At 47.5% G+C, this 102,566-nt stretch overlaps 1 protein-coding gene across 2 annotated transcripts; it reads left to right on the top strand.

The window, feature by feature from the left end:
* The first annotated feature begins 16,192 nt into the window (after positions 1 to 16,192).
* Positions 16,193 to 94,470, top strand: LOC121272353 (fragile X mental retardation syndrome-related protein 1-like). 2 transcript variants are annotated; one of them, XM_041178993.1, is made up of 17 exons: positions 16,193 to 16,413; positions 52,148 to 52,200; positions 61,022 to 61,115; positions 63,040 to 63,111; positions 64,974 to 65,122; positions 67,453 to 67,546; positions 70,131 to 70,247; positions 71,908 to 72,078; positions 79,589 to 79,667; positions 80,764 to 80,873; positions 81,558 to 81,644; positions 85,347 to 85,527; positions 86,486 to 86,701; positions 89,202 to 89,402; positions 91,352 to 91,450; positions 91,750 to 91,877; positions 93,636 to 94,470. In XM_041178993.1, the coding sequence occupies exons 1-17, from the start codon at positions 16,363 to 16,365 to the stop codon at positions 93,801 to 93,803; spliced, it is 2,070 nt and encodes a 689-aa protein (XP_041034927.1). In that variant the 5' UTR covers positions 16,193 to 16,362; the 3' UTR covers positions 93,804 to 94,470. The 2 variants fall into 2 exon arrangements, with proteins under 2 accessions (XP_041034927.1, XP_041034926.1); XM_041178992.1 differs by having other exon boundaries at positions 91,744 to 91,877.
* Positions 94,471 to 102,566: the final 8,096 nt, after the last annotated feature.

Raw genomic sequence — 102,566 nt, 5'->3', positions numbered from 1 at the left:
CAGAGTGGTGTTGACGTGATATGGGGGAAGACATGATGGGGTGGAGGAATATAGTGATTAAACAAGACTAAAGGGGGTACGGTGTGTGAGCAGGTAGGTAGGATTGACCCATGAAAATGACCGACTTGTCAGCTTTCTTTGCCATTAAAGCAATTTTCTATTTAGAGTCTCTCCCATTCCTGTGTTGGACAAATAAGATGGATTGTGTGCGTACGAGGAGATTTGGCCCCTTTTGAGGACTTAACTGAGGATTAAATTTTGGTTTCTCTGTCCAGGAGTCCCTGAGGAGTCTGGGGGTCCCCCTCACTCAATACTTATGAAAGGATAATAGATACCCTGGGGACGCTGAATGTTGGGTTGAGGCGCACACAGGGCAAAAGAGCAGCAAAGTGAAACAGAGCAGATGGAATGATGCAGTAAATTATATCAGAATGAAATAGCCTTTATTTTTAGGAGGAAAAGCTGTTTGAAGGTGTCAAGGAATGCACCGTTTGCAAACTTGGATCAGGCTATGGGATTGAGGGAGAGTAGAGGGAGACTAAATAGAGTAACAATCGTGTCAATCCATTGTTCCAGGCATTGATAGTGTTTTACTGTTTATTTATTCTCAGGAGGTGAGCATTGCCAGCATTTATTGCCCATCCCTAATTGCCCCTTGAGAAGGTGGTGGTGAGTCACCTTGAAACATTGCAGTCTATGTGGTGTAGGTACACCCACAGTGCTGTTAGGGAGGGAGTTTTGGGATTTTGACCCAGGGTCAGTGAAGGAATTGTCGATATATTTCCAAGTCAGGATGGTGAATGGCTTGGAGAGGAACTTCCAGGTGGTGGTGTTCCCATGTGTCTGCTGCCCTTGTCCTTCTAGATGGTAGAGGCCATGGGTTTGGAAGGTGCAGTTGAAGGAGCCTTGGTGAGTTTCTGCAGTGCATCTTGTAGATGGTACACACACTGCTGCTGCTGTGCGTCAGTGGTGGAGGGAGTGAATGTTTGTGGATGTGGTGCCAATCAAGCGGGGCTGCTTTGTCCTGGATGGTCTTGAGTGTTGTGGGAGCTGCTCTCATCCAGGCAAGTGGGGGGTATTCCATCGCATTCCTGACTTGTACCTTGAAGATTGTGGACAGGCTCTGGGGAATCAGGAGGTGGGCTACTCGTTGCAGGACTCGTAGCCTCTGACCTGCTCTTGTAGCCACAGTATTTAAATGGCTGGTCCAGTTCGGTTTCTGGTCAGATAAATACAAGTCTAATGGCTTCAGTTGAGGCTGAACTTGCATTGGAAAATGTTTACAAGCTTCAAGCTGCACATCAGAAGCACCAGTGTTATTTCCACTTTTATTGGGAATGTATTTTTTGAATCTGCAGCAATGGGTGATCTTGTGTCTGTGTGTCGGGGGGCTGGGGAGGAGGATGCTTTTGAGTCGTTGGATCCGTAGGAGTGTTTGAAGTCAATCGTGCATGTGTACGAGGTCCTAAATTGAGTCACGCGATTAACGCCCATTGATATCAAGGTTGCTGCTGCTTCGTGATGGCACGGTTACACAATCATCATGATTTGAATAAAAAAGGTAAATTAAGTTGGCTGTGGGAGAAAGAGCTGGGGAGTGGGACTAATTTAATAGTTCTTTCAAATAGACACCTCCCAATACTGTATGATTCTTAGTTGGGAGCGCTGCGCTGTCACAAATGCCGTCTTTCGAGTGAGATGCGAAACTGAGGCTCCAAAAGAAAACTCGGATGGACGTAAAAGATCTCTCAACCATTATCGGAAAAGCAGCGGGAGGTGGGTGGGTTCTCTCCTGTGTCCCGGGGCCAGTATATATCTCTCAATGACATTACTAGAAGAAAATTATCTGGTCAAGATCACATTGCTGTTAGTGGGATCTTGCTGCATTCCCTGCATTACAACAGTAACTGCACTGAAAACAAACAAAAAACACCTAATGGGCTTTGAAGCACTTTGGGGCGTCCTCAGGTGTTGCAGAAATGCACAGTCTATCTTCTCAGGAGGATGGTTCAGTAATGGAGCATAGCTCTGCTCTCTTCCACAGTCAAAGAAAGAAATGAGCCTGGTTTCCGAAGGGGCTGAATGTCTGCCTGTCTACTGTCAGCTCACTCCTGAGTCTCTGTTCTGCAGCAGGTACAAATCGTCACTGGGTAGCCACCAGAAATCGTACAAAATTCCGGAACGCTGTGCCAGTGGGGAGATGTGGCCGTGGAAGACACTCATCCCCTTGACTCTGCACAGGATTGGCTCCTCGCTGCAAAATAACTTTGTGCTGTTCTTTCCTTAATTGCCTTGCGACAAACACCCATGACACCCCATACAGCATCCTGGCTGACCTGTGACCAGTGAATGCTGCCACAAAAGAGCCAACTGTCAACTCCTCTTATCCTGCTTATTATCTCACAGTCTACGTGCTGTGCAGTATTACTCTCAGATCCTGAGACACCTAGACACAACAGTATAACTGGCAGCATCGGCGGAGAAGAAAAGAGTTGACGTTTCGAGTCCTCATGACCCTTCGACAGAACTTGAGGACTCAACGTCAACTCTTTTCTTCTCCGCCGATGCTGCCAGACCTGCTGAGTTTTTCCAGGTAATTCTGTTTTTGTTTTGGATTTCCAGCATCCGCAGTTTTTTTGTTTTTTTACAACAGTATAACTGTCTGAGACTTAAAGGCACATTATTAAAATTCACCAAGCCTCCTTAGCACCCTCCAAACCCACGACCTCTATCATGTAGAAGGACAAGGGCAGCAGATGCATGGGAACACCGCCACCTACAAGTTCCACTCCAAGGCACTCGCCATCCTGACTTGGAAGTACATCAGCCATTCCTTCACTGTCGCTGAGTCAAAATCCTGGCCCTCCCTTAACAGCACTGTGGGTGTACCTACACCACGTGGACTGCAGCAGTTCACTACCACCTTGGGGTAATCAGGGATGGGCAATAAATGCTGGTCTAGCCAACAACACTATGAAAAGGGAAGCTTGTAAACCAAACCGTGCCCACGAAACACTGTGTCTTGCTCTTTCCTGAAGGTACTGACTATATCCTGGCTAACGCTGCACGCACCTCCAGGATGTGGTCAAAAGCTCGGAAGCTGCAGGCAGCCGGAGAGTCACTTAATCTCTGGGCCCCACCGACCTTCGACCAACCAACATACTCACCACAGAGTCCAGAACTTTCCCTCACTGCTCAACCCCTCACCCCCCAGAGCACCAGGTGGTCAAAGATCTGGAATAAGGGTCTGAAGGTTTGTCAGACTGATACCTGGAATAGGTGGTTGTCTTATGAGGAAAGGTTGGACAGACTAGGCTTGTATCCACTGGAGTTTAGAGGAGTAAGAGGCAACTTAATTGAAATATAAAAGATCCTGAGGGGTCTTGACAGGGTGGATGTGGAGAGGGTGTTTCCTCTTGTGGGAGAATCTAGAACCAGGGGGTCACTGATTAAAAATAAGGGGTCGGCCATTTAAAACAGAGGGGATGAAATTTTTTCACTCAGCACTTCAAGAGTCTTTGGAAATCTCTTCCTGTAAAGGTGGTGGAAGTAGAGTCTTTGAATATTTTTAAGGCTGGTGGATAGATTCTTGGTAAGCAAGGGGGTGATAGGTTATCAGGGTAGGTGTAATGCAGATTCAGGTTACTATCAGTTCAGCCATGATCTTATTAAATGGTGGAGCAGGGTCGAGGGGGCTGAATGACCACCTCCTCCTTGTTCGTATGTTCGTAAGTATAGCTAAAAGTTGATGAAGAGCACCCTCCACCACCACTATCAAACAGCTGAACAGAGACTGCAGCTGCTCAGACCGAACGTGGACGTGAAACGTAGACTCCACCAGGCCGTAGAGGTTTGCAAGCAGCCTGGCAGAGCGTGGAATAACTTGACAGAACCAGCCCATCCCCGATTACCCCAAGAAGGTGGTAGTGAACCGCTTGCAGTCCATGTGGTGTAGGTACACCCACGGTGCTGTTAAGGGAGGGCCAGGATTTTGACTCAGCGACACTCTGCATCTCAGACCCCCAAAGGTTCGGGGATGGATTCCACCGTAGAGACCCCTCCACCGGGTATGCCTTCCTTCAGCAGGTGGGCAGCCGAACACAGGGGTGTGTTCAGACGTGGGGGTGGGTGGGACGGAACACCTGGACTTGTCCAGATTGTCGATGTGGAACGCAAGGTGCGTCCGGACAGGAGGCGATGGCGAAGATGTGGAGAGCAAGCAGGAACGATCAGAAAAGGGTACAGAGGGAATTCATGAGAGCGGCTTTGCGATCCCAAGGGGGCGGGGATACGGAACTTTGAACTGATAAATTCCACCCAGTCGGGTGGCAAGATCGGGATCAACCTCTGAGGCGCCAGACTCGCTGGGAACACCAAACCCCACTTCCCCCGCTACCCAGTTCCCCTCCAATCAGGGAGGGTTGGTGATCCACACTGACTTAAGCTTGGACAGCCTCCGTGCTTTGGAGGCTGGAAGAGGGTGAGAGGTTTGGTGACATTGCTACATTCAAGGACCTTGGAGTGCAGAGATGGGACAGTTTTTAGTGGTGGGGGGGGGGGGGTTTAAATTAAAAAGGGACATGCCTTAAAGTGCACCAACCCAGGACACAGAGAGAGCATTAGATCTGGTCCTGTACCCTGTGTGGATTGTACTGCATCGGGCTGACTGAACTCACTAAGGGGAGCTCATTGCTTAGCTTCTGAGGGAGCTGCTGGAATTAACCTAACACCAGGGAATAGGCCATCAGGGATAAACTGAGCAGTCTTTGCACTCCAGGTTTTACTCTTACACAATAACCAGTGAAGCAGGAACTGGCTCACTTTTTTTTTAAATGTCTGAAGCCAAATTGTACTTGTGTTGTATGGCCACCAGATGGCAGGTGCGGATCGATGTGGCTGGGGACAATGTAAAAGCAACGCAGCACGTCAGGCTGCAGGGACCTGGCCTTGTATTCCCTTGGATTTAACAGCGTTTGGAACGACGAGGTTTGAAAGTGCGGTTGGAGAGAAGCTGTTTCCCCTGGCGGAGCAGGTTGGCAATCCAGAGGTCCCGACAAAATTAGAATCAGGTAGAATCAGAGGTGACGTCAGTCCCACTCTCGAGGCCTGAGCACAAAGACCGAGGCTGGCACCCCAGTGCCAGTACCGAGGGAGTGCTGCTCTGTTGGAGTTGCTGTCTTTTGGATGAGATGTTAAACTGAGGCCCTATCTGCCCCCTCAGGGGGTTGTAAAAGATCCTATGGCACTGTTTCCAGAAGAATAGGGGAGTTCTCCCCGGTGCCCTGGCCAATATTTATCCCCCAATCAATGAAGCAAAAATATATTGTCGGGGCATTATCCTTGTGCTGTTTGTGGGAGCTTCCTGTGTGCTAATTGGCTGCGAAGTGCCTTGGGACTGAGGTGGCGGAAGACACGAGAGAAATGCAAGTTCTTTCCTTTTCTCATTCCGAGCAAAGGCAGTTGAGCAAGATTGAGGTATAGATTGTCAGGGTCAAATCGAATGGTGGAACAGGGTTGAGGGGCCGAATGGATTCCTGTATGCCTGTGCGCATACAAGAATTTGTACATCTGGCACGAGTGTGGTTTTTGTGAGATGCGCCAGTTTATTGCCTGTTTTAGTGGATCCTCTGGGTAAGTGGCAGGGCTGAGGTATGCCGTCTAACATGTTATTCTGAGGTATTCTTTATAACTTGTTGGGTTGCCCTTCAAGGGAACAGGGTCTATTTACAGTGACCAGAGACTGATTTGCTCTTCATTTGGCACCACAAGGTCAACTTGTGGTCAAAAAAGGCCAGGTAGCGACCGAATCTGAATAAACAATTTCATTGTCATCAAACCCGCTGACAAGGGTGGTGCTGTTGTTGTCTGGCGCACTGACCTCTACCTCACAGAGGCTGAGCGTCAACTCGCAGACACTTCCTCCTACCTCCCCCTGGACCATGACCCCACCACTGAACATCAAGCCATTGTTTCCAGGACTGTTACTGACCTCATTTCCTCTGGAGATCTTCCTTCCACAGCTTCCAACCTCATAGTCTCCCAACCTCGGACGGCCCGCTTCTACCTCCTACCCAAAATCCACAAACAGGACTGTCCCAGCAGACCGACCGTGTCAGCCTGTTCCTGCCCCACGGAACTCATTTCTCGTTATCTTGCCTCCATTCTCTCTCCCCTTGTCCAGTCCCTTCCCACCAACATCCGTGATTCCTCTGACACCTTACGTCACATCAACAATTTCCAGTTCCCTGGCCCCAACCGCCTCCTCTTCACCATGGACGCCCAATCCCTCCACACCTCCTTCCCCTACAGGGATGGTCTGAGGGCCCTTAGCTTCTTCCTCGAACAGAGGCCCGAACAATCCCCATCCACCACTACTCTCCCTCCGTCTGGCTGAACTTGTTCTCACACTGAACAATTTCTCCTTCAACTCCTCTCACTTCCTCCAAATAAAAGGTGTGGCTATGGGTACCTGCATGGGCCCCAGCTATGCCTGTCTCTTTATGGGGTGTGTGGGACATTCCTTGTTCCAGTCCTACTCCGGCCCCCTCCCACAACTCTTTCTCTGGTACATCGATGATTGCTTCGGTGCTGCTTCATGCTCTCATCTGAACCTGGAAAAATTTATTAATTTTGCTTCCAATTTCTACCCCTCCATCATTTTCACATGGTCCATCTCTGACGCTTCCCTTCCCTTCCTTGACCTCTCTGTCTCAATTTCTGGTGATAGACTGTCCATCAATATCCATTACAAGCCTACCAACTCCCACAGCTACCTTGACTACAGCTCCTCACACCCCACTTACTGTAAGGACTCCATCCCATTCTCTCAGTTCCTTCGCTTCCGTCGCATCTGTTCTGATGATGCCACTTTCAAAAACTGTTCTTCTGACATGTCTTCCCTCTTCCTTAATCGAGGTTGTCCACCCACAGTGGTTGACAGGACCCTCAACCATGTCCGGCCCATCTCCTGCGCATCCACCCTCACACCTTCCTCTCCCTCCCAGAACCATGATAGGGTCCCCCTTGTCCTCACTTATCACCCCACCAGCCTCCGCATTCAAAGGATCATCCTCCGCCATTTCTGCCAACTCCAGCATGATGCCACCACCAAACACATCTTCCCTTCACCCCCCTTGACGGCATTCCGCAGGGATTCTTCCCTCCAGGACACCCTGGTCCACTCCTCCATCACCTCCTACACCTCAACCCCCTCCCACAGCACCTTCCCATGCAACCGCAGAAGGTGCAACACCTGCCCCTTCACTTCCTCTCTCCTCACCGTCCAAGTGCCCAAACACTCCTTTCAAGTGAAGCAGCATTTCACTTGCACTTCCCTCAATTTAATCTACTGCATTCGTTGCTCCCAATGCGGTTTCCTCTACATTGGAGAGACCAAACGCAGACTGGGTGACCGCTTTGCAGAACACCTTCGGTCTGTCTGCAAGCATTAACCAAACCTCCCTGTCGCTTGCCATTTTAACACTCCACCCTGCTCTCTTGCCCACATGTCTGTCCTTGGCTTGCTGCATTGTTCTAGTGAAGCTCAACGCAAACTGGAGGAACAGCACCTCATCTTCTGACTAGGCACTTTACAGCCTTCCGGACTGAATATTGAATTCAACAACTTTAGATCATGAACTCTCTCCTCCATTCCCACCCCCTTTCCGATCCCCCTTTTTTTTTTCCAATAATTTATGTAGATTTTTCTTTTCCCACCTATTTCCATTATTTTTAAATGTATTTCCATCCATTGTTTTATCTCTACCTTTTAGCCTATCTCGATCTCTTCCCTTCACCCCACCCCCACCCTCACTAGGGCTATCTGTACCTTGCTTGTCCTGCTTTCTACCCTTATTAGGACATTCCTTAGATAATATCACCACCTTCAACACCTCTTTGTCCTTTTGTCTGTGACGTCTTTTGGTTATCTCCACCTATCACTGGCCCTCTATCCAGCTCTACCTGTCCCACCCTCCCCCACCCCCCCTTTAAACCAGCTTATATTTCACCTCTTTTCTATTTTTACTTAGTTCTGTTGAAGAGTCATACGGACTCGAAACGTTAACTGTGTTCCTCTCCGCAGATGCTGCCAGACCTGCTGAGTTGTTCCAGGTATTTTTGTTTTTGTTTTGGATTTCCAGCATCCACAGTTTTTTGCTTTTACCTGAATAAACAATAGTGTGTGACGCTGTCATTTTGCATAATACTGATGGCCATTTAAATGACTCCAGGTTTTAGAATCAAAGCATAAATGCCATGCCGATGTATTCAGATACAGTGCAACAATATCTCTTTACGGGCAAAAAGCTTAATTATTGTAAATCAGACGAGCTCAGCTTCGACGTTTTATTTAACACACCGAATATATAGCGTAGAAACAGGCCATTCAGCCCATCTGCTCTGTGCTGGTGTTCATGTTCCACACCAGCCTCTTGCCACACCCTCTTCATCTCAACCTATCAGACTATCCTTCTGTTCCATTCTCCCTCATCTGCTTATCCAGCTCCCCCTTAAATCTATACTATTCACCTCAATCACTCCCTGTGGGAGCGAGTTCCACGTTCTCACCGCTTTGTGGGTAATGAAGTTTCTCTCGAATTCCTCACCGGATTTATTAGTGACCGTCTTGTATTTAGGGAGGTCTTGTGGTGCGGTGGGTGTCGCCCCTGCCTCTGGGCCAGAAGCTCTGTTTTGAGCCCCACCCTGGGGTTTGATGGCCAAGAAAGGTGCAGCCAAAACGGTTGAGTATCAACCTGCAAATCCTTCCAACACACGCCACTGGCAAGAAATAAGGGCGGGAGAGATTCCTGACCGGCCACGTGACGGAGAGTTGGAGCTTCGACCAGCGCTATCCATAGCCCAAACTACAACGTGCATGTAAAACACGCATGTTACCACAGCCACTCAGGCTCCCTGAGTGAACTGTAACGCTCCACCACCATCTTATATATTTTTGCCCCTAGTTCTGCTCACTCTCACAAGTGGAAGTCACCCCCCCCCCCCCCGCCGTCCCTTCAACCTTAAAGAGTCCCAGCCTGTTCAGTCTTTCCTGATGACTATAATTGCTGCGTGGTCAGGCAACTCTGCAGGTTGTAAAAGTTTGTCAATTTTGGATCTATTGTTAAGTAGCTGTGTTTTTTTTTTCAATAAAGACTAGGAACTATTCATCAGGCAACTCATTCTTCATGTTTTACCCCACATCTTCCATTCATCTATTTTGTCCACATTCCTATCAGCGGGGACACATTCCATCTGAAAAATCACGACAAATGCTTGAGAAGACTTTTAATTCTGGAAACTGGTCGTACCTTATTTGTGCACGTCCAGCCAGCATTGCAGTTTATCTGTGGAGAGAGGAAAACCGTTAACATTTCGACTCCAATATGACTCCTCTTCAGGATTGTTCAGGGGAAGAGTCATATTGGACTTGAAACGTTAACTCTGTGTTTTTCTCTCTCCACGGATGCTAACCAGAGGGACACAGATTGACGAGAATCAGCAAAAAGAACCAGAGGGGGAGATGAGGTGAATGTTTTTAATGCAGCGAGTTGTTGTGATCTGGAATACACTGCCTGAAAGAACAGTGAGAGCAGATTAAGTACGAACTTTCAAAAGGGGGAAATTGGATAGATACTTGAAAGCAGGTGCTGCCTAACCTGATGAGTTTTTCCAGCACGTTATTTTTATTTCAGATCTTCAGCATACACAGTATTTTGCTTTCATTGTTGTTTATCTGTTGTCTTCAGTTTAAATTTAATGGCGGTAATAAACTTGATTGGGTAGTTTTAGCCTGGAAGATAATGTAATCTAGAATTTGTGCCTCGTGATTTCCACCCATGACTTGGTTGTGATGCTTCCGATCAGAAAATAATCTCTCAGCACTCACCTTGTTTGAAAAATCACTGCTTAAGATGTTACTTTGCAATTCCAGAAAGAGAAAGGCAGTGCCTCCATTGTGGTCAATCCTGGTCACTATACCATAGGCCTTGAAGAGGATGCAGAAGAGATTTACCAGAATGGAATCATGGACTTCAATTACGTTTTTTAAAAAATTCATTCATGGGACGTGGGTTTCGCTGGCTGGACCAGCATTTATTGCCCTTGCCTAGCTGCCCTTGAGAAGGTGGTGGGGAGCTGCCTTCTTGAACCGCTACCGTCCATGTGGTGTAGGTACACCCACAGTGGAGAGACTGGAGAAGCCGGGATTGCTCTCCTTAGAGCAGAGAAGGTTAAGGGGGAGATTTATTCAAGGTGTTCACAATCATGAGAGGTTCTTATGGAGTAAATAAGGAGAAACTGTTTCCAGTGGCAGGAGGGTCGGTAACTAGAGGGACACAGATTGAAGAGAATCGGTAAAAGAACCAGAGGGGGAAATGAGGAGAATCTTTTTCTTTTTTTGTTGTGACCTGGGACATGGTAGAAGCAGATTCAATAAGAACTTTCAAAAAGGAATTGGATAAATGCTTGAAGGGGAAAGATTTGTAGGGATGTGGGGTAAGTGGAGGGGGTAGGGAGCAAAACAGGATGGATCTTTCAAAGAGCTGGCCAGGGATGATGGGCCGAATGGCCTTCTGTGCTGTATCATGCCATGATTGTAAGACCAAGCCCTGTGGCGTTAACAGAGGGCTTTCCCGACCACTCTGAAGGATGGGTTAGGGCTGATCTCACAGCGTCTCCGACTTTGCTTCTGACGCTTCAGCAAGCAAAAGGAAAACACCTGTAAATTGTGCAGCTGGGCTGCCTGGGATGGAAATGGAGAGAAACTGGAAAGGAAGGAAAATATGAGATGAGCGAGGGAGACACACAGGGAGTGAGGGGGGGTGGGGGGGGTGGTTGGGAGGGGGAGGAATCAATGCTATTTGCTCCTCTTGCCATTTAGTTGGGTGCAACGAAGTGCCCTGTGAATTTATTGGACTTTTCCAGCCATGCCCCACAAATGTGAGGCATAAGCAGCTTCTACAGCCAACAAAATCAAACATCTGGCTTCGAGAACACTACTTGGGAAGTGAAACCGAAAGTCACACAACACCCCAGTGAGTATAAATGTGGGAAACAAAACTTCACAAGCAAAACATCAAATCATAAACTTAAATGTTCAATAAATGGGGATTAATACACTTTTAAAATTCAGTGGGGATAAATGCTGATTACTGTACAGGTAAGTGATAATTGACTGGAGCAATATAACCAGATTGCCTTTTGAATGAATTATTAACAGACTCTGCTCCATTCAAGCAACTTCAAAACTGAGGCTGATCAAGTCTTCGCCTAACTTATATTCAGTTCCACATTCAACACTGATGACGACTCAAAACAATGTGCAGCTGGGAAAGCGGGTAACATTCTCCTGCCTCTTAGCCAGGAGGTCGAAGGTTTGATTCCCACTCCTGAGACGAGACCAAAATCAAAACTGAAACTTGCAGTACTGAGAGAGCGCCAAACTTTCAGAGGGGCGGTACAGTGTCGCACCCTCGAGGGCCGGTACCGTGGCAGTGCTGCACCCTCGGAGGGCCGGTACTGAGGCAGCACCGCACCCTCGGAGGGCCGGTACTGAGGCAGTGCCGCAACCTCGGAGGGCCGGTACTGAGGGAGCGCTGCACCCTCAGAGGGGCGGTACTTTTTTTATTCATTCATGGGATGTGGACGTTGCTGGCTAGGTCAGAATTTGTTGCCCATCATTAACTGCCCCTTGAGAAGGTGGTGGTGAGCTGCCTTCTTGAACAGCTGCAGTCCATGTGGTGTAGGTACACCCACAGTGCTGTTAGGGAGGAAGTGCCAGGATTTTGACCCAGCGACTGTGAAGGAACGGCCAATATATTTCCAAGTCAGGATGGTGAATGGCTTTGAGGGGATCTTTCAGGTGGTGGTGGTGTTCCCATGTGTCTGCTGCCCTTTTCCTTCTAGATGGTAGAGGTCGTGAGTTTGAAAGGTGCTGTCTAAGGAGGCTTAGTGAGTTCCTGCAGTGCATCTTGTAGATGGTACACACACTGCTGCTACTGTGTGTCAGTGGTGTTGGGAGTGAATGTTTGTGGATGGGGTGCCAATCAAGCAGGCTGCTTTGTTCTGGATGGTGTCAAGCTTCTTGAGTGTTGTGGGAGCTGCACTCATCCAGGCAAGTGGGTAGTATTCCATCACACTCCTGACTTGTGCCTTGTGGATGGTGGACAGGTTTTGGGGAGACAGGAGGTAAGTCATTCACTACAGGATTCCTAGCCTCTGACCTGTTCTTGTAGCCACAGTATTTATTTGGCTAGTCCAGTTCAATTTCTGGTCAATGGTAGCCCCTAGAATATTGATAGTTTGGGATTCAGTGATGGTAATGCCATTGAATGTCATGGGGCGATGGTTAGATTCTCTCTTGTTGGATATGGTCATTGTGTAGCACTTGTGTGGTGTGAATGTTACTTACCACTTGTCAGCCCAAGCCTGGATATTGTCCAGGTCTTGCTGCATTTGGACATTGACTGCTGCAGTATCTGAGGAGTCGCAAATGGGGCTGAACATTGTGCAATCATCAGCGAACATCCCCACTTCTGTCCTTATGATGAAAGGAAGGTCATTGATGAAGCAGCTAAAGATGGTTGGGCCTTGGATACTACCCTGAGGAACTCCTGCAATAATGTCCTGGAACTGAGATGATTGACCTCCAACTACCACAACCATCTTCATTTGTGCTGGGTATGACTCCAACCAGTGGAGAGTTTTCCCCCTGGTTCCCATTGACTCCAGTTTTGCTAGGGCTCCTTGATGCCACACTCGGTCAAATGCTGCCTTGATGTCAAGGGCAGTCACTCTCACCTCACCTTGGGAGTTCAGCTCTTTTGTCCATGTTTGAACCAAGGCTGTAATCAGGTCAGGAGCTAAGTGGTCCTGGCAGAACCCAAACTGGGCATCAGTGAGCAGGTTATTGCTAAGTGCTGCTTGAGAACATTGTTGATGACCCCTTCCATCACTTTACTGATGATCGAGAATAGACCATTGGGGCGGTAATTGGCTGGTTTGGATTTGTCCTGCTTTTTGTGTATAGGACATACCTGGGCAATTTTTCACATTGCTGGGTAGATGCCAGTGTTGTAGCTATATAGGAACAGCTTGGCTAGGGATGTGGCAAATTCTGGAGCACAAGTCTTCAGTACTATTGTCGGAATGTTGTGAGGGCGCATAGCCTTTGCAGTATCCAGTGCCTTCAGTCATTTCTTGATATCACGTGGAGTGAATTGAATTGGCTGAAGACTGGTATCTGTGTTGCTGGGGACCTCTGGAAGAGGCCAAGATGGAACATCCACTTGGCACTTCTGGCTGAAGATTGTTGCGAATGCTTCAGCCTTGTCTTTTGCACTGATGTGCTGGGCTCCTCCATCATTGAGGATGGGGATATTTGTGGAGCCTTCTCCTCTAGTGAGTTGTTTAATTGTCCACCACCATTCACGACTGGATGTAGTAGGACTGCAGAGCTTAGATCTGATCTGTTGGTTGTGGAACTGCTTAGCTCTGTCTATCAGTTGCTGCTTATGCTGTCTGGCATGCAAGTAGTCCTGTTTTTACTTCACCAGGTTGAAACTTCATTTTTAGGTATGCCCTCCACTCTTCATTGAACCAGTGTTGTTACCCTGTTTTGGTAGTAATGGTAAGAGTGGAGGATATGCCAGGCCATGAGGTTTCAGGTTGTGATTAAGTACAATTCTGCTGTTAATGGCCCACAGCGCCTCATGGTTGCTAGATTTATTCAAATTCTATCCCATACGATGGAGGGTATCGTCAATGTGAAGGTGGGACTTTGTCTCCACAAGGACTGACCGGTGGTCATTCCTATCAATACTGTCATGGACAGATGCATCTGCGGCAGGCAGGTTGATGAAGATGAGGTCAAGTATGCTTTTCCCTCTTGTTGGTTCCCTCACCACCTGCTGCAGACCCAGTACAGCAGCTATGTTCTTCAGGACCCAGCCACTCTTGCTGATGGACACTGAAGTCCCCCACCAGAGTACATTCTATGCCTTTGCCTCTCTGTGTTTCCTCCAAGTGGTGTTCAACATGGAGGAAGCACTGATTCATCAGCTGAGGGAGGGAAGTACGTGGTAATCAGCAGAAGGTTTCTTTGCCCATGATTGACCTGATGCCATGAGACGTCATGGGCTTTGGATTCAACGTTGAGGACTTCAGGGCAACTCCCTCCCAACTGTATACTACTGTGCCGCCACCTCTGCTGAGTCTGTCCTGTCAGTGGGAGAATTAGTACCGAAGGAGTGATGCACTGTCGAAGGTCAGAACTGAGGGAGTGCTGCACAATTGGAGGCTTGTTACTAAGGGTGTGCCGCACTGTTGGAGGGTCAGTAGCAGGTGTCAGGAAGATATAATAGTTATCATAATGTTATTGGAATTTATTGTAAAATAGTGTGTGTCTTAATTGGATTAAAGGCAGCTGGTCTGAAGGCTTTGATGTAAACATGGGGGACGTTTAGAATGTAAGGTGTAAAAGGATTTTTGCATTTTGAAATAAACCAGGCTAGATTGTTTTCAAAGGAGGGATGAAATCTGTCACCTAGCCAGGTGAAGTTTAGAAACTGTGTTTACTTTTCCCCAAAGATTACTGGTAAAACTTAAGTGTTAGGAGAGATTTTTATTATCAGAAAAGTAAAGTCCAAAGACAGAGTGAAACAATGGGAATTTGCATTCAAAGGGGTAAATATGTATAAAGGAGCAAAGGCTGTGTGCAAGGGTAGGCATTTTTAATATCAAAGTGTGAAAAGCCTTCAGTATCTACTTCAAGCTGCTGTTTTCAAAGAACTGAAGTTAAGAAAACTCACTTTCAATTTGACTGGTTCAGGGTATTGCATCACTATTGCCTTAAACTTTGTTTCTTTCTGTTGCCTTAACGAAAGTGTAACTGGGAGTCAAATTAAGTAGGGAATTTAGAAATTATCATAGTAGTAATTTGTAGATCAATGTATGTGTTTAAAATCACTTCTCTTATTAATAAACGTTCATTCTGGTTTTGTAAGAACCTGTAAGTTTTGGTGGTCTTATGAATTCAAGTTGTGGCACTTGTTTCAAGTTTCCCTTTGGGATTTGAACAACTCAGCATTTACCTTCAGCTGTGCCATAACACGGGGAGGGGGGTGGGAGCGCCGCACTGTCGGAGGATCAGGGGCAGGGCGGAGTGCCGCACTGTCGGAGGATCAGTGCCGAGCGAGCGCCTCACGGTCGGATGAGATACTGGGCTGTTGCAGAGGGCCAGCACAGACACGACGGGCCGCATTGCCGCTTCCTCCTCCTGTGTTTTAACCATTCTATGAAAAGGGGAGGGACATTAACCGGGCAACTGGGGGTCAGTCATGGGGCTGCTGGAGCCGAGGCTTCTTGGGGCAGAGCAGGTTGAGAGGAAAGGGATTCGGACGCAGCAGAGTTTCTCCCGCTCTTCCAATGCAGGCGCCATTCACAAATCGGTCACCCGTGATTGGCATCGGAGCAGACCAATCAGATGGAGGAACTGGCCTGCCCCTTCACCAATCAGGGCCCGCTGGTTTGTGGGTGACACGTGAGACGGAGGCCCTCGATTGGCAGGGAGCGTGGGTTAGTGTCCAATGGGGAAGGGAGGTGGGCGGGTATCATGGGTTTGATTGACGCACCCACTGTGGCCAGGATATCTAGCCTGGAATGGAGAGGGGGCGGGGTTTGACGGTCCAATGGACAGGCATCACGTGGGTCACGCTCGCCACCGGGCTTCAAATACCCCAACCGTTAACTGTGATTGACAGCCTCACCGCCCTATCAGCGATACGTTACCTTCGGAGCAGTCCAATCGGCGGGGAGGGATAGGCGGGGCTGACCGCGCTCGCGGCCTCATCCGCACCAACGAACTTTCTAGGAATTCTCCCGGCGACCAATGGGGCTGGGGGGGGTGGAAGAAGCCGGGCGTCTGGTCCAATCAGCGGGCAGGCGGGGGGCGGAGGGAAATGGCGCCGAGCAGCCAACGGGCGAAAAAAATACCGTGTGGAATGATTGATGGTCCGCCCCGCCAATGGGCGGGCGACAGCTGAGGTGATGGACGTCGGACTAGGGCCAATGGGGGCGGCGGGCGGAGGTGTCCCCGATCTGATTGGCGCGGGTCGGCCAATCGGCGGCGGGAGGGTGGGCGGGGCCGCGTGGAGGGGGCGGGGCGTTTTTTTAATAGCCGGAGCGGAGAGGGCGAGAGGCTTTTTCTCCTCCATCGCTGTCTCCGCGGTAAAGGGGCTTCTCCCTTCCCTTCATCTTCCTCCCCTCTTCCTCCTCACACCCGGCCCCCTAACCCCAACCCCAACCCCAACCCCAACCCCACCCCCCCCACCTATCTGCCGGCTACACGGCGGGGGGGTTTGAACGATGGACGGGCTGGCGGTGGAGGTGCGCGGCTCGAACGGCGCCTTTTACAAGGTGAGGAGACCCGGCGACAAGATCCCAACCCCCCCCTCCCCCCCTCCCCGGAGCGAAGCGACTCATCCCGGCCCCCAGGCCGCGGCCTAGTCGGGGTGGGGGGGGGGGGGGGGCGGGGATGGGGGGGGTGAAGGGAGGGAGTGAGGGGTAGGGGGTGGGTGCTGTCTGTGTTTATCATTTACCCTCTGCTTCTGGTCTCCACTGCCACCTCCCCCCCCCCCCCTCCTCACCCCTACCCCCACCCCCCCCCCTCCCTCCCTCCCTCCCTCCCTCCCCTGCCCACCCTACCCTGTCCTCAATAAACTGCATTAATCATTGCCCATCCCCCCCACCACCTCCCAACTTTTACTTATTGCCCATCCATTCACCCCCCCCCCCCCAGAATATCTGCCTCCAAATTTAGCCCCTTCTCAATCTCATTTTCCCTTCTAAATGTGGCCCCCCCCCTCTCCATTAATTCCCCTTTCCTCCCCTCTAAACATGCCCCCCCCCTCCCTTAATTCCCCCTTTCCTCCCCTCTAAACATGCCCCCCCCTCCCTTAATTCCCCCTTTCCTCCCCTCTAAACATGCCCCACCCTCTCCATTAATTCCCCTTCCTCCCCCCTCCGTTAGTTCCCCTTCCTCCCCCCTCCGTTAGTTCCCCTTCCTCCCCCCTCCGTTAGTTCCCCTTCCTCCCCCCTCCGTTAGTTCCCCTTCCTCCCCCCTCCGTTAGTTCCCCTTCCTCCCCCCTCCGTTAGTTCCCCTTCCTCCCCCCTCCGTTAGTTCCCCTTCCTCCCCCCTCCGTTAGTTCCCCTTCCTCCCCCCTCCGTTAGTTCCCCTTCCTCCCCCCTCCGTTAGTTCCCCTTCCTCCCCCCTCCGTTAGTTCCCCTTCCTCCCCCCTCCGTTAGTTCCCCTTCCTCCCCCCTCCGTTAGTTCCCCTTCCTCCCCCCTCCGTTAGTTCCCCTTCCTCCCCCCTCCGTTAGTTCCCCTTCCTCCCCCCTCCGTTAGTTCCCCTTCCTCCCCCCTCCGTTAGTTCCCCTTCCTCCCCCCTCCGTTAGTTCCCCTTCCTCCCCCCTCCGTTAGTTCCCCTTCCTCCCCCCTCCGTTAGTTCCCCTTCCTCCCCCCTCCGTTAGTTCCCCTTCCTCCCCCCTCCGTTAGTTCCCCTTCCTCCCCCCTCCGTTAGTTCCCCTTCCTCCCCCCTCCGTTAGTTCCCCTTCCTCCCCCCTCCGTTAGTTCCCCTTCCTCCCCCCTCCGTTAGTTCCCCTTCCTCCCCCCTCCGTTAGTTTCCCCTTCCTCCCCCTCCGTTAGTTCCCCTTCCTCCCCCCTCCGTTAGTTCCCCTTCCTCCCCCCTCCGTTAGTTCCCCTTCCTCCCCCCTCCGTTAGTTCCCCTTCCTCCCCCCTCCGTTAGTTCCCCTTCCTCCCCCCTCCGTTAGTTCCCCTTCCTCCCCCTCCGTTAGTTCCCCTTCCTCCCCCCTCCGTTAGTTCCCCTTCCTCCCCCCTCCGTTAGTTCCCCTTCCTCCCCCCTCCGTTAGTTCCCCTTCCTCCCCCCTCCGTTAGTTCCCTTCCTCCCCCCTCCGTTAGTTCCCCTTCCTCCCCCCTTCCGTTAGTTCCCCTTCCTCCCCCCTCCGTTAGTTCCCCTTCCTCCCCCCTCCGTTAGTTCCCCTTCCTCCCCCCTCCGTTAGTTCCCCTTCCTCCCCCCTCCGTTAGTTCCCCTTCCTCCCCCCTCCGTTAGTTCCCCTTCCTCCCCCCTCCGTTAGTTCCCCTTCCTCCCCCCTCCGTTAGTTCCCCTTCCTCCCCCCTCCGTTAGTTCCCCTTCCTCCCCCCTCCGTTAGTTCCCCTTCCTCCCCCCTCCGTTAGTTCCCCTTCCTCCCCCCTCCGTTAGTTCCCCTTCCTCCCCCCTCCGTTAGTTCCCCTTCCTCCCCCCTCCGTTAGTTCCCCTTCCTCCCCCCTCCGTTAGTTCCCCTTCCTCCCCCCTCCGTTAGTTCCCCTTCCTCCCCCCTCCGTTAGTTCCCCTTCCTCCCCCCTCCGTTAGTTCCCCTTCCTCCCCCCTCCGTTAGTTCCCCTTCCTCCCCCCTCCGTTAGTTCCCCTTCCTCCCCCCTCCGTTAGTTCCCCTTCCTCCCCCCTCCGTTAGTTCCCCTTCCTCCCCCCTCCGTTAGTTCCCCTTCCTCCCCCCTCCGTTAGTTCCCCTTCCTCCCCCCTCCGTTAGTTCCCCTTCCTCCCCCCTCCGTTAGTTCCCCTTCCTCCCCCCTCCGTTAGTTCCCCTTCCTCCCCCCTCCGTTAGTTCCCCTTCCTCCCCCCTCCGTTAGTTCCCCTTCCTCCCCCCTCCGTTAGTTCCCCTTCCTCCCCCCTCCGTTAGTTCCCCTTCCTCCCCCCTCCGTTAGTTCCCCTTCCTCCCCCCTCCGTTAGTTCCCCTTCCTCCCCCCTCCGTTAGTTCCCCTTCCTCCCCCCTCCGTTAGTTCCCCTTCCTCCCCCCTCCGTTAGTTCCCCTTCCTCCCCCCTCCGTTAGTTCCCCTTCCTCCCCCCTCCGTTAGTTCCCCTTCCTCCCCCCTCCGTTAGTTCCCCTTCCTCCCCCCTCCGTTAGTTCCCCTTCCTCCCCCCTCCGTTAGTTCCCCTTCCTCCCCCCTCCGTTAGTTCCCCTTCCTCCCCCCTCCGTTAGTTCCCCTTCCTCCCCCCTCCGTTAGTTCCCCTTCCTCCCCCCTCCGTTAGTTCCCCTTCCTCCCCCCTCCGTTAGTTCCCCTTCCTCCCCCCTCCGTTAGTTCCCCTTCCTCCCCCCTCCGTTAGTTCCCCTTCCTCCCCCCTCCGTTAGTTCCCCTTCCTCCCCCCTCCGTTAGTTCCCCTTCCTCCCCCCTCCGTTAGTTCCCCTTCCTCCCCCCTCCGTTAGTTCCCCTTCCTCCCCCCTCCGTTAGTTCCCCTTCCTCCCCCCTCCGTTAGTTCCCCTTCCTCCCCCCTCCGTTAGTTCCCCTTCCTCCCCCCTCCGTTAGTTCCCCTTCCTCCCCCCTCCGTTAGTTCCCCTTCCTCCCCCCTCCGTTAGTTCCCCTTCCTCCCCCCTCCGTTAGTTCCCCTTCCTCCCCCCTCCGTTAGTTCCCCTTCCTCCCCCCTCCGTTAGTTCCCCTTCCTCCCCCCTCCGTTAGTTCCCCTTCCTCCCCCCTCCGTTAGTTCCCCTTCCTCCCCCCTCCGTTAGTTCCCCTTCCTCCCCCCTCCGTTAGTTCCCCTTCCTCCCCCCTCCGTTAGTTCCCCTTCCTCCCCCCTCCGTTAGTTCCCCTTCCTCCCCCCTCCGTTAGTTCCCCTTCCTCCCCCCTCCGTTAGTTCCCCTTCCTCCCCCCTCCGTTAGTTCCCCTTCCTCCCCCCTCCGTTAGTTCCCCTTCCTCCCCCCTCCGTTAGTTCCCCTTCCTCCCCCCTCCGTTAGTTCCCCTTCCTCCCCCTCCGTTAGTTCCCCTTCCTCCCCCCTCCGTTAGTTCCCCTTCCTCCCCCCTCCGTTAGTTCCCCTTCCTCCCCCCTCCGTTAGTTCCCCTTCCTCCCCCCTCCGTTAGTTCCCCTTCCTCCCCCCTCCGTTAGTTCCCCTTCCTCCCCCCTCCGTTAGTTCCCCTTCCTCCCCCCTCCGTTAGTTCCCCTTCCTCCCCCCTCCGTTAGTTCCCCTTCCTCCCCCCTCCGTTAGTTCCCCTTCCTCCCCCCTCCGTTAGTTCCCCTTCCTCCCCCCTCCGTTAGTTCCCCTTCCTCCCCCCTCCGTTAGTTCCCCTTCCTCCCCCCTCCGTTAGTTCCCCTTCCTCCCCCCTCCGTTAGTTCCCCTTCCTCCCCCCTCCGTTAGTTCCCCTTCCTCCCCCCTCCGTTAGTTCCCCTTCCTCCCCCCTCCGTTAGTTCCCCTTCCTCCCCCCTCCGTTAGTTCCCCTTCCTCCCCCCTCCGTTAGTTCCCCTTCCTCCGTTAGTTCCCCTTCCTCCGTTAGTTCCCCCCTCTTCCCCCCTAAATGTGCCGCCCCCATCCCTTAATCCTGCCCTCCCCTCTAAATATAGCCCCTCTCCTTTAATTCCCCCCTAAATAGACCCTCTCTCCCTTAATCCCCTCTTCTCCCTCTAAATATATCTCCTCCACTTCTAAATGTACCCCGTCCAAATCTACCCTTAACCGCCTTATGCCCCCCTTCTAAATGTATCCCCCTCCCCTTAATCTTTTCACCCTTGTCTAAATATACCCTGTCCCCCTTAATCCCTCACTTCCCCTCTAAATATACCCTCACAACCCCTTTTAAAAATATCCCTCTTACTCTAAATCTCTCCCCCACACCTCAATTCCCTCACTACCTCCTTTCATGTCTTTACCCCAATCTAATTTTATAATCCCTCACCTCAGCTGCCTCACTTACCACATCTCTCAACCCCTTTCTCCATCTAAGTGCACCCCCTCCAAATACATCCCTTCCTCCTCAATCCCCTTTAACTTTCCCTCTAAATATGCCCCCCCACCCCCCCAGCAGCCTCCACACCCTGCCGTCTGGCCATCTCCCTTCCCCTGACTCCCATTTTTTTTTTGCTTGGAAGATGCAGTAAACATTGCGATAGCTGGATCCTTTTAATTGTTGGCTAGTATTATCAATTTAGGGGGAAAAACACACCCTTTGCTGTTCCAGTGAAAGGTTTGCATGGAGCCACATACTTGCACATTCAAGGCTGTGTTATCTGTAGGTTTAAATGTCAAAATATTTGTGGATATTCTTGTGACGACTGGAGCTATAAACATATGAAAATATTAATTTTGTAGAATTTGCAGCTTCCCCTCCCCCTTGTTTCCCCTCCTCCCCCCCCCCCCCACCTGCCTCTGTGCATGTTAATGATTTCTTTATATTTTAAGATTATCTTTTGTTGTTCTTTGCAGTGTAAGCGTGGAGATATTGACACCTCCTGTCGAGTGCTTATTTGTGTAGGATATTAGAAGACATGTCATAAATCAAAGAGCTTGTGGAGAAAGAAAGATATCACAGTTTCAAAGGCAGAAGCTGCGACTTGGCTGTTAAGGTGCCTTGAGTCTCCTGCCTCTTAGTCAGAAGGGTGTCGATTCAAGTCTCACTCCAGAGACCTGAGAGCCACGACCCTTCTGTGCATCACTGAGGGAATGCTGCACTGTCAGTCAAAGGTGTTGTCTTTCAGATGAGATGTATAACTGAGACTCTGTACGATTTTGGGTGGTTGTAAAAGGATCCTATGACACTTTTTCAAAGAAGCCCAGGGGAAGTTCTCCCGGGTTGTCCTGATCAGCATTTATCCTTCAGCCAACACTGCAGACATATTGGGTCTTTGTCGTATTGTGGGAGCTTGCTGCATTTCCTGACATTCCCACACTGTAAAGCACTTTGTCCTGAACTAGTGAAATGTGCTGCTCAAGAGCAAGTTCTTTGCTGATGCCACAAAGATTGGTGGCAGTGTAGATAGAAACATAAAGTAAGAGATTATAAATAGATTTAAATGTGGCAAATGGACTTCCATGTGGGCAAGTGTGTGAATTTATCCAATTTGGACCTAAAAAAGGGTAGAGCCAGCTATAGTCTAAAGAACGAAATAGTGGAGGGCCAAAGAGACTTGGGGGGGTAGATCTACATAGACATTTAAAACATCACAGAAAAGGATTAAAAAAACTATTGGAATGCTACAGAGGACTAGATTACAAGGGGTGCAAGCTATTCTACAACAATATGGAGTCCCAGTTAGACCTCATCTGGGGTACTGCATTCAGTTCTGGGCACCAGCTCTAGGGTCATGTTGGCCTCAGGGAGCGCAGCATGGATTTGCTAAATTATTTTTTTTCCATTTTGATGGGATGTGGGCATTGCTGCCAAGTTGGCATGTATTGCCCAACCCTAATTGCCCTTGAAGGTGGTGGTGATCCATAGCCTTGAACCATAACAATCCATGTGATGTAAGTTTGCCCACAATGCTGTTAGGGAAGGAGTTCAAGGATCTTGAGCCAGTGACAGTGAAGGAGCGGCAATATATATTCTAAGTCAGGATGGTGAGTGGCTTGAAGGGGAACTTCCAGGCTTGTCCTTCTAGGTGGTAGAGGTCATGGGTTTGGAAGGTGCTGTCTAAGGAGCCTTGGTGAGTGCCTGCAGTGCATCTTGTAGATGGTGTACACACTGCTGCTACTGTGGGTCAATGGTGGAGGGAGTAAATAGGTGGTGGATGGGGTGCTAATCAAGCAGGCTGCTTTGCCCTGGATGGTGTCGGGCTTCAAGTGTTGCTGGAGCTGCACTCATCCAGGCAAGTGGAGTATTCCATCACACTCCTGACTTGTGCCTTGTAGATGGTGGACAGGCTTCAGGGAGCCAGGTTGGGATTGAAGTCGTCATGCCTTTTTTACTGACTAGGACATAGCTGGGCAATTTTCCACTTTGTCAGGTAGATGCCAGTGTTGTACCTGTTGTAGAACAGTTTGGCTTGAGGCACGACTGGTTCTGGTCTTCTGTACTACAGCCTGAATGTTGTCAGGGCCCATAGTCTTTGCTGTATCCTGTACACTCAATCATTTCTTATATCATGAGTAAATCCAGTTGGCTGAAGGCTGGCTTCTGTGATAGTGGAAGACTCGAGAGGAGGCTGAAATGGATCATCCAGTTGGCACTTCTGGCTGAAGGTGTTTGCAAACTCTTCAACCTTGTCTTTTCCATTAATATGCTGGGCTCACCCATCATTGAGGATGGGGTTATTTGTGGAGCTGCTGCCTCTTCCGGTTAGTTGTTTAATTGTCCACCATCATTCGTGACTGGATGTAGCGGGACTGCAGAGCTTTGATTTGATCCTTTGGCTGAGAGATCACTTAGCTGGGTCTATAGGCTGCTGTCTCACAGGTTTGAGGTTCTGTGTTGTAGCTTCACCAGGTTTGCACTTCATTATCAAGAATACCTGGAGCTGTCACTGGCATTCTCTCCTACACACTCTTGAACCAGGGTTGCACCCTTGGCCTGATGGTACTGGTAAAGTTTGGGATATAATGGGCCATGAGCTTACATATTGTAGTTGAAAGCAATTCTGTTGTTGCTGCTGCTGATGGCCCAAAGCATCTCAATGCCTAGTTCTAGATCTGTTCTGAATTACCAATTTAACTTGGTAATAGTGCCACATAACGTGAAGCAGGGTGTCCTCCATGTGAAGGACTTTGACTCCACAAGGGCTGTGTGGTGGCCACTCCTACCAATACTGTTATGGACAGAAGCATTTGTGATAGGTAGATTACTGAGATCAAGTAGGTTTTTCCCTCTTGGTTCTCTCAGCACCTGCTACAGGCCCAGATATGGCCTATGCCAGCTCGGTCAGTAGTGATGTGACTGAGCCACCCAGTGTACCTTTGCTACCCTCTGTGCTTCTTCCAGGTGGTGTTCCATTTGGATTAATCAGCTGATGAGGGATTGGGGGTGGTTGGGATGGTGGATGGTAATCAGCAGGCGGTTTCCTTGTCCATGTTTGACCTGATGCCATGAGATTAATACAGGGCTATGGGGAAGAAGTGGGGCAGTGGGATTAGATTGGGATCGATACAGGGCTATGGGGAGAGAGCAGGCCAGTGGGGTTAGATTGGGATCAATACAGCGCTATGGGGAGAGAGAGGCAGTGGGATTCGTTTGGGATTGATACAGGGCTATGGGGAGAGAGAGGCAGTGGGATTAGTTTGGGATTGATACAAGGCTATGGGGAGAGAGCAGGGCAGTGGGATTAGGTTGGGATTAATACATAGCTATGGGGAGAGAGTGGGGCAGTGGGATTAGTTTGGGATTGATACAGGGCTATGGGGAGAGAGCGGGGCAGTGGAATTAGTTTGGGATTGATACAGGGCTATGGGGAGAAAGCGGGTGCAGGGTCTGTAGTCAATGTGGATGTCTTCCAGGGCTGCTCCCTCCTGACTGTACATATACCACTGTCTCCCCACCTCTGGTGGGACAGGACATATCCAGGGATGGTGATGGTGGTGGGACATTGTAAGGTATGACTGTCAGACTGCTGCTTGACTAGTTTGTAGGACAGCTGTCCCAATTTTAGCCCAAGTTCCAGATGTTAGTTGGACAACTTTGCAGGGTTGCCTGGTCCCAGCTGGATGGTGTGTTTGATGCTGGGTGGTCCATCCAGTTTTATTCCTATTACAGTTGTTTATAGCATTTTGGTACAATTGAGTGCCTTGCTAGGCCATTTCGGAGGGCAGCTCGGAGTGCAAGCCGCATTGATACATGCCAGCCAAACCAGGTGTTGACTCCAGATTTCCTACCCCAAAAAACATTAGGGAAGCAGATGGGTTTTTACAACAATCTGGAAGCTTCATGCTCACCCTTACTGAAACTAGCATTTTATTCCAGATTTATTGAACTTTCTTAATCTAAATTCCCTGGCTGCCCTGGCATGACTCAAGACTCGTGTGTCCAGATTATGAATCCAGACCTTTGGGTTATTAGTCCAGTAACATAACCAGTTTGCTGCTGTACCCCTAGCTGGGACTGTAAGGGGTAAATTGAGATTAGACTCAAACTAGGGTTATGTTCCCTGGATTTTTAAATTATTATTTCATGAGATGTGCACCTTGCTAGCTGGACCAACATTTATTGCCCATTCCTAACTGCTCTTGACAAAGTGGTGGTGAGCTACCACTTTGAACCGTTGCAGCCCATAGAGTCATAGAGGCCTACAGCACAGAAAAGGGCCCTTCAGCCCATCGAGTCTGTGTTGGTCAAACAAGTACCTAACTATTCTAATCCCATTTTCCAGCACTAGGTCCAAAGGCCTTGTATGCCTGGCATCGCAAGTGCATGTGGTGTAGGTCCACCCATGGTGCTTTTAGGGATGGTGTTCCAGGATTTTGACCCAGGGACAGTGAAGGAACAGCGATATATTTCCAAGTCGGGATGCTGAGTGGCATGGAGGGGAACTTCCAGGTGGTGGTGTTCCCATGTGTAGTAGAAGTCGTGAGTTTGGAAGGTTCTGTCGAAAGAGCCTTGGTGAATTCCTGCAGTGCACCTTTTAGATGGTACAAACTGCTACCACTGTTAAATGGCTTCTCCTGTCCCTATGTTCTTTCCTAAGTACAGCTAGTTTCTTGCTGTTTTGTTGTCTTAAGACCTGTTTTGGGCTGCTGGCAGTTTTACTCCTGTTTAATGCACGTTATTTTTTTTACTGGGACTAAAATCTTAAGGGCAGTAGCGATGATGACAAATCATTTGTGTGTGCCCTTTTTGTTTGTAGATTTTTACTTAAATTACAGCTGGGGTGGAGGGTGCCTGAAAAAGGGGCTGACACATTGAGTTATGTCATGTAAATGACTGAGATTCTGCTTATGTCCTAAGGCCCCATCAAGATAACACAGTTTTTAAGCCTTAGATTTGTTGAATGTTACTGAAGGAGACTATTTGGCCCATCATGCCTGTTCTGAATCTTGGTTTGATGCACTGGATGCCTGCAATGCCCAGATAAACCGATCTGTGTATTATATTCTTCACCCCTGAGTCTTAATGTGTCCCACAGGCTGGGTGACGGTCAGTATGCTTCCCATTCACTGCCAGTGCGGCTTGGCATATCTCCAGAAAGCTCAGTCAAAAGTGGTCAGGTTTATGGAGTGTCTTAGAGAAGAGAGAGGGGTGGGGTGGGGGCGGGGGAGATTTAGGGAGAGAATTCCAGAATTCTAGTCCTGTTGAAGGGTCATAACTCGAAACGTCAACTCTTTTCTTCTCCGCCAATGCTGCCAGACCTGCTGAGTTTTTCCAGGTAATTCTGTTTTTGTTGTAGAGAATTCCAGAACTTTAGTCCCAGGCAACTGAAGGCACAGTCGCCAATGACGGAGCGATGGAACTCAGCAAGGCATCAGAATTGGAGGAGTGCAGAGATCTGAGGGTTAGGCTGTTTTAGGTTACAGAGATGAGGGGTGAGGCCATGGTGGGATTGAAAACCAAGGATATTGAAAATCAAGGCATTGCTGGACCAGGAACCAGTGTAGGCCAGTGATCACAGGGTGGGTGATGGATAAATGGGACTTGGTGCAAGTTAGGTTATAGACCATTGCCTGTGCAAGGATGCACCATATCTCATTTCAACATCTCTCCTTTGAGTCTCAGCCTTTACTGGTTCAGAAGTGTGGATTTGGAGTCAGGCCAGAAAATACCTTGGTCCTTGGATGATCATAACACTGTACCCTATACCTTACTCCCAAATTTTGCGCTGAGTGGAGTGATATTTTCTTTAATTTTCTTGTGTATATTGAGGCCCAGTTTAACCCTTGATGCTATGAAAGTGGTGCTCATGTGAACGTTTACACACTCTTTCCTAAATATGGAGCATGTGGTGGTATCACTGTAGTGGAATATTGCTGCTTATATTTCAGCTAGTCCGGTTATTTGAGCAAATCCAGCGTTGTGTTGCATACAGGAAACTTCCTGTTCCATTATTTTTAAAAAGCATTGTTGACTATATCTGATATCATGTGGAAGCAATGCCTATTTCTGAAATATAACTTTTGTAAACGGGCCTGTGTTTTTAGCCAACAGAAATGACTTAGAAGCTCAGTGTTAGCACAGTTCCGACCATTGTGAAGTCCCCCCGTAGCTTTTGATTGCAGCCGAGCCTCATTGGAATAGCCCGTGGCGTCTTGAGTCCACTTTGAAAGTAAAGCTAGGATTGGGCTGATGAAAGGGTTAAGGGTTTTGTGGCTGTGTGTTTCTCTAATCCAACTTAATAATATGCTGCATTGACATCATTTGTAAAGACGTTCGGTGAAAGAGAAATGGTATGCAATTTACGAGCTATTTGGCATTCAAAAGGATAAATTCTGTAATGCTCCACCTGAGTGAAGTTTCACATATTATTTTTCATTTGTTTTGAATTATTGCTCCACCGGATGAGAAAGTGATTGCCCCTGTATAATAGCTGCAGGGTGTTATACTGGAGCTGGTGTGTTTACCTTTGTTCCTGAGTGTAAAGAATGTGGGTGAATTGTGAAGAGAGTTTGAGCAGATTTTGTAGCTTCTGAAAGTTTCCTTTGGCTTGCCCCAACTGCAAAAATGTGCTTTTTGTTTTCCTCAGCCAGGCCTGTGCCAACCCTCGCTTCCCAGTCGGTATTAAAGAGGTGTGGCTGGGGGGGGTGGGGGGGGGGGGGGGGGGGGGGGGGGGGTGGCAGCGGCTAGCCTTGTATTTGAAAAGGAATCGTAAACGAATAACAGGAGTGAAATCCAATCGGGGTGTTGGTGCTTTTGGGCAATGTCGACTCAACTGTTTGAACTACGGCCTCGTGGTTTGATGTTATCTGACCCCCTTGATTAAATTGCAGTCCTGAAACTGCTAGCTATCCATTATCCTGTACTTTCAGTGGATATAGTTTTAAAAGAAGGAATTCTGCAAGCTACATTGGGCTCTAAAAGTTCCCGCCCAATTCCAGGTTGTCACCGGATTGAGTGTGTCATTGAATCAAAAGTATTTTTTAAAAATCAAAATCCTTGTGAAATAATTACCCTCTGTCTTACAAAGACTATGTCTTTATTTGTGGTGTGTTGAAGTCCAAAAAATACATGGAATTTCACCCTGAACTCTGGTGGTGATTTGACCAGCGAAATCTGTCTTGTTGCTCATCATTAAAATTAGGGACAGGAGGAGACTATTCAGCCCTTCCAGGCTTTTCTGCCTGTCAGTCAGATCATGCCTGACCTGTATCTTAACCTCAGCTACCTGCCTTGGTTGCATGACCTTTAATATTCTTATGCCCAGAATTTATTTGTTGCCTGTTTGGTTTGAGAGTTAAACATAGAAACATAGAAATAGGAGTAGGCCATTAGGCCCTTCGTGCCTGCTCCACCATTCATGTTGTTGATAGCACACTGCTGCTGTAGAATGGCCACACTCAGTACACTTGCCTGTCCTTTCATTTTCAGCTCCCAATGTGAGCCTTGTGAATCTTATGGAGCCCTGGAAGCTTCTGAAGCTGTGAATTTAAGGATGCAGATGGTCGGAATAAACATTTAAGTCCACCGGTTGTCTTAAAACCTTCTGAACTGGGTGTAATATAGTTGCATTGAACTGTACAGACTCTGGAGAGGAGTATGCCAATTACTGCCTTAAGACTATTCTGCAGTTTTATCCACCATCACAGCCGTGCCTTTTTAATCCTAACTCTCTCACTTTCTGAGTAGCGTTCTACTACTACCCTGCTTTGAATGTCCCAGTTGAATAGTGTCTGGAATAATGCATTTCACGTTCTTGCCCTCTATCTGTTTTGTGAAGATTATTTTTCCTTGTACAAGTAAGTGGTTTGGTTCAGATTTTTAGATGACATCCTCTGTGCTCTCTTCTGATGGAGAATGACCCTTCCCTGTATTGACCTCTCTCTCTTCTCTCTCATGTGAGGCCTAGTGCTTTTTTAAGGTCCTGCTTGCCGTCTGCCTCTGAGCCAGGATTTGCTCTCCTGTCCTTCGATTATGTCGATTTGCCTGGTACCCCTGTGAAATGCCTCAGTGCACTTTGCATTTTCTTTTCCTCTACAAGTGTGTGTAGGGGAGGATGTGAACTATTTAAGATGGGGAGTACTTCCAAGAATTGGCTTTAACCACATCTGGTTCAGTAACCGCTAAACCTGACTTGTGTGATGTTGAGCACCCCTGTGTTAACGTAATAGAGGCTGGTCGGGGAACTGCTGGAACCCATCAATGTGGTAACTCTCTGATTTGTTAAAACGGGGTTTGCCAACAGTGACTGATGAGAAGCCTCAATGTTTCTGGTGAGCCTCGGGCAAGCTACGTTAAGATGAAGTGCCACATCAAAGGTTATTGCAGAAAATAAAAGCTCATGGTGCAGGGGGTAACATATTGGCATAAGTAGAAGATTGGTTAGCTAACAGGAAGTAGAGAGTTGACATAAATGGGTCGTCTTCTAGTTGGCAGGATGTGATGATAGGTGTGCCACAGAGATCAGTGCTGCGGTCTCAACTTTTTACAATTTATATAAATGACTTGGATGAAGGGACTGAAGGAATGGTAGCTAAATTTGTTGATGACACAAAGATAGGCAGGAAAGTAAATTGTGAAGAGGATGTAAGGAGGCTACAAAGTGTCATGGGGTAAGTGAGTGGGCAAACATCTGGCAAATGGAGTATAATGTGGGCAAATGTGAAACCATTCGTTTTGGCCGGAAAGAATAAAGTATATAAATGGTGAGAGATTGCAGAGCTCTGAGATTCAGAGGTGTCTGGGTTTCCTAGTGCAGGAATCGCAAAAGGTTAATATGCAAGTCTGGCAGGTAATTAGGAAAGATAATAAAATGTTATCATTTATTGCGAGGTGAATTGATTACAAAAGCAGGGAGGTTATGCTTCAGTTGTACTGGGCACTGGTGAGATCACATCTGGAACATTGTGTACAATACTGGTCTCCTTATTTAAAGAAAGATATAAATGCGTTAGAAGTCATTCAGAAAAGGTTTACTAGACTAATACCAAGAATGGGTGAGTTGTCTTACGAGGAAAGGCTGGACAGGCTGGGCTTGTATCCACTGGAATTTAGAAGAGTAAGAGGCGACTTAATTGAAATCTTTAAGATCCTGAGGGACCTTGACGGTGGATGTGGAGACGATGTTTCCTCTTGTGGCAGATTCTAAAACTAGGGGTCACTGTTTAAAAATAATGGACTGGCCATTTAAGACAGCGATGAGGAGAAATTTTTTCTGAGGGTAGTGAGCCTTTGGAACTCTCCTCCTCAAAATGTGGTGGAAGCAGAGTCTTTGAATATTTTTAAGGCAGAGCTAGATAGATTCTTGATTAACAAGTGGGTGAAAGATTATCGGGGGCAGGCGGGAATGTGGGATTGGGGTTGCATTCAGAACAGCCATGGTCTTATTGAATGGTGGAGCAGGATCGAGGGGCCGAGTGGCCTACTACTCCTCGTTGTATGTTTGTAAGAAGCACAAAGGTGCTCTGTGTCCTGCACAAAGAAGCTCTCCTTGCTGATTCTGAATATATACATGTTTAACGAGTCAAATAACAGATCTCCTGTTGACTTAGCAGGTAAAAACACAATTGAGGCCAAACTGTCAGACTGACAGAGGAACATGCAGCTTTGTTTCCTCGCCTCTACTGAGTTTATGTTCCTCCAGGACAGTTGTTTGCATATGATGATTTGCCTCTTGGTTGGGTGTGGGGAGGGCAGGTGGTGTGGCCTGGGCTTTAGGTAGAGGGAATTATAATTTAGCAGGGAGTTGCCACTCCTGATGTGCATTCAGTGACCCTGTGGAGGGAATGAAACAAAAAGTGTCACATGAAGGCAAGGATGCAGTTCAGCTGTGCTCCCCTCACAGGTCAGTTAGGCTGCTGTCACCTCCTGTTCAGGCAAAGCATGTGGTACAGTAGCCTAGGTCCCTGAGATGCTGGAGGGCTGGTAATCCAGGGAGAGGCAGGAGAAGTCAGGGTGTGTGGGGGAGGCGGAGGTGTGGTGGTGGAAGGGGGTGGGTGGCAGCGATGGGGGAACTGAAATTTAATGGTTGTGCTGAGGAGCCATGTTGCTCCTATCACACCTGGCTTTAGGAGGTGGTGTATGTGTGCTAATCATGTCATGTAAAATAAACCAGCTTGTAAGGAGGAGAAGAGGGAAAAATATCAGGGAAACTCTCCATTGTCTTTTTCTACAAATTAACTTTTGACCCTTCAGCAAGATAACTGTCTCAAAACCTTTGTGAAGCATGTAGATGCCAATTCTCAATCTCCACACGTTTGAACATAAAGGGGCATCCAGAGTGTTTAAATTCTTCCCCTATTTTCCATCTGCCATAACGTCCTGTCTGTAACCATGGCGATGCACTGCTCGGCTCCCTTTCACAGACATTGTAAAGCGGCATACACAGAATGATCAGTCAACCCGAGACAGTCTTGTACCTAGTGAACATAACGAAACCACATGCGAAAGGAGACTGTTAGGTGCCAAATGCTCCTCTTCAATGTTATATCCCACAAAATGGTAATCCCTTGTTTTCTAGGTTTGACTGATGGCACAGTGCAACACACCACTGATTTAGCATGTGACTACCAAGTAGCCTATTCTTTGTAACTAGATAAGTTACTGATTTGAATTGTTTGTGCAGTACCTGAACTAAAGTAGCTGTGGTTAAAATGTATTGCACATGGCTATGAATGCTTTGGGTTGGTTATATGTTCTCAGAAATGTTATTTTTTCCTCCTTGTCTCTCTTTCTCCACATTGCCTTGATAACGTCAAGCTAGGTTGATTTTATAACCTCTTAAATCATTTGAAGTCTACAGACTCGATAGGAAATGTGCTACTGCTCGGCCAATGTATTGTACATACCAATCAACCACTTACAAATTGTTTGCAAGGGTTAGAAGAAAGCCTTGCATTTCTATAGTGCAGTTCACAGCCTTGGGACGTCCCAAAGCACTTCACAGCCAATGAAGTACTTTTTGAAGTGTAATCACTGTTGTAATGTAGGAAACGTAGTAGCCAGTTTGCAATCAGCAAGCTCTTACCCCTTTCCTCACACCTCGCTGTAAGAAAGCCTCGTCCATGCCTTTGTTACCTTTAGACTTGATTATTCCGATGTTGTCCTGGCCCCCTAACCTTCCTTCATCCTGTATGAACTTGAGCTCAGTCAAGACTCTGCTGTCGGCACCCTAACTCTCACCGTGTTCAGCTCACCATTACCCCAGTGCTTGCTGACCTACTTGGGCTCCTCGTTTGGCAATGCCCCAATTTTAAAATTCCCTTGTTTTCCATTCCCTCCATGATCTCGCGCCTCCTTATTCCTGTCATCTTCTCCAGCCCTTCAAGGTCCCTGTGCTCCTCCAATTCTGATCCCTTGTGCATGTCTGAATTTAATTACTTCGTGGCTATCTCTTCAGCTGCCACCCTCCTTCAGGTACCATGCCCTAAGAAGCTGCTGGTGACCATGCACTTCCATTGAATTGCTCCATGATTATGCTTGACAAAGTAGTGCTGTGGTGTGCCTTTGCCTTCTGCAGGTCGTGGTTGACCAGGAGACTCCCACTCTTACTGCCTGCCATCAGGTGTATTGGAAGGCTGATGTTTGGCCAAGTTATGAACGCACCTTCCATGGCCGTCAAGTTCTGGGGTGGGACTTGAATCTGGAACTTCTGGCGCAGAGGTAGAGACACTACCCACTGTGCCACAAAAACTCCCTACCGTGGGCCCCTGGAATTCCCTCTCCACCGCAGTCCTTTTAAAATGCTATTTAAAACCTATCTATTTGACCAAGTCTTTGGTCATCGGCCCTAATATTTCATTAATGTGGCTCGGTGTCAAATTTTGATGATGTAATATTCCTGTGAAGTGCTGTGGGATGTTTTTATTATGTTAAAGGCACTAAATAAATACATTGAGGGATTTAAAACTGCGCAGAACATTGGGGATGGTTCCTGCTCTTTAAAATAACACCATGAGACCTTTTACATCTACTTGAGAGGGCAGACAGTTGCCTTGGATTAACATCTCATGCTGAGGGTGGTACACAAGTAATGCATTTTGATACATTTTAAATACAAGAATGTTGGCTAATTAGTCTTATGGTCAGCTAAACTGGCTGGGGCACAGAATTGTAACCAGAAACAACCTGATATGAGGCCTGGGGACCTGTTTGGAAATCTTGTTTTGCTTACCTAGAATGAACCCCCTGCGAAGATGTCACTCTCTGCATTTGAGTTAGCTGTCAACTGTAAATGATCAACCTACTTCATTGAGATTCAGTGACTCTAGCCTGTACTAGACAAGGGTTCTTGATGTCATTGACTTCTCGCCAGCTTTTTAACAATGGGTGTGTAATCTCCAAACCATGAGAGGTGAACTGGAGATAGAACTATTGACAACCTAATTTGCTTCGCAACCCAGAATGACTCATTATGCCCTTATCAGCGACTTCCATTTTGATCTCATTGGCTAAGCTATCTTATTGCCTCGCCACCGTCTAGCCCTCTGTCTAGCTTGTCTTATTCTGAACCTGTCTGAATACTTGATTACCTCTCTCGGTAACAACAGCATATTGAATCACAGATGCTAGGACATAAAACTAGTTGTGGGCTGCTGAAATGGCTGATTACGTGAATGAATGGAGTTATGCAGACCCTGCTCTATTCTGGTTATGGCTGAGATGACAGTCTCAGTTACAGTTACAGTCTATCCCCCTTTCTTCAAAGTTGCTTATTTCAAATTATTTCTTTCTTGCACTTTTTTTCGTTTTTTTTTAAAAAAAATCATTTGAGTATGTTTTACTGGCCTAGGAGTGGGCAAAATTCTGGCAGATAACGTTCAATATGAGGACATGCTAGGTCACCCGCTTAGACCCAAAAAATAAATTGGAATATTTTGTAAGTGTGAAAAGCCAGGGATTGTGGGGCGATAGAGCGATTTAGGAGTCCAAGTACAGAAATCACAAAAACATTAGATAGATACAAGAAATAATTATACAGGCCAACGGAGGAATGTTGACCTCTATTTGAAAGGGGACTGAAATACAAAGGAGAGGAAGTGATGTGAGTTGTATAAAGCTCTGCTCAGACCTATCTGGAGTAACTGGGTTCAGCTCTGGGCTCCATAGCTCAGGAAGGAGATATTGCCCTTGGAGGAGGTGCAACTCTGATTCACCAGAATGATACAGGGGCTAAAAGGGAATAAATTACGAGGACAGGTTGCCCAGACTAGGCTAGTATTATTCCCTTGAATATAGAAGATTAAGGGGTGATCTAATTGAAGGATGTGAGATAAAAAGATTCAATGGAGGAGGGTGCAGGGAGTGGGTGGGGGGTGGGGGTGAGTCCAGAACAAGGGGGCAGAACCATCAAATTCAAGCCAGGGCATTTAAGGGTGATGTCAGGAAGTAATTCTTCACACAAACGGAAGTGGGAATTCAGACCCCCCCCCCCCGCCCCCACTGATTATAGAACAGGTTTCCCAAGCTCGGATCACCAGCCAGGATCTTTCTGCTTGGAGAATGTGGATATCTGGCGAAGGTGGCGTCAGGCTTGTTCTGAAGCTCCCTGCTGTCAAATAACTTGGTGACAGCTGCTGTCCTGCTCACAAGTGAAGAATGGCATTTGAGTAAGACACCAGAGTTGGCTAACACCTGTGGAATTGGACTGCAGAATTAATGGGTGTTATCAGGAAGGGAGAATTGCCTCCCTCTTTTGAAGAGGATATGAGATTGTCCCAATTAGAATCTCACTGTTTTGGTTGACAACATGGATTTTTTTTGCGGTGTGTGGGAGCCTTGAACATGCTGCTGACACAATGACTTCAGTAGCATGGTTCCTGTCCTTTTGTTCTAGATTTGATTCCCAGTCTCTGTCAGTTGCCCCTTTTTTATTAATCCTTTCATAGTTGCAGCTGTGCTCTAGAAATGTTCAATGAGAAAATGTAAAGGATCCAGATATTCTGAGTTATATTGTAATCAAACATGGACGACTTTGAACTTTTGAAAGCGTTGTGGCTCTGTCTTGTACAGTAATGCACCTTGTGGAATAGTAAGCTGCACTAGGAACTAGAATCATGCTCTTCCTGTACACACCGTCTGCAACAATGGTTCCCACCTTTGTTTACTAGAAGCTGAATGCTGAGTAAAACTGCCTCGGTGTACCTTTCCTTCAAGCTCATCTCCGAGTGCCTCATTTCAGCATTGGTTGCTGTCTACCCCAGCCGCCCTCCCGAGAGATTCGACTGACTTTGTTGACAGCTGGGGCTGAAAAGGTTAAATTGTGAGGACAGGTTACATAGACTATGTCTGTATTTCCTGGAGTAATGAAGATTAAGGGTAATCTAACCAAGGTGCTTAAGATGATTTTAAAGGAGTTGATAGGGTTGATAGAAACTATTTCCTCTGGTTGGGTGGGGTTGGCGGCGGGGGGTGCGGTGGGGGGGGTGGGGGGGGGGTAAAGAGTCCAGAACAAGGGGGCAGAACATTAAAATTGGAGCCAGGCTATTTAAGGGTGATGTCAGGAAGCACTTGTTCACACAAAGGGGAGTGGAAATCTGGAACACACGTTCTCTTCCCCCCACCCCTCCACCACCACCACCAAAAAACTGAGGCTGAAGGTCAATTGGAGATGACAGAATCATGGTTGTTTTTTTTTATTAGGTAAGCATTTTAAGGGTTACAGAGCCAAGGTGGGTAGATGGAGTTAAGATCGGCCAGATGTTGAATGGTGGAGCAGACTCGGGGCTGAATGGCTACCTCCTGGTTTGATTTGCTGTGAAATCAGAAAATTTACAACCACATTAGTCAGGAGTAGATTGAGATTAAAAAGCCACATGCTGAACACATTGTTCTATTGACTCTCTTGTAGACATGCTTTAAGTAGGCATGGTAAGTTAGTTTTCTCCTTGCCTCAGTTAAATTTGACATTGATCATGTTTCTAGCTTTATTTCTGACTTTATGCATGTGTATCATTGGAGACCTCGATGCACAGTTGCATGTGTTTTACCCCTGTATTGTAGACTTGGGTCTTCATTCCGAATCATTTGGTTTCCAGTATTGACCCTCCTCAGACTCAGTCCCATTTAATTCAATTCCCAGTTAAAAAAAAAATGAATTTTGTATATTTAATTCACGTCTGGGTTAGATGCTAGTTTTAGCTTTTACAAAGTTTTACGGAGCATTGATCACATCAGTGAAGGGTAGGGATGGGGAACTAATCTTTTAATTGAATGTTGTGAGTGTAGTGAAGATTCTTTGAAGCCCTGTGGGGAATGAAAAGGAGCTTCAATTGGATTTTTAAAAACCGCTCTTTCATAATCTTTTTCAGGTTGGCAGAGCGAGAGTGTGATTTCAGTTTGCACTTTTTCTTTCATCCTTTATCTACTCTTTCACTCAGTACAGCTCGCTGAAGAGAGCACTAGGTGCTCACGTTCTGATCTTTAAAGATGTGTTGCATTATAATTTTTACTTTGATACTTTAAAAGGGATAATGTGGGAGCCCCCTTTGGGATCTCTGGCATTGCTGCAATCACTCCTCACATCAGGATTGGAATGTTTGGTTGAGTTGCCTCAATCCTCCTCCCCCCCCCCCCCCCCCCCCCCCCCCCCCATTGCTAAGCAGGTTATTAACAGCTACACAAAACAATAGTATTGTTTACACCTCTCAGCAATGTTCAATGTTAGCTGAATAGCTGTCATTAAACTTGCCTCGATGCCCACATTTTGTCTTCATGCTAAACTCCATATTAACTTTAACATAGCAGTAAAAGTAAATGCTGACAAACCTGTGCTTCAGTGCAACCTCCATGCACTAATGTGGTTCCAATGAACCTTGCCCACTGTCTTTTTGCAATTTACCTGTACCCAGAGGTTTACTAAACTAGAAGGACAAAACAAACTGCATTAATTTATTTCAAATTGAGCTCTTTCTGCTGCACATGAACCCAGAATCAAGACGAAAGGGTTTTTTTTTTTGGTGTGTATGTGGGGGCTATAAGACCATAAGATATAGGAGCAGAAATTAGGCCATACGGCCCATCGAGCCTGCTCCACCATTTAATCATGGCTGATAAGTTCCTCAACCCCCATTGTCCCGCCTTCTCCCTGTAACCTTTGATCCCCTTACCAATCAAGAACCTATCTAACTCAGTCTTAAATACACTCAATTATTTAATTAAATTCAATTTTAAAAATCTAGCACAATGAATAACTCAGTTTGTCTCATCTTGGCCCTGCTGCAAGGGATGGTACTTGCAGGGATGGTAAAATGTCTGCAGTGTGTCAAATCAAACTCTCTCCCTTTTATTTTCCCGAAAGGGTGGAATATTTTAAATGCATTCCTGAAATTATTTGTGCGGAATGCTGTCTAATTTAGGACAGGCATGCTACTGAGCTGCAAATTTGTCATCTGGTTTTCAGTGTGGCTCTCAACAGGGTAGATTGAAGATGCACTACCCCCTCGAGGGCTATGTTTACATGAAGGTGTCAACTTGCAACTGATCTGTCATTCCCGTTACATATCTCAGTGCCTGTGTGTTTCAAACTTTGCTCACCAATTAGAATTCTAACTTTGTGATTGCATGTTTAACTGTGCGCATTATCAGTGAGATGAGCCATCGTTTCCTCCTTCAATGGTGGTCCATCTGCTGGCTTTCCTTGTAAAGGAAAGCTGGCCGAGCTGTGTGGCTGGTGTCATTCTGGCTGGGGAGGCCCTGAGATTTGTGTCTTCTGTTTTGGCTTTGTCCTGTTTTGAATGCGGGTCTGATTGGTCCGGATGCTTCATTAGTGGATAAATGCTTGGAGGAACACCAAGATCAGACTAAACCTGTGATATCTGGGGCCCTGAATTTCTGTAATTGGGCTCCTCCTCAAAGCTCCATTATGGTGCTTTTTGAATTCCTTTTGGAAGACCTGAAAGCTTGAATGATTCTGCTTTAAATTAGTCCCTGCTGCCTCTTTTAAAATTGATCAATTTAATGAATCAATTTGAATAAGTTGACCAAGGGCAGGGATTCACTGTCATTGAGATCCTCACCAGCCTGTGCGTCGAACATGTTTAATATCTGAATAGTGAGGCTTGGCATTTTGGAAGCTTAATCATGAAGTAGACCCCTCTCCTTTTGGGCGATGAAGGATCTCTATCAGGTCTGACTCCGTTAACTTCTTTATGCCAAAATAGTTCCAATTGGCAACAGCAGTTTGCATTTATATCGTGCCTTTAACATAATAAAATGTTCCAGAATGCTTCACAGGAGTGATTATGAAGCAAAATTTGACTCTGAGCCACGTAAGGACACATTAGGATAGCTCGGTCAAAGAGGTCAGTGTTAAGGAGAATCCTGGGGGGGGGTGGGGGCGCGCGCGCGCGGCGCGGAGAGGTTTCGGGAGGGATTTCCAGAGCCCAGGCAGCTGAAGACATGGCCGCCAATGGTTAACACTCTGAACCTGGTAGAGACTTTTCATGTCTCCAACAGGAGGAAGGGTCTGCTTCATGCTTTGCTGATGAGTTTCCAAAAAGCCAAGCCGCCCTATTCAGCTGAAAATCGGGTGTACAAACGAAGAGAACGGAGAGAGGGCTGCAGGAGGTTAGAGTTTGGAAGGCGAGACACCAAGGAGAGATTTAATAATAAGGATGAGAAGTTTCAAGTTGGTATTGCCAGATTGGGAGCCAGTGTAGGCCAGCAAACATGGGGGTGATGGTGTGATGGGTGAACTGGGCTGATATGGGTTAAGACACAGGCAGCAGAGTCCTGGATGAGCTCCAAGCTTATGAAGGATATAGCTGGGAGGCTGGTAGGGAGAGCATTGGAATTGTAAGATCCGCATGTAACAAAGGCATAGATGAGGGTTTCAGCAGCAGATGAGCTGAGACGGGTAGAATTGGACAATGTTATGGAGAAGAGGTAGGTTGTCTTGGATGCTGATATGTGACCCCTTGGCCAGATTAAATGCTGCAAAGTTGAGTAAATAAATGGAAGATAAATGCAAATCAGTAAGTACTTTGTCAAACTGGAGGCAAATGTTAACGACTTGTACCCATTATGGATTTTTCTTGGAGGGAGGAGGTTAACTCCAGCCTCCCAACAGATTAAAACTCATCTGCTCCTACATAGTGTGTGCTGATCACTATGGTTTGCAATGCCTGTTATTTCTGGTCTGAGAGCCACCTCATGTGTAAAATGCTCCAAGCTGAGCTGTATGTGCTTCTTGTGTTACCAGCAATCCCCCAAGATAGGGAACTCAAGGGCCAAAATGAGCAAAGAAAACGAATGTGATGTGTCACAGTGTGCAGAAGAGTCCCTTTCATCCTTGGAACAAGGATTTATATCTAACCTCTTGGTAGCAATAAAAGTGTCTTCTCTTTGTTGTCTTTGGGGATTCTGTGTGAAATACAGTCACTCTTTGGTTTTAGTGAGCGTGACTTTACAGCATGTTGCTGCCCAGAGCTCAGTACAGATTGGCCTTCGGGTTGCAGTTGTGTACGGGAGGTGAAACAGATGCTCATTATGCAGCGCCCTTAGCTGTAAATTGAATGGAAGGTTTCTGCACGTACATCCCAGTAAGAGACCTTTTCAGACACGGCGCAGAGTGAGGTTGCTCCAGATACATCCAACTAAGTTGAGGTGTATGGTTTGCAATCCCATGGTCTCAGGTTTGATTCCCAGAGCCACTTGAGTGATGATAGGAGTTTTGACGTGGGTGTTGGAGGGTAGCCACTCTATGCTGCGCTGGTATCAGTGCACCCTGTTTTATTGGAATGCATGGGGTTAGCAGAACACTGAAAATCAATCTTTGCATTTTGTCAGCTTTAAAAGAAAATTCCTACTTAAAATGATCGTGAAGTCAACAATAGGGCAGAAGCTGAGTGGTGTAAGTAAGCAATCCCTAATTAGGACTTGTCACAGACCCTGGCATCCACAACCTCTCTGGTAAGATTACCTCTCGGTGTCACCGCCATGTGATAACCAGTCAGTGACACTCGCAGGTGACTTGGCTTGTTGAAAATGTACTCCTGTTTCCTCCAGTGCAGTCTTAATGTTGAGGGCATTTCTTCGCAGCAGCCAGTAGGGTCAGGGACAAGTGAAGTACCATGGCAAAGTGCAACAGTGAGAAAATCTTTGCAACGGTTTACTAATTGTGGTTGGCCAGCTTTGGAAGGAGAAGCATTTGTTTCTGGTCTATAAACTGTGGTTTACTGAGTAACTGCAAGTGAAAATGAAAAACTTCCTTTCGAGGAGTAATTCCAGGGGTAATTGATCTCTGAAACTTGGGCATTATAAAAAGTTAATTTCATCTCATTTTTCAAGAGCTTAACCTCATGACTATAAACTACTCGGTGCTGCTGGAATGAGGAGCACTGAAGTGAAAGCAGGGCTGGCATTTCGGGTCTATTGAGTTCCAATCCCAGGGCCAATGACTGTCTCCATGACCTCGCCCATCCCTCTCGCTCGAACATTCTCTACAACCTCCCAGATATCTTCGGTCCTCCAATTCTGCCCCATAGCACATCCCTGATTGTAAACGCTCGATCATGGGTAGCCGAGCATTCAGCTGCCTGGATCCCAAGCTCAAATTGTCTCCGTAACCCTCTCCGTCTCTTCCTTCGCTTCTCTCTCCCTCTCTTCCTTCCCCGCTCGTCCTTCCCTTCTCTCTCCCTCTCGTCCTTCCCCGCTCTCTCCCTTTCTCTCGTCCTTCCCCGCTCTCTCCCTTTCTCTCGTCCTTCCCCGCTCTCTCCCTTTCTCTCGTCCTTCCCCGCTCTCTCCCTTTCTCTCGTCCTTCCCCGCTCTCTCCCTTTCTCTCGTCCTTCCCCGCTCTCTCCCTTTCTCTCGTCCTTCCCCGCTCTCTCCCTTTCTCTCGTCCTTCCCCGCTCTCTCCCTTTCTCTCGTCCTTCCCCGCTCTCTCAATTTCTCTCGTCCTTCCCCGCTCTCTCCCTTTCTCTCGTCCTTCCCCGCTCTCTCCCTTTCTCTCGTCCTTCCCCGCTCTCTCCCTTTCTCTCGTCCTTCCCCGCTCTCTCCCTTTCTCTCGTCCTTCCCCGCTCTCTCCCTTTCTCTCGTCCTTCCCCGCTCTCTCCCTTTCTCTCGTCCTTCCCCGCTCTCTCCCTTTCTCTCGTCCTTCCCCGCTCTCTCCCTTTCTCTCGTCCTTCCCCGCTCTCTCCCTTTCTCTCGTCCTTCCCCGCTCTCTCCCTCTCTCTCGTCCTTCCCCGCTCTCTCCCTCTCTCTCGTCCTTCCCCGCTCTCTCCCTTTCTCTCGTCCTTCCCCGCTCTCTCCCTCTCTCTCGTCCTTCCCCGCTCTCTCCCTCTCTCTCGTCCTTCCCCGCTCTCTCCCTCTCTCTCGTCCTTCCCCGCTCTCTCCCTCTCTCTCGTCCTTCCCCGCTCTCTCCCTCTCTCTCGTCCTTCCCCGCTCTCTCCCTCTCTCTCGTCCTTCCCCGCTCTCTCCCTTCTCTCGTCCTTCCCCGCTCTCTCCCTTTCTCTCGTCCTTCCCCGCTCTCTCCTCTCTCTCGTCCTTCCCCGCTCTCTCCCTTTCTCTCGTCCTTCCCCGCTCTCTCCCTTTCTCTCGTCCTTCCCCGCTCTCTCCCTTTCTCTCGTCCTTCCCCGCTCTCTCCCTTTCTCTCGTCCTTCCCCCGCTCTCTCCCTTTCTCTCGTCCTTCCCCGCTCTCTCCCTTTCTCTCGTCCTTCCCCGCTCTCTCCCTTTCTCTCGTCCTTCCCCGCTCTCTCCCTTTCTCTCGTCCTTCCCCGCTCTCTCCCTTTCTCTCGTCCTTCCCCGCTCTCTCCCTTTCTCTCGTCCTTCCCCGCTCTCTCCCTTTCTCTCGTCCTTCCCCGCTCTCTCCCTTTCTCTCGTCCTTCCCCGCTCTCTCCCTTTCTCTCGTCCTTCCCCGCTCTCTCCCTTTCTCTCGTCCTTCCCCGCTCTCTCCCTTTCTCTCGTCCTTCCCCGCTCTCTCCCTTTCTCTCGTCCTTCCCCGCTCTCTCCCTTTCTCTCGTCCTTCCCCGCTCTCTCCCTTTCTCTCGTCCTTCCCCGCTCTCTCCCTTTCTCTCGTCCTTCCCCGCTCTCTCCCTTTCTCTCGTCCTTCCCCGCTCTCTCCCTTTCTCTCGTCCTTCCCCGCTCTCTCCCTTTCTCTCGTCCTTCCCCGCTCTCTCCCTTTCTCTCGTCCTTCCCCGCTCTCTCCCTTTCTCTCGTCCTTCCCCGCTCTCTCCCTTTCTCTCGTCCTTCCCCGCTCTCTCCCTTTCTCTCGTCCTTCCCCGCTCTCTCCCTTTCTCTCGTCCTTCCCCGCTCTCTCCCTTTCTCTCGTCCTTCCCCGCTCTCTCCCTTTCTCTCGTCCTTCCCCGCTCTCTCCCTTTCTCTCGTCCTTCCCCGCTCTCTCCCTTTCTCTCGTCCTTCCCCGCTCTCTCCCTTTCTCTCGTCCTTCCCCGCTCTCTCCCTTTCTCTCGTCCTTCCCCGCTCTCTCCCTTTCTCTCGTCCTTCCCCGCTCTCTCCCTTTCTCTCGTCCTTCCCCGCTCTCTCCCTTTCTCTCGTCCTTCCCCGCTCTCTCCCTTTCTCTCGTCCTTCCCGCTCTCTCCCTTTCTCTCGTCCTTCCCCGCTCTCTCCCTTTCTCTCGTCCTTCCCCGCTCTCTCCCTTTCTCTCGTCCTTCCCCGCTCTCTCCCTTTCTCTCGTCCTTCCCCGCTCTCTCCCTTTCTCTCGTCCTTCCCCGCTCTCTCCCTTTCTCTCGTCCTTCCCCGCTCTCTCCCTTTCTCTCGTCCTTCCCCGCTCTCTCCCTTTCTCTCGTCCTTCCCCGCTCTCTCCCTTTCTCTCGTCCTTCCCCGCTCTCTCCCTTTCTCTCGTCCTTCCCCGCTCTCTCCCTTCTCTCGTCCTTCCCCGCTCTCTCCCTTTCTCTCGTCCTTCCCCGCTCTCTCCCTTTCTCTCGTCCTTCCCCGCTCTCTCCCTTTCTCTCGTCCTTCCCCGCTCTCTCCCTTTCTCTCGTCCTTCCCCGCTCTCTCCCTTTCTCTCGTCCTTCCCCGCTCTCTCCCTTCTCTCGTCCTTCCCCGCTCTCTCCCTCTCTCTCGTCCTTCCCCGCTCTCTCCCTTTCTCTCGTCCTTCCCCGCTCTCTCCCTTTCTCTCGTCCTTCCCCGTTCTCTCCCTTTCTCTCGTCCTCCCCCGCTCTCTCCCTCTCTCTCGTCCTTCCCCGCTCTCTCCCTCTCTCTCGTCCTTCCCCGCTCTCTCCCTTTCTCTCGTCCTTCCCCGCTCTCTCCCTTTCTCTCGTCCTTCCCCGCTCTCTCCCTTTCTCTCGTCCTTCCCCGCTCTCTCCCTTTCTCTCGTCCTCCCCCCCCTCTCTCTCGTCCTCCCCCCCCTCTCTCTCGTCCTCCCCCCCCTCTCTCTCGTCCTCCCCCCCCTCTCTCCCGTCCTCCCCCCCCTCTCTCCGTCCTCCCCCCCCTCTCTCCGTCCTCCCCCCCCCTCTCTCCCGTCCTCCCCCCCCTCTCTCCCGTCCTCCCCCCCCCTCTCTCCCGTCCTCCCCCCCCTCTCTTCCCGTCCTCCCCCCCCTCTCTCCCGTCCTCCCCCCCTCTCTCCCGTCCTCCCCCCCCTCTCTCCGTCCTCTCCCCCCCTCTCTCCCGTCCTCCCCCCCTCTCTCCCGTCCTCCCCCCCCTCTCTCCCGTCCTCCCCCCCTCTCTCCCGTCCTCCCCCCCTCTCTCCCGTCCTCCCCCCCCTCTCTCCCGTCCTCCCCCCCTCTCTCCCGTCCTCCCCCCCTCTCTCCCGTCCTCCCCCCCCTCTCTCCCGTCCTCCCCCCCTCTCTCTCGTCCTCCCCCCCTCTCTCTCGTCCGTCCCCCCTCTCTCCCGCCTCCCCCCTCTCTCCCGTCCTCCCCCCCTCTCTCCCGTCCTCCCCCCCTCTCTCCCGTCCTCCCCCCCTCTCTCCCGTCCTCCCCCCCTCTCTCCCGTCCTCCCCCCCCTCTCTCCCGTCCTCCCCCCCTCTCTCCCGTCCTCCCCCCCTCTCTCCCGTCCTCCCCCCCTCTCTCCCGTCCTCCCCCCCTCTCTCTCGTCCGTCCCCCCCTCTCTCTCGTCCGTCCCCCCTCTCTCTCGTCCGTCCCCCCCTCTCTCTCGTCCGTCCCCCCTCTCTCCTCGTCCGTCCCCCCTCTCTCTCGTCCGTCCCCCCTCTCTCTCGTCCGTCCCCCCTCTCTCTCGTCCGTCCCCCTCTCTCTCGTCCGTCCCCCCTCTCTCTCGTCCGTCCCCCCTCTCTCTCGTCCGTCCCCCCTCTCTCTCGTCCGTCCCCCCTCTCTCTCGTCCGTCCCCCCTCTCTCTCGTCCGTCCCCCCTCTCTCTCGTCCGTCCCCCCTCTCTCTCGTCCGTCCCCCCTCTCTCTCGTCCGTCCCCCCTCTCTCTCGTCCGTCCCCCCTCTCTCTCGTCCGTCCCCCCTCTCTCTCGTCCGTCCCCCCTCTCTCTCGTCCGTCCCCCCTCTCTCTCGTCCGTCCCCCCTCTCTCTCGTCCGTCCCCCCTCTCTCTCGTCCGTCCCCCCTCTCTCTCGTCCGTCCCCCCTCTCTCTCGTCCGTCCCCCCTCTCTCTCGTCCGTCCCCCCTCTCTCTCGTCCGTCCCCCCTCTCTCTCGTCCGTCCCCCCTCTCTCTCGTCCGTCCCCCCTCTCTCTCGTCCGTCCCCCCTCTCTCTCGTCCGTCCCCCCTCTCTCTCGTCCGTCCCCCCTCTCTCTCGTCCGTCCCCCCTCTCTCTCGTCCGTCCCCCCTCTCTCTCGTCCGTCCCCCCTCTCTCTCGTCCGTCCCCCCTCTCTCTCGTCCGTCCCCCTCTCTCTCGTCCGTCCCCCCTCTCTCTCGTCCGTCCCCCCTCTCTCTCGTCCGTCCCCCCTCTCTCTCGTCCGTCCCCCTCTCTCTCGTCCGTCCCCCCTCTCTCTCGTCCGTCCCCCCTCTCTCTCGTCCGTCCCCCTCTCTCTCGTCCGTCCCCCCTCTCTCTCGTCCGTCCCCCCTCTCTCTCGTCCGTCCCCCTCTCTCTCGTCCGTCCCCCCTCTCTCTCGTCCGTCCCCCCTCTCTCTCGTCCGTCCCCCCTCTCTCTCGTCCGTCCCCCTCTCTCTCGTCCGTCCCCCCTCTCTCTCGTCCGTCCCCCCTCTCTCTCGTCCGTCCCCCCTCTCTCTCGTCCGTCCCCCCTCTCTCTCGTCCGTCCCCCCTCTCTCTCGTCCGTCCCCCCCTCTCTCTCGTCCGTCCCCCTCTCTCTCGTCCGTCCCCCCTCTCTCTCGTCCGTCCCCCCTCTCTCTCGTCCGTCCCCCCTCTCTCTCGTCCGTCCCCCCTCTCTCCCGTCCTCCCCCCTCTCTCCCGTCCTCCCCCCCCCTCTCTCCCCGTCCTCCCCCCCCCTCTCTCCCGTCCTCCCCCCCCCTCTCTCCCGTCCTCCCCCCCCTCTCTCCCGTCCTCCCCCCCCTCTCTCTCCCGTCCTCCCCCCCCCTCTCTCCCGTCCTCCCCCCCCTCTCTCCCGTCCTCCCCCCCCCTCTCTCCCGTCCTCCCCCCCCTCTCTCCCGTCCTCCCCCCCCTCTCTCCCGTCCTCCCCCCCCTCTCTCCCGTCCTCCCCCCCCTCTCTCCCGTCCTCCCCCCCCTCTCTCCCGTCCTCCCCCCCCCTCTCTCCCGTCCTCCCCCCCCTCTCTCCCGTCCTCCCCCCCCCTCTCTCCCGTCCTCCCCCCCCTCTCTCCCGTCCTCCCCCCCCTCTCTCCCGTCCTCCCCCCCCCTCTCTCCCGTCCTCCCCCCCCCTCTCTCCCGTCCTCCCCCCCCTCTCTCCCGTCCTCCCCCCCCCTCTCTCCCGTCCTCCCCCCCCCCTCTCTCCCGTCCTCCCCCCCCCTCTCTCCCGTCCTCCCCCCCCTCTCTCCCGTCCTCCCCCCCCTCTCTCCCGTCCTCCCCCCCCTCTCTCCCGTCCTCCTTCCCCCCGCGCTCTCCTCAATAGACACCTCTGATACCTGCCCTGATAGCTCTCTGTTGGTTCAGCGATCAATGTTGCCTGTGTACACTGCTCTGAGCACCCTGGGATGTTTTACAACTTTAAGTACTAGTTGTTGTTGCCTCTGGATAAGTTTATTGATCTGATAGAGACTGATTTTACTTGTATTTACTGAAGTGTGCCTTGAGAATTTGAGAAAGGAGATGTCAGTACGTGTAGAGTATGCTGTCCTTTAATGAAGCAGATGTCAGCATGTTGGCAGGACCCATTTGGTCTCATTACTTAGGAGAATGCTGCATTGTATGCAGTTCAGAGAAGGGTCACTAGGTTGATGCCTGTGATGGGCAGTCGTATGAGCAAAGGTTGGGTCTGTACTCTGAATTTAGAAGAATGAGTGGTGATCTCATTGAAACATAAGATTCTGAGGGGATGTTTCCCCTCGTGGTGGGGAAGTGGGTGGGTGGACTCTTGAACTCGGAAGCTGTCTCAGAAAAAGGATCTCCCATTTAAGACAGAGTTGAGGCGGGTTGCCTCCTCAGAAGATTGCTGGTCTTTGGAATTCTGTTCTCCAGAGAGCAGTGGAGGGACTGATTTTGATCCAAGAGAGTCGAGGATTATGGGAGGCAAACAGGAAAGTGGAGTTGAGGCCATAATCATAGCGGCCGTGATCTCAATGAATGACAGAGCAGGCTCGAGGGGCTGAATGGCCTACTCTTCTCAATTCTTATATTCTGAATTCTTATATTCTGAAACTACAGTGATGCAATGATATAGTGACCTACAGGTACCCTGAATATGAAGTGGGATAATTTGTGTCCAGTGTTCATTGGCCTCTGATGTACACAAGGCTAATCAAAGTATCATCTGTCAGTATCCTACATGACAGTGATTTAACATCTAGACTGTAATGTGGTTTCTTTGGCCTTCGGGTGTATCCTGTATTTGAAGCCTTGGTTCCTTGTGATTTTGAAGCGAAGAGGCACAAACAACACCCTGGGGACATGTAATTGGTGGCAGGAGGATCTGAACCTTTGGCCCTGGTGATTAGTTGGAGATTCATGTCATGGTTTTGTCATTTTTCTGCCTACCATTACAGCTGGGTTTTTAAAAAAAAATCTTTTTTTGCCTAGGCAGTTGAACTTTACTTCATTAGGAGTTCAATGCAGGCAATTGGAGGCACGCACCTGTTTTCTCCAATGCAGAAACAGTACTAGTGCACCAAACTCCCTTTGCTAACAGCACTATGGGTGTACCTACACCACATGGACTGCAGTGGTTCAAGAAGGTGGCTCACCACCACCACCTTGGGCAATTAGGGATGGGCAATATGTTATTAGAAAAGCGCTGTTCCTGAGTTGGGGTAGAGCATAGTTGGTGAGAGTTTTGTAGAAGGCGAGGTGTTATTAAGTTCTCAGTAAAGCAGTTTGGGAGACTGAAGAGGCTGGAAGAAGAGTTTTCAGACAGAACCAGATGCTTTTTAAAGATGCATAAATCAGGAAAGTGGGACTAAGCATGACTGCTTTCAAAGACCCAAAGGCCGAATGGCCTCGATTTGTGCTGTTAAGTTTCTATGATTCTATAGGGAAGTAATGAGGCAGAAATTTTGGAGATGAGTTTGAGAGATTGTGAAATGGTTGAAAGATCTTTGGGTGTGAAAGGGATGGCATCAGATCAAAGGAGTAAAATGGAGTGTGTAACTGAGGACCTCAAAGGCAGGGTGAGGCTATAGTGAGTTTGAAAATGCGTATCAGGGCTAGTACAACAGCTGGCTTGGAGTCCCCCTAGTGTTAAAGGACAGTGGGGCTTGGTGCTGGCGTTACACATTTGGATACCCACACATGCTTGTCCAGAAAATACTGAAGGATTGTCACACACCTGTGGCATTCAGCTGTAATGAAGCTATTTTTGGTCAATAAAGTCAAGGCAACAGTCAGTTTTTTTTTCTTTCATGGAATGTGGGCATTGCTGGCTAGGTCAGCATTTATTGCCCATCCCTAATTGTCCTTGAAGGTGGTGGTGAGCAGCCTCCTTGAACTGCAGCAGTCCATGTGTAACTACATTCACAGTTCTGTTAGGAAAGGAAGTTTGGTGTAGTAGTACTGTTTCTGCATTGGAGAATATGGGTGTGTGCGCCTCCAATTGCCTGCACTGAGCTCCTCATCTTGAGGGCATCTTTCATTGGGAAGCTAGGGTTACAGAATTGTTAGAGGGAGGATGAATCTGAGTGACTGGTGCCAATTGACTGCTCTTGTAGGCCACATAAGTATATGTTTGGTGTTTGGATCTACAGCCCTGTTGGCAGAGACCAATTTCAGGAGGGAAGATATTGAAATAACTTAACATTCCTTCCCAAAATCCCGTCCTTATTTCGCTTGTCCCATCACTAAGCAATTAGAGTCGCCCAATTCCTGCATTGAGAGCGGCCACCTCCGTAGAATTGGAATGGAGCCTGGGGTTTGCTGATATAAATGTGTTTGAGCAGCACACCCTTGTCATTCTGGGGGATAGTGCTCATGTGTCTGGAGTCCCACAACTTTGTGCCTTGGGTGAGACAGGGCTGGCACTAAGAATTCAGCTGGTACTGAGCATCTGTACCACAGTTGCAATGTGGGCCAATGTGAAACCACAGAATAGAACTTCTGTGGAAAGTGGTTCTAGACTAAAAGCAAAACAGTAATGAGTAACAACTTTGGCTCTGCAAATGTGACAAATGTATGATCTGACCAAAGAAGTATTTGCTTGTCACAAATTTACTGATGAAGTTATTCACTGAGCTGGAATAAATGCAGTGACTGCAGAAAGCCTGCCTGTTGTCACAGTCATTTATCCGTTATGTACTGAATGGAATTGGCTGTGACACTCGACAAGAGTAGGAATGATTGGGACAGTGAACTTTCTGGGCAGGGTGTAATCTGTTCTAAAGACAATACCTCTTGCTTACTGTTGGGGTGACTAAGATTTGTAATACTCCTCCCACGCTCAGATATATCCCTGGATGAGAATAATGGGTTAGAAAGCTGCCATTCTTGCTCAGCTGCTAGGGCAGATGCAAGACTGACCCAGGGCAATGCCATTGGTCTTCACCATGATTGACTTTGTCAATGTCTCGACTGTTGTATTGGATGATACTACTGTGCAGTATACAAGAAGTCTGTACCAGATATGGAGTTGGTGCTGTTTCTTGGGCCAGCTTTGGTTGCCCAAAGGAATTGGGGATGAGACACTCCCCTTGTCCCCCAGTGTCCTCCACAAGACACCCCCCCCCCACCTCTATGCATCCTCACCACTATCAGTCCCTGGCTCCCAACATTAGTGTTTCTGTTGACATATAGTTTAGGGCCTGTTCCCCCTTGTATGTGGAGAGTGGTTACCTGGGCACAGAATCTGAGAGGGAGTTTTCCATCGATGGTGAACACACATCAAGGAGTAGTGCCCAAGGGTGGAGAGTAACACTGATAAATTGTGCAAAATCCCTATGACACTGTCCTGGCAATCTGTGATTGGTGATGTTGGAGGGAATGAGGGAATAGTGGAGAAGCTTATGCTGTTCTCGCACAGTATAACACTCAATTTCATTTCCAAATTAAACTTTTAATTAGCGCAGGCTATACCTTTATAGAGTCAGGAAATAGGAATACTATTCCCCTTGTGTCTGACTAATTCACTTGTGGACTGTGACTATCGACCTGCTTCAAGTCATCTTTCAGAGAAAAACCAGCATTCAGCGCTATCCTGTCGTGTCTCCGTATGCTGATGTGAATGGAAACTCTCTTTTAATCAAAATTGTTCTCCTGGATTGGTCGTGTGAAAGTTGTTCTTGATTCTTCTGCCAGATGTTGGTGGAGGCACTGCTCCATCATTCTGCATTACGGCCGGTGTCAGCCAAAAGTGTTCTTGCAGTGAACACGCCTCAGAGCACTGACTCTCTCTATCTTGCATCATTCGGATCGAATGCTACTTGTTTGAGATTTTAAATGTCTGTCATTTGAGAATGGGCTGCTCTTCAGTGGTGCGAAACTCGGGGAAAGAATGTTTTTATAGATTTGATGGGGTATATTGACATCGTGGGGCTACTGCTCTCCTCTTCCTTGCAGCCTTTCTGAACCAAGCACGAAGATGTTAGGAGCTTCTTGAGATTGAACCCAGAGGGATGATAACTGCCACCGAGGGCAGCGTGGTGTTAGTATCTGGTGTGCATCCTAAGATGCAGAGGGGAATATCCACTGGTTAGTCAACGCATTGTCTTGTAAAAGTCCAATTTGGTTCTATTCTTGAGGTGGAGGTTGGAATCTGGTTTAAGTTGGTGTATATGTGTGTCCCCCTGTACTTGGTAGCTAGCTAATGCCAGAAGCTTCTTTTAAGTACGGGTAGTGAGTGGCTCCACTCCTATGATGCCTTAGGGCTAGCCCTATTGGGTCAGTCACACTGAGCTGTTACTGGTCTTGGCATCCAGGACTGATATTAATTTCATGTGCTTCAGTTGCTGCTGGCTTTTTATAGCATCGCCCTTTACCTTCGACAGAACGATGGTCAGCCTGGTTTAAAAATAAACTGGACCGGGATGAAATTTTCACCTGCACTTTGTTCAATTCTCTTTTAACTTTGACTTTGATTTCGTAGGATGGCAGCGTTTTAGGATTCCCTGACAAACACCCGCCCCACTACTTCCTGCCTGGGTTTTGGAATTGTTGGAACAGGCAGTCTGCCTTCTGAATACCCAATCCAATTCTTCTGCCAATTCAGGAGAAATTTCTTTACCCAGAGAGTGGTCAGAATATGGAACTGGCTCCCCACAAGGAGTGGTTGAGGCAAATCGCATAAATATATTTAAGGGGAAGCTGAATAAACCATGAGGGAGAAAGGAATAGGATATGGTGGCAGGGTGAGATGGACGGGATGGGAGGAGGCTTGTCTGGAGAATAAACACCAGCACAGAGTATTTGGGCTGAATGGCCTATAAATTATAAATACTAATCATACAATTACAAGTCATTAGCCAATAATCAGTTAACTTTTAATTCTGTCATGGTGTGAAGACATTGGGGTTTTTTTTGGTTCCTTAACGAGTTTTCATCTCCCTCTGATTTGACTTACGCCAACCTTGTCCCCATGTGGTTTAGGATCTTGTAGCTGGTGACAGCCTCGAGTTCAGAGCAGACCCAAGGGCTACAGACTTTGCACTGACACCTCAAGGGCAACTGTTATTCTGTTAAGCAGCCTTCTCTACACCTGCTCAAGTCATCAGTTCTGGTGTGACTTGGTCATTTGGAACTGTTCCCCGATCAACTGCTTGATATAGAAACATTCCTTCAGCTCAAAGTCCTGCTATTTTAAACCTCACTGGGCTGGTATGACTGCTGTTTCTTCAGATGCCTGTTTTTACCTTTTATTGTGGGGTGGGGGGGGGGTTGTGGTGTTGTGGGAATGGGAAGAAAAATTCCAGTGTCGCCACGTGACAATGGCAGGACCTACCAATCCATGGCCTCTAGACTGAGAACTCTGATTCCAGCTGAGAGGTAAAGTCTGGGTTTAAAGCAACACTTGTGATGGAACACGCCTAATATATGCTTGTTCCTAAATACCCCTGCTGCCATGCCAAAGGGATGTTGGATGCTTAATCACACCAGGAATAAGAAAACTAAGGGCAATTCACCTTGGATCCCTCTTGTAGAGTCCACATAGGAGTTTTGGAGTTGTTAAACTCCCAACATCCTGCTGCTTGGCTTCACCGTTTCCTTTCAGGTGTGTGGAAAACTGGAATCTAGAGTGAAGCTTTGGAGTGGAGAGGTGGTGTTGGTGAGGGTGTTGTGGATGGTGTCAGAGTGAAAAGATTCCTTTGGTTTGCAGCACGGCGGGTATTCACTTTGGACTCCCCTGTAGTGAAGCGTGGAGCCACGTTAGTAATATGCTATAATAAAAACAGAAAATGCTAGAAAAACTCGGCAGGTCTGGCAGCATCGGAGTACTTACGGCTATTTTTTTCAGAGCTCATCATTGTCAGCTCCTTCAGATCTAGTAATGTGTTAGGTGCTAATGGATCACAGGGTTGTGGGGAGTTCGAGGCACATTTTGAAGGTTTAGGAAGAGATGATGAAGTGACTGCAAGATGAGGTAGAGAAGTTGGAGAATAAACGTGAGAGGTGTTAATCATTTTTAGCAGTGTGGTGGGGATGGAGTAGGAATGGTTTCGACGCCAGTAATACAGCAGAATTCTCTTTGCCAGAAGGTAAATGTTTTTGAAATCTACTCCCTGGTGAAGTGATTCTATGATCTGTTCAAAGTGTCTCTGTTTCTCTTATTGATAAAGGAGAAGGGTCAGTCAAGTCACTAGATATCTGATTTTTAAATTGAGATTGTTCCCTTCTTCACTCTTGATTCACTGTCCAGTAGGTATTTTATTTAACTTTCCATTTTTTTTCCTGTCCCTCTCTTAGGGGTTTGTGAAAGATGTCCACGAAGACTCCATCACCATTGCCTTCGAGAACAAGTAAGTGCTGTTGCTATGTTTGACCTTTCACTTCTCTCGATCCACAGGGCAGCCTGTAGCCATCACTGGACTCCAGCAATCTGCTTTCTGGACTAAGCACAGAATGAGTCCCATGCTGCTATCAGAAATACAGGCTCCTGGCAATGGTACTGCCAATGTTACTGGTGTCTCACCAGAAAACTTCAAACAGTTCCAGATCCAGCTGATGATAGAGGGAGTTGCCAATTTTAACATGCATTGACCACTGTAGGCATTTCATCCTTGAGGGCTGAGGGCTTGAATTTTTTGGCATGGATACTGCCTTCAGGGAGAATAAATAGATTAACTGGCATCTCTGCTTCAGTTAACTTGGGGATGGGGGAGCTGTTTGCCCACAAGGTGGTAGTGACACAGGTTGAGATTTTAAGCACAGTCCAGTTGACACTTGTTTTCAGTAGTACAGTGTAAAGCATAAATGCCTTCACCATGTGAAACTGGGCACGACTTGGATGTTCTCGATTCAGTGCAAGAACTTTAAGCAGCTATTTGTGTCCAAGTTACAAAACTAAACTTTAAGAATTCCAGCGTTTATGCTGCTGGGAGCTTTGTGTGGGCAGGATCAGACTCTCAATGTGTGTATACACTGTGTGAGACTGGCAGTCCCAACAGTCCATTATTAAGGTTACATTGCTAGTTTAAGTGGGGTTTTTGCTGCAGAGCTAGAGGCATTTCTTTTTTTCCCCCAAAGGATTTGGGCGTTAGTGGCAATGCCAGAATTTATTACCCATTCCTTAATTGACCTTGAGAAGGTGCTGATGAGCTGCCACCTGGAACTGCTGCAGCCCATGTGGTGTAGGTACACCCACGGTGCCATTAGGGACAGGGAGGGTTCCAGGGTTTTGACCCAGCGACAGTGAAGGAACGGCATTATATTTCCAAGTCAGGATGGTGTATGAGTACTGCCCTTGCCTTTCAAGGTGGCAGAGGTCACAGGTTTGGAAGGAGCTTTGGTGAGTTGCTGCAGTGCATTTTGTAGATGGTACACACTGTTGCCACTGTGTGTCAGTGGTGGAGGGAGTGAATGTTTGTGGAAGGGGTGCCAATCCAACAAAGTGTTTTGTCCTGGATGGTGTCAAGCTCCTTGTTGTTGGAGCTGCACTCATCCAGGTAAGTGGAGTGTATTCCTTCACACTCCTGACTTCTGCCTTGTCGAAGGTGGACAGGCTTTGGGGATTCAGGAGGCAAGTTACTTGCTGCAGTATTCCTAATGTCAATATTTAACACGTAATGGTGAAGCTGAACAATAAAATCAATCAAAGCTTCAGAGAACATTTGAACCCTATATTGTTTGCAACCAGTTGCTTTGCAAGATGCTGGTTCTGAAATAATTGAGCATTTCATTTATAATGGTGCATGTGGTTTATTTACTTGAATTGCCACTAAATCAGATGGTCAGCTCTCTTGCTATTCAAGTCCCTACTTTAAATCAGTTTAGACCAGTGGTCCTCGAACCTGTTTGTTGGAAGGGGTCCTTTTCAAATGGATTAATAATCACCAACCCTGGTCCCTGCACCTATCACCATCCTCATCTAAGTTATTCAGTGGAATACTCTATCTTTTTATTCTTTCACAGGACATGGGCATTGCTGGCTAGGCTAGCATTTTTATTGTCCATCCCTAATTGCCCTTGCGAAGGTGGTGAGTTGCCTTCTTGAACCTCTGCAGTCCATGCGGTGTAGGTACACCCAGAGTGCTATTAGGGAGGGAGTTCTAAAATTTTGACCCAGTGACAGTGAAGGAATGGCATACGAGAGAGCTGCATGTAAAGAGTGTTTTGATAATGCTGTTCAGAAAACAGGTGTTTACTTGGGGATATCAGTATTTCACCAACTCCAGAAAGTTTCTACAGAACTCCAGGAGTCCGTGGACTGCAGTTTGAGAACCAGTGCTTCAGAAATTGCAGCAGCTTGCTTTTATATAGCACCTTTACTATTGTAAATCCCCCAGGTGCCTCACCAGTTGTGTTTTCAAACAAAATATGACACCCAGCCACTTGGGGAAATACTAGGCCAAGTGACCAAAAGCTCGAACAGAAGTGCAGGCTTTGAGGAGTGCTGTAAAGATAAGAGTTAGAGAGGTAGAGGTATTTAGGGAGGGAATTCCAGGGCTTATGGCCCAGCAGCTGAAGGCATGGCTGCTAATAGCGGAGCAATTAAAATTGGGGATGTGCAAGAGGCCAGAATTACAAGAGATCAGAGATCAGAGGGTTGCGGAGCTGGAGGAGGTTATATTGACCTCTCCTTGCAAGGCCATTGCAAGGTTCAGAATATTTAAATTGAGGCATTGTCAGACCTGGAGCCAGTGTAGGTCAGTGAACACAAGGGTGATGGATGAGCAGAACTTGAACCATCAGCCCATTCATGTCATGCACCCTTGAACCTTGAGAAATGACTGTCTTGCTCTGGCTGCTCACCCTAAGCTCTAGGAGGCTCATAGTCTGCAAGCTACTTTTTCCCCTTTTTCTACTTTGTGGGCATGAACTGAAGATCATGTCCAAAAACACACACTAAATCACTGCACATGTGCTGAGACTGCAAGCAGGCATTCGTAGTGTTATTCGATAGTTATTGAGCTGGTAGAAGCATGGACCAATTTTTCCTTTTTAAAAACTCCATTGAAATCCAGCATGAGTTTCTAAACCCTGAATGCAATGCAGGTATCCCATGTCTCCGCAGTTGTTCTTTTGTTAAAGAATATAGATTATATTGTGTTCCTAATGTGTAACAGCATCCCCAGTTTTTGTACTGCCAAGTTTTGCTTGCCTCTGCAGTTACCTTTTGGGACTTGTGTGGCTCAGTGTAATTATTCGTCCATAACTGGCATTATTATTTCAGCAGCTGCATCAAAACAAATGTGATGTTTGAGAGCTCGCTTTGATGAGCTTGCAGCCTTCTCATACTGACTGCTCAATAAACACTCGTTCTAGCGGGACAGGCAATACTTGACCAGTCACAAACAATGGGTACTTGTGGGCAGGGCATAGGACTGACAGACTCCTGTGCATGAGGTGTCTACACATCAAAAGCTCCTTGTGATCCAAGTAAAACCTTTTGAGGTCCATTTGAAGGTCTGTGATGAGCTGGTTGGTGTAGGACTCAGTTATTGTGGTTATTGCTCCAGATGTGCCTCTGTGCAATTATACAATTTACCAAGAACCCTGGAATAATTATTGTAGTCATTCCTATTTTGATTTATTTCACCTGTCTTCCTTTATCTGTTTCCCTGATTCTTGCTTTCTTTTGTGACTGGGATTGTAATTAATATTTGGGGTAGTGCCAAGATGGAACACTGGCCTGGCCTCTGAAATATCGAGGGCTATTGCCCCCTCTTCGCTCCTACCCCCACCCCGTCAGTCTGGTTTGAATCACATAGCTGCCTCCCTGACAGAGGCCCCTTTGGTGCAGGGAAACTGCAAAGTTGCTCACATATTGCTGTCCAGCACATAAGCCTAATCCAACTAAGTATTTGATTGAAATAATCCCAAATTAAATTTAATCCAGGCCTATTTCGGGGTGGAAATATTCAGATACTCTGCATGCTTTTCACAAAGTGCATTCAACATAAACATGACCGTGCGCAGTAAAGATGTGTTTCATTGTGTTGAAATTCTTAAAAGCCATAGCAACAAACTGGAGACCTATGGAAAAGTCAGTTATCCTTGCTTTCACTGGCTGGGAGATGTGCAATGCACCAACTCCGCTGCTGTTGGCTGACTCCTTGCTTGATCTAGGGGTGTGTGTGACAGTAACTCCACTCATCTAATAGTCAGAACTTTGGGGTGGGGAAAGTATTTTAGAAACCCTGTACAGGATCAAAAGCAAGCTAATGTTTTTGTCTTTTCTGTAGAATAGAGAATGCTGAGGGTGACCTTAAAGATTATGAAGGAGTTTGTTGGAGCTGATGTACAGATGATGTTTCACTCATGGATGAGATTGAAACTAGGGGCTAAATATAAGATCAAAAAACAAAAAAAAAAAGCTGAAAAAACTCAGCTGGTCTGACAGCATCTGTGGAGAGAAAGACAGAATTAACACTTCAAGTCTGTATGCCTCTAAATAAGAGTCATACGGACTCGAAACTTTAACTCTGTCTTTTTCTCCACAGATGCTGTCAGACCTGAGTTTTTCCAGCTTTTTTTGTTTTTGTTTCAGATTTCCAGCACCTGCAGTATTTTGCCTTTAGCCAAATATAAGGCAGTCACTAATAACCCAATAGGGAACTCAGGAGAAACTTCTTTACCCGAGAAGTGGTGAGAGTGTGGAACTTGCTACCACGGAGTGGTTGAGGTGAATAGTGTAGATATATTTAAGGGGAAGCTGGATAAACACGAGGCAGAAAGGAATAGAAGGATGTAATAGGGTGATATGAAGAGGGTGGGCAGAGGTTCATGTGGACTAGTTGGGCTGATGGCCTGTTTCTGTGTTGTACATTCTGTGTAGTCCCAGATGTTGAAGTTAAACAGTACGGTAGATCTCATCGAGCCCACTGGGACACTCCAGATTTCGACACTTGGTTATTATCGACTATTATGCACTTTAAATTGAATGAAAGTTACTGGCAAGGCAGTGCTCTTTAACCTGCAGCAAGGAGGATGAAAAGAATATACCTTTTTGTGCTGTTGGTGTCCTTAATGTAGCTATATCTGATGTTCTGCTTGGCTAGTTTTCCTGAAATTATTTTTCTCTGACAAATGTAGACAGACGGATGGCATAAAAAAAAGCCTTTTAGTGATGCGGAGGAGTTTAGTTATTTTTAAGAAGTTGAAGGACAGTTGGTGACATGGCCAAATCACACCTGTTGTCCCATCAAATTAGCTGCTAGCGTAGCTCGGTGTGTGGAGCTGGGACTCTCCGTTCCCTGGATAATCATGTGATCTGAGTTTAACCCGCACTTCCTTTTTACACTCCTTTCTCCCATGGGTCCTGGAGGAGGCTCCATTGTAATTCTCCAGTGGCCCTCAATCCTTGGTGCAATGAATCACTTTGTTAGTATCTGCCTCCCTTTTCCCTGTTAAATGCGATCAACAATATTGACTTTTAAAGCATTGGTATTGTTTGGCAGCCATCAAAGGTTTTGTCCAATACTCATGTATATGTGGGACCCACTGCCAATGACTCAAACTCTTGGCGGGTCAAGTTACTGAGGACAGCTGGACCTTGACTTCAATGAAAGTCCTTTTAGGATAAAGCCAATAGGTGGATGCGCAGTGAAGGCCACATGATGTGAGTATGAAAGAATTGGTAATTCATCTCCTTTAAAGAGGAGAGGGTGTACTATGGAATTATCCCAAAATACTGGGTTCTATTGCCCAGCTGCCAGTGTCTCTGTTCTCCCAGGCGCAGTTTGAGATTGGTCGTTTTGTATCAAAGCTTCATTATGTTGGATATAGGGTGTCTGGCGCACAAGCTGCTTTTCTGTTCAATTTGGATCCTGTTGCCAGGTTTGGAATGTTCTTTTTACAATCAGTGAGTTGTCTATTCCAGTATCGCTCACAAACCAATCTTGGTGTCTTTTAGTGGTGTGTTCGAGAATTTCTTGGCATGTATGAATGGTAGATTTGAATTATTGTCAGTCATCTTGGACATTGTTTGTTGGTGCGACTGTCTGTTCCTGTGGTTTCTGACTGATTTGCTCTTGAGATTCCTCGAGCTTTAGTATTTGACAAGCTGGAGACCACGAGCCTTCTCTGTACCTGTCACGGCTCTAAGTCCCTTTCTCACCAAGTGCCAATAACAAGCAAATGAGCTGGTGGTCATGGAATGTGTGTATTTGCTTTTGGTCCCTGGTCCTAACTATCATAGTCTATTAAGTCCCAGTGCTTTGATCTTGGACGTTGCCTGGATGTCCTGAAGCTTTTTTTGGTGGGAAAGGGTGTTAGTGAACACAAGATGGTGTTTGGCACAAGGTAGGGAAGTGTGCATTGTTGGGAAAGCACGGGAAGTCCAATCCCAACTCTGTGCAGAACTGTTTCCCCACCCTAGCATTGAAATCACTGCAGGGTGTGATCTCAGATTGTGATAGTACAGCTGTGAGAGCTGCATCACGGTTGGAATAAAAAGTTTCTTTCACTCTGTCTTCAGGGTGATAGGGGCATGCACAGGGATTGCCAATGATGTTGATATGGGGGTTGGCAGGTGCTTTTACATACAGTATTCACTCTAACTGCTTTACGAGGCAACTCACTGGAACGCAGTTCCCCCTTTAAACAACCAAGTGAGCAAGCAACCCTTTCTTACAGTATCCACTTTGGTTAACCAGCCACATGTGATGTGTTCTCTTTATTTATCCCTCCAGTGCAAACCCTTGATACCTTGATGATGAAAGAAATATTCCTTTTGAAGTACTTCCACTGCCTTTTGTCCTGGGCTCAGAGTCACAAAGGTTTTATAGCAGCACAGGGTAGTTGCTATGACAGTGGTCAGACTGCAGCAGCTACACGTACCTTTTATCAGTCTAATTGTGAAAATGGTTGGTGGCTTTTCAAAACCTCACCTGTGAGGAGAAAGTGTACCTAGTGGCAGGAGGGTCGGTAACCAGACGGACACAGATTGAAGAGAATTGGCAAAAGAACCAGAGGGGGAGATGAGGTTTGTTTTACACAGCCAGTTGAGATCTGGAAGGTGCTGCCTGAAAGAGTGGTGGAAGCAGATTCGATAGGAATTTTCAAAAGGGGAACTGGAATTTTGGGAAGAACTGAATCAAAGGAGGAGATATTGGGAGAGGTAATCCAAAATTTAGTCAAATCCTTGAATGAGGGTAGAGGAGAAAATTGCAGAGCTATGAGGAAAGACTGGGGGCTAATTGAAGAACTGGTTCACAGCCAGCACAGCTAGGATGGGCCAAATGGCCTCCTAGGCTGTATGATTCTAGACTCTCATGTGCTTTCCCTCACACTGGTTACTCCTGCCTACTCTCCTCGATTATAAGGATTTGACTATCGTGAACAGGTAGCATTGCAGACCCAGAGGGCCATGAATTTGCTGTCGGATTAAAGCCAGTGTGCACGGACTCTTGATCTGAGATGTGATTGTTTTCCCCTCTGTACTGTATGCTCGGTGCCAGTTCCAAAGGTCAGGCTACTGTGCTTCATGTCTGTTTAGCACTTGTGCTCCTGGCTGACATGAACACCCAAATTGCCTGGGTGTAAGAACTGGAATAGGAATCCTGATTGATGAGCACTGACCAACTGGACAGTCTTCCTGACCTTGTTGTTTTAAAAGGTTGTGAAGTATTTACTTGCCTTTTCCCATTCTAGCTGCTCTTGAGGCATTTTGTCTTGAGTTGGCATTGTCTAGGGAAAGGATTTAGTGGTGTTCAATGACCATTGAACACCCTGCAGTATTCTGAAGGTCATTTCTGCCGGCAGAGTTGTTTCCATGATGGCAGATTTTACCCAAAAAGCTCCAATTTTTCATAAGGTCAAGTCAGGAATGTCTTACAAAGGGGAAAGACCTTTACTAATCTGTTTGAATTGTTTGAATACTTCAGGTTAATCACGGACGAGTGTACCCAGGCGGATATTGTCTGCCTGGACTTTTGGAAAGCTTTTGTTAAGATACTCTGGATTCTCGACCAGATTGAATATTGTAGAATTAGTGGTAATCCTCTCTGGTGGACTAAGAACCAGCTGAAAGCCGGGAGACAAAGTTAGAAGTTCTGGTTCTGCTTGGAGACTGGTTAACAGTGGTGTAACCCAGGGATCAGTGTTAAGACGGTTGCTATTTACCATTTTCATGAAAGGCCTAAAGTAGGTGGCGTGGGAATGACCCACAAGTTGATGAACAATCCCAAATAGCGTGTGAAGTTTGGAATTGTGGAGGGTGCTTGACCACAGCAGGCAGATCTTGCTGTGTTTGGCAAATGATGTTTAATTTTAAATATTATGTATGTGGGCAGATTTAATGCTAAACCATACAGGGAAAAGTACCATCTTGTCCTTGAACAAGACCACGGTGGAGCCTTCAGTTACAATTCAATTTTGATGGTCTGGCAGTGCAGGGTATTGGGGATTTAGAAAGGTCACAGAGTCGAGTCCTAAGGTTAATTCTCAGCTGAAAACGCCATAAGTTACCCATATAGACTCAAAAGAACTGTGTATACTGCAGAGAAGAGTAGGCGTGGGTGATTTGATTGAGGTCTATATAGTGAAAGAGGACTTGATCGTTGTCATGTAGAGGCAGAACTAGGTTAGAGGTAGGAGCTCAAAACTCAGGTCTTTAAGAAATGCCATCATATTAATAACACTTCCTTTATTAGAGGAACCCACATTGCTTTAGTCTGTAGTTAAAGGCAAAATACTGCGAATGCTGGAAATCTGAAACAAAAACAAAATGCTGGAAAAACTCAGCAGGTCTGACAGCATCTGTGGGGAGAAAGACAAAGAGTTAACGTTTCGAGTCTGTATAACTCTTCAGAGCTCTGAAGAAGAGTCATGCAGACTCTCAACGTTAACTCTGTCTTTCTCTCCACAGATGCTGCCAGACCTGCTGAGTTTATCCAGCATTTTTGTTTTTGCTTTAGCTTGTGTACGACTGCAGCCTTGTATCTCGAGTTGACACGTCTTGGGAAGTGGCTTAAAAAGCTGTTCCATTGCAAACGATTCTCATGGCGTTCAAGTAGGACCACCATGGTTTAAGCAGACCCTGACGGGGCATAAGTGATGAACAATGTTGCGTTCTCCATCTCCTTGAGGGAAGGGGAAAGGAATGTTTTGCTTCCAGACCATGTTCCAAACTCCTGAACTACAATCATCCTGATCTTTTGACTCACTCTTTATCCGCAGCTGGCAACCTGAGCGACAGCTTCCCTTCAATGATGTGCGCTTGCCGCCTCCTGCAGATTTCAACAAAGAGATCAGTGAAGGGGATGAAGTTGAGGTAAGACACTTGTAGCTATTTTTTAATTGCTACTACTCAGCGATTATGTTGTCTTTGGTAGATCTTCTGATCACCCCCTTGGCCAGTCCCTGCTCCAGCCCTCCCCCACTCCAAAAGCAGAACACCTTGCTTGTGGTGACTGCAATGATCTTGCTGGACTTCGAAAGGGACTTTGATTCTCTGTAGTAATTAAGGTTCTGTTAGCTCACGGCTGATCTGTATCTTAACTCCATCTACCCACCTTAGATTTGTAAGCCATTATACTCTTACCCAACAAAAAATCTATCAATCCCTGTTTGAATTTTATAGTTGACTCTCTGCATTTAGTGGGAAGAGTTTTCCAGATTTCCACTCCCCTTTGTGTGAAGAAGTTCTTCCAGACATCACCCCCTGAATGGCCGGGCTCCAATTTAAAAGTTCTTCCCCCATCCTCCTTTTCTGGACTCTTCCCCACCAGAGGAAACTGTTTCTCTTTATTTAATCTAATGAATCCTTCAATCACATTAAATATCTCCATTAGATCACCCCTTAATCTTCACTTGAGGGAATACAACCTAGCCTGAGTAACCTGTGCTCATAATTTAACCACTTTAGCCCTGGTATCATTCTAGTGATATCGTTCTGGTGAATCTGCACTTCAACCCCTCCAAGGCCAGTATCTCCTTCTGGAGTGCAATGCTCAGAACTGAACACAGCTACTCCAGATGCTGCCTGACCTGAGCTTTTATACCGCCGTAACATTTCCACCCCTTGTTAATCCAGTTCCTTGGAGATAAAGGCCAGTATCCCATTAGGTTTTGTACCTGTTCATTAGCTTTGTTACTTCTGTAGATAGGATGTTGGAATCTCCATTTTGCTGGTAATGTCCCCTGTTAGTGACAGAGCCATAAACACAGGCATCATCCTGACTGGGGAACACTAGCATGCTCTATTGCAAGGGGATTGGAGTACAGGAATAAAGAAGTCCTGCTACAATTGTATAGGGTTTTGATGAGACCACATCTGGTGTACTGTGTACAGTTTTGGTCTCCCCATTTAAGAAAGGATATCCTCACTTTGGAGGCAGTTCAGTGAAGATTCCTGGGAAGAGGGGAAATGTTCTATGATGGGCAGAATAAATTGGGCCTATATTCTCCTGGAGTTTGGAAGAATGAAAGGTGATCTCATTGAAACCTGCAAGATTCTGAAGGGGTTTGACAGAGTGGATGCTGAGAGATTGTTTCTGCTGGTCGGGGAATCTAAAATACTTCTCAGGATAAGGGGTCGATCGTTTAGGACCGAGATGAGGAGAAATTACTTCACTCAAAGCGTTGTGAATCTTTGGAATTCTCTACCCCAGAGGGTTGTAGGTGCTCCATCGTTGAAGGCGTTTAAAGCTGGGATAGACAGACTTTTGATCTCTCAGGGAATCAAGGGATATGAGAAGCGGGCAGGAAAGTGGAGTTGTGAAACACAAGATCAGCCACGATCACATTGAATGGTGGAGCGGACTCGATGGGCTATGTAGTCTTCTACTACTCTTGTTTCTTGTGTTTTTGTATGATGCTACAGTGTAATACTGGCTACTTTTACATTCATTTACTGCTGCCCTGGTGGCACTGCTTCCTGACATGCACACGAGGTGTGACAGATGCTGTTCCCTTGGCCTCATCCCACACACACTACCTGTGCATAGCAAAATTTTGCATGTCAACCTTGAGGGCTTGGTGCAAATTTACAGGTGATAACCAAAATCAAAGGTATCGTTGGTGAATCTTTCAGAGCTGGCACAAGTGTGATGGACCAAACGGTCTCCTGTTTTATTCTAAGCTTTAATTTCTTATGTGAGGACACGTCCAATTTTAAAAATGAGACTGGGCTAAATGGATGTTCATTGAAGCAAAATTGTACAAAATCACTGTCTGTGATCACTGTAATGTTCCAGGTATACTCCAGAGCCAACGAACATGAACCCTGTGGATGGTGGATGGCAAGGGTCCGGATGATGAAGGGAGATGTAAGTATTTGTTGTAGCTGCTTTTGTGATTAAGAGCCAGACTAAAGGGAACAATAAGGAGCTTGTAGACAAAAAAAAATCCATTAGCTACTGACATGATGTTTTTGTAAAAACAGAAGTTAGGCATATAAATGCTAAATTCCAGCAGATTACCAAAATCAAACAAATGTAGGACCCTTATTTATATCAATTCTTCAGTGTTTCAAATAATTCTGGTGTGCTTTGTGGCCACTTGCGGCGATGCCTGATCCAATGTGGCTGATGACTCTCATCCAAATGAGCATCCACTTCCTGCCCATCATATCGGAGGCTTCAGCGTTTGTATAGAGTCTAAGGTGAAATTTATTTGGTCACCACCTTTTTTATTTCTTTTATGTCTTTTTTTATTTCTACTCTATCCATTCTAAATATTTTATCATCAAGAATGTTTAGTTCCAAATTCTGTCCTTGTCTAATCCATTTCTCTGTTGGTGCTATTAAATGATCCCCCACCCCCTGCAAAGGAGTTGGTACCTTTAACTGGTTCATTTTATTTGCCACCGCCGCACCGAGAGCAATCAAGGCAATTCTGTTTTGGCTAAATTCAACAGAAAGGTACCGACGTAACCCTATTTCTTACTGGTTCAGGCCCTCAGAGGTACTTAAACAATTAAATCTATGCATTTCAGTCCTTGTAATATAGGAATGGAGTATTTTGGTTTGTAATTTTTATTCCACGTTGTCCTTCCTTTAATGTCCCATTCACCATTCCCTATTACCTGTTGAATTTGTCTGTTTTTGTTACATATATGATTGTTACGTTTGCACGTTTTTAATCTGATTATTTTATATAAATGTTTTTAATGCAAGCCACACTGCAACCCAGCCTTTGGGCTGCGAACAGGTTTCTTGAATATGATATCGTTCTTAAAAAACCATTAAGAGTGTACTTCATACAGGCCAGTTCTCTCTAGAACTGACCCCAGTGTTTTCAGAAATCTGAACTCCCGTTCCAAGTCATTCCCAAATGCTGAATCGTCGGGCCATTCTTGTCATTCTGATGCCGGACTACCCTCTGTCCTGCGTGACATGGACATTTGGAGTGAATAATCCTACCTGCCTATTCTGTGCTCTTCTCCCTCAGGAATGTGAGATGCGTTTAAGGGGAGGCTAGATAAGTACATGTGGGAGAATGGAATAGGTTGCAAAGATTGGACTTGGATGAAGTAGGGCGGGAATTGGATCGTGTGGCGTAAAAACACCTGTGTAAACCAGTTCGTTTCTGCGCTGAACCTTCTATGCAAGTCCTAGTATTCCCAAGTAATTGCAATTACGAAGCTTGGGATGGATGGCAAATCCTCTGTGTGCAAAGTAATGTCTTTAAGGGGTTTCCAAAACCATAACCTCTTGGTTTTGTCTGTTCTATTCCGGAAAGCCAGTCAGTGAAGGACGGATACCGCCAACCTTTGCTTAGTCTTACATTTATTTACAAGGTGAAACATTACAGGCATATACCTCCTAACCCAATCACACCATGGTGTCAGTTAAGTGCCTCTTTATATCCGCTCAAGTGAAACTTCAATTGAAGCCTTCTACTTGTGTATCATTTGTGTTTGATTATATACAATTAACATGGTCATTATGTATAATACAGACTAAATGGGAGGGGAGAGAATGTATGTATCCAAAACCTTGAATTTGTGTAGTGCTTTTAATGTAGAGAAGCCATCATCTCCAGGCTGCATTGTGTTTTGCTATCTGGCATGGGCAGTTTGGAGGATTGCTTAAACACTGGGTGTTCAGAGTAGGGATAATGTGAGATAACCTTACGTCCTAGATTGTAAAGTGAGTCTGAGTAAGGATTGCTGTTTTTATTGTTTCAGTTTTACGTGATAGAATATGCTGCCTGCGATGCCACGTACAATGAAATTGTCACTATGGAGAGGCTTCGTCCTGTCAATCCCAACAAGACAGCCACCAAGGCCATGTTCCACAAACACGCCATCCCAGTGCCAGAGGACCTCAAAGAAGCGTGAGTCTTGTTTGAAGTCTTTGCTCCCAAGCCAGACAATCCTAATTGTTTACCGCTTTCGAAATATCCATCAGGTTCCAATAATTTCTGCAAGACACCAGAATAATATGTGATATTCAGATGCCAAAAACAAGTGACATCTGACTGCACAGAACAATGGGTCTGAAGCTTGCATTGTATGATTTTAATCTATGGAACCAGAACGTTACCAAACAGTGCTATGTCAGTGGGGTGGGATAGGATTGTTATCATTTTTATGTATGTAGTCTTTAGCTTAGCAGGGTAATTGTGTTTTGGGTTGGGGACCTATGTGGTGATGTTTGCCTTTGGATTGGGCGAGTGGTAGGCAATATGCATTGTTCCTGAACTCCATAACCCTTAATCTCCTTAGCCAACAAAAATCCATCAATCTCAGGTTTGAAATTTTTTATTGACTCCCAGCCGCAATGATTTTTTGGACGAGTATGTTCCCATCTCCTTTTCATGCATCACCCCTGAACGGCCTGGCTCTAATTTTAAGGTTATGCCCCTTTGTCCTGGGCTCTCCCCACTCTTAAGTGCATCGATTTGCCTCGCCCCTTAATCTTCCATGCTTGAGGAAATACCAGCCTAGTCAGTGCAATCTGTCCCCAGCTTAACCCTTTTAGTCCCAGTATCATTCTGGTGAATCTGCACTGCACCCCCTCCTTCCTGGGTTGTGGTGCCCAGAACTGAATGCAGTTACCCCCAATGGGGTCTGACCAATGCTCTATACAACCGAAGCATCACTTCCTCCCCTTTGTATTTCAGTCTGCCCCCACATTGAGACAAAGGCTGACATTCCATTAGCCTTTGGATTTATTTTTGAACATGTCCACTGGCTTTCAGTGGTTTGTGTGTTTGGACACCTAAATTCCTTTTGCCTCTCCACAGCTCCTGATGTCTCGCCAATATGTTTCTCTCAGATCCAAAGTGTATGACCTCTCATTTCTCCATCCGGCACACTTGTGTTCTACTCGCTTAACCGGTGTTCTGTGCTACATTTTGAATTACAAACATTACGGGTGTGGTGATGTATGGGAATTATTTGTCGGGAAATGTATCATTTGCTTGCCCTCTGGGCCGTTGTGTCACATTCCCTGATGCCATGGTGCAGTTTTCAGCCTCATGCTCCTCCCACCGGCCTGTGATATGAGGTAGGCACGGCTCAGTTGGTAACGTTCTCCCCTCTGAGTTAGAAGGTTGTGTGTTCAATCCCTGCTGCATAAGACATAGGAGCAGAAATTAGGCCATTTGGCCCATCGAGTCTGCTCCGCCATTCAATCAGGGCTGATAAGTTTCTCAACCCCATTCTCCTGCCTTCTCCCCGTAACCTTTGATCCCCTATCTATCTCGGTTTTAAATACACTCAATGACCTGGCCTCCACAGCCTTCTGTGGCAATGAATTCCATAGATTCACCACTCTCTGGCTAAAGAAGTTTCTCCTCATCTCTGTTCTAAAAGTTCTTCCCTTTACTCTGAGGCTGTGCCCTCAGGTCCTAGCCTCTCCTACTAATGGAAACATCTTCCCCACGTCCACTCTATCCAGCCCTCTCAATATTCTGTAAGTTTCAATCAGATCTCCCCTCATCCTTCTAAACTCCATCGAGTATAAACCCAGAGTCCTCAAACGTTCCTCATACGTTAAGCCTTTCATTCCTGCGATCGTTCTCGTGAACCTCCTCTGGATCCTCTCCAGGGCCAGCACATCCTTCCTGAGATACGGGGCCCAGAATTGCTCACAATATTCTAAATATGGTCTGACCAGGGCCTTTATAAAGCCTCAGCAGCACATCCCTACTTTTATATTCTAGTCCTCAAAATAAATGCCAACATTGCATTTGCCTCCAGAGTCTTGTGCATAAAATGTAGGCTCTTGCTGTAGTGCAGTACTGAGGAAGTGGTTTTTTTTTTTTTTGGGTGAGATGAGAGCACTGTCTACCCCTCTTGCTGGACTGTTAAAGATCCCATGGCCACTGTTTAAAAGGAGAGTAGGGGAGTTCTCCCAGTGTCCTGGCCAATAGTATCCCTGAAGCAACAGGACAAAAATAGATGATCTGTTCATTATCACGTTGCTGTTTGTGGGACCTTGCTGCGTGCAAATTGACTGCTGTGTTTCTTACACTACAGCAGTGACCACACTTCAAAAATCACTTCATTGGCTAGAAGGGGCTTTTGGATGTCCTGAGGTTGTGAAAGATGCTGTAGGGATAGGAGTCTTTTCCTGTACATTAAGCTTATTCTTTCTTTGCTCTCTTTTCCTCACCCACCCCCCCCAAAAACCAATAAATAATATGCTTCCTTTCTGCAGCTGTGCAAACGAAAACGCTCACAAGGACTTCAAAAAAGCTGTTGGAGCGCACTCCATCGTGTACAACAGCAGCAGCGGCGAGCTGGTCCTCCTGGTAAGAATAGCACTCATTACATCGTGCACACTGCTTGGCCAGCTTCTTCAGCACCTGCCTTGCTTTGAGAATTTTGAATCCTTCCTCGGCCCTGGTACTCGCTCTGGATGATGGTTTCTTTGTCCAGTCCACGTTACGCTGGGTGCTGTTTAAACGAGGGGTCCCTTGTGCTTTTTGCATCATCTTTAGAGTTGATCCACTGAGCAGCAGAGGCCAGACTGGGCCTTAATTCGATCCCTCCCTCCATGCTGAATTAATTCCAGGGACCCTGTTTTAGGGGAAATTAGCCAAGGTCCACCTCCTGTGCTGCAACACTACTTGTGGTTAGGCATACGCTGAGAACAGGGAAAGGCTCAGCTGTGGTGCCCCTCACAGTTGAATAGCTTGCCATGTTGCAGGTCACAGCTGAATGAGTAACTTTGGTGAAGTTATTCTTCCAAACCCCCTGCCAGCGTGACTTGGAACTATAGCGCTGTTCCTTTGCTGTCGCTGGGTCAAAATCCTGGAACTCCCTAACAGCAGTATAGGTGCACCTACACCACAGGGACTAAGAAGGCAGCTCACCACCTTCTCGAGGGCAATGGGTGACGAGCCACAAAAATGCTGGCCTGGTGAAGTGCTTGAGGGCAACCAGTACCCTTCATACTGTTTCAATAAATGAAAATCAATCCCTTCAGGAGTGGATGGAAGAGATTATTGAAAATAACATCACAGGTGGAAAAGTGCAGGCTAAATTCCATTTTTACCAAGTGCAAACCTCTTCTGCAACTGAGGATTTGGAATGAAGAAAGGCATTTACTTTACTAAATGATGTATCCCTCATTCTTGTCAATATTATGTTAAGGTGGAGGGTATTGATTAAGTATCTTGAACACATCAAGGAGGACTCCTGGAAAACTGGGTTGTTAGGTAAAAGGCAGGCCTATGTAACGCTGCATTCTGTAAATAAAGTAACTATCAAGAGGATTTAAGGCTAGTTTCATACCTCACCATTTGGCTTGGAATCTGTTTATCATTTTTTTGAGGGTCTTACCCATCCATTCACCAAAGACTTGTTAACTGTTGGCTTAGTGTTGTGATTTGTAATGGTGCCTGTTCTGGGCCTTGTATTCGTTCATGCAATATGGGCACAGCTGGTAAAACCAGCACTTGTTACCTATCCCTAACTGCCCTTAATTGAGCAGCTTGCTAATCTATTTCAGAGGGCAGTTAACCTACATTGTTGTGGGTCTGGAGTTGCATGTAGGCCAGAGCAGGTAAGGGCAGCCGATTCCCTTCCCTAAAGGGCGTTAGTGAACCAGATGGGTTTTCACAACAACCATTACAGAGGCTAACTTTTTATTGCAGATGTATTCATTAATTAAATTTAAATTTGAATTTGTGAGCTGCCTTGATGGGATTTGAACCCCATGTGCCTTTTTATAGGTACAAATGTGGAAGATACTGTAGCATGGCCTATCTTCAAGTGTCTGAATGTTTACAACGTTAAAGTTTCAGCGTTGGCTATACTGTTGGTTTGGGTATGGGGAGGTTTGGTGGTGCGTGCAAGAAGGACTTACAGTAATTCCTTGCGTAACATTGTAGTTGCATTCCTAAAAAGTGCAAGTTTAAGGGAAGCAACTTGAAGTGAGATCAGGTTTTCCCATTACATCCAATGTAGCCAGGTTCTGTAGGACCTTTTCTGTCAAAAAAGCATTAAAACATCATTACTCTGAAATTTGAAATATTGTACATTCTTAAACTCCTGTAGTTGTAAACAAAATAACTTTTCAAGTAAAATAAATTTTAAAATATAAAAGCAATATGTTAACTCTCTACTTATCACCCCCTGATCCACTTTGACCTTGCCGGAGGGAGGGAGTGAGTGAGGCTGTAAGGTGGAGGATGGGGGTGGGGAGCGGCGAACTAGAGAGGCTGCTTAAAAATGGTGACAATCGGGTCAGTGCTGCGTTGGCCCCAGTGTGAAACAACACTAAAGTGGAAATCCAGCGCTAAGTGCATGTACTGGCCTCATATCCGTGATGTTAAAGCAGGGTGATACTGGCTGAGGCAACTTAAAATGGGGACTAAATGTATTTGATTAAAGATGCTAAACAGACCACCCACCTCCTAATGTTGTGTTATAAAGCAGCAGTGTCCTTGTTATAGATGTCCTGCCGCTCCTCTTAACCAGAGTAGGTTGTACAAAATGGGGATCAGAGATAAAAATGCTTTAAATACTCAATGGGTCAGGCAGGATCTGTGGAGAGAGAAAAATAGTTAATGTTTCAGCTTGAGGATCTTTCACCAGAAGTGGGTGTGGAATTTAACAAGTTTTAAACAAGTGCAGACGGTGGGGAAAAAAAAAGTAGTGGATATGGAGGAAAGAACAAAGGGGTATGTCTGTGCTGGGTCAAGGCTGGGGGAACTTAAATGACAAAAGGTGTGATGGAAGCTGAGCTTTGAGCCACTCAGGTTCTTAAACCTCAAGCTTCATACCCTCAAATAGAGGGAAACGGATGTGCAAGAACAGTGTGCGTGTGTTTGATTTTTTTTTAAATTGCAAAGGGTTTGAGAGTAATAAAAGTTCTTATATCTGTTACAGTCCATTAATGAGTCAACCGTGAAACGTGCGGGCTTGCTGAGTGACATGCATTTCCGCAGTATTCGCACCAAACTGATGCTGATGTCCAGAAACGAGGAGGCTACGAAACACCTCGAGGTGAGCAAGGCTGGCTGCAGGGGTTTGAGGTTACAAACATTAGCCTGAGTGGTTATGGTACCCGGATATTGTGTCCGTCCTTGCAAAGTATACCACTGAAATTAAACATGGGCAAGTGCAAAAAAAAAAAACTATTGTTGGGAAAGTACAAAAACAACTTGCATTTACGTGATGCATTTGACATATCCTCAATGTTTTATCCTGGCCTTACCAGACAACGCTCAACACCAAACTGTATAAGGGGATATTGGGACACGTGACCAAAAATGTGTTTGAAGTGGTAGGTTTTAAGAAGTGACTTAGAGAAGTGGAGAGGTTTAGGGATGGAATTCCAGAGCTTAGGACCCAGCCACCTGAAGGTATGGCCATTAATGGTGAAGCGATTAAAATGGGGGATGCACAAAAGGACAGAATTGGGGGAGCGGAGATGTTGTAGGGTTGGAAAAGGTTAGAGGTAGAATGGCGTAATGCCATGGAAGGAGTGAGAATTTGAAGATCCAGGCACTGTAGGTCAGCAAGGGTTGGTAATGGGTGAACAGGACTTGGTGTGTTAGGATACAGCAACAGGGTTTCGGGTGAGCCCAAGTCTTAACTAATGTACTTCAGGGAAGGAAAATGGTGTGTGACCTCCATCCCCCACTACATTGTTACTCTTGACATTGAATACTAGCTTTGCCAGTGTCACCCGCACCCCAAGAACAAATATTTATTTTAAAATCCCTGTAAGTTGAAGCAACAATTTAGTGCTGAGTCCCTGCCTAATTGAAGAGAATCTGAACCGTTCACGTTGGATCCTCACAGCTATCACATAGAAAGCTTCACCCCAACAGTCAGGATTGGATTCCCCCCTTGGTTCTAAAGGTGAAAAGTACCAACTTGTTGCTCCATTTATAGGCAGTCTGCAGAATTTGTGTTCCCATCATCCCCTTGACAGACTGCGAGGTGAGACATAAGTGTTTTAGGTCAAGGTGAACTGTGTATAATAAACAGTGCAGCAATCCATGGTAAAGGATCCATCAATGCCTTTTTCAGGAATGAATGACACCCTATCAGCCAGTGAGTCTTGAGTTCAGACTTATTGTAGCTAAATGTAGTGTGAGGGTGATGACCCGAGTTTATCTTAATGTTGGTTCTGTCAAAATGTACCTTAGAGGTGCAGTTGGGGGAAAAGCCCAGACAAGTCTGAATCCCTGCTCCCATTAATTCCTGAGCGCCTAAAGCCACTGGTACTAAAAGCTCCCAATGTTCTGATTAAGGCTTTATCCTCCAATCAGACAAACATACTGATATTAAAAAAAAAGGCCCTTTTCCTGATTTACCAGGCTCAAAATTCAAGCAGGGCGTACTCATGCGTGCACACAGGTCTCAAGTTGCCTGGGCTCAGTGTTTGTTTGCCAGGATTTGAGGGCTGTTTATGGGGCTCTGGAATGTAGTTTGGGCAAGCATGGGATCACCCACATATTTAGAGACGCAACTTGTGGGCAGAGGAAGCAGTGGAAGGAGAAAGACCAAAGATATATCGAAGTTGAGGCTGATGCGTTTCAGTTTGCTGTCTTTGAGTTCTGAATTCAAACAGCGTGGTGTAGCACAGGAGCAATCAGTTGATTGAAGTGTTTTTTCCTCTCCCTCTCTTTCACCCTGCCTCTGATGAACCCCACAGACCACCAAGCAGCTGGCGGCTGCGTTTCAAGAGGAGTTCAGTGTCCGTGAGGATTTGATGGGTCTTGCAATTGGAACACATGGCGCCAACATTCAGCAGGCCAGAAAGGTTCCTGGGGTGACAGCAATTGAACTGGACGAGGTCACATGCACATTCCGGATATATGGAGAGGTGAGGGACAAGAAGGCTGTATTCATTATAAAGTGGCTACTGTCACAGGGTATTCGCTTTACTAGGTTAATCGGAGGAAAGTCAGCCACAATTCATGATTTTTCTGGCTATGGTTTTTCTTAAAACAAACATTACAACACACTTTACATAGAGATTCTCACGTTGTTATTAGAAGTATAGATTGTTTATGGAATCATACAATGATTACGTACAGAAGGAGGCCATTCAGCCCACCAGGCCTGTGCCAGCTCTTTAGTAAAGCTGTCCAGTTAATCCACCTCCTCCCCTTTTCCCCATAACCCTGTAAATATTTCCCCTTCAAATATTTATCCAATTCTCTTCTGGAAGTTGATGCACAATCAGATTCCATTATCCTTTCAGGCAGCGCATTCCATGCTATAACTCGTGTTTATATTTTTAAAAAAGTTTCTTGTCTGCTCTAATCTTTTTTTAACCAATCGCTTTAAATCTGCCACTGGTGCAAGTTATCCTTACCCTATCAATACCCTTCCTGATTTTGAACACCTCTATTCAATCTCCTTTTAACCTTCCTTGCTTTAAGGGGAAGCCCCCAGCTTCTCCAATCTGCCTACATCACTGAAGTTCCTCATTCCTGGAACCATTCTAGTAATTCTCTTCTGCCCCTTCTCAAAGGCCATGACTTCTTTCTGAAGCCTGATGCTCTAAACTGAATGCAGTGCTCCAGCTGAGGCCTAACCAGTGTTTTATAAACTGCTTTGAGTGGTGAATAATCCATTGACATCTTCCATGGTGTTCCGCCTCACTCTCTCTTCGAACAGCTGGTTTTACACCTGTCTTACTAGTGTAAAAACAAATTTCCAGTAATTTCCCAAACACGCTTTCTTTTCCGTGGTTTGAATAAATCTAGAATAAAAATCTAGCCTCCAGTAACCATGACCATGAAGCTACCAGATTGTTGTAAAGACCCATCTGGTTCGCTAATATCCTCTAGAGAAAGAAATATGCTGTCCTTACCTCATCTGGTCCACATGTGACTCCAGACCCACAGCAATGTGGTTGACTCTTAACTGCCCTCTGAAATCCCTCTGAAATGGCCTAGCAAACTACTAAGTGGTATCAAACCGCTACAACAAAGTATAATAAAAATCCAACAGACCACTGAACGTCGGAAACAAAAACAAAAACAGAATTACCTGGAAAAACTAAGCAGGTCTGGCAGCATCGGCGGAGAAGAAAAGAGTTGACGTTTCGAGTCCTCATGACCCTTTGACAGAACTTGACAAATTTACAAGAAAGAGTTGAAATATAAGCTGGGTTAAGGTGTGTGTGTGGGGGGCGGAGAGAAAAGTGGAGTAGGGGTGTGGTTGTAGGGACAAACAAGCAGTGATAGAAGCAAAAACAGAATTACCTGGAAAAACTAAGCAGGTCTGGCAGCATCGGCGGAGAAGAAAAGAGTTGACGTTTCGAGTCCTCATGACCCTTTGACAGAACTTGACAAATTTACAAGAAAGAGTTGAAATATAAGCTGGTTTAAGGTGTGTGTGTGGGGGGCGGAGAGAGAAGTGGAGTAGGGGTGTGGTTGTAGGGACAAACAAGCAGTGATAGAAGCAAAAACAGAATTACCTGGAAAAACTCAGCAGGTCTGGCAGCATCGGCGGAGAAGAAAAGAGTTGACGTTTCGAGTCCTCATGACCCTTCAACAGAACTTGAGTTCAAGTCCAAGAAAGAGTTGAAATATAAGCTGGTTTAAGGTGTGTATGTGGGGGGCGGAGAGAGAGAGAGAAGTGGAGGGGGTTGGTGTGGTTGTAGGGACAAACAAACAGTGATAGAAGCAGATCATCAAAAGATGTCAACAACAATAAAACAAAAGAACACATAGGTGTTAAAGTTAAAGTTGGTGATATTATCTAAACGAATGTGCTAATTAAGAATGGATGGTAGGGCACTCAAGGTATAGCTCTAGTGGGGGTGGGGAGAGCATAAAAGATGTAAAAAAATAAATAAATATTTTTTTTTCTTTTTCTCTTTTTATAATGGAAATAGGTGGGAAAAGGAAAATCTATATAATTTATTGAAAAAAAAAGAAAAGGCAGGGGGAAACAGAAAGGGGATGGGGGAGGGAGCTCATGACCTAAAGTTGTTGAATTCAATATTCAGTCCGGATGGCTGTAAAGTGCCTAGTCGGAAGATGAGGTGTTGTTCCTCCAGTTTGCGTTGGGCTTCACTGGAACAATGCAGCAAGCCAAGGACAGACATGTGGGCAAGAGAGCAGGGTGGAGTGTTAAAATGGCAAGCGACAGGGAGGTTTGGGTCATTCTTGCGGACAGACCGCAGGTGTTCTGCAAAGCGGTCGCCCAGTTTAGGTTTGGTCTCTCCAATGTAGAGGAGACCACATTGGGAGCAACGAATGCAGTAGTCTAAGTTGGGGGAAATGCTGCTTCACTTGAAAGGAGTGTTTGGGTCCTTGGATGGTGAGGAGAGAGGAAGTGAAGGGGCAGGTATTACATCTTTTGCGTGGGCATGGGGTTGTGCCATAGGAGGGGGTTGAGGAGTAGGGGGTGATGGAGGAGTGGACCAGGGTGTCCCGGAGGGAGCAATTCCTACGGAATGCCGATGGGGGGGTGAAGGGAAGATGTGTTTGGTGGTGGCATCATGCTGGAGTTGGCGGAAATGGCGGAGGATGATCCTTTGAATGCGGAGGCTGGTGGGGTGATAAGTGAGGACAAGGGGGACCCTATCATGTTTCTGGGAGGGAGGAGAAGGCGTGAGGGCGGATGCGTGGGAGATGGGCCGGACACGGTTGAGGGCCCTGTCAACGACCGTGGGTGGAAAACCTCGGTTAAGGAAGAAGGAGGACATGTCAGAGGAACTGTTTTTGAAGGTAGCATCATCGGAACAGATGCGACGGAGGCAAAGGAACTGAGAGAATGGGATGGAGTCCTTACAGGAAGCGGGGTGTGAGGAGCTGTAGTCGAGATAGCTGTGGGAGTCGGTGGGTTTGTAATGGATATTGGTGGACAGTCTATCACCAGAAATTGAGACAGAGGGGTCAAGGAAGGGAAGGGAAGTGTCAGAGATGGACCACGTGAAAATGATGGAGGGGTGGAGATTGGAAGCAAAATTAATAAATTTTTCCAAGTCCCGACGAGAGCATGAAGCGGCACCGAAGTAATCATCGATGTGCCGGGGAAAGAGTTGTGGAAGGGGGCCGGAGTAGGACTGGAACAAGGAATGTTCCACATACCCCATAAAGAGACAGGCATAGCTGGGGCCCATGCGGGTACCCATAGCCACACCTTTTATTTGGAGGAAGTGAGAGGAGTTGAAGGAGAAATTGTTCAGTGTAAGAACAAGTTCAGCCAGACGGAGGAGAGTAGTGGTGGATGGGGATTGTTCGGGCCTCTGTTCGAGGAAGAAGCTAAGGGCTCTCAGACCATCCTGGTGGGGGATGGAGGTGTAGAGGGATTGGACGTCCATGGTGAAGAGGAAGCGGTTGGGGCCAGGGAACCGGAAATTGTTGATGTGACGTAAGGTGTCAGAGGAATCACGGATGTAGGTGGGAAGGGACTGAACAAGGGGAGAGAGAAGGGAGTCAAGATAACGAGAAATGAGTTCTGTGGGGCAGGAGCAAGCTGAGACGATCGGTCTACCGGGGCAGTTCTGTTTGTGGATTTTGGGTAGGAGATAGAAGCGGGCCGTCCGAGGTTGGGCGACTATCAGGTTGGAAGCTGTGGGAGGGAGATCCCCAGAGGAGATGAGGTCAGTGACAGTCCTGGAAACAATGGCTTGATGTTCACTGGTGGGGTCATGGTCCAGGGAGAGGTAGGAGGAAGTGTCTGCGAGTTGACGCTCAGCCTCCGTGAGGTAGAGGTCAGTGCGCCAGACAACAACAGCACCAGATCATCAAAAGATGTCAACAATAGTACAAAAGAACACATAGGTGTTATAGTTGGTGATATTATCTAAACGAATGTGCTAATTAAGAATGGATGATAGGGCACTCAAGGTATAGCTCTAGTGGGGGTGGGGAGAGCATAAAAGATTTTTTTTAAATTTTTTTAAAAAAATTTTTATTTTTTTTCAAAAATAATGGGAATAGGTGGGAAAAGGAAAAACTTTATAATTTATTGGAGAAAAAAAAAAGGAAGGGGGAAACAGAAAGGGGGTGGGGATGGGGGAGGGAGCTCACGACCTAAAGTTGTTGAATTCAATATTCAGTCCGGAAGGCTGTAAAGTGCCTAGTCGGAAGTTAAGGTGTTGTTCCTCCAGTTTGCGTTGGGCTTCACTGGAACAATGCAGCAAGCCAAGGACAGACATGTGGGCAAGAGAGCAGGGTGGAGTGTTAAAATGGCAAGCAACAGGGAGGTTTGGGTCATTCTTGCGGACAGACCGCAGGTGTTCTGCAAAGCGGTCGCCCAGTTTAGGTTTGGTCTCTCCAATGTAGAGGAGACCACATTGGGAGCAACGAATGCAGTAGACTAAGTTGGGGGAAATGCAAGTGAAATGCTGCTTCATTTGAAAGGAGTGTTTGGGTCCTTGGACGGTGAGGAGAGAGGAAGTGAAGGGGCAGGTGTTGCATCTCTTGGTGGGCATGGGGTGGTGCCATAGGAGGGGGTTGAGGAGTAGGGGGTGATGGAGGAGTGGACCAGGGTGTCCCGGAGGGAGCGATCCCTACAGAATGCCGATAGGGGGGGTGAAGGGAAGATGTGTTTGGTGGTGGCATCATGCTGGAGTTGGCGGAAATGGCGGAGGATGATCCTTTGAATGCGGAGGCTGGTGGGGTGATAAGTGAGGACAAGGGGGACCCTATCATGTTTCTGGGAGGGAGGAGAAGGCGTGAGGGCGGATGCGCGGGAGATGGGCCGGACACGGTTGAGGGCCCTGTCAACGACCGTGGGTGGAAAACCTCGGTTCAGGAAGGAGGACATGTCAGAGGAACTGTTTTTGAAGGTAGCATCATCGGAACAGATGCGACGGAGGCGAAGGAACTGAGAGAATGGGATGGAGTCCTTACAGGAAGCGGGGTGTGAGGAGCTGCAGTCGAGATAGCTGTGGGAGTCGGTGGGTTTGTAATGGATATTGGTGGACAGTCTATCACCAGAGATTGAGACAGAGAGGTCAAGGAAGGGAAGGGAAATGTCAGAGATGGACCACGTGAAAATGATGGAGGGGTGGAGATTGGACGCAAAATTAATAAATTTTTCCAAGTCCCGACGAGAGCATGAAGCGGCACCGAAGTAATCATCAATGTACCGGAGAAAGAGTTGTGGAAGGGGGCCGGAGTAGGACTGGAACAAGGAATGTTCCACATACCCCATAAAGAGACGGGCATAGCTGGGGCCCATGTGGGTACCCATAGCCACACCTTTTATTTGGAGGAAGTGAGAGGAGTTGAAGGAGAAATTGTTCAGTGTGAGAACAAGTTCAGCCAGACGGAGGAGAGTAGTGGTGGATGGGGAATGTTTGGGCCTCTGTTCGAGGAAGAAGCTTAGGGCCCTCAGACCATCCTGGTGGGGGATGGGAAAAAAAAAATTTTTTTTAATTTTTTAAAAATCTTTTATGCTCTCCCCACCCCCACTAGAGCTATACCTTGAGTGCCCTACTATCCATTCTTAATTAGCACATTCGTTTAGATAACATCACCAACTTTAACTCTAACACCTATGTGTTCTTTTGTACTATTGTTGTTGACATCTTTTGATGATCTGCTTCTATCACTGCTTGTTTGTCCCTACAACCACACCCCTACTCCATTTCTCTCTCTCTCTCCGCCTCCCACACACCTTAAACCAGCTTATATTTCAACTCTTTCTTGTAAATTTGTCAAGTTCTGTCGAAGGGTCATGAGGACTCGAAACGTCAACTCTTTTCTTCTCCGCCGATGCTGCCAGACCTGCTGAGCTTTTCCAGGTAATTCTGTTTTTGTTTTTGTTTTGGATTTCCAGCATCCGCAGTTTTTTTCTTTTTATCACTGAATGTCGGACTCTGACACAGCAAAGGCACACCCAGCTGCAGAGTCCTCCTTGGCAACATCTAGGAACTTGTGCCAAAATTGGGGTGACGTATCCCACAAACTAATCAAGCAACATAGTCCTACTCTCAGAATCATACCTTACAGCAAATGTCCCAGACTCCTCATGAAGTCTCATGTATCAGGTCAAACATGGGTAAAGAAACCTCCTGCCCTCTCTCAGCTGATACACCAATACTTCTCCACTTGAACGACACTTGGAGGAAGTGGCCGGAAGCTTCAATATTCATCACCGAGTGGCTCAGTAACACCATTAAAATGAGGACATAGCTCCCAGACTGGGCTTACAGAAGGTGGCGAGGGAACCAACACGAGGGAAAAATCCACTAGGCCTTGTCCTAATTGGTTTACCTGTTGCAACAATATCTGTCCATGGCTGTATTGGTAGGAGTGACCACCATGCAGTCCTTGTGGAGATAAAGTCCTCTATTCACACTGAGGACACCTTCCATTGAATTAGGTGGCACTATCGCTGTGCTGAATGCAATAGACAATGGCAGATTTAGATGAGAAAATATGGGAGGAGGCTGAAGTGGAACATAAATACCATCATGGACTGGTTGGGCTGAATGGCCTGTTGTGCCGTTTTGTCTATGTAATCCGATGTGAGGTTCAGAACCAATCTAATGGCTTGAAACTGAGCATCCAGTTAGCACAAATCTGAAACCTCATGAGCTGGTATCTCCCTCACTGCCACCATTATCAAGCCCGTTGACCAACCCATGTTGAATGATTAGTGTAGGAGAGCATGATTGAGCAGCACCAGGCATACCTAAAAATGAGATGCCAACCTGGTGAAGCTGCAACTCAGGACTACATGCACGCTAAAGAGCGAAGCAGCATTCTTTAGACAGAGCTAAATGATCTCACAACCAGTGAATCAGATTCAAAGCTCTGCAGTCCTGCCACATCCTGTTATGAATGGTAGTGGGCAATTAAGCTAAGGGTAGGAAGCAGCTGAATGAACATCCCCATCCTTGATGATGGTGAAGCCAAGCACATGAATGCAACAGAACAGAATGAAGCGTCTGCAGCCATTTTCAGCCAGAAGTGCGAGTGGATGATCCATCTCTGCTCCCTTTATGAAGTCCCCACTTTCGGAGCAGCCAGTCTTCAGCAGATTCAAATCATTCTGCTTGTGACATCAATTGCCTGAGCGCACTGGATATGGCAAAGGTGATGGGTCCCTACAACATCCTGGTTAAGTGCTTGAAAACCTATGATCCAGAACTAGTCATGCCTCCTGCCAAGCTGTTCCAGTTCAGCTACAACACTGGCATCTACCCAGCAACATGGAAAAATGCCACGATGTGTCCTCCCCACAATAAGCAGAACAAATTCAATCTGGCCAGTAAGTGCTCCGTCGTCTAACTCTCAATCATTAATAAATTGATGGAAGGCCTGGTTGATACAGCTGGGAGCATGTCAGCTTATAGTGTTGCAGTGAAATTAATTTATTTAATAATGAGACTGTGTCTCTTTTTTTTCCCTCCCCAGACACCAGAAGCTGTAAAACAGGCTCGAGGTTACCTGGAATTCTCCGAGAACTCAGTTCAAGTGCCGCGCAGCCTAGTTGGTGAGTGTTGTCCTGGTCCTTGGTCACTGGTTCCATCACAATTAACAACATCTTTTAAAGCAGCCAACTTATGACTCCGTCTTTTGTCATTGAGCTGCATATACAGGTAGGTAACTGGTTTATTGAAGGATCATCATGGAGGCAGGTGCCAAATTGTGGTGGTGATGCAAATAAAAGAAGTAATTATAATTCCTAACAGTGAAAACAGTCATTCAAAAAGGATAAATTAATTTAAGGATTGTGCAATTATGATCATTTCGGCATACACACAGCCAGACAGGGAAGGACCAGAGTTATACCTACCACCTAATTTCTGTTTCTGTTTTCCGTGCTGTAGAAACTCGTGCTCGTTTTAAGATGATTCCCTGCAGATAGAGGTGCCTCACTGCAACATGGAAACAGGAAGAGACCATTTAGCCTGTTCCACCATTCAGTTAGAGCATTGATCTGTATCTCAGCTCCATCTATTCTCCTTGGTTCTGTAACCCTTAATCCCCTTCCCTTACCGTCAACAATCTATCAATCTCCATTTCGAAACTTCTAATTGACTCCCAACCTCAACAGCTTTTTGGGAGCTAATTCTATTATTTAGATGCCTGTCCACTAGCTTTGTGATTTCGGTGCTTGGAGGACCCCCAAATCCCTCTGCTCCCATACTGTTCTGAGCTTCTCAAGTTAGAAAATAGGTTGTTCACCCTTAGCTGCAAAGTGGACACATACTTCCTCACATTGAGCTAACTCAATCTACCAGTTTTGTCCACTGACTTGATCAGTGTACCTTTCTATTATTGTACTAACACTTAATGTATTTGTCCTAAACGTAGCTACAAGGGGCAGCTGGGGGTTTGACAGCAGGTGTTGAACAACGTCAGTTGGGATAATGCTCCTTATCTGTAGTAAAACAATGACCCTGTTCACTGAGTCAGCTGGACACAGCCCTCTGGGTTTGTGCTGAAAAATGGCAAAGAGCCCTTCAACTTGTGCTGTCGGCCAGTAGAAGATTCTCAAAAGTAATTGTTTAAAAGCTTGAGGTTTTTCCTAAAAAAATTATCTGCGGGTAGCTAATGCTGTTCATGTGTCTCTGTTTGTATCGCAGGCAAAGTGATTGGCAAGAATGGGAAAGTAATTCAAGAGATTGTGGACAAGTCTGGTGTGGTGAGGGTTCGGATTGAAGGAGACAATGATAAGAGGCTGCCCAGGGAGGAGGTGAGTGCTTCTGTATGAAATCCCACTCGGGTACTAATGGGAAGGTTACTGTGTTTGAATATCACCTCTGCTTTGGATAATAAAGTAACCTTAGTCACAGGTTTTTTTGTTGAGGGTCCAGTTCCCAGTCAGTGACTTGCTCAGCGCTCCCCCTCAATGATGCTGCACCTTGGGGTTATAGACTTCTTCACTGGGCACAGAATGCAGTGGGCGCAAAGCTGCGAGGCAAAGTAACCCCGGGTTAACAAAGCTGGTGTGACCACGTTGTGGGGAGCGAGACAATTCTTGTTATTTGGTGGTGCCCCAAAGGATCAACACTCCAGAAGCTCAGGCATCGTCCGAATCCGGTCTGACGCTTTGTAGCCTCAACCTCCTGAGAATGCCCAGTGCTCCCAATGTGGGCATGCTGTTGAGAACTACTTCTCCCAAGCCACATTCCACTATTGTGTAAAGGCCTCATGGACTGAGACAATGTGAAAACCCATCCAGTCCTAGAAAGCTATATTTCCTGAGCCAGATGCTTTTTGGAATGTGGTCACTGCCTGCTGCTGGTCAGCATATCGGCAGCCAAGCCCAATCTTTCCCCTGACCATACTTTGGAGGTTACCTAGCAGTCAGGAAACACTAGACAAATGGAAGCAGTGGACCATCGGCTTTACAGTTCTGTCCCCCTCTATCCTGCAGGGCATGGTTCCTTTCACATTCGTTGGCACCAAGGAGAATCTCGTCAATGCTCAAGTGCTGCTGGAGTATCACCTGTCCTACCTGACGGTAATTGTTAGACAGTTTGACAAATTGTTGCCTTTGCTGCTCGTGCCCTGTCGGACACAGTTTGGAAATGTGGAGGGAGACTCTGGCCTAGGGTTTTCTGTCTTGAGATGAAACTACTGTTTATTTCCTCTCTGTAAAATATATAATAGCTCTATTGAAGAGTCTATGTATTCTATATTTGTATAATGTGCAGTATTCCTGTTATATATGGAACATTATAAACTGGGATTGTTCTTCTCTGAGAAGCTGAAAGGGAAATTCAATAGACACATTCAAAATTGATAAGAGTAAGTGAGGGGAAACTGTTTCCACTACAGGCGGAGCGATAACCAGAGGGATGCAGCTTTAAGGTGATTGGCAAAAGAACGAGAGGGCAGATGAGTTTATTTCACACAGCGAGTTGTGATCTGGAACGCACTGCCCAAAGGGGCAGTGGAAGCAGATTCAGTTGTGACCATCGAAAAGAAACCGGATAAATACTTGAAGGGGAAAATTTTGCAGGACTGCGGGGGGAGTGGCATTAATTGATGGCTCTTTCAGAAGAGCTGCCATAGGCATGCTGGGCTGATTGACGCCTGTTGTCTGATGCTATATAAAGTATAGTTGTATCTAGTATGTATATTCTTCATACTGGAGGGGTAGCGTACAAGCTGTGGAGTGATACTGTTGAGCAGTGGGTGCCTAACAGTGATTCACATACATGGCTCAAAACAAGGCCACAGTGAGCTTAAGCAGTGTGTACTCTAACAAAGAGATAAAAACAAAAAACTGCGGATGCTGGAAATCCAAAACAAAAACAGAATTACCTGGAAAAACTCAGCAGGTCTGGCAGCATCAGTGGAGAAGAAAAGAGTTGACGTTTCGAGTCCTCATGACCCTTCGACAGAAGCGTCATGAGGACACGAAACGTCAACTTTGCTCTTCCCCACCGATGCTGCCGGACCTGCTGAGTTTTTCCAGGTAATTCTGTTTTTGTTGTGTACTCTTAACACATTCAGTGTGCAAGGCCGTGCACTTGAAGCTCAAAATGTGCCGTTTGATTTTGCATTGGTGGGGAGAAGGTGGTGATAGTGAACTAATTTAGAAGTCTGCATCCTTCCACCCTGCCTGTGTGGGGTTTTTGTTGGACATTTGTTAATTAAATTACCAGTATTTGCTTACCCCCAGGAATGGATTCCTCCTTGCTCATCACTTGTGCATCTAAATACAGCTCTACGTCTTGACCTCTGGCAGTGCTCCCAGGGGAGGTAAAGCCTGTGGTTTGGTGTTAGCCCCTGGGGGAGGGCGAGCTGCATTGTGTGGCTCTGTTGGGATGCCTTAACTCCCGGCTCAGCTTCACTGAGCTGCAGGCATCTAGCCTCCTGTTGCTGCCTGTAATGCTGTAAGATTTATTCTTTTTTTGCTTTTCAGCTGCTCTTGTAGGTCAGAAATTCCTGATGGTTCACACTCCCCATAAACCCCCCCAACCTCCCAAGTAGATTCCATGTTTATTTGATCCCCCTCACTTGAAAGCTTTCTTTCACTGCTGTTTGAGTCTTGGCTTTGGTCAGTAGCTAGATGTACTGCACTGTCTGGTACAGGGCAACATATGATTAGCTGATCTCAACAAGGGCAATGGTGGGCCTCTAGACTGGGGTGGGTGGAGTCAGTGGCAGGGTTGGTGGTGGAGGTGGGGGGGGGGGCGGGTGCGGTGTGGTGGGGAGAGGAGGGAGAGAGGGGAGAGAAATCTGCCAGAATTCCCACTGCTGATTGGGAAATGTCTTTGTGGATTCTTAGCAGGATCAGATTGGACTGTTGTCTCCACAGTTAAACAGCCCCATGCCTGGTGGATGTGTCAGGGGGAGGTACCCGCTTGCTGCTAGTGATGTGGAGCCATTCACATTGAGAAGAGAAGTCATGTGTTCAATGCATTTCAAACTTCAATCAGAAGTTGTAAGATTCTCTCCCTCAGAATTGCAATGGTTTTGTCAGAATCAGTGCTAACTGTTTCAGAATAAACGTAGTCTCTCTATTTCTCTCAAACCCCCTCCTGACACAATCAAAAAAAAGAGAGCACAAATAAAACCAGATTCCCACCTATTCCATGAAATAATCCTGACCATATGAACATGAGCAATAAATCCCTCAGGATAGCAAAGTGAGTCAGTCCCATTGTAACCTTGGGCCACCCATGTACAATGCTGCACATCCTTGTGTGAATCCACACCGGTGTATTCTTTTTAAACTGCAGCAGCTGTCTCACTGTTTAATATCAACATGTGAACTGCAGTGAATTCTGAAAGCGTAATTTTATACAGCACTCTTTTTGCCATCGTTGGGAACAGTAATTGTGCCCCCAGCAGGCTATGCAGTTAAACAGCAGCCTCATGTCAACCCGATTGCAACTTGTTGTTCACCCGTGCATCTGAAGCATGTCCAAGTGTGTTTTACAGTAGCAATGATCAATGTACTGTGAAGTTTTATAGCTTAACACATCGACGCACTTCAGAGGACTTGTTCCAAATCTCAGGATGTCACAAGGCACATTGTGGCCCCTGAATAAGGCTGAGTGGAATCACAATCACTGTAAACCTCATGTGGCGGTGACCATTTTGACCCTGAGTTTGCTGCCACTCAGTCGTTCCTTGGGTGAAATGACCAAACCATTTGAATGGTTTTTGATGAAAAAGCTGCTCACTTTTTCTGCCCATTTGGGTTTGGGCAGAACTGTTTTGAAGCATTGAGTGAGGATGGTTCCCTCTCCCACTGCCAATCTGCAAGAGAGTTTCTGCCCACATGTTGCACTGGATTGGAAGTATCCCTCAGTTTGAGAAGTGGCGGGGGTGGGGGGAGGAGGGAAGAATGGGTATCACCACACTGAGCGTGGTGTCGAGGAGGGGATGGGAGAAGGTGGGAGTGGAGAATGTTAGTTAAAGTCCCACTCCAGATCATTACCTTTTGACCATGTTAGCCATGACTCACTGGGTGGCACTAAGTCAGAAGGCTTTGAGTCACTGCAGTGACTTAAACACCATAAATCCAGGCCAGCACTCCGAGTGCAGTACTGAGGGAGCACTGCACTGTTGAGGTGTGTCTTTCAGATGAGGTAATAAATCAAGTTCCTGTCTGACCCCTCTGGTGGACGTAAAAGATTCTGCAGCTTTATTTGGAAGAGCCAAATGCCCTGGACCAATAATCAATGCTCAGCCAACATCGCTTTACTTTAAAAGAAAACTAGAATTACCTGGTTATTTATTTAATTGTTGTCTGTGGGAGCTTGCTGTGCGTGAACTGACTGTCACGTTTCCCACTTCATAAAACTCTTCAAAGGTACTCACTGGCGGTAAAAACAGATTGTCCTGAAGTTGTGAAAGGCATTATCAAAACGCAAATTAATTTTGACCACTACTGACGAGGGGCAGAAGCTGTACTGTTAAAGGTTACGTTCAGTTTGAAGGTGTGAAACTTGGGTCTAAAACTAGTGTTTTAAACTTCAATTTGAGGCAGTATCATGGCTACGTTTTCTTACAACGGAAGAATGGTTAGTTGGGCACAGAAGTGGAAGGCAGTCAGTGACATGGGACTGTATGCCAATGAGCAATCCTCTCCTTTCAGAGGGTAGAAATAGTGGGATGAGGCTGCTAAAGGTTCCCATTGCTCGTTTAATTTGTTCACATTGGAAAACCCGTTGCGGATTCGCTTTTTCTTCCTCCTTCCCTGCAGGAGGTAGAGCAGCTGCGATTGGAGAGACTACAGATAGATGAACAGCTCCGACAGATCGGCATGGGATACCGCCCGCTGTCCAGCCGCGCAGACAAGGAGCGTGGCTACATGACCGATGACAGCACTGCCTCCTCCATGCACAGCTCACGATCCTATAGCGGTCGAGGTCGAGGGAGGCGAGGTACCTGCCTTTAACTTCATGGTGCTGTGACACAGCAGATTGTTGGTCTTTTATCTTTACTGTGCAGCTTCAGTTTTATTTTTTTTTAGAAAGAAAATGCCAATTTATAAGCAGCAGGTACTGTTGTTATCATCTGATTATCACCAAAACTCCTGATTTTCATTGCCCCCAGCCATGTCTCCAGCTGCCTAGGCCCCAAGCTCTGGAATTCCCTCCCTAAATTTCTCAGCTTCTCTACATTCCACTCCTCCTTTATATTTTGCCTTTTTTGTCGACAGCCCCGGGTATCTCCTTTTATGGCTGACAAATTTCCATCTAACCTTCCTACAAAATGCCTTGGGGGTGTTTTGCCACATCCAAGGCACTACGCAAATGCAAGTTGTTGCCATCACTGAATCCCTCGCAATTCATAGTGCGTCTTGTTTCACTTCCCCATCTCCTCCCTCCACACAGGTTTCTCTCTGCTGGACTCTGGTTCCATCCTGCCCGTTGCTGCCCCAGTCATCTGCCCGTTCTTCATCCAGAACCCTGGCCGGTGAGCATCGGCAGCGCAAGCGGCACTCCCTCGGTGCTGCACTCTGGGTGTGTCAGTCCAGATTACGTGCTCAACTCCCTGGGTGGGGCTTTAACTCGCAGCCAAAGTGAGAGTTAATCAGCTGAACCGCACTGACGTGTGGCGGGGTGGGGGGGGGAGTGAAATAAATGAGGTTAGGTCTTTCACTTATTGTCTTAAGCCTAAGAGTGCACCTTCAAATCAGACAACTAGGATCTAGCTGTGCAGGCTCCCCGGTGGCCTGTTTCGATGGCTCGTGTACAAAAGCCCCTGACCATTTCTGTTCACACCTGCCTGATTTGAATACAGGCGTGACGGAGGTAGATACGTCGTCAGAATCTGGTCTCCGCCTGATACTTGTTGAAGTGTGCACTCTCCTTAATCTCCGAACTTTACTTGCTGCAGACAACAACTCCGACTTCTCCAACGCCTCTGAGACCGAATCAGAACGCAGGGATGAGCTGAGCGATTGGTCAGTGGGTCAGGCCGACGAGGAGCGGGATCGCAGGCAGGGATCCGACACTAACCGGAGGAGGCCGGCGGGAGGCCGGGGCCGAGGGGGTCCTCCGTCTGGAAGAGGCCGTGGTGGAGGTCGAGGTGGGAGTTCGTCAATCAGTGCAGGTAGGTTGAGCTGTTAATTTTTTTCTTTTTAAAAACTGCCTGTCGCTTGTCATTTCAACACCCCATCCTGCTCTCATGTCCATCCTTGGCCTGCTGCAATGTTCCAGTGAAGACCAACGCTAACTGGAGGAACAGCACACTTCCAGACTTATGTTCAACAACTTCAGACCATGAACAATCTCCTTTTTTAATCCAATTTTTAAAAAATTTATTTATTCAGTTTTTAATCTCTTTTAATCATTTTTATACTTTTCCCCTGACTTGCACCCCCACAGTTTCATCTGTCACTTGTTTCTATGTTGTCCTTTCACAGAGCACTGATCTTTGTTCTGCTATTAACACATTCTGCTATCTTACCTTTATGCCACCATCAGCACCTTCTTTAGTCTTTAACACTACCATTCGCACCCCCTTTGTCTTGTGTCCATATCTTTCAGTCTTTTCTGAGCTCCCACCTATCCCTGACCTATTTGGCTCCAACCCTTCTTAAACAGCACAAAATCCATCACATTTCTACTTCTCTTTAGCTTTGAAGAAGAGTCATACAGACTCTGAAACATTAACTCCGTTTCTGTCTCCGAAGATGGTGCCAGACCTGCTGAGATTTTCCAGAACTTTGTTTTTATTTCAGATTTCCAGGATCTGCAGCATTTTGCTTTTGCCTTAGTGTTGAAATGAAATGTTTGTTCCCTGCCATCGAGTGGGTGATGGTCTCCTGTGAGAAACAGAATTTCAGTTGCAAGAGCCTGTAAAATGCTCTTGAGATTTGGAACAATTCCTCCTCCCCCCGGCCGCCGCCCCCCAACCGCCTCCACCACCCAAATAACTGCTGTTGAGGCTGGGTGCCAATTGAAAATTTCAAAATTGAGATTGGTAGATTTTTGTTGGGCAGGGGGGTTAAGGGTTACAGAGTCCAAATGGGCAGGTGGACTGGTGATTATTTTAGATGGAGTAAAATGAGGTAATTGTCAGACTGGATTTTGCCGGAGGGCTTGTTCCTATGTTCTGTTCTCCAGTACAGGCCATCCTCAAGCACAGACATTGTGTTTAAAAGTGTAACAGTCAAATAAGATTTAAACATATGATGAACAATCACTTCTTGCAAATGAGAAGAGGTCAAGTAACTTCTTGGTTCTTCCCCATAATAACCCAGGCCGCTCAATTCTGTGTTTAATGAGGTCAGTTTGGATGAAGGCTTGTTTGATATCCTTTCTGAATAACAATCCCACTGTTGACAGCAAGAGCTTGGACTTATTTAGTGTATTTTGATATACAAAGTCACCACTGCCCTTTACAGACTGCTGAACTCTGGGAGAGAGTGAGTATAGGAAGTGGTGGATATAAGGCTTGATTAGAAAAATTGGGCTTTGAGGAAGAAAGACTTGCATTTCTGTAGCACCTTTCACCAACTCTGGATGAGCTGCAGTGCTTTACAGTCAAATGCTTTTTGAATTGTAGCCCCTGTTAAATTGTAGGAAACCAGGCTGCCAATTTACACAGATAAAAACAAAAAAACTGCGGATGCTGGAAATCCAAAACAAAAACAGAATTACCTGGAAAAACTCAGCAGGTCTGGCAGCATCGGCGGAGAAGAAAAGAGTTGACGTTTCGAGTCCTCATGACCCTTCGACAGAACTTGCGTTCGAATCCAAGAAAGAGTTGAAATATAAGCTGGTTTAAGGTGTGTGTGTGGGGGCGGAGAGAGAGAGCCTCTCTCTCTCTCTCTCTCTCTCTCTCCGCCCCCACACACACACCTTAAACCAGCTTATATTTCAACTCTTTCTTGGACTCGAACTCAAGTTCTGTCGAAGGGTCATGAGGACTCGAAACGTCAACTCTTTTCTTCTCCGCCAATGCTGCCAGACCTGCTGAGTTTTTCTAGGTAATTCTGTTTTTGTTTTTGCCAATTTACACTCAGCAAGCTCCCACAAACAGCATTGTGTTAATGCCCAGATAACCGTTTTTAGTGGTTTTTGGTTGAGGAATAGATAGTGGCTCAGATCTCTCTTGTTCCTCTTTGAAATAGTGGCAAGGGATTGTCTAAAAGGTGCCACATCCAGCAGGGCAGCACTGCAGTTGGAGTGCCAGGCTTGATTATATCCCCCTGTTCCTACAATTGTTTTTTTTTTTTTGCTGTGTTTTGATGGAGGGTAGGGAGAGAGGCAGAGGGAGTTGGAGAGCAGAGACTAGGCAGCTGAGCGCTAGGAGAGCGAATGGCCCAGTCAGAAGACAAAAGGGCTGCAGAGAAAGTAAGTCTGAAGCAGTTTGTTGAGATGGGCCGAACAGACCAGCAAGGTTTTTATATTGAAATCATTGTGTAAAGGGAGCCAGTACAGCTTTATCAGGACTGAAAGATGAACAAATGAAGCTTCACGTGGACAAAATATCGACATTTCTGATGAGGTGCTGCTCGACAGCAAAGCCTTGTCTTGTTTCTTCATGCGATGCACGGTATTTTTCCTGTCTGGTAATTGTGCATGCCCACTCTCTCGTGTTCCAGTGCTGAAGGACCCTGACAGCAATCCCTACAGCCTGCTGGAGAATGCGGAGACAGATCAAGCTGGTGACACCGACACCAGCGAATCACACGCCAGCACAAACCGGCGCCGCAGATCCCGCAGACGGCGCACTGACGATGATGCCACCATGATGGACGGGATTGTGGAGTCTGACAACGCGTCGATCAATGAGAACGGTGTGGGTATGTGAGGGTCTGCTTCCTGTTAAGTTCTTGGCACGATTGCTGTGCGTGGTCCAAAAAACTCTGCACAGGTGGGAACCATAAAATGAGAAGGTGCAGGAGGAGGTCATTCGGCCCTTTGAAAGGGCTATTCAGTTAGTCCTACTCTTTTTCTCCTCTCCCCGCACCCCCCCTCCCCCACCACACTCCTCTGTCCCTATAACCCAGCAAGATTTTTCTCCTTCAGGTATTTATCCAGTTCTCTTTTGAAAGTTCCTATTGAATCTATTTCTACCATCCTTTCAGGTCGTGCCTTCCAGATCTCAGCTCACTGCATTTAAAAAAAAAAACAGTTCTCCTCATCTCCCCCTCTGGTTCTTTTCCCGATTCTCTTCAATCTGTGTCCCTCTGGTTACCGACCCTCCTGCCACTGGAAACAGTTTCTCCTCATTTACCCTATCAAAACCCCTCGTGATTTTTGAACGCCTCAATTAAACCTCCCCTTCTTCTCCTCTTCTCTAAGGAGAACAATCCCAGCTTCTGCAGTCTCTCCACATTAACTGAACTCTCCATCCCTGGTCCCACTCTAATTAACCTCCACACTCTCCCCAAAGCCTCAACATCCTTCCTAAAGTGCGGAGCCCAGAATTGGAGCCAATCCTCCAACTGAGGCTGGACCAGTGATTTTATCAAGGTTTAGCATTAATTTCCTTAATTTTATACTCCAAGCCTTTGTTTTTAAAGCCAAAGATCCCATTTGCTTTATTAATAGCCTTTTCCTGGTTGTCTTGTCCTGTTACCATCAAAGATTTGTATATGGAAGCCTCCAGCTCCCTCAATTCCATCACCCCACTCCTCCCCCCCACCCCCATTTTAAAATTGAAATGATACCAGTGTAGCATAAAGCAGTGGCAGTGAGCGGGACATCTTTATCTCTGCTCCAGATGAGATCAACTCATCCAGACTCCCAGGAAAGTTGCGTCAAAACTGGCAAAGACTAGAACATGACCTCTGAGCCATCGAGCTTTCTCAGTACTCTCAGCAAAGTACTTGCTCTGTGGAGGGGGCCAAGGCTTGTTGGCAAGTGGCAACGCATTAAACTGACTTTATTTCCCCTCACTCGTAAGCCCCTTTCACCAAGCTCTCTGGAGCTGGATCGGATTTCGAGGCATTAAGAACAGCAGTGTGCTAGGATTAATGTCCCTGCTGGCAAGGCTGGTCATGTGCCTCCTTGGTCATTTATGGTCCTGTTTCAAGCGTGTGCCCCACAGTTCAGAAAGACCTTGCATTTCACCACCTTGGGGCACCCCAAAAAAGCTTTAGGGTTGACCAAAGTATGTGTATTTTTTTTTAGTGTTGAAACTTAGTAGTTGATTTGCGCAAAGCAAGACACCGCAGACAGCAACATGACAATACCAAGATGATCTGAAACAATTTCAAGGAGTTTTGTCTTTTAAGTGTTGGCTGTTTCATGAAGTTGCTTTCTCATGTTGCCAATATGCTGGGGGTGTAGCCTAAAGGTGGGATATTTGCTTTTGCGATAAATTTTGATATGGCGATTTCCATAGGTTCCTTGATGCAGTTGAAGTTGAGGCTGGAACCATCTTCCTGTTAGCTGAAGACGCCAGCGTGGCTGTAATTTAAAATCATTTTTAGTAAAGAAAAGGATTTTAAAGGCAGAGATTTTACTTGGGTCAATGGTGTTAACCATTGGGATCATCTTAGTCTGGAAACAAATTGAAACTTAAATGTTGGATATATTGATGGCGTGAGACCTGAAACTTGAAAGACAGCAGAATGGCAGCAAGAGGCCCGGGTTAAGGCCAGAGCCGGTGGCTGAATAATGTTACTGGTTTCAGTGTACTAAAATGACACGGTTTTGTGGAACTGGCTGGGTGGGGGGGGGATTAGACCGAATTGAGTCATTGCTTGTCTCCTTCCTTCCCACCACCACCACCCCTTCCCCGCAGACGAGGCCGAGGGGAGACCCCCACGCAGGAACAGGAGTCGCAGACGTCGTAACCGTGGTAACCGGCTGGACAGTTCCCTGAGCAGAGACAGGCAGCCAGGTGAGTTCGCCAGCTCTTTGCTGACCACAGAATGATGCTGCGCGGGGAGAGAGGCCTTTCGGCCCATCGTGCCTGTGCCAGCTCTTTTGAAAGGGCTGTCCAACGATGGGAAATATTTTTATTTTCCCTAAAGTTTCCTCTCAATTTTTGAACAGCTCCTTTTAAACCTTCCCCCCCCCCCCCCCCACTTAACCTCCACCGCCCCAAGGAGAACAAACAACCCCAGCTTCTCCAGTCTCTGGCGCCGGCGCGGGGAGTCAGTGAGTGACGTTCTAAGATACTTGTTACCTCAGTTACAGTGGCCGATTACATTTCCCGTGCCGAGTCACAGAGCCGACAGCGCGTCACGCAAAAAGAGCAATCCGAGAAAGCCCCCGAGCCGGAACCAGAACCGGAACCGGAACCGGAGCCGGAGGAGAAACAACTGGTAAGTCTCCTCACTCGGAACGCCTCTTTTCCTAACCCTTTCTGCACCTTGACAGGTAACTTGTGTTATTGTGTGCTGTTGGTGGTGGTGTGCGCGCATTGCATAGCAGTGGCATTAGTCGGGTTGGGTGAAGAATAAAGAGCTGGAGGAGGCCATTCTGCCCATCGTGCCTGCACTGGCCCTCTGGAAAAATTATCCCTTTTTTTTGCCATATCCCTGCCAGGTTTTTTCCCCTTTTTTTTATATATAGTTAGCCAATGTCCTATTGGAAGTTACTGTTGAATCTGCTTCCAGGGGCAGTGCATTGCAGATCAGGACACCTCGTTGTATAGAAAGGTTGCTCCTCATCTCCTCCTTGGAGTTTTCCGTGTTCTGAGATTGTTTGAGCCTTGGGTCAGGCTGGAATGAGAGGGAGGGCGACAGCTGCCTTTTAAGGAAGTGTTGTGACTTGAGTTCAGCTCCCTCTAGTGATACATGCTTCAGCCAAGGTTGCTGCTAACCTTGGCTGTGATGTCTCCTACTGTTGCAGTGTCCATTTCTTCCTGCTTACATGCATAACATTAGGAATAGGATTAGGCCATTCAGCCCCTTGAGCCTGCTCCACCATTCAATAAGGTCATGGCTGATCTGATTGTAGTCTTATCTCCCCTTTCCTGCCTGTCCCCCATAACCCTTGACTCCGTTGTCGATTAAAATCTGTCTAACTGAGCCTTGATTATACTCACTGACCCAGCCTACACTGCTGTCTGGGGAAGAGAATTTCAAAGATTAACAACCTTCCAGAGAGAAGGAATTCCTCATCTGTCTTCAGTGGGAGACCTGAAACCATGCCCCCTAGTTCTAGATTCCCTCATGAGAGGAAACATTCTCCCAGCATTAACCCTGTCACATCCCTCAGAATCTTATCTTTCAGTAAGGTCACCTCCTTTTACTAATCTCCATTGGCGAGGAACTTAGGCCTGTACTCAGTGTCCTGTACAGTTGTAACAAGACTCCCCCCTACTTTCATACTCCATTCCTCTTGCAGTAAAGGCCAGCATTCAATTTGTCTTCCTCATTAGCTGCATGCTAACATATTATGATTTACAAGGACAGACATCCAGGTCCCTCTGCACTGCTGTGTTCTCCAGTCTCTCTCCATTTAAATTATATTCTGCTTTTCTATTCCTCAAGCGGACAACTTCCTATTTTTCCCACGTTATATTCCATCTGCCCAATTTTTGCCCGCTCACCACTTGCTTTCCTACTTATCCTTTGCATTGTGAGTAAATCTGGCTACAATACAGTCCATCATTAATATAGATTATAAATAGTCGAGACCCCAGGCGTGCATTTACCTTTTGGGAGATGTGTACGAGTGCAACGGGGAAGAATTACAGGTCGGTCATGAGGGTGTTCACCTTGTGGACGTGGGCCGATTTGCAGGCAGTTTCATCCCTGACGATGTTCTATTCCAGCTATTCGGGAAAGTTTCCAGGAGGGAATGGGAGGTTTCCCGGTCTCGTTTCACAGTGTGTTAGCACTGATCCAAATTCCCATTCACATTGAGTCTGAGAGCAGCCAGAAACCACCTTTGCTGTCACTGGCAGAGACACAGAACAAGGAGCACTTTAACCCCACCCCTAAAGTGCAGTGACGGGGTGGGGGGAGGTGGGGGGAAGTGGTGGTTAAGCTGTGCAGTGGGAGACCCTGGAAGCATCGCGAGCCAGCGGGAAGTGAAAATGCAGTCACGGTGTGTTTGTGCTTGACCTCCCTCAGGAGCGGGCGGACCCCAGCGACGAGCCCAGTGCTGTGCCCAACGGCCCCTCCAGTAGTCCAAATGGCAGCGCCACCAAGACAGCAGGCGGCTCCCAGGAGCGTGGGCAGAGCCGAGAGCAAGCCGGTCCCACCATCAAGCAGCAGGCCGTGGTGAACGGTGTTTCATAAAACGCCGCAGCCTCTACCCTTGAATCTCAGTCCCGCTTGCATCATGTTATTCAATAGTGCTTGTCAAAGCTTGCCAAAGATAGGAACCTGAATACTACGTAACTACTACTACTTACTACTACCCGACTCGACACAGCACTTGCCCTCCCCTTACCCTCAGCACCGGACAGAGGTTTGGGGGGAGGTGTTCAAACATATATCTGTGTATCTGTTTTTTGACATTTAATTAAAAAGTTCGAGGAAATAATAAAAAAAAATACACATTTAAAAAAAAAAACCACAAAAAAAACACATTTAAATAAAGATGTTGTGCCTTCTAAGAGTGTAAAAGAAAACTGCGATTCTGTTTTCCGACGTTTTGATGGCGGAGGTCAGTGACTGATAAATATATATATTAAAAAAAAGAGAGGTTTGGTTATAGAAGCTGAAGATGGATAGATCAGAGCGGGTCTGGTAGAGAGCGTGAAGAAAAGGTGTCGGTTACTTAAGCTGTCTGTTTTAAGAAAAAAACATAAAAATTCTGCAGAAAAAATCGCAAAAAAAAAAACTTGAGTATGCAACCACTTCTGGTAAGGAGACACTGTATAAAACGATGCAGTCTGTATTACTTGCACTGATTAGTAAATCAAAAAAAAAGGAACAACTAATATAACTGGGGGAAGAAAAATAAAAGCAGAATGATTCAGTCATTGCTGGTTAGAATGTAGGAAAAACACTGGAACGGCTAGAAAGAGGGAGAGGAGCAGGAGGGGGAAATGGGTCAAAAGAAAGAGCTCCAGAGATAGCAGAGGAAAAGACAATTGTCAGGAAAGTTGGACAAAGCAGCTTCAATTAAAAGGTTAATTTATTTTCACTGTACAGTATTTAAAAACCGAACTCTCAAAAGCCTTGCATCACACTAACCTAACGCCCACGTTTCTTCAGTACGAGTGTATGACACTGAGCCCGTGCAGCTGTTTTTGATACTTGTTACCTGTTGTGCTGCAGGCGATGGCTAGTGCGTGTGATCATGAGACTTCATAATGGCAAAAATAAACTCCTAACATTAATTATTTTCTTTAAATTACTTCGCAACCCTATTTACAAACGCGCGGACACCACACGCATACATGCACAGCTCCATGTTGTGACGGCAGCCACCACACAAAGGCCAGCGCTAGCAACGAGACTCCGGAGCCAGTCGGCGCCTCCAGCCCCTGGTGAGGCAATAACGGATGTGTTGGCACCAGCTTGGTTTGGAAGGGGTGAGGGGGGGGTGGGAGAACTGGGGCTGCTGATCATAGGGCAGAGTGTGGGCACTGGGGGGGGGGGGCAGCCTTGTGCCCAGCGGGAGGGGGTGGTCTCCTTAACAGGTTGAACATTGGCTCTTTTTTTGGGTGCGCCAGCCAGAACAGGAGCCATTCCAGCTGCCGGGTGGTCAGTAGGAGCCTGCTACATACAGCTGGCCGCCCACAGCGAGAGCGGTTAAGAGGAGCGGCCAGATTCACCGCTCTACATCTGCACAACGTGCCCAGTGTGTGTGTGTGTGTGTGTGTGTGTGTGTGTGTGTGTGACTTTCTGCCCCACGGGTGTGTAGCGTGTCTCAGTTGCTAGTTTGGCACCACGAATGAAGTAATTTTGTTTGTGTTGAAATTTTTGAAATGATTTTTTTTGCCCACCGTGCATCTTCAACAGTTCGAAGGATATTTGAAACTGCGTTACGGTGTCAATTTGGATCTGTTTCGTACACTCTGGTTGTTTAACAGGGAAACCTAGATGGTTCTGCAAATAGTTTGGTTCCACAAATCTTTTTAAAAAAAAAGGGTTGGTTTCCTGTCTCTGAACTGTCTTGTGTATGAGATCCCAAACTACAAATGTTTTTGTCCTTTTAGTTTTGTTTTTTTTTAAAAATTGTTTCTTTTTGGTTGATGTGCAATATGTTTTCTTTGTATGCAAGTAGTTCCAAAATAAAGTTTGATCTTCCATCTTCTAAATGGCTGAGATGTTTCTTTGATGCTTGTTTTAACTTTAGTACTCTCGGCTTGCTGCCTGAAAGTATGAACCTCTCACCAGGGGTGCTGGTCCCCTCTGCTAACTGCTACTTGCATAAATATAGCGTTTTTTTTAAACATGGCAAAATGTTCCCCAAGGGAGCTTCACTGGAGCACTAATCAGCTAAAATTTGGTGTCAAGCCATATAAGGAGATATTAGGGCAGGTGATCGAAAGCTTGCTCAGGTTCTCCGAGGAGGAGGAGGAGACCAGGTAGAGGGGTTCAGCGAGGGCCTGTGGAGCTAAAGGCATAGCCGCCATTAGTGGAGCAATGGAAATTGGGGGGGGTGCACGTGAGGCCAGAATTGGAGGAGCTCATCGATTTCAGAGGATTGTAGGCTGGAGGAGGCTAGAGAGATGGGAAGGAGTGACTTTTTCCGGATGAATTTGTGTCAATGAGTTATTCGATACCTAGCGAGATGTAGGTTTTGGGATCTTCCCCTTGCAATGCCCATATTGTAGCTATAGGCTCAGCTGCCATTGTCTGTGTTGAATTATTTTAGATTCTGAGCTCCGTTAACAGCCACATAGACCAAGAATGTTGGCACTGGTTTCAGTCTCTGTTCTACATTAAGACAGCTGATCTCAGCCTAGCTGTACTACCCCTACTACAATCCTGCCAGTTCTCCTTTTCCAGGTTGTACATTGGATTGTTTCCTGTTTTCTACCTCAATATTCACATGGACCCAAGCTGAGAGAAACTACACTGGGGATTGGAGTTAATCTCCAAAACTGATCCCAAAAGATCCAGCCATTTGCTTTCCCTGGAGATTGACGTCAACCAACATATATATCTGGTTATTTCCACCCCCATCCCTGCAAATGTTGCTACTTTCTCAGTCTTGGGTAAGAGGCTTAAGTTGCTGTGTTTTAAGGTGCTTCTGTATTCAAGCAGATACCTAAGGCTGGGTGTTGGCTGGGCTACTTAATGAAGGCCAGATTTACCTGATCCCTATAACAAAACAAAAACAGAAAATCCTGGAAAACTCAGCAGGTTTAACAGCATCTGTGGAGAAAAAAAAGTTAACATTTCGAGTCCTTATGACTCTTCAGAGCTAAAGAGATGTAAAATGTAATGACATTTATACTGTTTAAGGGGGGTGGAGTGGGTGATGCTGGCTGGAAGGCCAGTGATAGGTGGAGGCAAAGGAGAGATTGCCAGGGATGTCAAGGACAAAGGGGTGTTAATGGTAGAGGTTCAGGCTAAAGGAGGTGTTAATGGTAGAGGTTCAGGCTAAAGGAGGTGTTAATGGTAGAGGTTCAGGCTAAAGGAGGTGTTAATGGTAGAGGTACAGGCTAAAGGAGGTGTTAATGGTAGAGGTACAGGCTAAAGGAGGTGTTAATGGTAGAGGTACAGGCTAAAGGAGGTGTTAATGGTAGAGGTACAGGCTAAAGGAGGTGTTAATGGTAGAGGTATAGGCTAAAGGAGGTGTTAATGGTAGAGGTATAGGCTAAAGGAGGTGTTAATGGTAGCGGTTCAGGCTAAAGGAGGTGTTAATGGTAGAGGTACAGGCTAAATTAGGTGCTGATGGTGGCATTAAGGTCAGAAAGCAGAATGTGATAATAGCACTCTGGAAAGAACAACATGAACAAGGGACACAAGGCGCGGGTGGGGATGGTGGTGGGGAAAAAGATTGAAAATAGAATAAAACAATGAATAAAAATGAGTTTAAATAAAAATATTTGGATAAAAAAAAATTAAGAAATGAGAATGGATTTTGAAAAAGGGGATATAAAGGGGGTGAGGATGGAGGAGAGAGTTCATGATCTAAAGTTATTAATCCTAATGTTAAGTCCAGAAGGCTGTAAGGTGCCTAATCGGAAGATGAGGTGCTGTTCCTCCAGTTTGCGTTGGGCTTCACTGGAACAATGCAGCAGGTCAAGGACGAACATGTGGGTATGAGAGCAGAGTGGAGTGTTAAAATGGCAAGCGACAGGGAGGTTTGGGTAATGCTTGCGGACAGACCCAAGGTGTTCTGCAAAGCGGTCACCCAGTCTGCGCTTGGTGCCTCCAATGTAGAGGAGACCGCATTGGGAGCAGCGAATGCAGTAGACCAAATTGAAGGAGGTGTAAGTGTGAACGCTGCTTCACCTGAAAGGAGTGTTTGTCCCCTCCCTCCACCGCATCCCCCACTAGGGCCGTCTGTCACTTGTTCATGTTGTTCCTTCCAGAGTGCTTACCCTGTCCTGCTATTAACATGTTGCGTTTTCCGACTGTAATGCCACCACTAGCACCTCCTTTAGCCAGTATCACTATCTTTAACACCCCTTTTGTCTATGACATCTCATCACTGGCCTTCTATCCAGCTTCACCCGCTCCACCCCACTTAAACGGTATAAATTTCAGTATATATTTTACTTCTCTTTAGCTCTGAAGAAGAGTCATAAGGACTGGAAATGTTAACTTTTTTTTTTCTCCACAGATGCTGTTAGACCTGAGTTTATCCAGCATTTTCTGTTTTGGTTTCAGATTTCCAGCATCCGCAGTATTTTGCTTGTATTTATCCGATCCCTATCTGCCATCTTGATAATGCTGTTGAGGACAAATAAGTAATAGTGGAGATCTTCAGTCCTCAAAAGCCTCTCTCTCCGCCCTGCTCCATACCAAGAATCTGAATGCTTCACAAAAGCCGTTGAGGCTGGGGTGTCAACTGAAAATTTCAAAACTGTGTTTGGTTAGGTGAGAATGTTGAGGTTTGCAGAGCCAAGGTGGATCGATAGAGTTAAATACAGACCAGCCCTGATGTAATTCAATGGCGGGATAAGCTTGAGTGGCTGAATGGTGGCTACCTGTAGCTACAAGATTATGATCATGTTTGATTGAGGCCATATCTTTAGCAACAAAATTTCTATATGATCCTTAAATAAAGCGACTTGCATTTATATAGCGCCTTTAATGTGATAAAAATCCCAAGGTGCTTCACAGCTTAAATGGCACAGAAACGGGCCATTTGCACCAACCAGCCCATGCTGTTTATGCTCCACTCGAGCCTCTGCCCGTTGTTTCTCGTTTAAACCTACCATCGTTACCCTCTATTCTTCTCTCCCTCTGTGCACTTGTCTACTTATCCCTTAAATGTCTCTATACTATTCACCCCAACCACTCACTGTGGTAGCGAGTTCCACATTCTCACCACCCCAATGGGTAAATAAGTTTTCCTGAATTCCCTATTGGATGAATTAGTCACTACCTTATGCTGGTTGCTCCCTAGTTAATGCTCTTCCCAGAAGAGGAAACATTCTCTCTCTCTATCCACTCTAACAAAACTCTTCATAAGTTTTGAAGAGCTGTTAGGCCTCCACTCAGCCCTTTTTCAAGGGAGAAGTGATCCAGTCTGTCAATCCCTTCCACATTTGTTGGTATCCTTATGAATCTCCAGTGCCTCTAACAAATGGAAAATTAAAAACTCTCCTGTGCGCAACTGTGATCATCCAGAACAGACCAAGGAATACACAATGCCCAGCACATAAATACAAAGGTGTTCCTGCAATACACACAACCACTACCGAAGTAATATCCTGGACTGACCACCTCAATATAAAATTACAGTTGTTCTATACCCAGCTATATGAAGGAAGTGCTTTTTATAATAGGGTGACCAGAACTGAATGCAGTGCACCGAAGTGTGGCCTAACCAAGATTCGATGCAGGTCTAGTGCCACCTCCCCACTTGTCAACTCTATCCCTCCAAGAGTGGTTTCCAGAGAAACTTCAGCTAGGAGGGTGGACTGGGACTGTCCTCCCTGGAGAGAAGGCGGCTAAGAGGGGATTTGATAGAGATCAAGAGCAGGCCGGACAGAGTAGATAGGGAGAAGCTGTTCCCAATTGTAAAAGGATCAGGAATGAGAGGACACAGATTTAAAGTGATTTTCAAAAGCACGTATGACGTGAGAAAAACCATTTTCACCCAACGAGTGGTTTGGGTCTGGAATGCACTGTGGAAAGGTGGTGGAGACAAGTTCAATCAAGGCATTCAGGGGGGCATTAGATGATTATAGGGGAGACGATAGCATAGTGGTATTGTTGCTGGCATAGTAATCCAGTGACCCAGGGTAATGGTCTGGGAACTTGGGTTCAAATCCTGCCCCAGCAGACACTGGAATTTGAATTCAATAAACATCTGGAATTAAAAGTCTAATGATGACCATGAAACCATTGCTGATTGTTGTAAAAACTCATCTGGTTCACTAATGCCCTTTAGGGAAGGAGATTTGTGGTCATTGCCTGGCCTACATGTGACTCCAGAACCCACAGCAATGTGGTTGACTCTTTAACACCCCCTGAAATGACTGAGCCAGACACTCAGCTGTAACAAACCACTACAAAGTCACAAAAAAGGAATGAAACCGGACAGACCACCCGGCATCCACCTCGGCACTGGACACGAGAACAGCAATCACAGCCCTGTCAACACTGCAAAGTCCTTACTAACATCTGGGGGCTAGTGCCAAAATTGGGAGAGCTGTCTCACAGACTAGTCAAGCAACAGCCTGACATAGTCATCCTCACAGAATCGTACCTTACAGATAATGTCCCAGACACCACCATCACCATCCCAGGCCCAGGACAGGCCCAGCAGAGGTGGGGACACAGTGGTATACAGTTGGGAGGGAGTTGCCCTGGGAGTCCTGAACATCGACTCTGGACCCCATGAAGTCTCATGGCACCAGGTCAAACATGGGCAAGGAAACCTCCTGCTGATTACCATGTACCACCCTCCCTCAGCTGATGAATCAGTGCTTCCTTCATGTTGAACACCACGTGGAGGAAGCACTGAGGGTGGCAAAGGTACAGAATGTACTCTGGGTGGGGGACTTCAATGTCCATCACCAAGAGTGGCTCGGTAGCACCACTACTGACCGAGCTGGCCGAGTCCTAAAGGACAAACCTGCTAGACTGGGTCTGCAGCAGGTGGTGAGGGAACCAACAAGAGGGAAAAACATACTTGACCTCATCCTCACCAACCTGCCTGCTGCAGATGCATCTGTCCATGACAGTATCAGTAGGAGTGACCATCGCACAGTCATTGTGGAGATGAAGTCCCATCTTCACATTGAGGCTACCCTCCATCGTGTTGTGTGGCACTATCACCGTGCTAAATGGGGTAGATTTCAAACAGATCTAGCAACTCAAGACTGGGCATCCATGAGATGCTGTGGGCCATCAGCAGCAGCAGAATTGTACTCGAACACAATCTGCAACCTCATAGCTTGGCATATCCCCCACTCTACCATTACCATCAAACCAGGGGATCAATCCTGGTTCAATGAAGAGTGCAGGAGGGCATGCCAGGAGCAGCACCAGGATTACCTAAAAATGAGGTGACAACCTGGTGAAGCTATAACACAGAACTACTTGCATGTCAAACAGCATAAGCAGCAGGTGATAGACAGAGCTAAGTGATCCCACAACAAACAAATCAGATCTAAGCTCTGCAGTCCTGCCACATCCAGTAGTGAATGGTGATGGACAATTAAACAACTCACTGGAGGAGGAGGCTCCACAAATATCCCCATCCTCAATGATGGAGGAGCCCAGCACATCAGTGCAAAAGATAAGGCTGAAGCATTCGCAACAATCTTCAGCCAGAAGTGCCGAGTGGATGATCCATCTCGGCCTCCTCCAGAGCTCCCCAGCATCACAGATGCCAGTCTTCAGCCAATTCGATTCACTCCACATGATATCAAGAAACAGCTGAAGGCACTGAATACTGCAAAGGCTATGGGCCCTGACAATTTTCCAGCAATAGTACTGAAGACTTGTGCTCCAGAACTTGCCATGCCCCTAGCCAAGCTGTTCCAGTACAGCTACAACACTGGCATCTACCCAGCTATGTGGAAAATTGCCCAGGTATGTCCTGTCCAGAGAAAGCAGGACAAATCCAACCTGGCCAATTACCGTCCCATCAGTCTACTCTCCATCATCAGTAAAGTAATGGAAGGGGTCATCAACAATGCTATCAAGCAGCACTTGCTTAGCAATAACCTGCTCACTGACGCCCAGTTTGGGTTCCGTCAGGGTCACTCAGCTCCTGACCTCATTACAGCCTTGGTTCAAACATGGACAAAAGAGCTGAACTCCTGAGGTGAGGTGAGAGTGACTGCCCTTGACATCAAGGCAGCATTTGACCGAGTGTGGCATCAAGGAGCCCCAGCAAAACTGGAGTCAATGGGAATCAGGGGGAAAACTCTCCACTGGTTGGAGTCATACCCAGCACAAAGGAAGATGGTTGTGGTTGTTGGAGGTCAGTCATCTCAGCTCCAGGACATCACTGCAGGAGTTCCTCAGGTTAGTGTCCTCGGCCCAACCATCTTCAGCTGCTTCATCAATGACCTTCCTTCCATCATAAGGTCAGAAGTGGGGATGTTCACTGATGATTGCACAATGTTCAGCACCATTCACAACACCTCAGATACTGAAGCAGTCCATGTCCAAATGCAGCAAGACCTGGACAATATCCAGGCTTGGGCTGACAAGTGGCAAGTAACATTCACACCACACAAGTGCCAGGCAATGACCATCTCCAACAAGAGAGAATCTAACCATCACACCTTGATGTTCAATGGCATTACCATTACTGAATCCCCCACTATCAACATCTTGGGGGGTTACCATTGACCAGAAACTGAACCGGGATAGCCATATAAATACTGTGGCTACAAGAGCAGGTCAGAGGTTAGGAATCGTGCGACGAGTAACTCACTTCCTGGCTCCCCAGAGCCTGTCCACTAT

Source organism: Carcharodon carcharias, chromosome 33 (assembly GCF_017639515.1).
Source record: "Carcharodon carcharias isolate sCarCar2 chromosome 33, sCarCar2.pri, whole genome shotgun sequence".
In the NCBI taxonomy this organism is placed as follows: Eukaryota; Metazoa; Chordata; class Chondrichthyes; order Lamniformes; family Lamnidae; genus Carcharodon; species Carcharodon carcharias.
Note: the sequence above shows the minus strand (reverse complement) of the source record. Positions and strands in the feature narration are given on the sequence as shown.

Coding starts and splice junctions, on each gene's coding strand:
- LOC121272353 (XM_041178992.1), top strand. CDS start 16,363: ATGGACGGGCTGGCGGTGGAGGTGCGCGGCTCGAACGGCGCCTTTTAC. Junction 63,112..64,973: donor TCCGGATGATGAAGGGAGAT/GTAAGTATTTGT, acceptor TTATTGTTTCAG/TTTTACGTGATAGAATATGC. Junction 79,668..80,763: donor AGTGCCGCGCAGCCTAGTTG/GTGAGTGTTGTC, acceptor TTTGTATCGCAG/GCAAAGTGATTGGCAAGAAT.